General features: G+C 47.8%; 1 protein-coding gene across 1 annotated transcript; it reads left to right on the forward strand.

The window, feature by feature from the left end:
- Window positions 1-31,069: 31,069 nt before the first annotated feature.
- LOC130484241 (vasoactive intestinal polypeptide receptor-like) lies at window positions 31,070-116,374 on the forward strand. The gene is made up of 12 exons (XM_056857142.1): window positions 31,070-31,157; window positions 56,151-56,258; window positions 65,223-65,326; window positions 68,888-68,985; window positions 70,606-70,738; window positions 94,197-94,350; window positions 96,505-96,565; window positions 97,861-97,927; window positions 101,567-101,658; window positions 111,912-112,050; window positions 113,481-113,522; window positions 116,183-116,374. The coding sequence occupies exons 1-12, from the start codon at window positions 31,070-31,072 to the stop codon at window positions 116,372-116,374; spliced, it is 1,278 nt and encodes a 425-aa protein (XP_056713120.1).
- The last annotated feature ends 6,509 nt before the right edge of the window (window positions 116,375-122,883 follow it).

Consider the following 122,883-nt stretch of genomic DNA (forward strand, 5'->3'; position numbering starts at 1 on the left):
GCCCCATGGAAATGATAGTTTTACAGAGAGAAAGAAGAAGAAGAGTTGGTTTTTATATGCCAACTTTCCCTACCACTTAAGGAAGAATCAAACCAGCTTACAATCACCTTCCCTTCCCCTCCCCACAACAGACACCGTGTGAGGTAGGTGGGGCTGAGAGAGTTCAGAGAGAACTGTGACTATCCCAAGGTCACCCAGCTGGCTTCATGTGCAGGAGTGGGGAATCAAACCCAGTTCTCCGGATTAGAGTCCACCACTCCAAACCACCGCACTTAACCACTACAGAGAGAAGGTGAAATTTAATTACTTGTCCCATCCAGGAGGGGAGGGGCTGTGGCACAGTGGTAGAGCATCTGCTTGGTGCGCAGAAGGTCTCGGGTTTAATCTCTGGCATCTCCAGTGGTACCTCAAGCTGGGGGCCTCAGAAGTTTTCCCAGGCTAACCCTAGATGCTGTCTGCAGAAGCAGCGGCCTCCCCTCCCTCAAGCAAACCCTGTGTGCCAGCACCCTCTTCTCCATGGCTTTATCACTTACACCATAGAGATGGGGCAAAATTCTAGAGGGTCAGTTGCGTCAGCCACCCGGCAGGGCTCCCCTTTTTTTGTTCTCATGCCCCATTTCCAGATGAGGCTTTAAAGAAACAAATGAGAAAATCCCCACTTTCCTCCTAACCATCAGAGGGGGTTACCGCACTTTGTATTCCCAGCGATGTATTAAGAGTTTGAAAACGTTATAAAAAACATCACTTTAAAAGGGTTTTTGGATACCACGGCTTATAAATGGTTGGAAGACGTCTTCACAGCTAAAGGGGCCAAACAAAGTGCGAACAATATTTTTTTATAACGTTTTCAAACTCTTAATACATCGCTGGGAATACATAGAAAGTGCGAACAGTATTTTTTATAACATTTTCAAACGCTTAATACATCGCTGGGAATATAAGTACGGTAACCCCCAGAATCTCCTTTAAACAGCTTGCCTGTGAATCTCTGTGCCTTTTAGCGCCTATGAATTGTTAATGCCAGAAATCTGTAAGTACAATCCTTTTTACGTTCAGAAGAGTTTGCCTTCTTATTACAAGCCCTTTCCTTAAATAAATGATAACCTTTCCCTAAAGTTTTCCCCTTTTGCCTTTGAAGCCATCGTAGCTAAAGGGGGTTAAGGATGAAAGGAAGATGCTCTTGAAATTCCCCCCTGAGAGCCTCTGGGGTGGGCTGTTCTGGGAGAGGTGGGGGGGGCAGAGTCTGGAGCTCTCCCACTTGGCAAGAGGGCTCCAGCCCCGGGATGTGTTTTAATAAATAAGGTTGCTGTTCTAAAAACAAGCTCTCCTTTTTTAAAAGTCAAAAACAAACCGGAGCCTTTAAAAAAAAAACCCACCAATGTTTCCATCTTGGCTAAATCCAGCTGGGCGACTTGAGTCACCGGGTCAACAGGCAGCCACTCAGGGTAGAACTGTTTTAGAGGAAGACCAGCGTGTTGTAGTGGTTAAGAGCCGTGGTTTGGCACCACATGAGTGGCGGAGGCTAATCTGGTGGATTGGTTTCCCCGCTCCTACACATGAAGCCAGCTGGGTGACCTTGGGCTAGTCACAGCTCTCTCAGCCCCACCTGCCTCACAGGGTGTCTGTTGTGGGGAGGGGAAGGGAAGGAGATTGTAAGCCGGGTTGATTCTCCCTTAAGTGGTAATAACCAGCGTCCCTGGAAGCAGTGAATAGAGTCTGTCTCACCCTTTTACCTTTTCATTTAATTTAATTTCATGCATTTATTAGCGGCGGCCTCCCTACCTTGCCAAACTCAAGGTGGCTTACAATAGCAATAAAATGACTGTTATAAAAACATCTAAAAACCCACCATTTAAAATCTCCAAATTAGGATTTCCAATTAATAGTGAATTAATTGTGACTGGGCCCAAGACATGAACGAGGTCACACCCTGGACTTAATCTTTAGCAGCGAACCTTTGAGGGAAAGTTTGGTTTCAGGGCTGGAGAGTGGTCCTAAACTGTGGTCTGACGAGTGACAACTACCTACTTAAAGTAGTGTTGCCATCCTCCAGGTGGTGGCTGGAGATCTCCTGCTATTACAACTGATCCCCAGTGGATAGAGGTCAGTTCACCTGGAGAAAATGGCCGCTTTGGCAATTGGACTCTATGGCATTGAAGTCCCTCTCCTTCCCAAACCCCGTCACCCCCAAAATCTCCAGGCGTTTCCCAATCTGGAGCTGGCAACCCTAACTTAAAACCAGGTGAAAGTGGCCCCAATACCTGCATAGGGTTGCCAGGTCACTGGGGGGGTTGTGGCTGTGCGTGCAATCCCTACCCCAGCTCCACCTAGGGTTGCCATCCTCCAGGTACTAGCTGGAGATCTCCTGCTATTACAACTGATCTCCAGCCGATAGAGATCAGTTCCCCTGGAGAACATGGCCACTTTGGCCATTGGACTCTATGGCATTGAAGTCCCTCCTCCACCCCAAAAACCTCCCACCAATGGCGAAGAGGGACCCGGCACCCTGGCTACCTAAACATTTTCTTTCTCTCTCTCATAGACGGGAGGTAAACCAAGCAGGAACAATACAGGTTTATAAAAACTTGGTTGCTAATAACACGTCTTTGTTGAGGTGTCGCTTCCTCTGTTTGCTAAGCTGCGGGTAGCCTCTGTTTGCCAGTCAAACCTGTTGTGGAGAGCCGCCCTGCCTTCTGTCCTGCAGCAAAGACGCGGCTTCCTCTTTTGTCTTCAGAAAACCCAGAAGGCACGCCAGAGGAAAGGCCTGGGGGTCAGGCGGGGTGGTGGGGGCACCAAACCGTCACGAACGTGCTGAAGGGGCCACGTGGCACCAGGGGCTTTGCTGATGGTTTGCCATCCTCCTGGGGGCTGGAGTTCTGGAACTGGAACTGAGGTCCAGACTGCAGAGCCCGCTTCCTCTGGGGGAGATGGCCGCTTTGGAGGGTGGACTCTGTGGTGTCGCACCCCTGCTGAGTTCCCTCTCCTCCCCCAAATCTCCAGTTATTGCCTAACCCAGATTTGGCAATTTAGCTGTTGAGCTGTTTAGCTTGGAAATTTAGCTGTTTATCTTGGAAAGAAGGCAGTTAAGGGGAGATATGATAGAGGTCTATAAAATTCTGCATGGTATGGAGAGAGTGGACAGGGAGAAGCTTTTCTCCCTCTCTCATAATACCAGAACGCGGGATCATCTGCTGAAGCTGGAGGGGGAGAGATTCAAAACAGATCAAAGGAAGTATTTCTTCACACAAGCCATAGTTAAATTGTGGAACTCCCTGCCCCAGGATGTGCTGGTGGATGCCAACCTGGAAGGCTTTAAGAGAGGAGTGAACATGTTCATGGAGGAGAGGGCTATCCATGGCTACTAGTTAAAATGGATACTAATCATGATGGATGCATACCTATTCTCTCCAGGATCAGAGGAGCATGCCTATTACATTAGGTGCTGTGGAACGCAGGCAGGATAATGCTGCTGCAGTTGTCTAGAGAATGGGGTTTGATTCCCCACTCCTTCACATGAGCGGTGGAGGCTAATCTGGTGAACTGGATTTGTTTCCCCACTCCTACACATGAAAACAGCTGGGTGACCTTGGCCTAGTCACACTCTCTCAGCCTCACCTACCTCACAGGGTGTCTGTTGTGGGGAGGGGAAGGGAAGGTGATTGTAAGCTTGTTTGATTCTTCCTTAAGTGGTAGAGAAAGTCAGCATATAAAAACCACTTCTTCTTCTTCGCATGCTCCTCTGGTCCTGGATAGAATGGGTATCCATCATGGCTAGTATCCATTTTGACTAGTAGCCATGGAGAGCCCTCTCCTCCATGAACATGTCCACTCCCCTCTTCAAGCCTTCCAAGTTGGCAGCCATCACCACATCCTGGGGCAGGGAGTTCCACAATGTAACTATGTGTTGTGCGAGACTCTAACAACTACACCACACTAGCTTTTGTGGGGTGGCTGCTGTTGAAGAGTAGCAAGGAGCCAGTACTGGGTGAGTTGTACAAGTTGCGTGGAAGTAAGTCACCTAGTCGTTGCTGCTGGCCTGCCTCCAATGAGTCCTCCCACAAAGGCCAAAAATAACTGCGAAAAGAGTCCTGCTTCCGTTTTTTACTGACAGAAAACAAGGCATGAAGGTTGGCAATACTGTTGTGGTTGCCTATTCATTTCTCAAAGTTACAGGCACTTCTTCTGTTATTTTTGGAGGATTTAAACCCCCCTTTTTATGTTTCAGATTTTTCTTCAAACCTGGGGCTTTTCTCAGGTTTGTAGAAAGATCTTCCCTGTCTGTCCATGGCCACGGTCTCTAGATTTAAGTATCCGCAGATGTGGCCATGTTGAGAATGAGATATATTGATGATATTATGGCAGTGGTGTAGTCAATTATCCAGATGATGCATAGGACATATCTTTTGTCTATACTACAACCCACATCCAGCTCAGAAAGTATTAGAGAGATTTGATCAGCAATAAACTTGGAGAAAGCAAGTAATTTCCCTGTTCCTGAGACAATAAAGCAGTCAGCAGGTGCCGAGATACCATATGATCCTGCTCGCATGCTAAGGTCGTCTGTCGAGACCTTCTCTCTGTGTTCCTTTGGTGATCAGGTGGATGGGGCTTATTCCAAAGCCAAAGATGCTTATATTCACCCAGAGAGAACCCCCAGAGTTTTGGAGGCATTCGGCTTGATTTTCTGCTGTTTCTTCTAGTGGATCATTCCTGGTTTCTCTGTTGTATTGGACTGGATCCCGCAGATCCTTTGTGCTAAAGACACCTTCCCCTAGTGCAAGGGGCCCTTAGTGGAACAGATCCATGGCTTTCCAAATCATTTCTCATGTGAGGGAGTGGGGGATCAAAACCAGTTCTCCATGATTAGACTCCAACCACTCTTAACCACTATACCACGCTGTCTCTTCTACTTACTTCATTTATAGTCTGCCTTTCTCAAACCACTACAGCGTGGTGTAGTGGTTAAGGGCGGTGGTTTGGAGCGGTGGACTGTAATCTGGAGAACTGTGTTTGATTACCCACTCCTCCACACGAGCGGCAGATGCTAATCTGGTGAACTAGATTTGTTTCCCCACTCCTACACATGAAGCCATCTTAATGACCTTGGGCTAGTCACAGCTCTCTTAGAGCTCTCTCAGCCCCACCTACCTCACAGGGTGTCTGTTGTAAGTAGGGGAAAGGGAGGTGATTGTAAGCTGGTTTGATTCTTCCTTAAGGGGTAGAGGAAGTCGGCATGTAAAAACTAGCTCTTCTTCTTCTTCTTCTCCTTCTCCTTCTTCTAAGACTAAAGACAGATTACACAGTTAATACCTCTAGCAACAGTACATCCATGCAGCTCCAGAAGTTTTGCTTGTTTTGGTATTCCACATAAATGGGAGGGAAATGGGATGCTTGCTAAATTCCCTGTCCGATGCCATAAATTTCTCAATGAACTCTAATGGTGCTAGGAGGGTGGAAGTTGTAATGGCACATTAAATCCTTTCTGCCCTCTGGGGATGGAGCCAGTAACTATTTTTAATGCCTTAAAGGAATGCAGCAACCTCTTTGTGCCAGGAGTGGCGAAATCACAGCGCGGTGGTAGCAATATATTCTTTTCAATTTTTGTGCGTGTGTCACAACGTCATGCCAGGAACCCAGAAAAATTCATAATGATCCTGATTGCATTTGTCTGGGCGAGCAGTTTTCGCACGCAAAGCGCGGGATAAATCAGGGCAAGTTGCCGGAGAAGACGCCTTCCCTTAATTAAGGCTGAAGAGTCCAAATAAAATGTCCGAGGAAGAAGGCGGTTGTCTGCCAGTTTGCCATAACAGGCTTCCACACCAATGCCCTCTAATAAGTGAGTAAGCAGCAACATTTCCCCCACAAATCTCACATAGGGTTGCCAATCTCCAGGCAGCATCTGGAGATCTCCTGATATTACAGTGGATCTCCGGACGACAGAGATCAGTTCCCCTGGAGAAAATAGCTGATTTAGACAGCATTGGAGAAGAAGAAAGAAGAAAGAAGAAGAAATCCGAGTCTCTTTCCAGAAGATCAACTGAATTTAATTGCACATCTGTTGACAGCTGCTAGATTAGCGTTGGCAATATATCGGAAATCAGGCCTGCGGCCTACAATCGACGAGTGGATTCTGGCATCAGGACATCTTTCTCCTAATCAAGCTGACACATTTAAAGAAAGGTTATATGATGGGTCACAATTGCCAAGGATTGGGGGAAAGTTTCTTGTACAAAAATAAAAATAAAAAAATAGAGCGTCTATGCTTGTGTATACATTATGGTGTAATAAAAAGAAAGTATTAAATGATGATAATGATTATGATAGAATAATAGAATCAAAGAGTTGGAAGGGACCTCCAGGGTCATCTAGTCCAACCCCCTGCACAATGCAGGAGAGCCGCTGCCGGTCTGAGTAGACAATACTGACTTTGGTGGACCAAGGGTCTGATTCAATAGAAGGCAGCTTCATGTGTTTACATGCTCCCCCACACACACGCCCAGCACCCCCTACTCCACGACCAGAAGATGGCAAAAAAAAAACCCTCCAGGATGATGGTGATGATGATGATAATGATGATGGAGATGGTGATAATAATAACGATAATGATAATTACTTGTGCCAGTAAAGGTGGTGGCAGCTCTATCCCTCATTCATTTCATTTTATCCAATAACAACAACAATAATAGAAGATTACTGGTGCCAGTAAAGGTGGCGGCAGCTCTATCCCTCATTCATTTCATTTTAGCCAATAATAATAACAATAACAATAATGATAGAAGATTACTGGTGCCAGTAAAAGTGGTGGCAGCTCTATCCCTCATTCATTTCATTTTAGCCAATAATAATAATAATAGAAGATTACTGGTGCCAGTAAAGGTGGTGGCAGCTCTATCCCTCATTCATTTCATTTTAGCCAATAATAATAATAACAATAATGATATAAGATTACTGGTGCCAGTAAAAGTGGTGGCAACTCTATCCCTCATTCATTTCATTTTAGCCAATAATAATAATAATAGAAGATTACTGGTGCCAGTAAAGGTGGTGGCAGCTCTATCCCTCATTCATTTCATTTTAGCCAATAATAATAATAACAATAATGATAGAAGACTACTGGTGCCAGTAAAAGTAGTGGCAGCTCTATCCCTCATTCATTTCATTTTAGCCAATAATAATAATAGAAGATTACTGGTGCCAATAAAGGTGGTGGCATCTCTAGCCCTCATTCATTTCTTTTTATTCGATTCTCCCCGCCCCGCTGGTAGCCCCGCCCCCGGCCTCCAGCCCCCGGCCTCCCGCCCCGGCCACGCCCCCTCCTCCCATTGGCCGGCCAGGCGAGCCCCGCCCCCTGGGCGCTTCCTTTGCCTGCCTGCCTGCCTGCCGGGCGCTGTGCTGCGCGAGAGACGCGCGAGTCCCTCTGGCGGGCGAGGAGCGGCGCGGGGCTGCGGCGACGGAGCCATGGGGCTGCGCGGGAGCCGCTGGTTCTGGCTCTCCCTCTCCGGCTACCTGCTCTCCCAGGTGGGTCGGGCGGGAGGGCCGGGCGGAGGAGCGGGAGAAGGAGGGAAGCCGGCAGGCTTGGGGAAGTTGTGCGGCGCCTCGCGCGCTGGGGATCGCGCGCAGAGATCCAAGCGTCTTTGCTGGAGGGACTCTTTGGGGGGAGATCCCCCCACCTTCATCTCCCCCCACCTTCATCTCCCCCCCCCCCACACTTCATTTTTTAAGAAAATGTGCGTGGTCCACTTTGATCAGGACTTGACCTCTAAGCAAATCCGGGTTCCGAGGGTTCCTATGCCTGAATTTGGGGGGGGGGCGCTTTTTGCGGTTTCACTCTGGCACCGAAGGAAAAACACTCTGCACCTGCTCAGGGGCATTGGGTTGGTCGGGAGAACTCCCTGCCCCAGGATGTGGCGATGGTTGCCAACTTGGAAGGCTTCAGGAGGGGAGGGGACGTTCATGGAGGAGAGGGCTATCCATGGCTACTAGTCCAAATAGATACTAGTCATGATGCATCCCTATTCTCTCCAGGATCAGAGGAGCATGGCCATTCTATTAGGTGCTGTGGAACACAGGCAGGATGGTGCTGCTGCGGTCATCTTGTTTGGGGGCTTCTTTGAAGCACCTGGTTGGCCACCATGTGAACAGACTGCTGAACTTGATGGGCCTCGGTCTTATCCAGCAGGGCCTTTCTTATGTTCTTTGGTAGCTGTAATTCAGTAGTCGCTCTTTCCATGAAGCCATTCTATGATGCATCCCTATTCTCTCCAGGATCAGAAGAGCATGCCTGTTATATGAGGTGCTAGTGGAACACAGGCAGGACAATGCTGCTGCAGTGGTCTTATTTGTGGGCTTCCTAGTGACACCTGGTTGGCCACTGTGTGGACAGACTGCTGACTTGGTGACTGATCTGATCCAGCATGGCCTTATGTTCTAAGAACACTTCGCCTATGCGTAGCCTTCCAAGTGACCCTCTCTTGTGGTACACGGTCTTGTTGGAGCGCAGACAACAGCACCTCGGAAGGGAGTCTGACGTTCTTCTCCTGGTTTTGTGGATGGCCGAGAAAAAGTGACTTGCCAAAGGCCGCCGAGAGAGCCTGGGGCAGAGGCTGGATTAGAACCGGGGACCTAGTGGAGTGCCGCTTGTTCTCTTTGCCATGGGGCCAGCTAATTCTTGTGTCGAACATTCCAGGGTGGGATCTTCGTAGTGCAAACAAATGTGTCTTGGGAAGATGTTGCTGGAGCATGTTATGCTCCAGTTTAGGTCAAGGGGGGGGGCTGTGGCTCAGTGGTAGAGCATCAGCTTGGCATGCAGAAGGTCCCAGGTTCAATCCCCGGCATTTTAAAGGGACTAGGCAAGAAGGTGATGTGAAAGACCTCTGTCTGAGACCCTGGAGAGCCGCTGCCGGTCTGAGTAGACAATACTGACTTTGAAGGGTCTGATTCAGTATAAGGCAGCTTCATGTGTTCAAGGGACTCTTCAAAGTTAACTTTCTCTATTTTGATCTGGGACTCCAGAAGAAAATTTGTCTCCTAGAGGTGTAGAAAGAAGTGCTCTTTTATCCCCAGATGTAGTTGTGAATTTGCTGCATTGCGCAGAGGGTTGGACTAGATGACCCTGGTGGTCCCTTCCAATTCTATGGTTCTGTGATTCTAGCCCATTCCTGGGTGCTTGATTTGCTGGTGGACAGAACTTTTCCACAGAATTTCCCCTTTTGATTCCAGTGGGAGAATCGGAGTCTTCTTTCCCACTGAAATTGTTCGGAGTTGATCACCTGTGATGCAAGGGATCCCTGATGGAGATCTCTCATGTCTGCAGGGCTTTATAGTGTGTGTGACTTGGACCAAGACTGTGACATTGGGGGGGGGGGGAGTTCTTTAACCCTGTCCTTCCCACTGTCTTTCAAAAACCAATTATTTCTCGGTGTGCTCTTTGTCCCGTTGGAGATACAGGGTCCTCGAGAAGTTATCTGTGTGTTCTCTGCCATGGGGCAGATAACTCGGTGAGGAGGGATTTGCATCATGGTTATGGTTGGGGGGGAGAAGGATAAAATAAATATCTTACTACTGCAGCTACAGTCAGAATCTAGCTGAGACCCTGCATCTTTGTCTAATTTAGCCCCTCTGTGTCTGTGTGTGTGTGTGTATTAAGTGCTGTCAAATCGCTTCCGATTCATGGCGACCCCACGAATCAATGTCCTCCAAAATGCCATATCTTTGACAGCCTTGTTCAGATCTTGCAAATTGAAGGCCGTGGCTTCCTTTATTGAGTCAATCCCTCTCTTGTCGGGTCTTCCTCTTTTCCTGCTGCCCTCAGCTTTTCCTTGCACGACTGTCTTTTCCAGTGACTCTTGTCGTCTCATGACGTGACCAAAATACGATTGCCTCAGTTTAGTCATTTTAGCTTCTAGGGTCAGTTCAGGCTTGATTTGATCTAGAACCTCCTGGTTTGTTTTCTTGGCGGTCCAGGATATCCGTAACACTCCTCCAACACCACTTTTCAAAGGAATCTACTTCCTATCAGCTTTCTTCATTGTCAAGCTTTCACACCCATACATAGTAATAGTGAATACCATGGCATGAATTAACTTGATCTTGGTGGCCAGTGACACATCCTTACACTTAAGTATCTTTTTCAGCTCCTTCATGGCTGCCCTACCCAGTCTCAATCTCCTTCTGATTTCTTGGCTGCAGTCTCCCCTTTGGTTGATGAAACTTAGCCCCTAGAAGGAGCTAACCTGGGCCAGTTTGTGCCCTGATGGTTTTGAATGCTACTTTTGAATGGGAGGTGGGGGTGTAGGTTCTCTCCCTGCCTCTGCAGATATCTCTTATTCCTTCCAGTCGATGTTGTGCAGGGAAACTTTGTAGGCAACAGGATTCTGTTCCTAACGGTTTGCACGCCCAATGAATCATATCACTGCCTAGTTTTTCATCTGCATTATTTCGAGATTGTCTTTGAAATGCAACCCACCATTTCCATGGCATCTCCTCTTCCCTTTTCTTCCAGGCATCGGGCTACACAATAAGTTTCTGCTGGAGAATATGCAAGTCGGTGTAGAGAGCAGGGACTCAGAGTGGAAAAACTGAATGGTAGAGATACCGAAGTGCTGAGGTGTAAACCAATCTCCCCTCCTCCTGCAAACCTTACAATTTCAGGAAGCTGTCACTGTCTTTTAATACATGCTCTGCTCATCAGGGCTTTTCTTAGTGACTGGGGTTAGAATGTTGGACAGATCTGGGAGAGACGAGTTCGGATCCTGCCCGTGCTGTGGGCGATTGCACTGCTGCTGTAAAATGGGAACAGGCCTCTGTTGAGATGAATAAGAAAGGATGTTACAGAAAGAGGTTCAGTGAACTTGTTGGCTCAGTTGTGAACACTACTACGATGAATGGGATTTACTCCCTGGTGAGTGTTAGAGATTGTAGCGTTGGGTTTATTTTTTTTAAGAAGAATAATAGAATCATAGATTTGGAAGGGACCACCAGGGTCAACTAGTCCAACCCCCTGCACAACGCAGGTAATTCACAACTACCTCCCCCCACACACACCCAGTGACCCCTACTCCATGCTCAGAAGATGGCCAAGATACCCTCCCACTCATGATCTGCCTAAGGTCATCGAATAAGCATTGCTGTCCGATGGCCATCTAACCTCTGCTTTAAAACCTCCAGGGAAGGAGAGCTTACCTCCTCTCGAGGAAGCCCATTCCACTGAGGAACCGCTCTAACTGTTAGAAAATTCTTCCTAATGTCTAGACAGAAACTCTTTGATTTAATTTCAACCCGTTGTTTCTGGTACGACCTTCTGGGGTAGAGGAGGAGAGTTGGTTTTTATATGCCAACTTTCTCTACCACTTACGGAAGAATCAAACCAGCACACAAACACCTTCCCTTCCCCTCCCTACAACAAACACCCTGTGAGGTAGGTGTGGCTGAGAGAGCTCTAAGAGAACTGTGACTAGCCCAAGGTCACCCAGCTGGCTTCATGAGTAGGAGTGGGGAAACCAACCCAGTTCACTAGATTAGCATCTGCTACGCATGTGGAGGAGTGGGGAATCAAACTCAGTTCTCCAGATTAGAGTCCACTGCTCCAAACCGCCACTCTTAACCATTACACCACGCTGGCTCTCTCTTAAACCCTTGTAGCCTTGGGCATATAACTTTAAAAGAGAAGGGAAAACATAGCTGATAGTTCAGGGAGTGATCATCTGTCATGAAATGCATGTTTTGGTCCTTCGCCACCTTCAAAATTTCAAGAATCATTAAGCTTGGCCAAGTCTCCTTCGAGGCGTCACTCTGTGCCAAGCATGCGTGCCTGTTTAGTCCCTTCAAGACTGCAACAGTGATCGAGTTTTGCATGTTGGAACGGGCCGTGTGAACGTGATTCCCCCTAGATCCGACCAGAGGGATCTAGTCCATCATTCTGTTTCCAGCCAGGGACCACCAAATACCTCTAAGAAGTTCTTAGGCAGGGCAAGAAGACAACAGCCATTAGTATTCACAGGTAAACTCTCTGGACATGGAGGTTGCATTCATCATAGCCAGTGGTTCCCAAACTTTTCAGGCCGCCGCCCCCTTGGTTCCACAAACTCAACCCCAGTGCCCTCTACCCTATCCTATAAAAAACACTATTCAAAATAGGAGTTTGCATGACTCACTAAAGACGATAACAATAAAATTTCAAAACCGTAACAATTAATTGCACATCTATTCAAAATCAAATTAAAACTTTTTAGTTTAAATGTATTCAACAAAACTGATGAACTTGATCCAGATGTACCAGCTCTTCAAACTCTGGAAAAAAATTCTGATAGTTTCCACTCAGTTTGCCAGCGTGGTGCCATAGCTTGATCCATTGTAAATGAGTGAATAACACAGTTGAAGGGGCCCACCTCTAGCACCCCCCCTGCTGCCCCCTTGCCTCTTAGTGCCCCCCCTAGGAAATCCCACCGCCCCCCAGGGGGTGGTACTGCCCACTTTGGGAACCACTGATCATAGCTGATAGCCCTCAATCGCCCTCTCTTCCACAAATTCCCCTAATCCAGGGGTCCCCAGGATTTTCGAGCCTGCAGGCATGTTTGGAATTCTGCAATAGCATGGTGGGGGCAGCCAAAAATGGTGTCTGCAGGAGGTGGAGCCAACCACAAAGTGATTGCCGCAGCGTGACTTCAATACCACTTACCTTCAGTGTAGATCCTTGTGCTGTGGTGGCAGCTGCTGCCAAATCAACGTTTTAAATAATCTGTACAGCGAATCAAATCTCCAGTAGTCAAAAGTGGTCCAAAGCCCTGCCTGGCCCCGCCCACTTCCTACAAACACTTGGCAGGTGCCAGAAAAGGGGTTGTCGGCACCACGGCACCCATGGGCGCCATGTTGGGAACCCCCTGGGCTAATCCTTATAAAAAATTTAATTGTGGAACTCCCTGCCCCAGGATGTGGTGATGGCTGCCAACTTGGAAGGCTTGAAGAGGGGAGTGGACATGTTCATGGAGGAGAGGGCTGTCCATGGCTACTAGTCAAAATGGATACTAGTCATGATGCAGACCTATTCTCTCCAGGATCAGAGGAGCATGCCTATTATCTTAGGTGCTGTAGAACACAGGCAGGATAATGTTTCTACAGTCATCTTGTGGGCTTCCCAAAGGCACCTGGTTGGCCTCTTTGTGAACAGACTGCTGGACTTGATGGGCCCGGGTCTGATCCAGTAGGGTTTTTCTTATGTTCTTAAGCTCCAACTGTGACGGTTGCGTCCCTTGCATTTTTCAGGCTCAGAACTCCCTGGTCAAGGCAAGAGCCATGAAGCAGTGGGTTTTGTGTGGCATGGGGGAGCAGATCTCCAGCCGCAGAATGGTCCTACATGCAGTGGCTGGATTGCGCCGTGCACCCGTTGGCATCCAGCTACAGCTCTGGGAGACGCACCATGCTGTAAACCACTTCGAGCGACGAGCGGCATATTTTTGAGGGCAGAAGGGGCTGCCTGGTAGTGTGATATCCTGTGCCGAAAAACAGTCTCCCAGGAGAACATGATGCTTCTCTGTAGGAATGTAAACGCACTCTGGGTGAAATGGGAGGCTGCATCGCAGGGGGAATGCAGCCGATGAATCATGGGGTTTTCTGTTTTTGACGGTTCTGCACGCCGGGGGAAGAAGGGAGCTCACACCATCTGGAGTTCCCTGCACAAGATCTGGAGAAGCAAAGAAGGCAGGCCAAAAACCAGTCAGTTTGTTCTTCCCATTGTGTCTAATAAGTAGGGTTGCCAGGTCCCTCTTCACCATCGGCAGGAGAGTTTTGGGGGTGGAGCCTGAGAAGGGCAGGGTTTGGGGAGTCTGGGGGTGGAGCCTGGGAAGGGGGAATTTGGGAGAGGGAGTTATCCCAACAGGGTATAACACCATAGAGTCCACCCTCCAAAGCAGCCATTTTCTCCAGGAGAAGTGATTGTGAGATGAATTGTAATAACGGGAGATCTCCAGGTGCCGCCTGGAGGTTGGCCACCCTGCTGTCAATGCATGGAGTTACACATTTAAGGAGTGCTTCTACACATGGTGATGTTTTCAAGGCTTACAGCTAAGGTTGCCAACTGCCAGGAGAGAAAAAAAATGCCCTCTCACTTTAACAGAGGCATAATGGGATGATTCTCTCCATGCCGTGAAGAGATTCAGCGGCCCGTTTCTACCCAGCTACAAAAAGGGCAGGGCATTTTTTCCAGGTCTGTTAGCAACCCTGCTCTGTTGGCTTGCCTCCTTGCTGTGTGCAGTGCACAATTGTGAATTTTTCGGCAAATGTTTCTGGCCCAGAACCTTCCTTGAAAATAGATAAAACCAGCTAGCCCAGGGCAATGCCGACGGTTGTGCAGAATTGCTACCTTACAAAGTACATTATAAAGCAGTGGTTCCCAAAGTGGCATACATTTCAACTGAAAAGTTTTAATTTGATTTTGAATGGATGTGCAATTAATTGTTACTGTTTTGACATTTTATTGTTATTATCTTCTTTAGTGAGCCATGCAAACCCCCATTTTGAACAATGCTTTTATAGGATCGGGTAGAGGGCGCTGGGGTTGAGTTTGTGGAACGAAGGGGTCGCTGGCCCGTAAAGTTTGGGAACCACTGTATAAAGGATGTGATAGATCTCCTAGCTGGAATGCTTTATATGCTTTTGTTAACTCTTTGGAAGGATCGATCATTGTCTGTGCGTGATCCAAGCATTGTTGTTGGGCGGGCGGTGGAAGAAAAGGTGTCGTTTTGCCATGTTCCCATAAAACTGAGCCAAGATCACCCGTCGGTAAATTGTGGTCTGCAGAAGAACCACCTGCCAACTTTGGGTGGCCTGCTCCATGTCTCATGTTCTGGCATTTTGATTTATTTATTTTTGTGCTGCAAAGGCAGGCTGAGCTAAAATTGGGTTTGAGCCAGCAGAGCACTTCTTGACTGAATTATGCCTTAACTGAAAAAAAGACCCTGAGTCTAAATTTAAAACAAACACATTGCAAGTCAAGCCCTCTTCTGCAACAAAGAAGGATTTGGTGGGTATTTTAAAGTTCTGTGACATACAACGTTGCTGTTTCCCATTTTTCAAACTGCTTTGGAAGGTTTGTCGTCTTTGGGGGGGTATTCTTCTTGAGAAGGGACTTGCATGCTATGACCTCTGCTGTGGTTAGACCTCACCTAGAGGATTGCGTTCAGTTTTGGGCACCACGATTTAAGAAGGATGTAGACAAGCTGGGACGTGTCCAGAGGAGGGCAACAAAGATGGTGAGGGGTCTGGAGACCAAGTCCTATGAGGAAAGGTTGAAAGAGCTGGGTATGTTTAGCCTGAAGAGGAGAAAACTGAGAGGTGATACGATAACCATCTTCAAGTACTTGAAGGGCTGTCATATAGAGGAGGGTGCCGAGTTGTTTTCTGTTGCCCCAGAAGGTCAGACCAGAACCAATGGGTTGAAAAAGAGTTTCCATGTGGACATTAGGAAGAATTTTCTAACAGAGCGGTTCCTCAGTGGAATGGGCTTCCTTGGGAGGTGGTAAGCTCTCCTTCCCTGCAAGTTTTTAAGCAGAGGCCAGATGGTCATCTGTCCGCAATGCTGATTCTACCTTAGGCAAAACATGAGAGAGAGGGCATCTTGGCCATCTTCTGGGCATGAGGCAAAGGTCACTGGGGATGTGGCGGGGGGGAAGGTAGTTGTGAATTTCCTGCATTGTGCAGGGGGTGGACTAGATAACCCTGGTGGTCCCTTCCAACTCTATGATTCTATGGCCTTGTTGTGACCTTTTCTTATATCAAAAGATTCATGCTGTGCTCCTCCTTAATCAGATTAGCTCACCCGCAAAGTGAATGAACCACGCTGGTGATACCTGATAGCCCTGTGACCCAGTTTGTGTGATCTACTCTTTAGGGAAGGGAGGGCAATGGCAAACCACCTCTGCTTCTCCCTTTCCTTGAAAGCCCCTTGCTGGGGTCACCATAAGACTTGGGTGGGAGACCACCGAGGAAGACTCTGCAGAGGAAGGCAATCCTATGGCTGGGTCGCCATAAGACTTCGATGGGAGACCACCAGGACCTTTATTTAGAAAACCAAGATTTAAATCTAGCCTTACTGAAGAGTAATTTAAATCCTGATTTAAATCGATTTGATTTAAATCAAATCCACCCTGCAGCCCTCCCTCCAGGACAATGCTGGTGACAACCGGCTCCCATTGTTCTGGGTACGCAAACGCGCCTGTTCCTTTCCCAACTCCGTCCCGGCAAAGGTTTTATTTTTAGTCTTCGCTCTTGCACAGCTCTGAGTTCTCCGTTTTTGATACGAGGCTTTGCCACCGCGGGATCAGAGAGGTGCCAACACTCGTCCGCTCTCGGCGGCTGTTTCTCGTCTGAGCTGTCGAGCAATGAGAATAAAAATTGTAATGAACGTGTCACCGGTGCATTGGGGGCAAAAAGCCAAGCTGAGCGGAGGACAGATGGAAACAGTAACCCGATGGAGGGATCTGGACTTTCTTAAGGCCGGCAGTATCACTCGTGATTTACAAGGCCAGCATTGCAACCCCCAAAAAACTTTAAACAGCCAGTCTGCTGGCCTGCCCAGTATCAAACGGATATCTTCAAGCTGTTGAAAGTCACAAGGTGGGATAGTTTAGGTTCTCCGAACTGAGAGCTGAGTTTCAGCAAGATGTGTGTACAAATCCAGGTCATTAAACACCAGGGGCTTTTTTATTTGCAAGGGAAAGCCGATTTCAGAAGGGGGCAATTTAGATTGATGGAGGGGAGGGGGGAGGCTCTGGTTGCCAATTCCTAGAGGCCCCTGGTTGGCCACTGTGGGAACAGACTGCTGGATTTGGTGGGCCTTGATCTGATCCAGCATGGCCTTTCTTATGTTCTCATGTTGGCAACCTGTGGAAGGCAACCCTGTGGAAGGCTGTTGAACCATTGGCCTGCTGACTCCTCTTCTGTTGAAAATTATTCCTCCTCCAAGCACATTCCAGGTCTGTATCCCAGGCCAGATTGGCCAGGGGCATGGGTCGCTGGGGGAGTGTGGGGGGGGGGAGGCAGTTGTGACTTTCTTGCATTGTGCAGGGGGTTGGACTAGATGACCCCTGAGGTCCCTTTCAGTTCTTTGTTTCTATACATTAAGAGTTCTGGCCTCAATGGCATCGACAAGCCTATGTTTGTTCCTAGGTAAATTCAGTTTATACAGTCCACCAGGTTGATTTCTGCTTGGATCCAGATTCCTGCAAGTCAAACCCTGACCCACTGTTTATTGGGTATTCCCTGTTGTTGGTTGTATTGGCTTCCACTGTGTAATTTGTCTTGAGATGCAGTGAGAAAGGCGGACTCTAAAGAACATAAATACATTAAAATAAATGGCTGTTTACAATCCCCTTTTCCCCCCACACCCCTATTCAATAAAACTGGCTTAGTCCTCTGAAAAAATCTGTTTTGAGTTACAACTTGCCGAATGGCAACTATCATGCCTATTACATTAGGTGCTTTGGAACACAGGCAGGATAGATGCTGCTGCAGTCGTCTTGTTTGTGGGCTTCCTGGAGGCACCTGGTTGGCCACCGTGTGAACAGACTGCTGGACTTGGTGGGCCTTGGTCCGATCCAGCATGGCTCTTCTTACGTTCTTATGGATACTGGTCATGATGCACACCTATTCTCTCCAGTCTCAGAGGAGCATGCCTGTTATAGGAGGTGCTGTGGAACACAGGCAGGACAATGCTGCTGCAGTCATCTTGTTTGGGGGCTTCCTAGAGGCACCTAGTTGGCCACTGTGTGAACAGACAGCTGGATTTGATGGGCCTTGGTCTGATCCAGCATGGCTCCTTACGTTCTTATGGATATTGGTCATGATGCACACCTATTCTCTCCAGGATCAGAGGAGCATGCCTATTATCTTAGGTTCTGTGAAACACAGGCAGGACAAGGCTGCTGCAGTCACCTTGTTTGTGGGCTTTCTAGAGTCACCTGCTTGACCATTGTGTGAACAGACTGCTGGACTTGATGGACCTTGGTTTGATCCAGCAGGGCTTTTCATATGTTCTGATGGATACTGGTCATGATGCATACCAGTTCTCTCCAGGATCAGAGGAGCATGCCTATTATATAAGGTGCTGTGGAACACAGGAATGAGAATACTGCTGCAGTCGTCCTGTTTGTGGGCTTCCTCGAGGCACCTGGTTGGCCACTGTGTGAACTGACTGCTAGACTTGATGGACCTTGGTCTGATCCAGCATGGCCTTTCTTATGTTCTTTTTGATGTTGAAAATGCAGGCTTCTGAGTCAGACAGGATGCTTTGACCCTCGAGTGTTGGCTTGAGACGAAACCCAGCCGGATTTCACACACCAAATCTGCTGTTGACCCAGTTAAGCGGCACGTTCTTTAAAGGAACAGCACCGTTTAAACGGGAGCAAAGTTTGTTCTCTCTGGAGGGACCTGGCTGGGGAATTCTTCCACACGTCCCCCCCACCCCGCCCCAGCCGTCCCTTGAAAGGACACACAGTAGGGAGAGATCCAGCCAAGACGTAGAAAGGATCTTGACAGCGTGCCACATTTCCAATCAAGCTTCGGTTGGAGTGGGTTGTTGACTCTTAAAATATCACCCAGCCTCTGCCAGTGGAATTACAACCACGTAAATCCACCCTGACAAAGAGCCAAACGGAACATATTGTCTTTTGGATGCCCAAAGAGTACGGTTGGCAAAACTCACGTCTCCCTGTATGCGACAACGGAACTAAAAAGATTTTTTTTTTGGCTGCGTTTTTCCTGCATTCTTAATTCTAACGCCTGATGTTACACGAAAGTAATCTAACCAAATAGCATAAGATGTTACTCGGGCAAATAGGAAGCTTTTGTGCATGAGGAAACTGGTAGGAAACACAGAGTAAAATGTCTTCGGGCAGGGGGGGTTACCTAATGCATTCCCCCCCAAACACTGCGAGGAGACAACATAGCCTATTTAAGTGTGCAGGCTTGCTTCCAGCCACTCCTGTCAGCGACATGCGAAGTCTTCCGCTGACAGGAAAGCTTCTTGCGTTGCAGGAAGACTTCCGACTTCACTGAACAAAGTAGTAGAGTATCAGCCATGGACTACTGACATAACTGTGTTGTATTTAGCATGTACTATTTAACATGATGGATTCGTTAATCGGCACGATTGCCGATTCACTGCATATAGGCAAGTCGGCTTCCGGATCCACTCTGCACCGGGGGTCCCCAATGTGGTGCCTGTGGGTGCCATGGCCCCCACCAAGTGTTTTTAGAAACTGGGCGGGGCCAGGCGGGGCCAAGCCCAGCAAGGCATCTGATAAGCCTTTGGAAATTTGATCGGCTTTGCAGATTTTAAAAAATGTTCCGCTGCCACAGCACAAGGAGGAGGAGAAGAGTTGGTTTTTCTGAGCCGACTTTCTCCACCACTTAAAGGAGACTCAAACTGGATCCGTACAATCCCCTTCCCCTCCTCCCAACAGACACCCTGTTATAGAATCAGCCCTGTTGACAGAGGGCCATCTGTACTCGGTTGCCCTGGCAGTTGGTATGTGCCACATGCCACCCTTTGCCCCCATTTCAGTTTCCTCTTCCCTCACTGAATTAAGGTTGTGGGGGGCAAGTGTGGGTAACCCTTGTCCTGCACGCGACTCCAAATAGCCAACCTGTGGGGTCAGAGTGGCCGGTGCAGACCAGAGCGACGCTGGCTCAAAAGCCATTCATTAATTGCTTTCCCTTTGGCATGTCACCGGCGCCCTTAAATCACTAAGCCAGCTAAGGGTGAAGATGAGAGACCAGCCCATCGACTGGTCGTGACAGATTTCTTTTCGTTATGAATCAGTTAAAACATGCTTGGTACAAAATCAATTAGCATTGAGATGTCCCCCCCCCAAAAAAAATACAACAGGCATAATATTATGTAGTCAAAGTAATATTGCATAATCGTTGTTTCCAAATCCAATCACTGTCTTTATAACACCGGCTCTTATCCAGCTGTCCGTGCTTAGAAGGCATACAGTTTCCCCCACATTCCTCCCTGTCCTTGTAGTCACTTGTGAATTCCACGAAGAATATTCCTGTCCTGCCGAGGCCTGTGCAGAGGAATATCTGCGTTGGAAAGATAAAGGGTTGAACTCACTTCTGGGTTTCTCCAACAGACCAAACAGTCCAGCAGACCAAACAGTTTAAGATGAAGAAGAAGAGTTGGTTTTTATATGCTGACTTTTTCTACCACTTAAGGGAGACTCAAACCGGCTTGCGATCAACTTCCCTTCCCCTCCCCACAACAGACACCCTGTGAGGTAGGTGGGGCTGAGAAAGTGTGACTCGCCCAAGGTCACCCAGCTGGCTTCGTGTGGAGGAGTGGGGAAACAAATCCACTCCACCAGATAAGCCTCCACCGCTCACGTGGAGTAGTGGGGAATCCAACCTGGTTCTCCAGATCAGAGTCCACCTCTCCAAAACCACTGCTCTTAACCACTACACCACGCTGGCTCACCTTCCCTTCCCCTCCCCACAACAGACACCCTGTGAGGCTTCCTCGGGAGGTGGTAAGCTCTCCTTCCTTAAAGATTTTTAAGAAGAAGCAATGCTGATTCTATGACTTTTGGCAGATGATGAGAGGGAGGGCACCTTCTGGGCATGGAGTAGGGGTCACTGGGTGTGTGGGGGGGAAGTAGTTGTGAATTTCCTGCATTGTGCAGGGGGTTGGACTAGATGACCCTGGTGGTCCCTTCCAACTCTATGATTCTATGATTCATACAGTCGAGCGCCACGACATGCCTCCGCGCAACATAGCAACAGCAGAAGACATGTCCCTGCCCCCAAGGAACTTACAACTCAAATTGCAGAAGCAGTAGATGGAAAGTTCTGTCTCGGATAAGGAGGGACGAATAACAAAAGTTCGGACATGGATAACAAGGGACAAATATCAGTGCTTTTGCACAGTACGGGTTCAGATAAAGACCTACCCTCTTCCAGCGTTTCGACGTTGCTTACCTTCCCTATTTTTCAATGCACCATTTTCTTATTTTGCAACCCACCTCGAGGCTCAGTGAAGAAGGCAGACTACGAGGCAATAGACCCAAAAGAAGGAAGGGGGCTCCGGGTTTCCCGGGTAGTTGTCAACGCACCGTGGTTTCTTTGACATCTTTCTCTGCCTCCTCGTCCGGCAGTTTTATTTTCAAGACACGATGGTTTCAAGGCAAAAGGCAAAAAAAAGATACCATGCGACCGTTTCTCCGAGTTGTGGGGGAGGATTTCGATCTGACAACTCTCATCAATATTTAGAGGCGGATTATGTTTTATTCAACTGATCCATTGCTCTACATACACCGGGGAAGCTTAAAAAGACAGATGGAGACAAACATTACACATTTTCAAGTTCATTTTCATGCCACCCTTCCCCCTCAAGTGAGTCGGGAGTTTTTCAGCCCTTCTCTCAAAAGTTTATTTCCTTTTTTTTATTGGCGAGAGTTTGACATTTCTTCAACGTGTCCCTTTGGCTGTTACGGAAAGGAAACTTACCATTTCCTACATAGCAATCATTCAGAGAAAACCATCTCCTCGAATACTTCTGACAGGCAGCAACTTTCCTATCCGACTGCCCCCCCCCCAAAGGATTTCATCAATTGACTTGTCAAATACCTTTGTGTCAAATATGACTGGCTACAATACCTCGATCACATGGAACGGGTCTCCCCTGGCTCCTGAAGCAAGCAAACGAAAGGGGAATGGCTCAGCAGTAGAGCATCTGCTTGGCATGCAGAAGGTCCAGTCCCCGGTGTCTCCAGTTAACAGGATCGTGTAGTGAATTATCTCCACCTGAGACCATGGAGAGTTGCCGCCAGTTAAAATGATCAGGTAGTAGGTGATGTGAAAAACCTCTGCCTGAGCCACTGCCAGTCTGCGTAGACCATGGTGCCGAGTTGTTTTCTGTTGCCCCAGGAGGTCAGACCAGAACCAACGGGTTGAAATTAAATCAATCTAGACATTAGGAAGAATTTTCTAACAGTTAGAGCGGTTCCTCAGTGGAACAGGCTTCCTCAGGAGGTGGTAAGCTCTCCTTCCCTGGAGGTTTTGAAGCAGAGGCTAGATGGCCATCTGTCAGCAATGCTGATTCTATGACCTTAGGCAGATCAGGAGAGGGGGGGCATCTTGGCCATCTTCTGGGCATGGAGTAGGGGGTTACTGGGTGTGGGGGGGGGAAGTGGTTGTGAAATTCTTGCATTGTGCAGGGGGTTGGACTAGATGACCCTGGTGGTCCTTTCCAACTGTATAATTCTATACCGACCTCTTTGGGCGCTTTCACACCTGCTGAAAAATGCAATTTCAATCCATTTCCAATGCACTTTGCAGCTGGATTTTATTGCGCGAAATGACAAAATACACTTACAAATGATCATCAATGTGCATTGAAAGTGGATTGAAAGTGAATTATTCAGCAAGTGTGAAAGCGCCCTTTAAGACTTAGAAGGTCTGTCACTTAGAGGAGGGCAGGGAGCTGTTCCTGTTGGCAGCAGAGGATAGGACTCGCAATTATGGGTTTAAATAACTGATGGGAAGGTACTGGCTGGATATTAGGGGGGGGGAATTTACAGTATGAGTTGTTCAGCAGTGGAATCGGCTGCCTAGGGAGGTGGTCCATCAATGTCTATTGGATATTGAAGGCCAAAGTGAGCTATCATTACCGCCAGAGTTATACAGTGCATCAAAATCTTGTCCAAGACTGGCTGCGGCTCCTTACCTATCAACTATTGCTCATTCAAATATAGATGGGCTTTCTCCAGAGCTCACGTTGATGCTATACCTTCTGCCATTTTAGATGGAAGCCATTCTTTGCAAAGCTGATGGGTTTCTGTGGTCAAGAGTGGTTGGTAAAAGTTTCGGCTAGGGGTTGCCAACTTCCAGGTGCGACCTCAGGACCTCCTAGAATAACAACTGATCTCCAGAAAGCGGAGATCAACTCCTCTGGAGCAAACAGCTGCTTCGGAGGGAAAACTCTACAGCATTATACCCCTCTGAGCACCCTCGCTTCCAGAAACGTTGCCCTCCAAAGAGCTAGCATAGTGTAGTGGTTAAGAGCTGTGAATAGGAGCAATGGACTCCCCACTCCTTTGATTCCCCACTCCTCCACATGAGTGGTGGACTCTAATCTTCTGAACCTGGTTGGTTTCTCACTCCTCCACAATGAAGCCAGCTGGGTGACCTTGGGCTAGTCACAGCCCTCTTAGAGCTCTCTCAGCCCCACCTACCTCACAAGGTAGGGAGAGGAAGGGAAGGAGATTGTAAGCCACTTTGAGACTCCGTAAAGGTAGAGAAAAGTGGGGTATAAACACCAACTCCTCCTCCTCCTCCTCCTCCTCCTCCTCCTCCTCGGTCTCCATCCCCCAAATCTCCAGGAATTGCCCAACTCAGAGTTGGCATCCCTAGTTTCAGCCATGGGGCTGTATGAAGGCAAATCTTCTCCTGATAATTCTTCCACATTTGGGATGAAATATGCATTGGAGTTTGGAATTCAGCCGCCCATGAGCTGAAGAGAGGAGGCAGGAAAACAGCTGGACAGTTTGAATGCAGGGGGAGACGAATGGCCTGAAGGGAAGGTCCCCTGTGGTTCAGTTGCTCTTCCAGGTGGAGAGATAATAGATGGGCTGTCATCGTCTAGAGTGTATTTGCTTTCCTCTGTGCTCTGCTTGCTTCTCCATAATTAAAACAAATATTACAAAGATGTGTGGTAACTACAAGGCCTGTCTATTGCCACCATCTAAAAGAGAATTGGTGGTGTGATCCTGTATATGCATGCTGGGGTGGGTTGCCAGGTCCCTCTTCGCCACCGGTGGGAGGTTTTGGGAGTGGAGCCTAAGGGCGGGGTTTGGGGAGGGGAGGGACTTCAGTGCCATCGAGTCCAATTGCCAAAGTGGCCATTTCCTCCAGGGGAACTGATCTCTGTCGGCTGGAGATTGGTTGTAATAGCAAAAGATCTCCATCTGCTACCTGGAGGTTGGCAACCCTAGGTAGGAAGCCCCGGGGAGTTGAGTCAAATTTGCTCCCAAGTGAATCTTGGAGCTCCATAAAGACTTGCAGCATGGTGTAGTGGTTAAGAGTGGCGGACTCTAATCTGGAAAACCAGATTTTATTTCCCGCTCCTCTGCATGAAGCCTGCTGGGTGACCTTGGGCTAGTCACAGTTCTCTTACAGCTCCCTCAGTCCCACCTACCTCACAGGGTGTCTGATGTGGGGAGAGGAAGGGAAGGTGTTTGTTTGCTGGTTTGTGATGCCTTAAAGGCAGAGAAAATTGGGGTAGAAGAACCAGCTCTTCTTCTATTCTAGCAAAAGCTTTCATGGACCTGAGCCCAGGGGTCCAGTTCCCTGGAAGCTCTTGCTGTAATAAAAATTTGCAAGTCCTGATGGTGCCGCGAAATTCTGTTTGGTGTTTGCCATGAGGGGAGGGGCTGTGGCTCAGTGGTAGAGCATCTGCTTGGCATGCAGAAGGTCCCAGGTTCAATCCCCGGCATCTCCAGTTAAAGGGAGGGACAAGGCAAGGAGGAGGAGGAGGAGAAGAAGAAAAGTTGGTTTTTATATGCCGACTTTCTCTACTACTTAAGGAAGAATCAAACCAGCTTACGATCGCCTTCCCTTCCCCTCCCGACAACAGACACCCTGTAAGGTAGGGCCAAGAGAGCTCTAAGAGAGCTGTGACTAGCCCAAGGTCACCCAGCCGGTTTCATGTGGAGGAGTGGGGAAACAAATCCAGTTCACCAGATTAGCCTTCGCCACTCATGTGGAGGAGTGGGGAATCAAACCCAGTTCTCCAGATCAGAGTCCACTGCTCCACACCGCTGCTCTTAGCCACTACACCACGCTGGTTCTCCAGCGTGATGTGAAAGACCCTTGCCTGAGACCCTGGAGAGCCACTGCCAATCAGAGTAGACAATCCTGACTTTGATGGACTAAAGGTCTGACTCAGTATAAGGCAGCTTCATCTGTTCACATGTTCATGATGTACTCAGACAGGTACATCTCTAGAATGGCTTTTGAAGCTTAAATGAGAACGAGGTCAAAAATCTTGTAACTCTGCTTCTGGATGTTCTCATTGTTCGGGGAAGTGAGAAATGCACCCCAGTATAGTTCAGGATCACAGAAGGAAGTTAAAGGTTCTCTCCCCCTACTTAGGAATCACAGCATGGTTTCCGTCCGCTTTCCAATGGGGTGAAAGTTTAGTGGCCTAGAGCAGCCGAGAAGGGGCTGTGGGGTTGCCTCCGTTTGACCGGTTTCCCTCCGCTTTGTTTTTCCTGTACTCCGGGGAGAGGTTTTAATTAAAAAGCCATTTCGGCAGGACTCTGGGCTTTGTTGGGCACTGCAAACCGTTGCGTGGCGTTTGTGTGTGTGTGTGCTTTCTTTTTCGGGCAAAGAGGGAGCGGAGAACAGAAATCCAATCCGAGTGGCTCGTGCCAAAGGTTCTTAGCCCTGGCTTGCTGTGTGAGCCTCGCTTTGATTTCCTGAAGGAGGACGGGACATTTTTGGGAGGCAAATTGAATTGCTTTGTTAACCAGCAGCGGAAACTTTCTATATTGCATGCAGTGTGGCGTAGTGGCTACAGCAGAAGAAGAGAAGAGGAGCTGGTTTTTATATGCTGACTTTCTCTACTCTTTAAGGAGAATCAAAGCAGCTTACCATCTCCTTCCCTTCCTCTCCCCACAACAGACCCCGTGTGAGGTAGGTGGGGCTGAGAGAGTTCAGAGAGTACTGTGACTAGCCCAGGGTCACCCAGCTGGCTTCATGAGTAAGAACCCAACCCAGTTCACCAGATTAAAGACCGTTGCTCATGTGGAGGAGTGGGGAATCAAAGCCAGTTTGCCAGATTAGAGTCCACTGCCAGCTTGGTATAGTGGTTAAGAGCAGTGGTTTGGAGCTGTGGACTCTAATCTGGAGAAACAGTTGATCCCCCCACTCCTCCACATGAGCGGCGAAGGCTAATCTGATGAACTGGGTTGGTTTCCCCACTCCTCCACATGAGCGGCGAAGGCTAATCTGGTGAACCGGGTTGGTTTCCCCACTCCTCCACATGAAGCCAGCTGGGAGACCTTGGGGTAGCACAGTTCTCTTTGAGCTCTCTCAGCCCCACCTACCTCACAGGGTGTCTGTTGTAGGGAGGGGAAGGGAAGGGGATCGTAAACTGGTTTGATTCTTCCTTAAGTGGTAGAGAAAGTCGGCATATAAAAACCAACTCTCTTTCTTCTTAACCACTACACCACATTGGCAACTCTCTCTATCCAGCGCCCGGCTCTTCAAAAGACGGAGATCTCTGTTTTGTGCGCGGTGTCATGCGGTGAATGCAAATCCCTTATTGTTTGACTGATCTCCTTTATTGGTCTTGTGGTCAGAGAGCAAATCTTGCCTACGCATCATCCCTGACATTGATTCCTGCAGCTGATGAAATCAGACCTTGAATCGGGGACGGGTCGGCTTCTCCTTCCAAAGTTGGTGTGGGGAGGAGTTGCAAAGAAGGCACGCTTCAGAGCAACGCAATTGGCAGCTCTGTGCAGAAATCTAATCGGGTAGTGACTGTGTATTTGCGCTCCTGTTGTGTTCCCCGGATTGTGGCAACTGAACTAACAGCCGTGAAGGGAAGGTGGAGGTGCGCTACCTGTCGATGCAGTTAAATACCTTAAGATAAGCCAACGTGCTCTTATTTTCCGTGGTGTGTGGATGGAGCTTTGCCTATCACCGTGCCACTTGACATTTATGTGATATTATTTATTTAGCTCATGTTTTTGACCATGTTTTAGCATATGTTTCCCCTCAGTGGTCTCCAAGGCAGCTCGCAGCAAGCTAAAACCCGCACAGTTGCAGCATCGAAACAATACAAAATAGGTTCTTGTAGGTTATCCGGGCTGTGTGACCGTGGTCTTGGTATTTTCTTTCCTGACGTTTCGCCAGCAGCTGTGGCACTGTCCTTCAGTGTTGCTTCAGAGACACTGTCCTTCAGTGTTACTCCTCTGAAGGTGCCTGCCCCAGCTGCTGGCGAAACGTCAAGAAAGAAAATACCAAGACCACTGTCACACAGCCCGGATAACCTACAAGAACCAATGAACTCTGACCGTGAAAGCCTTCGACAATACAAAATAGCCTCAAACAATCTAAAAAGAACTGGAGAAGGAACTCAAGCATGGTCCCAATATCAGTCCAGAAGGCCTTTGAATCAGGTCTTTTCCAGAAGGCCTTTGAATCAGGTCTTTATTAATCTGGGGGACCAGCAGGTATGGTGCAAACCTCACCTCCAGAGGAAATTCCATGAATTATCCTGTTTCCTCAGAATGTGGGTGGATCTAGGGTTGGCATCTCCAGGTTGGGAAACACCTGGAGATGTTGGGGGTGGCGCTTGAGGAGGGTGGGGTTTGGGGAGGAAAGGGACTTCAGTGCCACTGTCTGACGAAGGGAGCTTTGGCTCTCAAAAGCTCACACGCCCAAAAATCTTGTTGGTTTCTAAGGTACAATTGGACTCGAACCTGACTGTTCTACTGCAGGCCAACACAGCTGACCTCTTAAATGCAAAAAATGGGGAGGGGCCGTGGCTCAGTGGTAGAGCATCTGCTTGGCATACAGAAGCTCTCTGATTCAATCCCTGACATCTCCAGTTAAAGGGACTAGGCAAGCAGGTGATGGGAAAGACCTCTGCCTGAGACCCTGGAGAGCCACTGCTGGTCTGAGTGGACAGTACTGACTTTGATGGACTGAGGGTCTGATTCAGTAGAAAGCAGCTTCATGTGTTCATGTATTCATGGACAAGGGAGGGGGGCCGTGGCTCAGTGGAAGAGCCTCTGCTTGGTGTGCAGAATGTCCCAGGGTCAATTCCCATCATCTCCAGTTAAAACGATCAGGCAGTAGGTGATGGAAAACTCCTGCCAGTCAGAGTAGACAATACAGACCTTGATGGACCTATGTTCTGGTTCAGTATAACACAGTAAAAGGAGATGGCATACTGGTATAATGAAATGGCCTTCGGCCATTAAAATATCCGCTTGGGGATTCAATCGCACTGCTGATAATTTTCATTTTGTTGACTTGGCTGTTTGGTTTTGGTTGCGGCAAGAATATTTGATTCGAGTTGCCCTTGTATTTAAGGCTAGTTTTTCCCCCTCCTAATTGTTTTTTTACCTAATTGCTTTATTGATGTACTGAACAACTAATTAAATTGTGGAGGTCACTGCCAGGGGACATAGTAATGGCTTTAAAAGGGAGTTAGATAGATTCGTGAAGGACAGGTCAATCAATGGCTATTAGACGGTGACTAAAGAGAGCCTCCATATTCAGAGGCAGCAAATCACTGCCAACTTGGAAGGCTTTAAGAAGGGAGTGGACATTTTCATGGAGGAGAGGGCTATCCAATGGCTACTAGTCAAAATGAATACTAGTCATGATGCATACCTGTTCTCTCCAGTATCAGAGGAGCAGGCCTATTATATTAGGTGTTGTGGAACACAGGCAGGATGCTGCTGCTGCAGTCGTCTTGTTTGTGGGCTTCCTGGAGGCACCTGGTTGGCTATTGTGTGAACAGACTGCTGGGCTTGATGGACCTTGGTCTGATCCAGCAGGGCTTTTCTTATGTTCTGATGTTCCAGGCAAAATTGTCTCTCATGCCTCAGTTGGGCATGCATAGATTATAGGATTGTGCCATTGTGACCATCATTCTTACGTAAGGGTCAATGGAAGACCGGAGTGAGTTGGGAGGTTAATATGGAAGACCGGAGTGAGTTGGGAGGTTAATATGGAAGACAGGGCTGCCAGGACCCCAGCTGGGGGCAGGGGATTCCCTGCCCCAAGCCACCACCTCCCGATGGCGATCAGCTGGTCGCCCAGAGGACTTGGCAGTGTGGCGAGGCCTAGGCCAGCACCGGGGTGACATTGCCAGCATCATGGTGGCATCTTTCCTGTGTGCACCGGAAGTGATGTCATCATGTTGCTGGCGATGTGGGATGCTCTAGTATTTGGACAAAAACTTTATGGTGAAAAAGGCTTCTGCTATAGAGTTATTGCCCAAATACCAGAATGTCCTACATCGCCAGTGATGCAGTGACATCTCTTCTGGGGTGCACCAGAAGTGACGTTGCCACATCGCTGATGATGTCGCTGCGATGCCAACCTAGGTCTTCTCCTGCTGCCAGCAAGTCTCCCCCTCCCCCAGGGTTTCCAACCACCAGATACTAGCTGGAGATCTCCTGCTATTACAACTGATCTCCAGCCGATAGAGATCAGTTCCCCTGGAGAAAATGGCTGCTTTGGCCATTGGACTCTATGGCATTGAAGCCCCTCCCCAAACCCTGCCCTCTTCAGGCTCCACCCCAAAAACCTCCCGCCTGGGGTGATGAGGGACCAGGCAATCCTACGCCCCCACCTGTTGCCAGGAGGGACGTAGCAACCCTAATTGAAGAAGGTGCCCCACGGAAAACTTCAGAATCTACCAACGATCTTCATTAGGTTGGAGAACGAACCTAGAAACTTGATATTTACTAGTTACTAGTCAGAGGTTTAGCATAGCATCCCAGGTACATATTGACCTTTTTAAAAATAATGGTAACATGGCACAGTATATGTATTTATTCAGAGGGTGATACGGAGCGGCTGAACAAATATCTAACCCTACAAATGTTGACAAATATATTCGAAATTGCAGTAAGGGGGAAGAGAACCGGCATTTTACCAACAGGGGTATCAACTCTGGGTTGAGAAATCATCATTCAGTTGGACAAGGGGCAAGCTGGTTGAGTGGAATTAAATTCTGGCACCCACAATGTATTACACCTGAACTAGAGATGCGTGTGAGGGACGTTTGCTGTGAGAGATCTGCAGTTTGCATTGCCTTGAGCTTTCCAAGAAAGAATGGGATATAAGTGTAAGAATTTTTTTTTAATCATCTGAAGGAAACAGAGCTTAGGGGTTGCCAGCTCAGGGTTGGGAAATTCCTGGAGATTTGGGGGTGGAGCCTGGGGAAGGGGGCCTTTGCAAGGAATAATGCCACTGAATCCACCCTCCAAATCAGCCATTTTTTCCAGGGTAACTGATCTTTGTAGTCTGGGGATCAGTTGTAATTCTGGGGTATCTCCAGGCCCCACCTGGAGGTTGGCAACTCCAACTAGAACCCTTAATGGCAGCATTAGAACATCCGTTCAAGAGGGCAATAGTTGGTAACGCAAGTCGGACCGTCTTCTGGGCATGGGGTAGGGGTCACTGGGAGGGGGTGTGGGGGAGGTAGTTGTGTATTTCCTGCATTGTGCAGGGGGTTGGACTAGATGACCCTGGAGGTCCCTTACAATTTTATGATTCCTACTACATAGACATCCCTCCCTGCAGTTGCCAACCTCCAGGTGGGGCCTGCAGCGTTCTTGGTATTACAATTGATCGCCAGAGATCAGTTCCCCTGGAGGAAATGACCGTTTCGGAGGAGGAGTCTATTGCACCCACCCCAGGCGCTAGCCAGCGTGGCGTAATGGTTAAGAGCGGTGGACTCTGATCTGGAGGACTGGGTTCGATTCCCCACTCCTCCACAGGAAGCCTGCTGGGTGATCTTGGGCTAGTCACAGTTCTCTCTGAACTCTCTGAGCCTCACCTACCTCACAGGGTGTCTGTTGTAGGGAGGGGAAGGGAAGGTGATTGTGAGCCAGTTTGAGACACCTTCAAAAGGTAGAGAAAATCGGCATATTCTCTCTTTTTTTTTTTCTTGGGCCAGTGACAGTTCTCTCCAAACTCTCTCAGCCCCGCCTACCTCACAAGGTGCCTGTTGTGGGGAGGGGAAGGTGATTGTAAGCTGCTTTGAGGCTTCTTAAGGCAGAGAAAAGTGGGGTATAAAACCAACTATTGTTCTCCTCTTCCAGGAATTTCCCAAACTGGAGTTGTCAACGCTGTCCCTCCGCCACTGATCCCATGTCTTTACTTTTTTGATTAGCAGCAATGGTTTCCCATTTGGGCCTGCAGCTGCCAAGACTTATTGCGGGTGTATCTTGAGGGGGAAAGACACCAAACTGCCACTGAAACCGTTGTCCAACTTACTTACTCCTCAAGCCAACTGCCTTTACTTTCTCATCTTCCTTAGGTGTCGGGGATGGCTCCAGGATGCACGATAATGCTGGCCATCGAATACGAACGGGAGAAATGCCTGGAATACTCGGAGTTGGAGAACCAGACCGCAGGTAAGGAGAGGAGGGTGTCCCTTTCTCCTTTGCTTTCGTGCGTACTGGTTTCGCCTGGATCTGTGTCTGTTGTAGCCCTCTGTCCGTGGCAAACCACACCCTGAGATTACCAGATCAGTTCTGAACTTCGGTCAGCGAGAGCCAGCATGGCGCAGTGGTTAAGAGGGGTGGTTTGGAGCGGTGGTAGAAAAAGTCGGCATATAAAAACCAGCTCTTCTTCTTCTTCTCCTCCTCCTCCTCTGTTTTTCCTTTGGGGGACTGAGAACATCTCCTGCAGAGGATATTCAGAAACTCTGAATTGCTTTTCAGATTTCCATTCTTACAGTTGCTAGATGGATCTCTAGGGCTTGACTCTCTCCCCGGGGGCTCTGGAAGTTACATCCCTGAGTGCGGGATGGAGCATGCATCTTGCCTGTAGAGCATAGTCATGTAAATTCATGCACAGTGCATGCTGCGGCACTGCGTGGCATGCAACCTGCCATTCCTCACCTTCTGAAGGTGTTTTCTGAGTTGCTGATGGACAACTGTGTGTTCCTACACTTTCTTATAACCTAACAATTGCCTTATTTGCTTTTACAACTGAGTTGGGCAGGCTGTTTGAAGAGGAAACGAATCCAGCGCCCTGGAGACAGAATGAAGCGTTTAGCGCTGAGTCAGGAGTCTTGTTAAAAGCATATTGCTGTTTTCCTCATGGGAGAGGGGCGATGGCTTTTCGCTGCTTCCTCAGTGAGCCGTGATCCACGGTTCCTGAGTTAAGGCTCTCCAGGTATCTCCCTTGCAAACTGCTGTAGTACAATCTGGGCACAGCTTTCTTACCTTCATGAGAACAGGCACTTGAATTTGGCTTGGGCTCCAAAGCTGTCAATCCCAGGTGCTGGCATCCTTAAGAAGAAGAGTTGGTTTTTATACCCTGATTTCCTCTGCCTTTAAGGAATCTCAGACCAGTTTACAATCACCTTCCCTTCCTCTCCCCACAATGGACACCTTGTGAGGTAGGCGAGGCTGAGAGAGATAACTGTGACTAGTCCAAGGTCACCCAGCAGACTTCCTGTGGAGGAGTGGGGAATCAAACCCGGTTCTCCAGATTAGAGTCCGCTGCTCCTAACCATTACACCGTGCTGGCTCTCAGTAGGCTTCAGGTTCCAGAATGGAGGCACGGAGGAGAGTGTGTGGACCCAGGTGTGCACTCCATACACTTTATGTAACACTAAGTTCGGCAGGTGTGTTTAACTAGCCTTCCCCGTGTGCCTCGTCTGACTCGCCAAACCCGTTTCGGGGATGAAAAGAGGCTTAAGAACTATCACCGATCTTGTGCAGAGCACAAACAAACAGTCTCGTTGGCCGGCTTCAGCTGACTCTTTCTCTCTGCTTGTCGGAGGCCTTAATTTCTCTTCTCTGCCTGGGCCCGTAATGTACCTGTCCAGTAAATCTAGGGCAGATGGGAATGCTGGCAGCCTGCAAGCCATGCTTTGCAAACGGCGTTGGCATCAGGATCATACTGTTCCTCTCCTCTCCAGAGCACATTCCTGACCCCACTTAAGAACATCAGAACATAAGAACAGCCCTGCTGGATCAGACCAAGGTCCATCAAGTCCAGCAGTCTGTTCACACAGTGGCCAACCGGGTGCCTCAAGGAAGCCCACAAACAAGACAACTGTAGCAGCATTGTCCTGCCTGTGTTCCACAGCACCTAATATAATAGGCATGGTCCCCTGTGCTCCCCTGGTTTCCTGCTACATGCGGGCCCACACTAGCCCTTGCTAGCCAATCTTTGAAACTGTAATGTGTATGTGTGGAGTGGGGGGTTGCAAATCACAGTGATGTGGCCAAATTAGGCTAGCGAGCATCCGTGTTTGCGAGACGTTAAAGTAGGGTTCGAAACATAGAGCTGGAAGGGACTTCAAGGGTAATCTAGTCCAACCCCCTACACAACGCAGGAACTTCACAACTTTCTCCCCCCCCCCCCACTCCACCAGTGACCTCTGCTCTAGCCATTCTACATACAGACCATGCCCTGGGCCTAGAGTTGCTAACTGCAGATTGGGAGAGTTATGGGCAGAGCCTGGCAAGGAGAAGGACCTGGGGGGGGTGTCATGCCATGCAGCCCACCCTCCAAAGCCTCCAGGGGAACTCATCTCTGTAGTCTGGAGATCAGTTGTGATGTCAGAGATCTCCAGCCACCACCTGGAGGTTGGCAACCCAACTTGGGCCAGAAGGAAACTGCTGAATACCCTTAATAGGGGGAGAGGGGAGGAGAAGGAGAAGAAGAGATGGTTTTTATATGCTGACTTTCTCTACCACTGAAGGGAGACTCAAACCGTCTTACAATCACCTTCCCTTCCCCTCCCTACAACAGACACTCTGTGGGGTAGGAGAGGCTGAGAGAGTGTGACTAGCCCAAGGTCACCCAGCTGGCTTCATGTGTGAGAGTTGGGGAGTCAAAACTGGTTCTCCAGATCAGAGCCCACTGCTCCAAACCACCGCTCTTACCCACTACACCATCCTGGCTCTCTGTGGGCCATCTGCAGATCTTCTGCCGCCCACTTGACATTCTGGTGTTGGGACGAGGTGGAGGGGGGGATACCTGTTACGGTTAAAGAAGCAATCCATTACCCTTGGCTTATTAAATGAACGGAGAGGGAGAGGAGTCCACTATAATCAGTACAAACTGAACAGAACATTGGATTTAGGGGCCTCTTTTCAATTTGCATTGATTGAGGGGGATTAATCTGTTTGGGCATGTTAGATTGAGCCGGCGGCGAGTCGTTAATCACGGCTGGGCCCACCGCAGGACCTCATCCATCACCCCTTTCCCTCCGGAGGCTGGTTATAAAACACCGTTTCCTGCTTTGTTATAACCGAGGATAGCAACAGTTGGGGGCGTCTGACAGCGCCTGCAATAGGGTTGCCAACCTCCAGGTACTAGCTGGAGATCTCCTGCTATTGCAACTGACCTCCAGCCGATCAAGATCGGTTCCCTGGAGAAAATGGCCTCTTTGGCAATTGGACACTATGGCATTGAGGTCCCTCCCCCAAACCGCACCCTCCTTGGGCTCCACCCCACAAACCTCCCGCCGGTGGCGAAGAGGGACCCAGCAACCCTAGCCTGCGAGAGCATTGGTTCTGCTCAGTTGATCTCTTGTGGAGAAGAAACGTGGAAAAGATGTAATGTGCAAATGACTGGAATGCAAGGTGGGGCCAAATATATCAGGAAGACACCTGACACAACGGCCATTTGTATAGATAAGCAAATCCAGGTCTGGCTGGAGTCTGGATGGCAGAAATCCTGGCACCCTAGGGTTTCCAACCTGTAGTTACTAAGCAAGAACAGCACTTATGGCTAAACAACACAGGTAAATGAATTTGTAAAAATCGATTGTGCAATAGGTTGTTATGGTTTACATATGAATAATGTTCCACGGTAAATGGAACATTAAACACTGTTCCCCTTGAGCGTAGGGTTGCCAGCTCTGGATTGGGAAATACCTGGAGATTTTGGGGGTGGAGACTGAGGAGGGTGTGGTTTGGGGAGAGACTTCAATGCCATAGAACCCAATTGCCAAAATGGCCATTTTCTCCAGGGGAACTGATCTCTATCGGCTGGAGATCAGTTGTAATCTCCAGCTAGTACCTAGAGGTTGGCAACCCTATGCCTACCTATTCTCTCCAGGATCAGAGGAGCATGCCTATTATTTTGGGTGCGGAGGAACACAGGCAGGATGGTGCTGCTGCAGCCGTCTTGTTTGTGGGCTTCCTAGAGGCACCAGGCTGGCCACCGTGTGAACAGACTGCTGGACTCGATGGGCCTGGGTCTGACCCAGCATGGCCTTTCTTATGTTCTTATCTGTTCTCTTTGATTATGTAACGATCCCAAATGTGGTATTTCCAAGGGACACTGGAGAGCTGGAGGCAAGGAGTCCTCTTTCTCAGTCGCTAAGCAGAAGGGTCAGCTTGAATTTGAAACGGGGCATCCTTGACAATGAAATATGGGTGATTTGTCATCGTGGAATGAATGAGATTGCAGGCGCTCGACCAACATGTGTAATCTGATTATCTCCTTAAAGTTAATCAGTTCCCATGCTAATCATTCCTTTAAACACCCACATGAGCTTTGAGGGCGGTTGTCGCCAATTTGTCAGGTTGCTGTCTGCATGGGGAAACAATCATAGAGTCATAGAGTTGGAAGGGGCCAGACAGGCCATCTAGTCCAACCCCCTGCCCAATGCAGGAACACCCTAGAGCATCCCTGGCAAGTGCTTGTCCAGCCTCTGCTTAAAGGCTGCCGGGGAGGGGGAGCTCACCACCTCCTGGGGTAGCCGATTCCACTGCTGAACAACTCTTACTGTAAAAAAATAATAATCCTTATATCCAGCTGGTACCTTTCTGCCCGCAATTTAAACCCATTATTGTGAGTCCTATCCTCTGCTGCCAACAGGAACAGCTCCCTGCCCTCCTCTAAGGGACAGCCCTTCAAATACTTCAAGAGAGCAATCATGTCCCCCCTCGACCTCCCCTTCTCCAGACTAAACATTCCTTGTAGGTATTGTCGAAGGCTTTCACGGTCAGAGTTCATTGGTTCTTGTAGGTTATCCGGGCTGTGTAACCGTGGTTTTCTTTTAAGGAAATTTTCTTTCCTGATATTTCGCCAGCAGCTGTGGCAGGCATCTTCAGAGGAGTAACACTGAAGGACAGTGTCTCTCAGTGTCAAGTGTGTAGGAAGAGTCAGAGAGGGGTTGGGTTTGAGCTTGTAGGGATTCCTTGTAGGGTTTGGTCCCCAGGCCCCTGATCATCGCTCTCCTCTGCACCCGCTCCATTCTGCCCTCATCCTTTTTGAAGTGAGGCCTCCAGAACTGCACACGGTACTCAAGGTGTGGCCTGACCAATGCAGTGTCCAGGGGAACTATGACATGTTGCAACATTCCCTGACTTTGAAGCCCGGCCTCAAAACAGCATGGCGCTGTCATGGTCTCAGCCCTAGTGCATATTAATTCAGCTGATTGGTCAAAAATAATAATCAAATGAAACACACGCCAGCTTTTTTGAAAGGCCAGACACAAGGCATAGGGGTCACATGAACACACAAAGCTACCTTATACTGAATCAGACCCTGGGCCTACCGAGGTCAGTATTGTCTACTCGGGCCGGCAGCAGTTCTCCAGGGTCTCAGGCTGAGGTCTTTCACATCACCTACTGCCCAGTCCTTTTAACTGGAGATACTGGGAATTGGATAGGGTTGCCAGGTCCCTCTTCGCCACCGACAGGAGGTTTTTGGGGCGGAGCCTAAGGAGGGCGGGATTTGGGGAGGGGAGGGACTTCAATGCTACAGAGTCCAATGGCCAAAGCAGTCATTTTCTCCAGGGGAACTGATTTATATCGGCTGGAGATCAGTTGTAATAGCGGAAGATCTCCAGCCACCACCTGAAGGTTGGCAACCCTACTTCCTGGTGAACTAACTGGGTGAGAGATCTCCAGCTACTACCTGGAGGTTTAGAAAAACAGTACAGGAAACTGTATATTCACAAAGTGCAAATATTTATAAGCTACTGAGGTGAAACATAGACCATATACGTGACATATATACAACACAATTATATACAATATGTACAGTTTACACAAAAAATGTAGAGAAATTTCCAAAATTTGGTACTCAGTTGAGACCTTTGGAACTTCCTCTATATATTTTTGGTACTCAGTTGAGACCTTTGGAAATTTCTCTACATTTTTTGTGTGAACTGTACATATTGTATATAATTGTGTTGTATATATGTCACGTATATGGTCTATGTTTCACCTCAGTAGCTTATAAATATTTGCACTTTGTGTATATACAGTTTCCTGTACTGTTTTTCTAAACCTTTTGGTACGAGTACAGAGGTGCCGTTTTTCTCCCCACTACCTGGAGGTTGGCAACCATAGAATTGGACCTGGAACCTTCTGCATGCAAGACAGGTGTTTTGCCGCTGAGCCACAGCCCTTCCCACAATCCCTGGTCCTGAGAACAAGAAGGAGATTGTGTGATAAAGAGGGAGGAACATTGAGAAGAAGAAGGTGATAGAAAGGACAGTTAAACCCCTAACTGGAGCGGTGGACTCTAATCTGGAGAACTGGGTTTGTTTCCCCACTCCTACACACGAAGCCAGCTGGGTGACCTTGGGCTAGTCACAGCTCTCTCAGCCCCACCTACCTCACCGGGTGTTTGTTGTTGGGAGGGGAAGGGAAGGGGATTGTAAGCCAGTTTGAGACTCCCTTAAGTGGTAGAGAAAGTCGGCATATAAAAACCAACTCTTCTTCTTCTTCTAAAATATAAGAGGCAGGTTTCTGGCAGATCCGCTAGGCAAGCTTGTGGTTTCTGGTGTACTAGATAATAGATCTGAAAAACAGGAAGTGGATAGCCTAGCGTGCGGTGGCTTCCCATGTAAAGAGCTGAGAAAGAGGATGTCCGGTTCTCATTTTTGCTGCATCTCAGTATTTGCAAGGGATCTAGCAGGGCTCTGGGTTTCCGAACAAGGACAAAAGGTCAGTTAGCATAAAGGGAAGAAGCCCTGGAATTGCCTGAAAAGACCATGCTTTTGAAGACTGGGAACCATGCCGATATGAAAAAGCCCCTGCTTTGGGGGGTGACCAGCAGGGCAACACCAGAGGTGACCATTGACCATTAGAACTTCTGCATCATCCAGTAGAGCCAGCATGGCGTAGTGGCTAAGAGCAGTGGTTTGGAGCGGTGGACTCTGATCTGGAGAACTGGGTTTGATTCCCCACTCCTCCACATGAGCGGTGGAGGCTAATCTGGTGAACTGGATTTGTTTCCCCCACTCCTAGACATGAAGCCAGCTGGGTGACCTTGGGCTAGTCTCACTCTCTCACAGGGTGTCTGTTGTGGAGAGGGGAAGGTAAGGTGATTGTAACCCGGTTTGATCCTTCCTTAAGTGGTGGAGAAAGTCGGCATATAAAAACCAATTCTTATTCTTCTTCCTCCTATCATCTGTCTACAGATCAGCCTGGCCCTTGATCTAGTGTGTTTGAGTAACATTGGGTATGAATGGAATTTAGCTGTAGTATGACTGAAATTCTAGATCAGATCAAGCCTGAACTCTCCCTAGAAAGTAAAATGACTAAACTGAGGCTATCATACTTTGGTCAGATGATGAGAAGACAAGTGTCATCGGAAAAGACAAGATGCTAGGAAAAGTCAAAGACAGTAGAGAAAGAGGTAGACCCAACATGAGATGGATGGACTCCATCAAGGAAGCTACAGCCCTCAGTTTGGAAGACATGAGCAGGGCTGCCCATGATAGGACATTTTGGAGGCCATTCATTCATAAGGTCACAATACGTTGGAAACCACTTGACAGCACTTATGCACAGATGAAGTCAAGTCTGAACTCTCCCTAGAAGCTAAAATGACGAAACTGAGGCTATCATACTTTGGTCACATAAGAAGACAAGAGTCACTGGAAAAGACAATCATGCTAGGAAAAGTGGAAGGCAGCAGAAAAAGAGGAAGACCCAACTTGAGATGGATTGACTCAATCGAGGAAGCAACAGCCCTCAGTTTGCTTGACCAGAGCAAGGTTGCTAATGATAGGACATTTTTGAGGTCATTAATTCATAGGGTCGCCATAAGCCGGAAGTGACATGACGGCAGTCAACACACACATGACTAAAATGCAATTTTACCTCCTGGGTTTCTTCTCAAATGATCCACTCCTCCCTTAAGAACAATGTCCTGGACATCCGCTGGCCTCAGGGCTTAACGGTTAAATTGGGAAGAATAAAGTAGCATTTCTAACTATTCCCCAGCAGTACAAAGCAATGAAGTGAATGGAGCTTATTGGAAAGCAATTGGGGTCTCAGACTGGCCGTTTTATTTTCCCCCCAAGGCCTTAGTTGGACGAGAAAGCATGAGAGGGTGAATTTAACCCATCAGGATGACAGAGAGTGGACTATGCAGCCAGTGACGCCGGTAATAAGAAGTGGAGCGAAACAGAATACAAACAGAATTGGCAAACAGGAATTGCGTGCCGGAGCTTCCTGGCGGTAGTTAGGCATTAACTGGGCTGCAAAATGGGTTGCTTAGGAAGACCGTGAACCTCTCGTTTCAGACGAAGAGGAATGCATAGTGAGTTGCAAAGGATGCTTTACAGCAATCTAATGTACCCCGAGCATGTACGAAAGGGCCACAGGGCCAAACGCTGATGCAGCCCTTCCTGCCCTCCCTCTCGTGATCTGCCTCAGTTCACAGAATCAGCGTTGCTGACCATCTAGCCTCTGCTTCAAAACCTCCAAAGGAGAGCCCGCCACCTCCCGAGGAAGCCTGTTCCACTGAGAAACTGCTGTAACTGTTGGGCATAGTACAAGGCCAGTTGTTTTTATTTCTGTGTACACCGTATAATAAATATTACAATTTTGTTATAATTTTTAACTCAAGTTGAGTTCAAGTTCAAGTTGAGTTTTTTTTCCCTTTTCCCCCTTTTTGTTGATTCCACTGTTGAGCATGGTTGCACATTGTTCTACCCAGTCGCGTTCTCTCTCTCTCCCTCTCTTTCTCCCCTCTGCAAACTTGAAATGCATAATGAATGGATGCTGCCCGAATCGCTCATGCATTTCTGACAATAACTGGCAGAAATGAGATTTTGAAAGGTCGCATCGTGGCAATCTGGTGACTTCCTTGTTGCGAGCGCGTCAGGTGGTGCGTTTCGAGAGGGGATGTGAGCAAAGTATGCTCCAAAATGCAAAAAAAAGAATAAGTGAAGTTGGTAGAAAGGTTAATGAGTTTTTAAACAAGGCATCTGTTCTGCTCTTCAGTATCTGTTTGTAGTACAGCAAGATAACAAAATTAATTAATACGTCTTTCGCTTCCTCCGAGATGAGACGTAAATTCTCACTCCTTCAGTCTGGATGGGGGCAAAGCCGCTTCTCGGGGTGCCGAAAAATTAATCTGCCACACTTCCCGAGCTCATTTGTAGCTGCCGATATTTCCTTTTGTTTTCGCATTAAGTGAAAGTCTATGCATCTATTATCAGATGTAGAAAAATACAAAACCTTCACTCTGATTTTACCAATAGAGAACAGAAAGGCCAAAACCCGCGGGGCTTGTTTCCAAAACATATTATCCTCATGAAAATCCTCCTTCTGCGTTTTTTTCCCCAAAGGGGGGAAATGTTGGTGAATCAGGCGTGTGTCTTCAGTCCACCACCACCCCCTACCTCGCTTGTGTTTGTGTGTTTGTGGAAACAGCATTCCTGGATAGGAATGCCAGTGGTTTTCAGACGCAGCCCTTCACCAATAAATTTCCATGCTCTCCATTTTCCACCTCATTGCTTTGAAGAAGAGGAGTTGGTTTTTATACCCCACTTTTCTCTGCCTCTAAGGAGTCTCAAAGCGGCTTACAATCACCTTCCCTTCTTCTACCCACAACAGACACCTTGGGAGGTAGGTGGGGCTGAGGGAGTTTGGAGAGAACTGTGGCTAGCCCAGGATCACCCAGCAGACTTAACGTGGAGGAGTGGGGAAACAAACCCAGCTCACCAGATTAGAGTCCGCCACTCATGTGGAGGGGTGAGGAATCTAACCCGGTTCTCCAGATTAGAGTCCACTGCTCGTAACCACTACACCACGCTGACTTTGTCTTCTTTAGTCTTATTGTCTTGCTTTGCAAAGGATAACTTTTGATCTGCTCCCTTGCCGTTTGAGCGTTTCCCCAATTGAAGAGGCAGCCACTAGAAATAAGACTTTAGGGTTCACTTGGCTAGGGGAAAACAGCTGTCTGCCAGTGCTGGGGATTAACAGCCATTTAGCAACGCATTTTTAGTAGGAGATGTGTAACATTTGGAACTGTTTCCCTTCCTTTTCCGTTGAGAATAATCTGCAAATATGTTCAGCATTGGCTTTCTGGGGATTGGGGGGGATAAACAAAAACGGATGCCTTTGCAGCAGAGATTAACAGGCGTCCCTACGAAATCCCCTTGAGCAAACATTGCATTATTTTATTTGCATCAATACTTCAGCTGCTATCTGACATGAGCTTATCCCCAGTTATCCCGGCAGGTCGCTGTCAGCCTTACGCAAAAGGTGTCTACCACCAGGCAAGGCCTGGCATTCTCCTGTAGCTACAGCTGACCTCCAGACTACAGAAATCAGTTCCCCTGGAGAACGTGGCTGCTTTGGAGGGTGGAGGCTATGACTTCCCCTCCCCAAAGTCAGCCCTCCCTGGGCAGTACCCCCAAATCCCCAGGAATTCCCCAAGCTGATGTTGTCACGGGTGCCCTCTGGTAAGCAGGATACCAAGTGTCACCACCTCCTGTGTAGCAGAGCAGAGGTGTCGAACTCAACTGTTAAGAGTGCTGGACAAGACATAAATGTCACTGGGTCCGGCTGGGCCATACCTCGCCAGTACGGTTGCCAGCTCCCGGTTGGGAAATAGATTTTTGGGGCAGAGCCTGAGGAGGGCAGGGTTTGGGGAGGGACCTCAGTGCCATCGAGTCCAATTGCCAAAGTGGCCATTTTCTCCAGGGGGACTGATCTCTATCAGCTGTAGATCCGTTGTAATAGCAGGAGATCTCCAGCTTGTACCTGGAGGTTGGGATCAAAACAGCACACACAAGGTACTAGAAATAAGGTGATAAATTTATAAAAGTGAGAATTTGTGCAAAAAATGAGCGTATATACAAATGGAATGCAATAAGATACACATACAAAATTTCAATAGAAGTCCAGCATAATACTAAGTTCAATAGAAAATATGGGTATCCTGTAAGTCAGGTAAGTCAATATATATTGTCCATAATAGACTTCTTTTGTGCTTATAGGCAGCTGGAAAGCAGATATCTGCTTTCCAGCTGCCTATAAGCACAAAAGAAGTCTAAATTTATCACCTTATTTCTAGTACCTTGTGTGTGCTGTCTGGATCCTTGCCATTATCCGTACAGCACCGAGCCTTTATTTTCTCCAGGTGTTCCTGGAGGTTGGCAACCCTACTTGCCAGCCCAGATCAAGAGTGGAGGGGGGGTGGCTGCTTCAATTGTGCTGTTGAGTCTTGTGCTCGCGGGCCGGATAAGAGCTCTCACGGGGTTGGATCTGGCCCATGGGTCTTAAGTTTGACACCCCTGAATTAAAGTGTCAGAATCCCTACTCTGCCTTGAAAGCTCATGGAGTGGTCTTGGATAACTCCCTCTCTCCCTCTCTGCCTAACTAACCTCACAGGGTGGTGGTTATGGTCATAAAATGGAGCAGGGGAAACCAGTGATGTAAACTACTTTGGTTGCCCACGGGGGGGTGGGGTTGAAAATCAGGGCATAAATATCCTCATTAAACCAGTTTCTGTGGTGGTTTGGAGAAAGCTAAGGGCTCCAGGGATTTCGTTGGTGACTAGTCGGCTCTTAAAAGCAAAATGCATTGATTTAAATAATTACGTCCTTGAGCATCCTGGGAAAGGTGGAGAGACTGGGGTTAAGGGCAAACAATTGTTCAAGATTTTCGTTTCCTTGGCTCCACCATCAACCAAAAGGGAGACTGCAACCAAGAAATCAGAAGGAGATTGAGACTGGGAAGGGCAGCCATGAAGGAGCTAGAAAAGATCCTTAAGTGTAAGGATGTGTTGTTGGCGGCCAAGATCAAGATAATTCATGCCATTGTATTCCCCATTACTATGTACGGGTGTGAAAGTTGGACAATGAAGAAAGCTGAAAGGAAGGAATAAGATTTCTTTGAAATGTGGTGTTGGAAGAGAGGGTTACGGATACTGTGGATTGCCAAGAAAACAAATCGGTGGGTTATAGATCAAATCAGAAGGCTAACCTGGTGAACTGGATTTGTTTTTCCACTCCTACATACGAAGCCAGCTGGGTGACCTTGGGCTAGTCACAGCTCTGTTAGAGCTCTCTCAGCCCCATCTACCTCACAGGGTGTCTGTTGTGGGGAGGGGAAGGGAAGGAGATTGTAAGCTGGTTTGAGTCTCCCTTAAGTGGTAGAGAAAGTCGGCATATAAAAACCAACTCTTCTTCTTCTTAAGCATCTTTTCTAGTTCCTTCATGACTTGCCCTTCCACAGCTCAGTCTCTTATTTCTTGGTTGATGTATCTATTATTAGTAATTTTAATAGTAATTTTATTAGTAATTTTATAAACATCTGCCTTATACTTGGGTTCCTGTGTCTCATTGGTTGATGACTTACTCCAATGTCTTTGACTGAGAGCAGCTCATTACAAACGGTCCTTCCAGATCACAGATCTTTGGGCTTGTGTATAGGGTTGCCAACTCTGGGTTTGAAAATTCCTGGAGATTTGGGTTTGGAGAAAAAAGGGACCTCAGCAGAGTATTGTGCTGTTGAGTCCAGTGTCCGAAGCATCCATTTTCTGCAGGGAAACTGATCTCTGTCATTTGAAGATCAGGTTGTAATTCTTGGAGATCTCCAGACTCCACCTGGCAACCCTCTCTGCACACAAGAATAGTGATCTGTTGTGCCGCGTAGCCTTTCTCAACTCAGATCTTTCAAACGGCAACTTTACGGAAAGGTTTTGTTTGTCCGCTCCGTTGTGCAACCGGAAGAATGTGTCGCTTCTTCGGCCAATAAAAACATTTTACTTTGGAGAAGGAAAAGCTTGCAGTGTTGGCTGGGAGATGTCCTTTTATCCCCTTACACGGACAGCTGGCAACCTTTTCTGTTTCCAGTCTCGGCCTGGATCTCGGTCCTGTTTATCTGAGAGTGCCAGAACTGTCCAGAGATTTGCCTTTCTCAGCTTGCAGTTGTCAACAGATCACGCTTCCTGACCTTCCAAACAAGAGAGCTCTTTCTTATGCCTTACGAGAAATGCCCCTGTACATTTCCGTGTAATTAAAGCTTTGCTGTGATTTATTACTTAATGCTTAGAAATATTGATTGAGAAACTCACGTGATGGTTTCCAAAACGCTTCCATGCCGCCCTGGTGCCCAAGCCAAAGTTAGTAGGAATGTTTTCAGAGCTGGCTTGTGCTCTGGGTCAGACTAGAGACAGTAAGAGATGTGGAACCTCAACATCCAGAGACGGTGGACCTCTGGATTCCAGAGCCAGAAGGCCACATCAGGAGAAGGCCTTGGCCTCTGTGCCCTGTTGTTGGACCTCTGAAGTAGCTAGTTGGCCACTGCATGAGACAGGATGCTGGACTAGATGGACTACTGGTCTGATCCAACAGGGCTCTTCTTATGTTCTAATGAAGGCCTCGGTCTCTATGGCCTGGTGCTGGACTACCAGAGAAACTGGTTAGCCAGTATGTGGGATGGGATGTTGGACTAGATGGACCTCAGGTCTGATCTGGCCAGGCTCTTCTGATGTTCTAATGAAGACCTCGGCCTCTACGCTCTATTGTTGGACCTCCAGAGGAACTGTTAGCCACTGTGTGAGACAGGATGGTGGACCAGAGAAACTGGCTGGCCAGTATGTGAGACGGGATGTTGGACTAGATGGACCACTCATCTGATCCAGCAGGGCTCTTCCTGTGTTCTAATGAAAACCTCAGCCGCTGTACCCTGTTGTTGGCCCTCCAGAGGAACTGGTTGGCCACTGTGTGAGACAGGATGGTGGACTAGATAGACCACTGGTCTGAGCCAGCAGGGCTCTTCTTATATTTTTATGAGCAGTGTTCTGTCTCACTCTCACTGACATAACAAATCTGTGATGGGACCCTATCCATCTAGAGTGCAGACATGGGAAGGGATGGAATGTGCCTCCATTAGTCTTGCCAGTCCCCGGGGTGGCGGATCTCCTGACCCCAGGTCCTGTTGCCAGCAGCCACTCCAGGCAGTGACAGGAGAACATTTTTAAAAAAAAAACCTGGCTGCACTGCATACATCATCACATCACTTCTGGGGAAAACCCAGAAGTGACACCAGGTAGCTCTAGGAATCGCCAGAATATCTATAGCAAAACCATAGAGTTTCCAGCGATTCCTAGAGCTACTGTCTGTGCTTCTAGGTTTTCCCCAGATAAGACATAATGACGCACATGATATCATGGCCCCCTGTGTTCCTGCCCCAAAAGTATGGCCAAGGTCACCCAGTGACCTTTGGGGCTGAGTGAGGAACCCAGATCTTACTATAGCCCGGACTACGGCACTACACTAGCTCTTGTGCATTGACTGCTCCACTTTCCTTCAGGTACTGTAGGCATGTCTTCTGAACGAGGCATGTTCTGATATGTCCCTCACCAGTAACCCACAAGATGGGTCCGGCCGGTCTCTTTCACTGGGAGCCTTTTGCTCCCTCTGTTGTATGCGCAGCAACACGCATCCCCAAATATGTGCTTGAGGAAAGCCGTTCTAAGAATGTAATGGAACTTGTCTTCCTCCTGCTATCCTGTACGAACAAGTCAGGCATTTCAAAACAAACATTGCTGGTAACACAAATAAGGATTTAGGAGTCAAGACACCTAGCCAGCTTGCGGTTTCACCGACACACAGCAAAACACACAGCCTCCGAGGTGTTGTATTTAGATGTCAGAAACGAACCTACGGATCTTCAACCGGAGGCGCAGATGACATTTTGTCGGGGCTCAGCAGCAGCCCAAGAATCCTCCGCTGGAGGGCAAAGTGGCAGAAAATACAGCCACTGTGCTTTGTGTGGGGGTGCAGAAGGGAGAATTTTTGCAGGCGCAGTTTCTCAGCCCAGTGTTACAAGCTGCATTGGATCTGATTTCCCCCCCCCCAACCTCCACCCTTGCAGAGGTCGCTAGGTATCATAACCTTAAGCAGTGATCTAACCATCGCATGGACTGCAGTATTGACCCTTCTGCCGGATCATCCCTTGGGCAGAAAAGATGATCCAACAGATGACCTTTTCCATGCATCCGGCCCTGTGGACGATCTGTGGCTAGCTCCTAGATCGCCAGCCGCAGCTGGCAATCTACCAGGAGATGCTAAGGGGCAGGGTTAGTCATGCAAACACACGGCATCACTTCCGGCGCAAATCTGGAAGTGATGTCATGTCACTGGGGCAACTCTCAAAGATTAGCCCAAACTGCGAATCTTCAAGCATCGCCCCAACGTGATGTTGTCACTTCTGGTTTGGCAGCGGAAGTGACATAATATGTTGATGTGTGACACTGGAAAGACCCCCCCCCCCATTTTACCCTCCGGCCTGCTAAGCAGTGGCAGGGAACAGGACTGATGCCAAGAAGTCTCCTTTTATAGCGGGAGACCTGTCACCCCTACTAGCTGCCCACCTTCTTAGAATCATAGAATCATAGAGTTGGAAGGGACCACCAGGGTCATCTAGTCCAATCCCCTGCACAATGCAGGAAATTCACAACTACCTCCCCACCCCACCCCCAGTAACCCCTACTCCATGCCCAGAAGGTGGCCAAGATGCCCTCCCTCTCATGATCTGCCTAAGGTCATAGAATCAACATTACTGACAGATGGCCATCTAGCCTCTGCTTAAAAACGTCCAGGGAAGGAGAGCTCAGCCTCTCCTGAGGAAGCCTGTTCCACTGAGGAACCGCTCTAACTGTTAGAAAGTTCTTCCTAATGTCTAGATGGAAACTCTTTTGATTTAATTTCAACCCATTGGTTCTGGTCCGACCTTCTGGAGCAACACAAAACAACTCGGCACTATCCTCTATATGACAACCCTTCAAATACTTGAAGATGGTTATCATATCGCCTCTCAGTCTTCTCCTCTCCAGGCTAAACATACCCAGCTCCTTCAACCTTTCCTCATGGGACTTGGCCTCCAGACCCCTCACCATCTTTGTTGCCCTCCTCTGGACACGATCCAGCTTGTCTACATCCTTCTTAAACTGTGGTGCCCAAAACTGAACACAGTACTCTAGGTGAGGTCTTGGGGTAGCCATTGAGGGTAACGGGGACTAGCTGCTTAAGCAGCCAAAAGGGGGTGATCGAATAATCGTGGCGGTCAAAAGAAAGGGGGAAATAAAAGATGGCTGCCTGTAAAGCTGTTCTGCAGTTTTTCCAACTATCCCCATCATGGCTGACCCCACACAACTGTGCCGTCTTGTCTCTACCATTCGAGCCTTTTAAGGATAACAGTGAACTACCCTGTAGTTTTAAGGATAATCCTCAATAGATAAATAGTAGATTTATGTATAAACAGATAACTCTGTCCAGATAAACAGTTTTGTTTATGGGTAAACAGCGGTGTTTTGTCGATTATTCTGCCTCTCCCCATAGTATCATTTTGCCTAGTTCTTTGTGTCTAGGCTTGTTGTACCATATCAGATGGCAGGTTGTGGACTTCCACGACAGACGAGCTCTTCCATGAAAAAAAAAAACATTCCTAAGGTATAGAAAGTCAACGACGACATGCTAGGCTAGAATTCTTACTGATGACATCTGGTTTTCTATATAGAGGGATTTCTTTGGCATGGGCGAATTGTTTGGATGCACTGGCACGGGTGGAATTGTTTATTCGCACATCGCATCGTTAAATGGTGGAACTCCCTGCCCCAGGATGTGGTGATGGGTGCCAACTTGGAAGGCTTGAAGAGGGGAGTGGACATGTTCATGGAGTTATTCATGGCCACTAGTAAAAATGGATACTAGTCATGATGCATACCTATTCTCTATGGTATTGGAGGAGCATGCCTATTATATTAGGTGCTGTGCAACACAGGCAGGATAAATGCTGCTGCAGTCGTCTTGTTTGTGGGCTTCCTAGAGGCCACTAGTTGGCCACTGTGTGAACAGACTGCTGGACTTGATGGGCCTTGGTCTGATCCAGCAGGGCTTTTCTTACGTTCGTATGTTTTACGTCGAAAAACACTCAGGCTGAAGTCCTAGGCAGACTCTCTAGTAAGTAAATTTCATCAAACTCAATGGCATTTACTGACAAGCAAGCACCTTCAGGATGTTTCCACAGTTAACCACGTGAACTCCTGCCTGCAATCTGCAGTGGTACAGTTAGGGTTTCCAGGTCTCTCACTATAATGGAAGCCAGCGACCCCATGGCCACCCCACCATCACTCTGTAGTCCGGGGGGGGGGGTTCAGAAAAAAATCACCATTGCTCAATGGTGTGATATTATTCCTGGAGCAAACCTGGTAGTGGCATCACACCAGTGTAGGAATCAGCAATAACTCAATTGTAAAACCATAGAGTTTCCGCTAAATCCTAAATTGGCATGACTTCACATCCAGGAAATGAAGTCACCCTGTTGAGCAATGGCACCCCTTATGTCCCTGTACCGCCCACCCCTCAAGTCTCCTGCTGGGGGCCAGCGTACAGCTCCAACATAAGTTGGCCACCACAGTGCAAACGAGGCCTTATTAGGGATTTGCACAACTCCCCTTCCCCCCCCCCTTTACTTGTATGGCTATTTCCGTCTTGCATCACGCATCTGGGATACTTATCTGCAAAAAGCATATTTGTGGTTTTGGCAAGACAGATCCAAATTATTGTTAGACATTGTCTGCATGTCAACTGATCTGCTTTTGGCTTAACCACACATTGCGTTCCCCGATGAAAAGGACAAACCTCTCTGCAAGCAACAGCAATGCAAATTTGAGTCGTTCTTCAAAACTGCAGTCACGCCATTCAGGTATCAGTTCTGTCATGCCGAGTGTTGGCAGATGCTAATTCTGAACAGTTCGTCCACTTTCTGCAATCTATAATATGTGTGTATTCCTTGGCAACAGTTTTTCATTTCCTGAGCTGCTTCATTTTTCTTGATATCTGAAGCCACGCAGCCCTGGAGTTTAGACTCTGCCAGGGCTGGTTTTTGCTTAAAAAAGGACATAGTCACCCATGAACACATGACCTGCCTTATACTGAATCATACCCTTGGTCCATCAAAGTCAGCATTGTCTACTCAGACCGGCAGCAGCTCTCCAGGTTTTCAGGTAGAGGTCTTTCACATCACCTACTTGCCTAGTCCCTTTAACTGGAGGTCGGGATTGAACCAGGGACCTTCTGCAGATCAAACAGATGCTCTACCGCTAAGCCAGAGCCCCTCCCAACTCAACGGTCAAGTATTTTTTTAGAGCATTACATTTCTTAGAACAACAAAAAGATACGATAATCATCAGCAGATGTGAGACTAACCCATATTACAAAAGCAAAGTAACTGTTCTTACGAAACAATGGAATTAACATATAATTAAGTACAAGTTTTTGTTATAACACTGAACAAGGTTAGGAAAGGTTGCAATAAATGGCAGCGACCCACCAAACAGTTTTGTTCTTTGACTTTTCTCCTGGAATACCAGGATCCATTTTCATCTTTTAAAAAAGATGGAAGTCAAAACAGAAGTAAAGTTTTGACAGAGGGCTTTGACCAGTATACCTCAGGCCATCTTTCCCTGTTTGGAGATGCCTACAATTATCGCAGTTGGCCAGCAGGTAGAGAGTGACTTTGTACTGCCTGGAGAGCAACCGGTCACTCCTGAGTGACCTCCTGCCCAGACCGGCTTGAAATGTCGAGCAGGCTTCCAACGCCTGCTTTTTGCACCTGCATGGTGTACGGTATCGATTTGGGAAGGGATTGCAAGGACCAATCCCACGATCTGCTGGGTTCGTGGGTAGACATGGAAGGCATGGGGCAAGTTTCATCTCAAACTTTCAATATCGCTTTTATAGATGTCCTTTTGGGGGGAAAAAACGGCATCGGGAGCGGGTAAGGGGCACGGGTGGCAAGCAAAAGATACTAATCATGCAAACTGACACATCTGAATTCATCGGGATACATCTGAACAGCTTGCCGTGTGACTGGCTAGTAAGCGAGAACTGAACCAGCGGGTGTTTGAGGAGAAGGAGAAGAAGAGTTGATTTTTATACCCCAACTTTGTGTACCTAAGGAGTCTCAAACTGGCTTACAATCACCTTCTCTTCCTCTCCCCGCAACAGACACCTTATGAGGTAGGTGGGGCTGAGAGAGTTTGGAGAGAACTGAGACTGGCCCAAGGTCACCCAGCAGGCTTCTTGTGGAGGAGTGGGGAATAGAACCCGGTTCTCCAGATTAGAATCCGCTGCTCATGTGGAGGAGCGGGGAATCAAACTCGGTTCTCCAGATTAGAGTCCGCCGCTCTTATCCTCCAGGATGTCAAGCAGAGAATGTCTTTTCTTTAGGGGATGTGGGTCAGTGGCAGAGCATCTGCTTGGCACACAGAACGTCCCAGGTTCAGTCCCCGGCATCTCCAGTTAAAGGATCCGGTAACAGGTGATGTGAAAGACCTTGTCCTGAGACCCTGGAGAGTTGCTTCCAATCTGAGTAGACAACACTGATGGACCAAGGGTCTGATTCAGGATAAGGCAGCTCCATGTGTTCCTTTAACTGGAGATTCCAGACATGGGACTTCTGAATTTCTGCGGTCTCTCTGAGCTGCATCCATCAATTTTATTTTTTATTTATTTATTTATTTTGCTTCTGCAAGTTGTTGGATATTAGCCATATTCACCAAACCGAAGGATGCCAACTCTGGGTTGGGAAATTCTTGGAGATTTGGGGGTGGAGATTTGAAAGACAGAATCTGGGGAGGAATAGGAGCGCAGCAGCGATGTGATTCCATAGAGTCCCCCTTCCAACGCTGCCATTTCCTCCAGTGGAACGGGTCTCGGCACTCTGGAGATGAGTTGCAGTCCCAGGACCCCTCCGGGCCCCGCCTGGAGGTTTGTAACCCAGCTCAAGCCGAACTCTTGCCCCACCCCACCCGGCTGTCCCCATCCGCAAGCATTTATAAGAACATCACGTTTTGTTTCTCTCTTTTTATGGCCGGCTCCTTCCTTGGAGAAGAAATGCGATTGCCAAGGTTAAAAGCATCACTGACCAGCTGTTAATACTCAGCTCGGGAGTTGATGGCGGGGTCAGGAGCATGGGTAAGGAGGCTGTGGGGCCCGTATCAGGAACTCACTATCACCAGGGGCTGGCTTTTGAATGGAGCAAAACCGAAGTGCCGCCAGGATTCAATCTGTCCACCCGGCCCTGGGTAGATCAGGATCCGAGCAAGGCCTCTTCTGCTTTCCTAGGGTGAGCAGCAGCAGACGCTTCGTGCAAGATGCCCCTTTAATCTACTGTGGCTTCTCACTCCTATTTGCATGTGTCCAGAGCTTTTTTTACGCATTAAACAGAATGAGGTGAAAAGCTGAATTTTGGACTCTGCTATGAAGGGGTGTCGTGTTTGTGAGTGCCCTTTGCCCTACATGTACTAAGCTAGCATCATTGGCAAGAGGATGGTGCTTAATCTTTCTCCTCGGTGCTCTAATTTATGACATGCAAAGAGGGTCTTTAAAGGGGGGAATTATTAAAAATAAGGATATGGTAGAGCCTAGAATTCTGTAATCTGTCTACCACCACCCTTTACCTTATGCATAGGGCTGCCAGGTTCCCTCTCTCCTCCGGCGGGAGGCTATGGGGCTGCAGTCGGGACTGCGCGTGCGCTGATGCACGTGTTTACAACCGGAAGTGCCACCTCTCGAGGGGCCTTTTCCTCTTAGTTTGAGTGGTAAAGTGGCCTTTTACCACTCAAACTAAGAGGAAAAGGCCCCTCGCGAGGTGGCACTTCTGGTTGTAAACCGGAAGTGACGCGCGCACACGTCGGCGCGCGCATGCACATTTGCCCGCCGACCCTCAGGTGGTCGGCGGGCAGAGGGGCGAATTGCCGAGGGTTTGCCCGCCATCACTGGGCACCTGGCAACCCTACTTATGCATACCATGTGCTCTGGTCTGGACTAGGGTGGCCCTCTATGCCCGCCGCTGGAGAAAAATGCTCTTAAAATGCCACCACGGACTGTACCACTGTGTCACTTCCAGGAGAAAAATCCAGAAGTGACATAGGGTGGCTCTAAGGAATCATCAGAAACTCTCTAGTTTTACCATAGAGTTTCCAGCAATTCCTAGAGCTACCCAACATCACTTCCGGGTTTTTCCTGGCAAAGACATGGTAGCGCACAGGGTGTGACAGACACACACACCCCATTGTCCCCATCCCCAAGCATCCTACCGGTTCCCTGGCAACCTAGACAGTTAACTGAGGCAGAAGAGTGGACTATATACCATTTCTGGCTGGTGCAAGTAGGAAACAAATGAAGCAGGTAGAGGGCTGGGCCATAATATTCCTCCTAGCTTTCACCCATGCCAAATAATGCACTTTCAATCTACTTTCAATGCACTTTGAAGCTGGATTTTACTGTATGAACTAGCAAAATCCACTTGCAAATGTTGCACGTGTATTGAAAGCGGATTATTTTGGATGTGTGAAAGTGCCCAGAGTGTTTTCTTGGTTGTGGGAGGGAAAGGAGCCATTTAAGGTATCCGCTTTCTACTACCTAGAGATGTAAAGTGTCCAGAAGTTTTGAAACCATTGGTGGGGGGGAAGGTTTGTGGACTTTAAAAAAATTGAATTATTGGAGAAATTTGAAACATATTCAATGCTTACTTATCACATCTAAACTTGTCTAAACCCTTCCTGGGCTCCATGCACAAAATATCCAGGTATTTCCCAACCAAGAGCTGGCAGCGCTAATAATATGGTTGAAAACAGGTCTTCGTATCAGGTGTGGTCAAGCCGCAGCTGACTTATGGTGACCCTGTAGGGTTTTCAAAGCAAGTGATGAATAGGGTTGCCAGGTCCCTCTTCACCACTGGTGGGAGGTTTTGGGGGCAGAGCCTGAGGAGGGCGGGGTTTGGGGAGGGGAGGGACTCCAATGCCATAGAGTCCAATTGCCAAAGCGGCCATTTTCTCCAGGTGAACTGATCTCTATCGGCTGGAGATCAGTTGTAATAGCAGTTTCCCTGTTGCAATATTTCTGGCATAGTATGAGCTTTCATGAGCCACAGCTCACTTCTTCAGAACTTGGGCTAGTCACAGCTCTCTTAGAGATCTCTCAGCCCACCTAACTCACAGGGTAACTGTTGGGAGGGGAAGGGTTTGTAAGGGTTTTTTTGATTGTAAGCCGGTTTGATTCTTCCTTAAGTGGTAGAGAAAATTGGGGTTTTTCCTCCTCCTCTTCCTCCTCCTCTTCTCTTCTTCTTCTTCTTCCTCTTCTTCCTCCTCCTCCTCTTCCTCCTCCTCCTGTTGTCAGATAAAATGCATGGGTGAATTCCTACGCCTATGCCCATATCAGATGAGGCAAGTTGAAATACTCCCACAACACAACAAAAAAATGTGTTTCTTCCCCTCGTTGTTTTAGAATGACTCACGTCATCAGCTCTGTGCTTGAGATAAGTTCCTTTTCTGACCTGAGAAGGAAAGATCGCCGTTTCGACCCCAGCGTCTGTGCGGGATTGATTTGTGAGATCTCCACTCTGAGATCCGAAATGCAACCGGATGCCATATTTATTCCGCGATGGAATGCCGTACACAGACACTTCACTGATTCTGTATTCTCGTTCCTATGTTTTGTTTCCTGGGAGATCACCGTGCCTAATTTTGCCTTTGGGGATGCCTTGTGAAAATGTTAGGCTTTGTTGCCGGCACGGTCATCCTTCCAGGTTCAGCTCCCTCCCGCAGGGCCTCTAGGAGTCAAATGTATGGACACACATAAACACACATGAAGCTTACTTATACTGAATCAGTCCCTCGGTCCATCAAAGTCAGTATTGTCTACTCAGACCGGCAGCTCTCCAGGGTCTCAGGCAGAGGTCTTTCACATCACCTGCTTGCCTGTTTCCTTTAACTCAGGGGTGGGGAACGTCAGGCCCGGGGGCCATATAAGGCCCGCGAAATCATTTGGTCCGACCCTTCGTGGGTCCTGGTAGATCTCTAGCTCAGAAGGATCTAGGACTGGTGATCCGCCCCCTCCCACAGACAGGAATAGCCTCAATTCAAGGCGGATGTGAGTTTGTTTTGCTGAGAAAAGGAACCTTCCTTCCCCCTTGCAGAAGAGTTATTAGCTATGGAGCTTCTAGGACCGCCCAAGAAACTATGTTAACCCTTTCCCACCCGGTCCGTGGAGAAACATGGCAGACACTTGGACCCGTCTCTAGTCGTGCCTCTTGGCTAAATGTTTGACCGAATATAGCAGGCTAATTTTTAAGTTGATAATTTTGTATGGCCCGCAAATGATGTTATAAATATCCAAATGACCCCTGGCAGAAAAAAGGTTCCCCACCCCTGCTTTAACTGGAGATGATGGGGATTGAACCTGGGACCTCCTGCATGCCAAGCAGAGGCTCTACCACTGAGCCACGACCCCTCCCCGTTGTCTTTAGCACACATCCATGACAATGTGTGCACATGAATACTAAGTCAAACAGATGTGATGAAGGTTACACTTCTCCATAAATGCAGATCGTAGGAATGTACAGCCTCAATTGGCCTTGGGCCCGAGCGGAGAAAGAGAGGCGACGTTTAACCATTTAACCTCACCTCACCTTTGCTCTTCGAAGCTAGGCCTTCTGCATTGTTAACAGCATTTCAAAGGATAAAAGATGTATCCTTTGTAAATACCCATTTTTCTCCTTTAAGATGCTAATAACAAAACAGGGAGCCTAGTTTTGAATATTGAAACCAAGCAGAGGTTGAAGATGTCCTTTCCCTGCACAGCCCCGAGACAAACTGAGGTTGCGTGAGGCTGGAGTTTGCATTTTATGGCCAGCACAAGTCCTGTCCTTTGCTGCCAACAGAAACAGCTTCCTGCCCTCCTAAGTGACAGCCCTTCAAATACTTCAAGAGAGCAATCCTGTCCCCCCTCAACCTCCTCTTCTCTAGACTGATCATTCCCAAGTCCCTCAGCCTTTCCTCGTAGGGCTTGGTCTCCTCATAGGGTATAACCCCATAGATTCTACCTTCCAAAGCTGGTGGTCTGGAGATCAGTTGTAATTCTGGGAGATCTGTAGGGCATCCCTGTAGGTTGGTAACCCCAGGAGGTGGGTTTACAAATACATAAACCATAAAAACAAATGTTGCAAATTCTATACAAGATGAAGAAGAGTTGGTTTTTATATGCCAACTTTCTCTACCACTTAAGGAAGAATCAAGGTGGCTTACAATCGCCTTCCCTTCCCCTCCCCACAACAGAAACCTCGTGAGGTGGGTGGGGCTGAGAGAGCTGTGACTAGCCCAAGGTCACCCAGCTGGCTTCATGTGTAGGTGCGGGGAAACAAATCCAGTTCACCAGATTAGCCTCCACCGCTCATGTGGAGGATTGGAGAATCAAACCAGGTTCTCCAGACCAGAGTCCACCGCTCCAAACCACCGCTCTTAACCACTACACCACGCTGGATTTCATAGGATTTCATAAGCACTGTATTTTGCTTTAATCACGCCTTTAAAAAAAATAACCAGCTTTGAAATGGCATTATCTTGCCGTGAGAAACTGATTTTTTGTTTACTTTTTGGCAGTTTGGGAGATAGATATTTTTATTAACCTAGCATTGGCAAAATAGTGTGCCCAAGGTACATCTTTATTTGTTTATGGTGGCTTCTGTTAAATCAGTGAGTATGTCGATTGGAAAAATGAGTGCATTTCTTAACTATTCTGTGATTCTTGAAAATGGATTGTAAAAAGAATATTGGTTGGCCTTGGTTGAATGGGTGTCCTATGGGCAGATGACTGACTTTTTGTTAGAGCGCCATGGCATTCAGTAGCATCTTTTAGAGTCGCACATGCCAAACAGACCCCTGCTTAGGGTTGCCAATTTCCAGATGGAGCCTGAACATCTCCTTGAACTACAACTGATCTCCAGACTATAGAGATCAGCTTCCCTGGAGAAAACGGCTTCTTTGGAGGGTGGACTCAATAGCATTATGCCCAGCTGAAATCCACTTTCCTTTCTCAAACCTTCAGTCTACAGCCCTCCCCCCTGCAAATCTCCAGGAATTTCTCAAACCCAGATTTGGCAACCCTACAGAGAAGTAAGGAGAACCATGTATGTCATCGTGAGCTTCCTGGAGGATGAGTAGCATAGAAAACTGATGGAGAGATGGAACATCCTTCTTCTGCCCTACAAACTGACCCTTCTCTTTTACTCTGCAGTAGATAAATATCTGTTGTGTCCCAGCTTCACTTTACATGTGTCCGGCTTCTGCTTCCTCTGCAATGTCCTTAAACGCCCCATCTCTCTCCGTAGGTTGCCGGAGCATGTTCGACAACATCACTTGCTGGCCGGCAGCGAGCGAGGGTGAAATTAAAGTGGTGCCCTGCCCAAACTACTTCAATTTCTTTTCGGCTGTTCAGGGTAAGTAACGTTAGATGACTTCTCTCACATCGAAGTTAGCAGGGATTCTTTGGAAATTGATTCTGATTAAAGGTTGGCTATTTTGAAGATCTGGGGGTGGAGTTTGGAGAGGGTACTGGGAAGGGCCTCTGAAGAAGGAGAAGAAGAGTTGGTGTTTATACCCTGCTTTTCCCTCCCTTTAAGGAGTCTCAAAGCAGCTTCCAATCGCCAGCTTGGTGTAGTGGTTAAGAGGGGTGGTTTGGAGCGGTGGACTCTAATCTGGTGAACCGAGTTGGTTTCCCCACTCCTCCACACGAAGCCTGCTGGGTGACCTTGGGCTAGTCACAACTCTCTTAGAGCTCTCTCAGTCCCACCTAACTCATAGGGTGTCTGTTGTGGGGAGGAAAGGGGAAGGTGGTTGTAAGCCGGTTTGATTCTTCCTAAAGTGGTAGAGAAAATCGGCATATAAAAACAGACTCTTCTTCTTCCGTCCTTCCCTTCCCCTCTCTACAACAGACACCTTGTGAAATAGGTGGGGCTGAGAGAGTTCTGAGAAAATTGTGACTGGCCCAAATTCACCCAGCTGGCTTCATGTGAAGGAGTGAGGAAACCAACCCGTTTCACCAGATTAGCGTCCGCCACTCATGCAGAGGAGTGGGGGATCAAACCCGGTTCGACAGAGTCCACTGCTCTTAACCAGTACACCACGCTGGCTCAATTATGCCATACAGCAGCAGTTCCCAAATGATATGGATGGGGGATTTTAATGGAGTAATGGTACCTAAGATAGATAGGTCTGGGACCTCTTTAGTATGGTGGCTCACAAGTTCAAACTCACTTGGTATGGTGACCCATCTAGGGATGGCCCAAGGTTTTTTGGGAGCCTAGGCAAAATATGACCTTGACACCTGTATAGTTCAGCTTTTCATTTTCTACAGCGGCTAAACAGCTGTTTTGGAGAGACCAACAAATGTCGCCCCAAGGGCACAGCTGCCCCCACTATGAACCCCAAGTGAGTGGCTTAGCCTGGAGAGGAGAAGACGGAGAGGGGATATAACCATCTTCAAGTACTTGAAGGGCTGTCATAGAGAGGAGGGCTTCTTAAACTTTTTCCACTCACGATCCCTTTTCGCCCAAGACATTTTTACACAACCCCGGATATATAGGTGTATAAAATAGGTATACGAATCAAACATTTACTGATAATAAATCATAAAGAAAGCTTTTACTGTCGCCAGATTTTTCGCGACCCCCACATTCAGTTATGCAGCCCATAGTTTAAGAAGCTTTGATACAGATGATGGTGTGCAGTGGTTTTCTGTTGCCTCAGAAGGTCAGACCAGAACCAACAGGTGGAAATTAAATCAAAAGAGTTTTTGGCTAAACGTTAGGAAGAACTACCTGACAGAGCGGTTCCTCATTGGAACAGGCTTCCTCGGGAGGTGGGGAGCTCTCCTTCCCTGGAGGTTTTTAAGCAGAGGCTAGATGGCCATCTGTCAGCAATGCTGAATCTGTGACCTTAGGCAGTTCATGAGAGGGAGGGCAGGAAGGGTTGCCTCAGTGTTTGCCTCTCGTGGCCCTTTCTTGCGTGTCCAGGGTAGTGCCAATAACCACTTTGGTGTCAGGAAGGAATTTTCCTCCAGACCAGATTGGCCAGGGATCCTGGAGGCTTCCCCCCCCCCCCCGCATGGAGTAGGGGGTCACTGGGGGAATTGAGTGGGAGGTAGTTGTGAATTTCCTGCATTGTGCTGGACTACATGACCCTGGTGGTCCTTTCCAACTCTATGATTCAGTAGAAGGCAGCTTCATGTGTTCAGGGGTGTTCACCCTGGCCCTGACGCCAACATAACGTTCAAGGGTTTTTGAAATGCATAATTCTAAAGCTGCTTTCTCCTACGCCCTGCACGTTTTAGGCTAATTGAGGCATTACTCTGGATCTCTGAGAAATATCTTTTTCCCCCCTTTTGGCAATGCACCAAGAGGTATTTGTAGTGTGTCAAACCCGGTTGAGGTTCCATCGTGCTGGGAGCCCAGGAGCGGGAAGAGATCATTGTATTCTCAGTGCTCAGCTAAGAATTTCTCTGGCAAACTGCAGCTCATTTGACAGACAGCTTCCCGGTCTGTCACAGCACACCTGTGCCGGAGCAGGCCTCAGCATTGGCATTCACGTAACGCCCCCCTCCCCATGTGTTCTTATGTTCACGCAGCTTACATAAATTCTATATATAAACATCGGTCTTCATTACCGATGCAACCAAAATGATCAGGGACTGTTTAGCTTGGAAAGAAAGCGGTAAAGGGGAGACATGAGAGAGGTCTATAAAATGATGCATGGTATGGAGAGAGCGGACAGGGAGAAGCTTTTCTCCCACTCTCATAATTCTAGAAGCTGGAGGGTGAGAGATTCAAAACAGATAAAAGGAAGTATTTCTTTACAGAACGCATAGATAAATGGTGGAACTCCCTGCCCCAGGATGTGGTGATGGCTGCCAACTTGGAAGGCTTGAAGAGGGGAGTGGACGTGTTCATGGAGGAGAGGGGTATCCATGGCTACTAGTCAAAATGGATACTAGTCATGATGCACACCTATTCTCTCCAGAATCAGAGGATCATGCCTATTATATTAGGTGTTTTGGAACACAGGCAGGACAATGCTGCTGCAGTCGTCTTGCTTGTGGGCTTCCTAGAGGCGTCTGGTTGGCCACTGTGAGAACAGGCTTCTGGACTTGATGTGCCTTGGTCTGATCCAACAGGGCCTTTCTTGTGTTCTTATGTCCTTATTACTGGGCTTCTGTTGCAGGGAAGTCATTAGGCCAGAAGGAAGAATCTGCCCACTGTGAGTCAGTTGCACAGTCCATTAATCGTGCAGGCCGAGGCAAAGGGTCTCTGCTTCTCTCTCTTTCTCTCTCTGGCCATTCAATAGTTTCTCTCGCTTTGGTGATTTCCAAGCCGCATGCTGGGGCACACCTGCGCAGGGAGAGAGCCGCCAGAGTGCCCTGAGAGAGAAATTCATTAAATAATGAAAAGCTCCTTTTGATCCCCAAAGGACCCTCCCGCAGCAGGCTGCGGGTATGGCCGGAAGGAGTTTTTTAAAACTGTAATTATAAGCAGCCTTGAACCATGAGAAACGGCTGGGGTACGGAAGTGTGAGCGACGGGGGGCTCCGCGGGGGCCCGCGCTTCGAACGGCTCGGCCGGATGTGCAATGGAAATTCTCAATGCCATCTTCGACGGAGATTTTACCCCTAGTGGCAGAAAGGGTGATTTCTTAGATCGCTGATCAGCAGTGAGCGTCTTTGTGGACCGAAAGCGACATCAGGTTGGCCATGGTCGGACGCAGCTAACTCTGAGCTGCGGACTCGCCTCGCATCTGTTCCCTGGTCTTCTGCACATCTGCATTTTGCTTTCCCAGTTTGTCTCCCCAGATTTCTGCCCATTCTCCCAAGCCCTCTGGCTTCTTGCTCATTTTCCCTTACCGGCTGTCATCTGAAGCGACTGTAAATAATGTAGGTTGCTCTTTCTCCCAACTCTTATACAGACAGTCTAATCTCTAGACTTGGATTCTTTCTACTTTTCCTGTTTGCTCCAGGCTGCGTTCGTGCACCTGGAAATTCAACGAGATGCCTTTTCGCTCTGAGAATCCCGCTGTGCGTTGTGTCATGTTAACAGTGCCGAACGAGGAGGACTGGGGAATCAAACCCGGCTCTCCAGATTAGAGTCCACCGCTCTTAACCACCATACCACGCTGGCTCTCAACTTACTTTTGGGCACGGTGTGACCCAGTTATGAGTCATGAGCTGCCAGTCGAAGACCTATGGTGTAGAGCCTAGGCCCTCTTGGCTCTTGTGGATGGTCCCATCTAAACAGATGCTAGGAAAATTTGGGGAGGAGCTACAGTCTTCCATGGCAACTGTCTAGGCCTCCCTAAGGAAGCCATTTTAATGCTTGGAGAAGTGCTGAGCCAAACTAGGGTTGCCAACCTCCAGGTGGGGCCCAGATAGCTCCCAGAATTATAGTTGATCTCCAGACTACAGATATCAGGAAAAGGCTGCTTTGGAGGCATTATAAGAGGAGGAGGAGGAAGAGGAAGAAGAAGAGTTGGTTTTTATCTGCTGTCTTTCTCTACCACTTAAGGAAGAATCAAATCGGCTTACAATCACCTTGCCTTCCCCTCCCCAAACAGGCACCTTGTGAGGTAGGTAGGGCTGAGAGAGTGTGACTAGCCCAAGGCCACCCAGCTGGCTTCCTGTGGAGAAGCGGGGAAACAAAGCCAGTTCACCAGATTAGCCTCCACCGCTCATGTGGAGGAGTGGGGGATCAAACCCGGTTCTCCAGATCAGAGTCCACCACTCCAAACCACCGCCCTTAACCACTACACCACGCTGGCTCTCAGGTGGGGTTGAGAGAGTTCAAAGAGAGCTGTGACTAGCCCAAGGTCACCCAGCTGGCTTCACGTGTAGGAGTGGGGAAACCAACCCGGTTCACCAGATTAGCGTCCGCCACTCATGTGGAGGAGTGGGGACTCAAACCCGGCTCTCCAGAATAGAGTCCACTGCTACAAACTACCGTTCTTAACCACTACACCACGCTGGTTTGCCCCGTTTACTAATTTGGCTTTGGAATGGTTCCTGGAGGCATATCAGAGTAAAGGAAAGGAGTATTGGTTTCTGCCTTCGTTCTGGCAGCTTGTGGGTGCAACTAAATGAAATCAAATGGTACCCAGCAACACTGGAATTGGGGGTGGGGGTGCAGAAACACACAGGTGTGGAGATACTGATTGGTTCTTGGAAATTTATTTATTTAGGTTATTTCTGTGTGCCCCCTCCAAGTCTAGGTCAGTGTGGCTCCCATCCATTTCAAGCCAGCATTTTTACACCAGTGAGGTGAGGCGGTTAAAGTATTGGGCTAGGGTCTGGGTTATCCATGGTTATCCATGTCGTGTATTTTTATCCTCACACCTTGCCTTTCCCAGGCGCCACCCCCAAATCGCCAGGTACTTCCCAACCCAGAGTTGGCCCCCTTACGCCAAACCATCGCTTCAAAGAAGCAAAAAAAGATGTTTTGTTAAATTAGGTGGGACCCAGACAAGCTGCCAAAGCAGGCTTTGGCTTTCTACGTGTGGGGAAAAATGCGAGCTTCCAAACAAAGAACATTTGACCAAATCAAGTGTCACTCTCCAACTCGGCCTCCAGCATCCCTTCCAGAATTAATTGCTGTCTTGGCGGCTCCACTTCCATACTAGACAGTCTGCAATAGAGTCTCACGTCCCAGATCATTCTGTTCTCTTTCTACGCCTGGCCGCAACCGAATCAATCGCACCAGTCCCGGAAACGGAAGACAGCGAGGAATGTAAATATTGCTTTCTCATTTTTCCTCCACCCCTTGTCTTCAAGTCATTGCCGAGGAGTCAAAAAGTGATGGAGAGGTGCTGGAGCATGCTGGGTAAACATTTCCCTCGGAGCATGGCCAACAGAAGTGAGCATCGCTTCCCCAGACAGAAGAGCAGCTGGAACAGGGATGTATCAACTCTGTTCAGCTCCATAATCATAGAATCATAGAGTTGGAAGGGATCACCAGGGTCAACTAGTCCAACCCCCTGCACAATGCAGGAAATTCACAACTACCTCCCCACACACACACATCCAGTGTTTCCATGCCCAGAAGATGTAATAATATCACTGTTATTTCTTACTCCTTTTATTTTTACCCATAGACTCTCGACTGAACTTCCATGCTCAGATTCATGTATTTCTTCACAAGTATACACATCCTTGACCTCTAATGCTACTCCTCCCCCTTCCTTATCTGTCTGTCCCTTTTAAACAAGTTGTACCCCTCAATCCTAATATTCCAATCATGAGTGACATCCCACCAAGTTTCAGTAATGCCTATTAGGTCAAAATCCCCTTCCTGTATTAGGGCTTCAAGTTCCTCCTGCTTGTTTCCTATACTCTGCGCATTAGTGTACAGACATCGGAATCCATGGTTTATGTGCCCCAAGGTTTTCGTTTCTGTACTTACCTATGAGTTTATGTTTCCTCGCATATGTGCCACTCCCTGCAAATCTTTATCGTTCTCATCTCCAGTTATGGTCATCATACTAGGCTTTAAGTTTTCGTCTCGCTCCTCCATAGGATTTAGATCACTGGTTCCCAACCAGGGGTCCGTGGACCCCCAGGGGTCCGCAAGAACTAAATTAAGGTCCGCGAAACAAAGTTATAAACCCATAATAAATTAATATTTTCAATTAAAAGTTCTCTATTATAAAATATATATATTCAAATATTATTCTAAGTTTAATGTTTAACTAACAGTTATGATTAAAGTTTATTTTCAAATTCTCGGAATTTTCATTTTGAACCTTGGGGTCCCCGCACCAAACAAAAAAGTCCTAGTGGTCCCTGGTCAAAAAAAGGTTGGGAACCACTGATTTAGATGGATGTTTTCCTGTATTTTTATGCATTTAATTTATTAAAAATCTATGCCATCTGACTCTCAGCTGCTGAACTTCTAGACAGTTTCCAAAGAAACAAAGGAATAAAGCAATCGGCAAAAAGAGTTGAGAGTGGCCGACACTAAAACCAGCAACAAAACACCAGCCAAATAATTCATTTGTTGTGCCATACAATGTCAGTCAAAGCATCCATTCTTCCAGCTGCAATGCAACCTAACGGAAATAATCCGCAGCCTGAAAAAAGACAGATTCCGAATTAAGAAACAACAATGCAAAGACCAAGTGTGAAATAAATGAGAGGTTCACGGGTGAGAGAAAACACACGCATATAATGCAGCAGAAGAGCCAAACTGCTACAAATCAACAACAGGCCTGGAAAAAATAGAAACTGGACCTCTGTTCCTACTTGGATCTGGCAAAGAGAGCATTGACTCTCGAAAGCTTTTGTGTGTGTGTGTGTGTGTGTGTGTGTTAAGTGCCATCAAGTCTCTTCCGACTCATGGTGACCCTACGAATCAATGTCCTCCAAAAAGTCCTATCCTTAACAGCTTTGCTCAGATCTTGCAAACTGAGAGCTGTGGCTTCCTTTCTATAGTCAATCCATCTCTTGTTGGGTCTTCCTCTTTTCCCGCTGCCCTCAACTTTTCCTAGCATGACTGTGTTTTCCAGTGACTCTTGTCTTCTCATAATGTGACCAAAATACGATAGTTTAGTCATTTTAGCTTCTAGGGTCAGTTCAGGATTGATTTGATCTATAACCCACTGATTTGTTTTTTTGGTGGTCCAGAGTATCCGTTACACTCTCTTCCAACACCACATTTCAAAGGAATCTACTTTCTTCCTATCAGCTTTCTTCAATGTCCAGCTTTCACACCCATACATAGTAATAGGGAATACGATTGCATGAATTAACTTGATCTCGAAAGCTTATCCCCCGAAAATCTTGTTTGTCTCTGAGATGCTACTGGACTTGAATCTAGCTGGTCTACTGCATACTGTGGGACCCCCTGCCCCAGAATGTGGTGATGGCTGCAAACATGGAAGGCTTGAAGAGGGGAGTGGACATGTTCATGGAGGAGAGGGCTATCCATGGCTATTAGCCAAAATGGATACTAGTCATGATGCATACCTATTCTCTCCAGGATCAGAGGAGCAGGCCTGTTATATTAGGCACTTTGGAACACAGGCAGGATGCTGCTGCTGCAGTGGTTTTGTTTGTGGGCTTCCTAGAGGCCCCTGGTTGGCCACTGTGTGAACAGACTGCTGGACTTGATGGGCTGAAGCTGGAGGGTGAGAGATTCAAAACAGATCAAAGGAAGTATTTCTTCACACAAGGCATAGTTAAATGGTGGAACTCCCTGCCCCAGGACGTGGTGATGGCTGCCAACTTGGAAGGCTTGAAGAGGGGAGTGGACATGTTCATGGAGGAGAGGGCTATCCATGGCTACTAGTCAAAATGGATACTAGTCATGATGCCTACCTATTCTTTCCAGGATCAGATGAGCATCCCTATTATAATTGGTGCTCTGGAACACAGGCAGGATGGTGCTGCTGCAGTCGTCTTGTTTGTAAGCTTCCTAGAGGCACCTGGTTGGCCACTATGTGAATGTACTGCTGGATTGGATAGACCTTGGTGTGGGGAGAGGAAGGGAAGGAGATTGTAAGCTGGTTTGATTCTCTCTGAAAGGTAGAGAAAGTTGGCATAGAAAAACCAACTCCCCTTCTTCATTAATCCAGGGTTTAGGCTGGAAACGTTTCTGGGGCATAAAAAGTGACAAATTATACCCTGGAGAAGAAAGAAGGTGGACAAAGTTCTCCCTTTTCCTCAAGCGAGACAGAGAGGAATGTGCGGGGAATGTTTCAAATAAGTTTAAAAAAACCTTTACAAACCCAGAAGTGGGTGGGAGGACCCCGAGACGCTTATGAATGGAGGGAACGTCAGTCAGCTTGGCGAGGGTTGGAAGCTGGAGGAAGAAAAGCACAAGGCAGGGGATGAGCCGTAAGAAACAAGGAAAAATCGCATGAGGTAAGGTGCCTATTGATAGCGCTGCCCACGCCGAAGTGCAAATAAAGCTGAGCGCAGAGGGAGATAAAAGACCTCCCCCCCCCACGAGCCTGCTGGGGAAGTGTCAGGATGTGGGCAGTTCATGGCCACAGGGAATGTCACAAGCAATCTTTGCACAAAGATGAAGGGATGGGGCACGCTGTGCAGCCGTGGTTGGAAACGTTGGGGATTGAACCACAGTTCCATGTCATCTGACCCACTGTGACTTCTAATCAGACTCTAATCTGGTGAAATGTGTTTGTTTCCCCACTCCTCCACATGAAGCCTGCTGGGTGGCCTTGGGCCAGTCACAGTTCTCTCCCAACACTCTCAGCCCCACCTACCTCACAAGGTGCCTGTTGTGGGGAGAGGAAGGGATTGTAAGCCGGTTTGAGACTCCTTAAAAGGTCAAGAAAAGCGGAGTATAAAAACCAACTCTTCTTCTTCTCCTCCTCCTCCTCTTGTAACCCTTTCTTATTCCTCTCTAGGTAACGTGAGTAGGAACTGTACAAGCGATGGTTGGTCCGAGCTGCAGCCTGCTCCATACTTAATCGCTTGCGGGTACGATCCCAACAGCACGTCCCCAGCCGAGGTCAGTAAAACCTTTGCGGCCCAGCAGTCAGGAAAAAACATTTGAGCAACATCAAGTGTCTGCAAAGTTTTTACACCAGGGGGTCGAACGAGACACATCACAGGGACTTGTCAGTATCTGTTCAAGTGCCTTCCTGTTCACATAGAAAGCAAAAAAAGGTCTTTGCATGAATTGGCAGTTTTGGGAAGAAGTACTGTGTTCAGTTTGGGGCACCACAATTTAAGAAAGATGTAGACAAGCTGGAACATGTCCAGAGGAGGGCAACAAGGATGGTGCGGGGTCTGGAGACCAAGTCCTATGAGGAAAGGTTGAAGGAGCTGGGTATGTTTAGCCTGAAGAGAAGACTGAGAGGGGATATGATAACCACCTTCAAGTACTTGAAGGGCTGTCTCATAGAGGAGGGTGCCGAGTTGTTTTCTGTTGCCCCAGAAGGTTGGACCAGAACCAACAGGTTGAAATTAAATCAAAAGAGTTTCCGTCTAGACATTAGGAACCTCCTTCCCTGGAGGTTTTTAAGCAGAGGCTAGATGGCCATCTGTCAGCAGTGGTGATTCTATGATCTTAGGCAGATCAGGAGAGGGAGGGCATCTTAGCCATCTTCTGGGCATGGAGTAGGGGTCACTGGTGGGTGTGGAGGGGGAAGGTAGTTGTGAATTTCCTGCATTGTGCAGGGGGTTGGACTAGAGGACCCTGGTGGTCCCTTCCAATTCTATGATTCTCTCGGTTTGATGGGTGCCTCCGAGATGCTAGTCAGTCTGGCAAACTAGACGATGGGCTGGCATGAAGATAGGGGTCCGGGGGGACACCAGGAGGAAGCAGAACCAGGGGGGAGGGAATAATACTGAGCTGAAGTATGAGAAATGAGGACTGGAGGCAAGGAAATCCCCTTCCCCTGTGAGTCTCACAGGTTCCCTCTTTCATAACCATTGTAGCCACAAAGCATTTGAGGTTTTGAGGCATGTATTTATCCTTTCTGCCTTATGCTACCAACAAAACTCTGATCTGAAGGTGGAAGAGCTGTGCCTCCAGAGAGCCAGCATGGTGTAGTGGTTAAGAGCGGTTGTTTGGAGCGGTGGACTCTGATCTGGAGAACCGGGTTAGATTCCCCACTCCTCCCCATGAGCAGCAGAGGCTAATCTGGTGAACTGGATTGGTTTCCCCACTCTTCCACATGAAGCCAGCTGGATGACCTTGGGCTAGTCACTGCTCTCTCAGCCCCACCTACCTCACAGGGTCTCTCTTATGGGAAGGGGAAGGGAAGGAGATTGTAAGCCGGTTTGATTCTTCCTTAAGTGGTAGAGAAAGTCGGCTTATAAAAACCAGCTCTTCTTCTTTCCCTTAAAACTTAAATCCCAGAATGTTTTCTGCGTTGCTCTTTGTGTCCTAAAAGCGACTCAGCTTGCCTGGCACAGCCTTTTGCGGGGGCACGCGGATCCGCCAACTCTTTCCTCCCCGTGCCAAGGAAAACAGTGAATCCAGGTAGCTAAACACTGTGAAGGCTGCATCAGTTCTTCTAAATTAAAGCCAGGCGGCTGTTTCTTCCCGGCTAAGCGCCGTAAGGGATTATGTGATGGCCAAAGGCGTGCATTTGCAAAACGGGCAACTTGGAAGTGCGTGAATTAAAAATAGAAGAATTAAGGCAGAAGTAAGAGACCGTCCAGTGGGTTTTCTTGCAAACAGGGCATTAGCATAATGCAGTGATCCAGTTACTTGGAAGCATACCCCAGAAATTCCCCTAATCATTCTGTGGATGTAATACCTACCCATGCTTCCTACATTTCTGACAGTGAACAATGGATTTTAAAGTTTGGGGAATGAACTTTTCCCCTGAACTTTTGAGCATGTGAAAGTAACAAGAAGCAGGGCCACCAGTGGGCGTGGGAAACCAGTAGGGTTGCCTCCCCATCCTCCCCACCCTCCTGCTATTATAGGATTGCCAACCTCCAGGTGTTAGCTGGAGATCTCCTGCTATTACAACCGATCTCCAGCCAACAGAGATCAGTTCCCCTGAAGAAAATGGCCGCTTTGGCAATTGGACTCTATGCCATTGAAGTCCCTCCCCAAACCCCACCCTCCTCAGGCTCCGCCCCAAAAACCTCCCGCCGGTGGTGAAGAGGGACCTGGCAACCCTTTGTTCTATTACAATTGATCTCCAGATGACCAAGATCAGTTCCCCTGGAGAAAATGGCTGCGTTGGAGGGTGTACTTTATGGCATTGTGCCCGGCTGAGGTCCCTCCCCACCCCAAACCCCACCCTTCCTAGGCTCCACCCCCAAAATCTCAAGGAATTTCCCAACCCACAGCTGGGGAGTGGTAGGGTTGCCAGGTCCCTCTTCGCCACCAGCAGGAGATTTTGGGGGTGGAGCCTGAGGAGGGCAGAGTTTGGGGAGGGGAGGGACTTCAATGCCATAGAGTCCAATGGCCAAAGCAGCCGTTTTCTCCAGGTGAACTGATCTCTATTGGCTGGAGATCAGTTGTAATAGCAGGAGATCTCCAGCTAGTACCTGCAGGTTGGCAAACCTAGGGACTGGGGGTATAAAATGTCCAGGCCCCAAATCAGCTTGAGGGCCTAGTGAAGCTAGAATCGTATTTTCGGTGGGGGGGTCTTTTAAAAATTTAGCGCAGTTCTGTACAGCAGCCACTAGGGGTGCAAGCGATGCAGACCAGAGCCAACGGGGCAATTACTGGTTGGCCAAAACCATTGAGAGACAGTGTGGTGTCGTGGTTAAGAGTGTTGGACTAGGTAGGATATGGGAAACCCAGGTTCGAATCCCCACTAGTGCCATGGAAGTATTTCTTCACACAACACATAGTTAAATGGTGGAACTCCCTGCCCCAGGATGTGGTGCTGGCTGCCAACTTGGAAGGCTTGAAGAGGGGGAGTGGACATGTTCATGGAGGAGAGGGGTATTCACGGCTACTGGTCAGAATGGATACTAGTCATGATGCATACCTATTCTCTCCAGGATCAGAGGAGCATGCCTGTTGTATTTGGTGCTGTGGAACACAAGCAGAATGGTGCTGCTGCAGTTGTCTGGTTTGGGGGCTTCCTGGAGGCACCTGGTTGGCCCCTGTGTGAACGGACTGCTGAACTTGATGGGCCCTGGTCTGGTCCAGCAGGGCCTTTCCTATGTTCTTATGTTCTAAGCTGGCTGGGTGACCTTGGGCCCGTCACACTTTCTCAGCCTAACCTACCTCACAGGGTTGTTGTGAGTAAAAAATGGAGGACGGGAGAATGATGTAAGTTTCCGTGGGTCCCCGTTGGAGAGAAATGTGGGGTATAAATGAATTAATTAATTAATTAATGAAATACAATAGACCAATCAGCCACTGTGAAAGAGGTCAGAGATCACTATTGCTGGAGAGTAGGCAAAATTCAGCAGTGCAACACTTCATACAGTATCAGGCCAATCCATGCATTAAGGTCCCCCAAAGCAATCGAAAACAGATTTAAGCTGTCAACCCGGACTGCAATGTGGGAGAAGGGCGGCTTTTGGGAGAAGGAAATCCACCCCTATGTCAGCTCCAACGAATTGACCGGTCTCCGTGTCCCTTTTGCAGACTGTCTTCTATGACTCTGTGAAGACCGGCTACACCATCGGGCACAGTTTATCTCTCGTCACTCTCACGCTGGGCCTCATCGTCCTGTGCATTTTCAGGTAAGGGGGAAAAGCTGGAGGAAGAAGGAAATGTGAGTGGAGGGAGGGCAGGAAGGGGGCTAGTCCTTTGCTCTAGGGACGTTCCAAGAGGAACTCTTTCCAGATGCCGCCTTGAACACATGAAGCTGCCTTATACTGAATCAGACCCTTGGTTAGGGTTGCCATCCTCCAAATAGTTCAATACAATATACAACAGTAGGCTCAATTTATATCAAACAATATCAAGTGTATTCAAAACAGCAAGCCACAGACAAGGACCATGCAAACAAACAACGGTGCTGAACAATAATAGTGTACTATATACAATATTTACAAGAAATAGTCACCACCAGATAAGTCCATCAAGCTTTCCAGCTTATAGCCACTTGTATTGTCCGTAGACTCAAAGTTGAGCACCCGGCTTCTTCCGTTTCTTGAAATTCCCTTAAAAGGATAATGCCAAATGTCCGGTGGGGACCACAACTGAATCAAAAGTGTTCAGAACCGGATCAGGAAGAGGAATGCAGATCCATGGTATTCATTGCGTTTCCAAGCCTTGGAAAACTAACTTAGCTGTCTTGAGCATAAGCCTTGAAAAACTCGCTGAAGTATACCGGGCGACTAGAGAAACTATTTTGAGGCTGATGAAGCCTTAGGTGAAACGCAATGAATACCATGGATCTGTGTTCCTCCTCCTGATCCGGTTCTGAACACTTTTGGCATTACCCTTTTGAGGGAATTTCAAGAAACGGAAGAAGCCGGGTGCTCAACTTTGAGTCTACAGACAATACAAGTACCTATAAGCTGGATAGCTTGATGGACTTATCTGGTGGTGACTATTTCTTGTAAATATTGTATATAGTACACTATTATTGTTCAGCACCGTTGTTTGTTTGCATAGTCCTTGTCTGTGGCTTGCTGTTTTGAATACACTTGATATTCTTTGATATAAATTGAGCCTTCTGTTGTATATTGTATTGAACTATTTCAGCACAACTAGGAGTAATATTGTTTGGGTGGATCCTTCAAATACTAGCTGGAGATCTCCTGCTATTACAACTGATCTCCATCCGATAGAGATCAGTTCCCCTGGAGAAAATGGCCACTTTGGCAATTGGACTCTGTGGCATCGAAATCCCTCCCCTCCTCAAACCCTGCCCTCCTCAGGCTCCACCCCCAAAACCTCCCGCTGATGATGAATAGGGACCTGCCAACCCTACCCTTTGTCTATCAAAGTCAGTATTGTCTACTCAGACTGGCAGTGGCTCTCCAGGGTCTCAGGCAGAGATCTTTCTCATCACCTACTTACCTAGTCCCTTTAACTGGAGATGCTGGGGATTGAACCCTGGGACCTTCTGCATGCCACACAGATGCTCTACCACTCAGCCACAGCCCCTCCCCAAAACACATGAACACATAAAGCTGCCTTATACTGAATCAGACCCCATCAAAGTCAGTATTGCCTACTCAGACTGGCAGCAGCTCTCCAGGGTCTCAGGCAGACCCTACTTGCCTAGTCACCTACTTGCCTTGTCACCTACTTGCCTAGTCCCTTTAACTGGAGATGCCGGGGATTGAACCCTGGGACCTTCTGTATGCCGTGCAGATGCTCCACCACTGAGCCTTCCCTTCTTCCTGCAGGAAACTGCACTGCACCCGGAACTACATCCACATGCACCTCTTCATGTCCTTCATCATGAGAGCCATCGCCGTCTTCGTCAAGGACGTCATCCTCTTCGAGAGCGGGGAGTCTGACCACTGCCACGTGAGCACGGTCAGTAGCTCCTACCCGTCATGGGCCTTCGGGGTATTTTGGTCCCGTGAACTCTATTCTCTCTCCTTATGGTGTAAACTTACGGAAGCCTGCAAAAAGCTGCCCCTTCTGAACCTGCCATCGCTGCTCCACCTAGGGATCTGTTTGGGCTCGGGGGTTTGTTGCTCCTGCTTTGAGTGAATGTCCCCATCTTCCTGTACTAGCAAGGATGGAATCCCAGGGACAAGGGGTTTGCACATGGTGACCTTTTTGCCCTTTGTGAGAATACTTTTTCTGCGTTAAGGTGCAAGCACAGTTGAAATGAGAGTGCCACACAGCACCATATTCCCCTACAACAGGGATCCCCAATGTGGTGCCTGTTGGACACTTTGGGAAAGAACCTCTAGTGCTTCATGCCTGCTGGACATATTTGGAGAGTCGGCTTAGTTTTGTGGTGTTTCTCGTTCCCTGGACTATCTTTCAGCTTTGTTTTCATTAGGAAAGCACATCTGAGCCCGACTTCACCATTTTTATCTTTTCGTTTGGTATCATATGTTTGATATCACTTCGGCAGCATGGCATAGTTGTTAAGAGCGGTGATTTGCCGCGGTGGAGTCTGATCTGGAGATCCGGGTTTGACTCCCCACTCTCCACATGAGCGGTGGAGGCTAGTCTGGGGAACTGGATTTGTTTCCCCGCTCCTACGCACAAAGCCAGCTGGGTCACCTTGGGCAAGTTACAGCTCTGTTAGAGCTCTCTCAGCCCCACCTACCTCACAGGGTGTCTGTTGTGGGGAGAGGAAGGGAAGGTGATTGTAAGCCGGTTTGAGTCTCCCTTAAGTGGTAGAGAAAGTCGGCATATAAAAACCAACTCTTCTTCTTCATCATCATCATCCTCATTTCACTTCCGGGTCACTTCAGCTAAAGTCCTGGTTCTGACGAGCGTGCATTTCTATGCAGATGCCTGCTGCTCTGAATATCGACGAAGCTTATTTCTATCTGGTAAAAAGTATACATTTTTCATTGAGTCGCTTATTTGCTACCAAAATAGCCACCGATACAAGTGCTCCATCAATGTCTGTTGATTGCCTGCCCTGTTGACAGCCTTTTGTAAGAATACAACTGTAATGTAAAATTACTGGGATTTAGACAGTGAATAGGCCATTTGAAAACCCTGGCATTCTACCAGCTTTTATCTTGGTGTAGTGGTTAAGAATGGCGGACTCTAATCTGGAAAACCGGGTTGGTTTCCCCACTCCTGCACATGAAGAGGCCTGTAAGACAGAACCTGTAATACAGAACTTTTCTGCAGGGCCTGTAAGACAGAGCTTTTCCACCAGGCCTACAATTGAGGACAGCTGCTTATATCAGCTTATATTATCTATACCATCTTACTGGCCTCCCCCCACCACCACCTTCTCCCCTTGTGGGAACAATACAAAGCGAAGGGTTGCCACGTATATGGTCCCTACAGTTTTTTGACTTCGTGCGCCATCATGTTAGGTTTTAGAATGTATTGTTGGTTTTATTGTGAATATTTATGGTGGTTGTTATATTTTAAATTGATGTTATCCACCCTGAACCAGCTTGCTGGGGAGGGCGGGTTATAAGTCAAATAAATAAATAAATAAAGCCTGCTGGGTGACCTTGGGCTAGTCACAGCTCTCTCAACCCCACCTTCCTCACAGGGTGTCTGTTGTGAGGAGGGGAAAGGAAGGGGCTTTTAAGCTGGTTTGAGACTCCTTAAAGATAGAGAAAAGTAGGGTATAAAAAACAATTCTTCTTCTTCTTCTTCACCATGCTAAAGTCCCGCTTTACTCAGCTGGGTTACAGGCTCCTTGGAATGAGGAGTTTGACAGGACAGGAGCCGTAATTTGAACATGAACCCTGGGGGGGTCGAGAATGATGTCGGAGCAGTCATGAATAATTGCCCAGAACATTATGCCACTAATATCTGTCGGCGTTGTCTGATACAAATGCCAAGAAGTCAATACGCAGCGGCAAGCATTACGCCAACGTCTCCGCCCAGGCAGATCATGGCGGAAGGGGAATGCGTCAAAAGCATTAGAGGCTTACTGTGAGCCAGATAAATCTGGTCCTTCGGAGCAAACCAGGGGGCAAATCTTGTAATGGAATCAGCTCTTGATGAACATCAAATGTCATCAGGAACTCAGTAATGAGAGTCCAAGAGGTGGAAGGGTTCACTGGCTCGCGCATGGGAACCTCTGCACTGGAGAGGTGCACGTTAGGGCTCATGGCCATCCCCTCAAATAACCTCTAGGACAGGGGTGTCAAACATAAGGCCTGCAGGCCGGATCTGGCCCCTTGAGAGCTCTTATCTGGCCCGCGTGCCAGCTGAGGCAGCCACCCCCCCAATCCTGATCTGGGCTGGCGAGGCATGGCCTGGCCTGACCAAGTGACATTTATGTCATATCCGGTCCTCGTAACAATTGGTTTGACACCCCTGCTCTAGGAGAAACCTTCAGTGCAGTCCTAAGGAGAGTTACTCCAGTCTAAGTCCATTCATTTCAGTGGGCTTAGACTGCAGTAACTCTGCATGGGATTGCACTGTTTGTTGGAAAACTTGCCAGCCCTGGCCTCCATCCTCAAACCAGCTGGGGTATTGGTTGCCCACATGCAAAGTGGTATGGATGGTTAAATTGTGGAACTCCCTGCCCCAGGATGTGGTGATGGCTGCCAATTTGGAAGGCTTTGAAATCCCTTTGTAAGAGATACATGGACTCACATTCTAGCTTTATCTGGAGAAGTGAGCTGTGGCTCATGAAAGCTCATACCCTACCAGAATTTTTTTTTTAGTCTTTAAGGTGCTACTGGACATTTGCTCTTTTCTACTAAAAAAAAAGTTGACCATCGTAAATTCAGGGCGGTTCCTAAGGATACTTAGCAATGATACTTGTTAAAAAGTAGACCAAAAAAGTATCTTTAATTTCCAGTAAGCTTCAAGCCCCCATCTTTCTCAAGGGAGAATTTGCTTCACATGTAAGTAAGACCATGGGATCTGTTCAGCCGTTCACCACAGTGGTTGGAATTAACCCACGACGAGGTGTGTCATCGGTTCAAGAAGCGAAGAATGAGAGATGAAATGGGTGGGCAGATCCAGCGCTTTGCTCCTATGTCAAGTCATTTTTTCCTTTGAGAAAGACAGGGGGCCTGAAGCGCTTTGGGAATTAAAGGAACTTCTTGGTTTACACAGCTGAGAGAGGTTCTGTTTTTCCTTGGGTTTTTCTCAGCTGTTGGATCTCTTTTGTTGCTTCTGACCTCTCTTCGGCTAATTTTCTCTCTCCCCACCCCTGGGGCTGAGAGGTCCCCTCTTACGCAGGCTAGGTCAGATGCATGCATGGGTGGCTCCAAACCCTGTCTTTAGAAGAAGAAGAAGAGTTGGTTTTTATACCTCAATTTCCTCTACCTTTTAGGGAGAATCAAACCGGCTTACAATCGCCTTCCCTTCCTCTCCCCTCAACAGGCACCTTGTGAGGTAGGTGGGGCTGAGAGCGTTTGGAGAGAACTGCGACTAGCCCAAGGTCACCCAGCAGGCTTCAAGTGGAGGAGTGGGGGAAAGAACCTAGTTCTCCAGATTTGAATCCACTGCTCATGTGGAGGAGTGGGGAATCGAACCCGGTTCTACAAATTAGAGTCCACACTCCTAACCATTACACCATGCTGGCTCTTAACCACTATGCCACACTAGCTCTTAAAGGGAGTAGGCAAGTAGGTCGTGTGAATAGACCTCTACCTGAGACCCTGGAGAGCCGCTGCTGGTCTGAGTAGACAATACTGACTTTAATGAACCAAGGGTCTGATTCAGTAGAAGGCAGCTTCCTGTGTACATGTATGTGAATGAATGAATGAATGAATGAATGAATGAATGAATGAATGAATGAATGAATGATGACCTCCCAGAGCCGTTGCAAGGGTCACTGTCAGTACTCCCCACAATGGGGTTTCCACATTCCTGCTTGCAACCAAATCTTTTACTGTTAACCAAGGAGCACAAACTGTATGTTGGCTAAGCCAGTGACAAGTTTCTCCCTCTGTGTCTATTTTCCAGGCAGGCTGAGCAATAGTAATGGGGGGGGGGGGGAGAGAAATGCCGTTAAAGAGAAATATGATATTAATAAGGCCCGTGCAAAGATATTCCTTCTGATTCATCGCCGCCTGTTCCTCTCTGCATGCAAAAGCAGCTCAGAGGAAGAAATCTCATTTAACGAGGGATCTGAACAGGAGGGGGGACTCCCCACTTTTGGCCATGGCAGCCGTTTGCAACCGGCTTCCCCCCCCCCCCCGCAACGTCCTCTCTCAGGGCGTGGTGGTGGAAAGTGCCGTCAAGTCACAGCTGACTTATGGCGACCCTGGAGGGCAGAGGTGTCGAATTCATTTGTTACGAGGGCAGAGATGACATAAATGTCACTTGGTCCAGCCGGGCCATGCCTCGCCAGCCTAGATTGGGACAGGAGGGGGGTGGCTGCCTCGGCTGACTCGTGGGCCAGATAAGAGCTCCCAAGGGGCCAGATCCCGCCCACGGGCCATATGTTTGTCAACCCTTCTGTAGGGGTTTCAAGGCAAGAGGTGCAGAGGCGGTTTATCATTGCCTGCCTTCGCAAAGCAACCCTGGACTTCCTTAGGGGTCTCCCATCCAAGTACTAACCAGGGCCGACCCTGCGTAGCTTCCGAGATCTGACGAGATTGACCTAGCCTGGGCCATCCAGGTCAGGTGAGACAAACACAGGTGGTTTGCCAATGGAAAGAAGGAGAAGAAGAAGAGTTGGTTTTTATCTGCCGACTTTACCACTTAAGGAAGAATCAAACCAGCTTACAATCACCTTCCCTTCCCCTCCCCACAAGACACCGTGTGAGGTAAGTGGGGCTAAGAGAGCTGTGGCTAGCCCAAGGTCACTCAGCTGGCTTCATGTGTAGGAGTGGGAAAACCAACCCAGTTCACCAGATTAGGGTCTGCCACTCATGTGGGGGAGTGGGGAATCAAACCAGGTTCTCTAGATTACAGTCCACCACTCCAAACCACCGCTCTTAACCACTACACCGCGCTGGAAGGAAGAGTCTGTGCACCCATCTCCCTATTCTGGTTCTCTGTGCTGTGATCTTTATGACCTCTCTGAAAGCTGAGTAGAGGGGTGCTTGGGGGTCCATCTCCAGCTTTTCCCCCCCATACATTATGGAAATCCAGGTGTGACAACCACCTAGTTTGCAGATGCGGGAGAATGAAGTTGTAGAATGCATCCCAATACCTGAAGCACAAGTGGAAGGATTATATCTTGGAATCTTCCTTATATATTTTTTTGAAAAACTCCCTACAAGTAAGAAAACCAGCAGAGCAAGCAAAGAAAAGGGGTTGGCCCTTTCTCCCTGTGGCGCTAGTATTCTGTTTGAGGGGAGTTCTTCATGTGAACTAATGTTAAAAAGCTGTAATCCGCCCTCTGCAGTCTGAAGGAGCACAGATTCTATATGGCATTATGGGTAGAGATTTCCTGGGGCCAAATCAGGTATCTACATGCTGGATTGGGATTAACTAATTTGGCCACTCATTGCCGCAGGGCAGAGAGATGCCCAGACACTTACTCCGTTCTACCACATCAGGATGTTCAGGGAAACCAGCAACACGGTAAGCACAGTTCTGTATACAAGAAGAAGAGTTGGTTTTTATCTGCCGACTTTCTCTACCACTATAGGAACAATCAAACCGTCTTACAATCACCTTCCCCTCCCCACAACAGACACCCTGTGAGGAAGGTGGGGCTGAGAGAGCTCGAAGAGAGCTGTGCCTAGCGCAAGGTCACCCAGCTGGCTTCATGTGGAGGAGTGGGGAAACAAATACAGTTCACCAGATCAGAGTCCACGGCTCCAAACCACTGCTCTTAACCACTACACCACATTGTCCCTCCAATAGCCACTTGTTGGGTGCTGCTCTATTTGAATTTACCTTCCAAGATGCCTGGTAACTTGGCTACCAGCGTGGTGTAATGGTTAAGAGTGGCGGACTCTAATCTGGTGAACCAGGTTGGTTTCCCCACTCCTCTACAGGAAGCCAGTTGAGTGACCTTGGGCTAGTCACAGTTCTCTCTGAACTCTCTCAGCCTCACCTACCTCACAAGGTGTCTGTTGTGTGGAGAGGATAGGAAGGTGATCGTAAGCTGGTTTGATTCTCTTTAAAAGGTAGAGAAAATTGGCATATAAAAACCAACTCTTCGTCTTCTTATACCGATCTGTCTGCAAACTCAGCCCGAATCTCAGCCTCCTTCCTTCTAGTCTGACTCTCTAACCACTATATCACACTGGTTTTCAAGATGTACCACTTTAAGAAAGCATCTGATCTCTGTTTCTCTTTGAGTTTGTGTGACTTTTTGCTGCTGACGATGCTCTTGCGCTGTTGGTTGTGGTTTCAGCCATGGTGTTTTATTGCTTGATTTCATTGGAACATGCCTAAAACACACTGTGGAGAGGGGGGATATAAAAAAAATTGAAAAGTACGAACTAGATAGATGCCACAGATACCCTAGCAAGCTTACCTGAATTTTGTGCATGCCAAATTTGCAAATGCATACAAATTTGCCTGTTACAATGTCAAAAGACAATGGAGAATAGAAACAGCTAGATTCGACTCCAGTAGCGCTTTAGAAACCAACATGATTTTCGCTGTATGACCTTTTCAGAGTCAAAGCACCCTTTGTCTCTGTGAAAGGGGCCTTTAACTCTAGAAAGCTCATACCAAGAAAATCATGTTGGTCTGTTAAGGTGCTTCTGGACTCGATTCTGGCTGTTCTTCTGCTGACCAACACAGCTACCCTCTGAAACGGAGAAAAGAAAATGTCCCTTCTTTGTCCAGGATCCCTCCTCCCTTCTGCTGCGCAGTAATTCAAATGCATCCCCCACACATTTAAAAATCATCATACCATTATAACAGCGAGAAATAAAAAGGTTTCTGGAATATACCAGCAGGTGGAATATTGTATGTGAAAGAAGAAGAAAAACAAAAGAAACCCTAGTATAATTTTCTTAGCTGCATGAGCAGATCTTTGCAACCCACAACGTAATTCTAAAAAATCATTGCTTGTGCAAAGAGTACATATTTGCTCTTGGGATGCCCTGTTAGCAAGGCACTGCAAAATGCTAGCAATGAATGGCTAAGATGGTTATGGAAAGGGAGGGATTCTTATAGAATGGGTTTGATTCTTCCTTAAGTGGTAGAGAAAGTCGGCATATAAAAACCAACTCCTACTCCTACTCCTCCTACTCCTCTTCTGCTGCTGCTGCTGCGCTGCTTCTGCTGCGTCTTCAACATTTATCTTGGCAAAATAAAAAAATTCTCCAAACAGGTTTCCAAACAACCTTTCCCGATTTTCAGGAATAACATAACGTAAAGGACGCGTGAACACATGAATCTGCCTTATACTGAATCAGACCCTTGGTCCATCAAAGTCAATATTGTCTTCTCAGACCGGCAGCGGCTCTCCAGGGTCTCAGGCTGAGGTCTTTCACATCACCTCCTTGCCTAGTCTCTTTAACTGGAGATGACGGGAATTGAACCTGGGACCTTCTGCATGCCAAGCAGATGCTCTACCGCTGAGCCACAATGGACAATTGCCTCCATTCATTTCAGCTGACTGAAGAGATCATACTGTTTTTATTTGGCTTTCTGAACTTGACTTTATCTCCGCTGAGGAGAGTCGGGCGTGGGTGACACCATGCGCTGAAGAGAGTAGGAAGAGCCTGGGCCAGAAGATGAAGTAACTGGAGTTGGAAAATGGCCTTTGAGGTATTCATGGTTTTGAACCCTTTAGAGAACCAGCTATTTGAACCCTTTAGAGATGAGCTATTTGAGGACAGTGTTGCATAATGGTTATACACAAAAAAATGCAGCGTGTGGGCAATGCTAATAGCACTTGATAGCCACTGAAGGGGACAGTTTTCATCTGTGGTCTTCAATGGCCTTCACTCCTCTTCCATGGCAATACATCCAACAAGGACCTGGGGACTCGGACGCCCGAAGGCAGATGGTTCTTATGTCCCATGGTTGGACTCGACTCAGAACTGTTCGCCTCACAGCGGCTCATGCCCCAGATGAAAGCAGACTTCGATCCTTCTCCTAAATCTTTGTCCCAGCCTTCTTCACATGGAGGAGATACACAGATAAAAGGAAGTATTTCTTCACACAGTGCACAGTTAAATGGTGGAACTCCCTGCCCCAGGATGTGGTGATGGCTGCAAACTCGGAAGGCTTGAAGAGGGGAGTGGACATGTTCATGGAGGAGAGGGCTATTCATGGCTACTAGTCAAAATGGCTACTAGTCATGCTGCACACCTATTCTTCCCAGGATCAGAGGAGCAGGCCTATTATATTGGGTGCTGTGGGACCCAGGCAGGATAATGCTGCTGCAGTCGTCTTGTTTGTGGGCTGCAGTCGTCTTGTTTGTGGGCTTCCCAGAGGCACCTGGTTGGCCACTGTGTGAACAGACTGCTGGCTCAATGGGCCTTGGTCTGATCCATCATGGCCTTTCTTATGTCTGTTTGTGTCTGTTTTCCATTTAGGCAGTGTTTTTTCCTTTTGCGTAACTCTTTGATTTGGCTCTTGAATGCGGGCCAAATTCATTTTTCCCAAGACAGGAAGAATTGGGAGTAATTGAATGTTTTCATTGAAAAGCCTTTGTCAGAACAGAGGCCGGAAGGAGGAAAATAAACTCTTCAGCAGGGATGCCTCTGATCCTAGTGCAACATCCGCTCGGCATCCCTCCGCCAATTTGAACCGAACGCTGCTGGAAACCTGGCGCAAGGGGGATTGTGCGTAGCATGGTGCATGGTTGTGCGTGGCATGTAGCTTGCCTATATTGGGAGACAGATCTGAAATGTCAAGACATTTCCCTCCTGTTAGAGAAGATTAGGAAGGCCAGATGAGAGAAGAAAGCCATGGGTGGTCAAATTGGAGGGGAAATTTGGCGTGGGAGACACTGTCGCCTAAGGCAATGCTCCAATTACACAGTCCTAAGAACCCTGCCTGAATTCTGTACATCAATAACTCTTTGTAGGCATGGGAACTGGCTATACCACCCTCTCGCAAGGATGTAGCACCCACATAGAATTCTTTCCCCGCTTCATTTTATTGGCTATCAATTACCATATTTTTCCATGTATAAGACGAGCTTTTTTCTGTAAAATTTAGCCCCCAAATTAGGGGGGCCATCTTATACACGGAAGGCGGGGCCGGCGGCAACAGCCACCTTTTTCTCTGCCTGCTCTCTTCCCCCCGCTGTCAGGCTGCTATCTCGGTTTCGTTATTGCCTCTGTCTCTGCGCTGTATTGTCTGCCCTCCAAGGTCGCATACCTAGGCCTGGGAACTCAGCTCCTGGGAAACTGTATTCAGCCTATGCGTGTAATCTCCCGCCTTTCCTGCCTTATAATATCTCCCAGCTAGTGAGCCTCTCATAGCTGTCATTTTATTCGTTTGCACTGTATGCCTATTTGACCAGTAAAAGCCATCTGTTTGGACTCTATATGACTTTGTGGTGATTTCTGGTTCTGTGGGCCAAGGGCTGACATTATGACAGCTATCACTCTTCACCATTCTACTAGCCAGGCTGGAGCCCAGGGGGGTTCGCCTGCCACTTGGATGGGAGCTGTGCAGCTCTCCAGGTGATCTGCTACCCTGGAGCCCTTCTCTGAGGATCCTACTCTGTTACAAGACTTAATCGCTGAACTTTTCCGGACGACCCGAGAGGTTTGCCGCTTGAGGGGACTGGTACAGGAACAGTGGCAATCTCTTACAGGACGTCTCTGGATGTTAACGTCGGAGGATACTGATGCTCGTTTGGATCTTCAGGACTTGGATCAATTACTGGACGATGCCCGATTGGCGACTGAGGATTTACAAATATTAACTGGACTTTTGGATAATCTTATTTCTCGAGAAACTCTTTCTACCATGGCGGGAGCCCCGCCGGAGGGTTTTTCCCTGATCCCGGATGCAGCCAGCTGTCAGGCTGAGGCCAAGCGAGTCGCTATTAGCACCGCTCTTCTCCTTGTGGAATGTACAAAGGACACCCCGGTAGCCACCTTGGCTCAAGTTTTGACCTCGACTTTTGGAGCCGAGGCACCCGCACTGGCGGTTCGAGTACAACCTCTGCTGGGCGGGGAACCCGACCCCATACTCTCACTCCTGGAGACAGAACTTTTGCCGCGCATTACGGCAGAGACTGCCCTAAGACTTGAGAACGCCAAAGTTCTTGCGGATCAGCAAGCCGCCGAAGCGGCTAAGGTCGCAAGAGAGAGAGAGGCTGCGGAAGCAGCCAGGGCGGCTGCAGCAAGGATTAGGAATCAGGCGAACGTGGACACGCGCCCCAAGGACAATGTACTAGGGCTATCAGGTCTGTCTTTTTCCCCGGCGTTTGTCCCGTCGCGCGCGACCCAACGCGCACGCCGTTTGGCTGACCGACGCCGAGACTCAGGAGAGTCTGAAGACGAGGATTTATATGGGGATAGCTCTCAATGGGCCACAAGCTTCCGGACCAGTAAGCCTCATCTTACTGGTGGCCCAAGTGAGGAGGTTCATCTCTTACGAGCCCAGAATCGGGAGCTCTCCGACCGTGTTGATCAACTCCAGGAAGTAATGGAACGTATGCTTCAGGAGAACAGGCAATTACAACAAACCCTGATAGCTCACAGACAGCCCGTTCCGATACCGGGTCAGGGGGTACCCGTACAGCCACCCGCTAATGTGCCTGCTCCACCCTTGCCTCCTGGAGCTCCTGTTGCTCCTCCGCCCGGACCACCCGTGCAACCACCCGCTAATGTGCCTGCTCCACCCTTGCCTCCTGGAGCTCCTGTTGTCCCTCCGCCCGGACCACCCGTGCAACCAGGTCAACCTGCGCCCGGCCCTTGGAAGCAACTCAAATTGAGGACTACGTATGACGGATCTCTCGAGACTTTGCCTTGTTTCTTGCATCAAGTGGACAGTTATATGCGAGAACAAGGACAACTTTTCCCCACGGAAGATAGCCGGGTGCGTTACGTAGCTTCCCTTCTGACAGGTAAAGCGGCTGACTGGATGGTCCTCCAGTTTGACACCCGCTCTCGTGCTATTCGTTCCCTCAACAACTTCATGACTGCCCTGAGAAGGAGGTTTGAGGACCCCTTCCTGGGGGAAAGAGCCAAAACGGAACTCTTACAATTAAAACAAGGCTCTGCTACAGTACGAGAATTTGCCGATGAATTTCAACGACTGGCAAGTAAAATTGTAGGTTGGCCCGAGACCACCCTGATCCATCATTTCAGAGAAGCCTTGCATCCTGACATTCTGAACTGGTCTTACATGCGGGGCGATCCCGATACCCTCGAAGACTGGATCCTATTAGCCGAGGAAGTGGAAAGCCGCCGACGCTTTATTTCTCTCGTCCGTCAAAAGCACAAGGAAAAAGGCACCCAAAAGCCTCAACCCAAGGCACCACTGCTCGTCCCACGAAATCCCCCACGTCCGCCCCAGGAACGTGAAGCCCGATTTCAGAGGGGTGCCTGTCTTACTTGCGGAGAAATGGGCCACTTTGCAGCCGTTTGCCCGCGCCGCCAGGAATTATTTCGTCCCAGCACGACAACCCGCGCCCGAGGTCGTCCACCACGCAGAGGCACCGCGGCCACCCGCAGCGCAGCTCCGGGAAGACCCACACCCTCTGCACTCCATGCCGGGGACCCAGCCTCCCTGCCTACTACCAACGACCCCGCCGGGTCTCGGATTACAAGTGCCCCATTGGGGGACAACTTTCCCTCTTCGGATGAGGAAAATCCTTGGATTTCTCCAGCCTTAAACCTGGAATCCCCCCTCGACTTGTCAAAAAACGGCTTCGGTCTGTGGTGAATGGAGCGTCTCCACAGACCTCTCAGGATCTTCCTATCAAACCGAATGCTCCTACCAAAATCAAAGAAGTGGACTCCACCGTCTACGTGGATGCAGTTTTACAACAACTTAACGGTGGTCCGCAAATCCCCGTCAAAGCACTCATTGACTCCGGTTGCTGTCGCACTCTCATAAGCGAAGCCACTTTTGCTGCACTCAGAGCCGACTCTGAGGCTTTACCCGCCCCCGTCCAATTTGCCCAAATGGACGGAAGCCATTTCCAGGGGGGGTCCAGTTGATCACCGCACCATAGGGGTGGCAATGGGAATTGGTTCCCACTGGGAACAAATAGACTTCACTATAGCCCCTATCCGATTTGAGGTGGTCTTGGGAATTAACTGGATTAAAGGACATAGTCCCAATATTGATTGGGAAACAAACACTATCTCCTTCGCTAGTCCCACCTGCGACCAGCATCGGCAAAACTTTGCTCTGCTATATCCACCCGTTCCAGCATTAACCTCTACTGCCCCAACACCACCGGCTCTACCCGCTGTATACCGGGACTTTGAAGATGTCTTCGACCTTAGGGAATGTGATGCCTTACCCCCCCACCGGGCCTCAGACTGTGCGATTGAAGTGGTAAAGGACTGCACATTAACCAAGAGTAAGATTTACCCTATGAGCGCTTCCGAGCGCACTGTCCTCCGGGACTTTTTGGACAAAAACCTCGCCAGAGGGTTCATTCGCCCTTCGAATGCCCCAAACTCGGCCCCCGCGTTTTTCGTCCGGAAAAAAGAGGGCGACCTTCGCCTGTGCATTGACTTCAGAAAGCTCAATGCGGTTACCCAGACCAACGCCTATCCTATCCCATTAATATCAGATATTTTGGGACAATTACAGGAAGGCCGTGTGTTCTCTAAATTAGACTTGGTAGAAGCTTACTACCGAGTCCGTATCCGCGAAGGGGATGAGCACCTCACTGCCTTCTCTAGCTGTTTCGGAATGTATGAATTCCTTGTGATGCCATTCGGATTAAAAGGGGCCCCGGGGGTCTTCATGCAACTCATCAATGAAATCCTACATGACCTTCTATATCGTGGGGTGGTGGTCTACTTAGATGACATTCTCATTTATTCAAAAACTATGGACGAGCATGTGGCTCTGGTCAGGGAAGTTCTGCAACGCCTGCGTAACCATCAACTTTCGCAAAACTAGCTAAGTGCGAATTTCACCAAAGCAAACTCACGTTTTTGGGATACATCATCTCCCACCAAGGTCTTCGCATGGACCCCGCCAAAGTCCAAGCCGTCCTCGATTGGACTCCCCCCTCCAACCGTAAGCAAGTACAGCAATTTCTGGGATTTGCAAACTTCTATCGAGGATTCATCCCTAACTTCGCCCAGGTGGCTCTACCCATTACAGACCTACTGAAAACTAAGGGAAAAGTAAGCTCGGCCGCCTTGTCCTCCGCAAAAATCCTATGGACTGAGCAATGCCAAGCCGCCTTTCTGGCCCTCAAACGCCTCTTCACTTCGGAGCCGGTGCTACAGCACCCAGACCCAAATCAAATGTTCATTGTGCAAGTCGATGCTTCCGATGTAGCCATGGGAGGGGCTCTCCTCCAGCAAGGACCGGATGGTCTTCTTCACCCTTGCGCTTACTTTTCAAAAAAAATTGCGCACGCTCAATTAAACTGGCCCATCTGGGAGAAAGAGGCCTCAGCAGTTCATCATGCACTGACTCTATGGCGACAATTCTTGGAAGGGTCTAAAGTCCCCTTTGAGGTTTGGACCGATCACAAAAATCTAGCTGCCCTCACGGGGTCCCATAAGCTATCGGCGAGACAACAACGGTGGGCGGAGTTCTTTGCTCAGTTCCGTTTCACCCTGAAGCACGTCCCTGGGAAGCAGAACGTTCTCGCGGATGCCCTCTCCCGTTTACCACAATATCCAGTAAAGCTCGAGAGACCCACCAACTCTCTGTTCACCCCTATGCAACGTGGGGCCCTACCTATGCTGGCTGTGCAAACTCGATCCCAGCATCAGCACACCTTACCCAACTTACAAGCTCCGCCAGCCCAACCGGCTGCCCAGCCGCCACCGCAACAAACCGGAGTACCCGCCCTTCCTACCCCTCCGACCGCCCAGCCGCCTGCAGTCTGCGCGCCGCCGCACGTAAGCACTAGCCCCATAACTTTTTCTAAGATCTCCATGACCGACGGGGGGGCCCCCTCCAAAATCCCCATCTCCGAGTCCTTTTTAACTGTCCTTCGGGACCAGTGCCTTTTAGAACGTTCCGCTCATACCCTACCTCCTGGTGTTTTGGAACAAGGAGGATCCTGGTACAAGGACTCGAAATTGTATGTACCCAAAGCTCTCCGGAAGGACGTTTTACATTTAGCTCATGGAGCCAAAACGGCTGGGCACTTTGGGTTTCTGAAAACCCTTCACTTATTGCGCAGACAGTTCTGGTGGGGGGGGATGCGTTCCGACATTGACTCCTTCATTCGCAGCTGTCCCGTTTGTGCCGCTGCGAAACGATCGCAGGGCAAACCCCCGGGACTGCTACAACCTCTTGAAACGCCCAGCAAACCTTGGGAAGTGATTGCTATGGACTTCATGACTGATCTCCCTCTCAGTGGGGGTAAAACTGTGTTGTGGGTTGTTACTGATTTGTTTTCTAAGCAAATACATTTGATTCCATGCGCAGGGATCCCCTCTGCTCAGAAACTGGCCCGCCTCTTCGTGACGCATATCTTTCGTTTACATTCGTTTCCGCGTAAGATAATTTGTGACCGCGGAAGTGGTTTCGTTTCTAAGTTTTGGAAAGCTTTCCTCAAGTTGGTGGGAGTGGAACAAGGGTTGTCTAGTGCATACCATCCTCAAACTGATGGTCAAACTGAACGTGTCAATGCTGTACTTGAATGTTATTTACGCTGTTATGTTAACTACCACCAGGATAACTGGGTGGAACTGTTGCCTTTAGCAGAATATGCCTACAATAATGCCATGCATCAATCCACAGGTTTTAGCCCATTTTTTGCTGTGTATGGGCAAGATTTCAGTCCCATCGCTCCTGCAGATGATGTGGAGGGGGAGGGGAACCCTGACATTGCCTCCTGGGCACACGCCCTCCGTACCACTTGGCCCTGGCTCGTTAGCAACCTCGACCGGGCCAAACGTAAATACAAAGCGCAAGCTGACAAACATCGCTCCCCCGGGGGTGATCTGCAAGTGGGTGCTCTGGTTTACCTTTCCACCAAAAATCTCCGTTCCACCCAACCGTGCCATAAGCTCAGTGCTAAATTCATTGGCCCTTTCCCCATCACCCGGGTCATAAACCCTGTCACGGTAGAACTGGCTCTCCCCAAATCCTTGAGGCGTGTGCATCCTGTTTTCCACATTAGCCTCCTCAAACCCCATGTTGCTTCTCCACAGTGGCATCCGGACCCACCTCCTGCGCAACCCATCATGGTGGGGGGGGAGGAACACTTCGAAGTCTCCAAGATCCTTGACTCCCGTGTTCACCATGGCAACCTGCAATATTTAGTCCGTTGGAAACATTTCCCCCCTGCCTATGACGAATGGGTGCGCGCACGGGATGTCTCCGCCCCCGACCTCGTCGACGCCTTTCACATTGCTTACCCGAATAGGCCAGCCCCCTTGCGAACTGGGAGGGGGCCTTGAGGGGAGCAGAATGTCAGGCTGCTATCTCGGTTTCGTTATTGCCTCTGTCTCTGCGCTGTATTGTCTGCCCTCCAAGGTCGCATACCTAGGCCTGGGAACTCAGCTCCTGGGAAACTGTATTCAGCCTATGCGTGTAATCTCCCGCCTTTCCTGCCTTATAATATCTCCCAGCTAGTGAGCCTCTCATAGCTGTCATTTTATTCGTTTGCACTGTATGCCTATTTGACCAGTAAAAGCCATCTGTTTGGACTCTATATGACTTTGTGGTGATTTCTGGTTCTGTGGGCCAAGGGCTGACACCCGCCCACCCATGAGCTGTTGGGCGGGGAAAGAGAGTGAGCGGCCAAAGAGTCCTGTTCCTTGGGCGGTTGGGTGGGCGGCGACCAGTTTGAATGCCAGACGCCAGCCGGCCAGGGCACAGGACTCTTTGGCTGCTAGCTCTCTTTCCCCGACCAACAGTTGACGGGTGGGAAAAGAGAGCGAGCCTGTAAGACACCCCCATGTATAAGATGACCCCTATTTTTTCTTAATTTTAGGTTATAAAAAATAGGGGTCATCTTATACATGAGGGCGTCTTATAGACGGGAAAATATGGTATTTGTTCCCACATTTAAATGTGTTGAATTTTTGAAATGCCCAATACCAAAGGTCTACACCAGGGGTCTGCAACCCTTTTGAGCCTGTGGAATTCTGACACAGGAGAAGAAGACTTTCTCTACCACTTAAGGGAGACTGAAACTGGCTTACTATCACCTTCCCTTCCCCTCCCCAGAACAGACACCCTGTGAGGTAGGTGGGGCTGAGAGAGCTCGAAGAGAGCTGTGACTAGCCCAAGGTCACCCATCTGGCTTCATGTGGAGGAGTGGGGAAATAAATCCAGTTCAACAGATTAGCCTCTGCCGCTCATGTGGAGGAGTGGAGAATTGAACCCGGTTCTCCAGACCAGACTCCACCACTTCAAACCACCACTCTTAACCACTACACCACACTGTCTCTCGGGTGGTGGATACAACTACAAAATGGCCACTATGGGAGGTTCAGCCAACCACAAAATGGCCACCACAGGAGGCAGAACCAACCACAAAATAGCCACCACAGGAGGCGGGGCAACCACAAAATGGCCACCAAAGGAGGTGGGGCTAACCACAAAAATGGCCACCAAAGGAGGCGGGGCCAACCACAAAATGGCCACCACAGGAGGCAGAACCAACCACAAAATAGCCACCACAGGAGGCGGGGCCAACCACAAAATGGCCACCAAAGGAGGCGGGGCCAACCACAAAATGGCCACCACAGGAGGCGGGACCAACCACAAAACGGGCACCAAAGGAGGCGGGGCCAAACACATACACAGAAGAAGCCCAAGTGCATGGGACAAGAGCAGTCATTTTTTAAAATACACTGAGAAAGAGGAGTGGGAGAGAAAATAAAACCAATGCTGTGGCGGCAGCTGCCACCGAAACACTATTTCAATCTGCACAGCCAATCAGATTTTCAGTGGCCAATCAGAAGCCCTGTCGGGTCGGAGCCCCACCTGACCCCGCCCATTTTCTAAAATTACTTGGCAAGCGCCTGGATCTGCACTGGGGACCCCAGTTCTACAGTGAAGGAAACATTTTGTACCGCCTAGCAATGAAGCAAATCAGAATTTTAAAAGGTAGTAAACAGACACACGCCATTAAACCCCTTACAAAACTCTTGGCACATGCGTGTAGTAATTAAGAGCGGTGGACTCTTATCTGGAGAACCGGGTTCGATACCCTACTCCTCCACATGAAGCCCGATGGGTGACCTTGGGCCAGTCACCGTTCTCTCCGAACTCTCTCAGTCCCACCTACCTCATGAGGTGCCTGTTGTGGGAAGATGAAGGGAAAGGGGGTTGTAAGCAGTTTGATTCTCCTTAAAGGTAGAGAAAATAGGAGCATAAAAACCAACTCTTCCTCCTCTTTAGAGTTCAGAGCCCAGGATCATTCTTCTCACTTCGCCCGTCTCATGGAGGCTGACAGCAATATTTTGCATTTTATTTAAAAGAATTATACCCTGCCTTGCTAGCTCTTAAAAAATCCAAACTGATTTGCAGCGAGAAGACTGATACACACAAAGCATGAGATGCAATAAAATGTTTTCTTTTTAATCCTTCGGCATACAATCTAAAATCAATTTAAAATGGCAAATGAAGCACAGCAGTACTTGAAAAAACAATAAACCCGTAGAACCCTAAAGCAAAAAATAGAATACCAAAGCCTCAGGACCCCCCCCCCCAAAAAAAAAAACATACACACACAGATACAAAATTTATTATTATCACATTATTATTATCAAAAGACTATTATCAAAGAACTGACACCTCTTTAGATTGCCCAATCTAGAGGTCCAATTTAAGAGGAACCACTGGAAAAAATTCTGTTAATTAAACGTTCAACATCCCAATCCCATATGAAGCTACCATATCTCAGCTTGTTCCGTGTCTCATATGAGCCCTCACATCCTTAAGATAGGACCCAGGGCCAGATTCTTTCTTTGAGGATAAACTCCTGAAACGGCTTTGTACTGTCAGATAACTGGTCCATCTAACCCATATGAACCTCCCTGTCTATGCCCGTCAGCTTCGAAGGACTTGGTTCAGGTGCCCCCACCATCTGAGGCTAGGCTCGTGGCAACCCGAGGAAGGGCCTTCTTAATCGTGGCACCGAAACTTTAGAACTCTCTCCCCAGGGAGATTTGTCTGTCTCCCTCAGTCATTGTCTTAAGAACATAAGAAAGGCCCTGCTGGATCAGACCAAGGCCCATCAAGTCCAGCAGTCTGTTCACACAGTGGCCAACCACAGTGGTCTTCTTTCAGCAGGTGAAGACTTAAATCTTTTGTTTGGTGTTCCCCCAATAAAATGTTATTGTCTCTCCCCCCTGGTTGAGCTGTGTTTGTATGTTTATATGTTTGCCCAGGCCAACCCAAGATTTCATCAGGTCTTGTAAGCTAAGCAGGGTCAGCCCTGGTTAGTATTTGTCTGGGAGACCACCAAGGAAGACCAGGGTTGCTAGGCGGAGGCAAGCAATGGCAAACTACTTCTGAACATCTCTTGCCTTGAAAACCCTATGGCAGGGATGTCAAACATAAGGCCCGCAGGCCAGATCCGGCCACTTGAGAGTTCTTATGCGTCCCGCAAGCCACCTACATATATATATATATATACATACATACATATATATATATATATATATATATATATATATATATATATATATATATATATATATATATAAAATATATTGTCATGAGACCTTATTTGCATGGAAAAGCAGGATATAAAAAGGGGTGGTTTTGCACTGCCTAACTTTAAGTTGTATGCTGAAGTGGCTGCTTTGGTATGGTTAAAAGATTGGATGGAATTGACTAACACGCGTTTACTGGATTTAGAGGGGTTTGATAATAGAAGTGGATGGCATGGATATTTATGGTATGACAAAACTAAGACTCATGCATCATTTCAGCAACATATGGTTAGATCATCTTTATATAGAATATGGACCAGATACAAACACCTTTTGGAAACGAAGACTCCACTATGGATTTCATCACAAGAAATGTTAACATTACGACCATTAAGGCCCAGCCAATTTATTACTTATCAAGATCTTTTAAAATGGGAAGGAACAAAATGCTCACTTAAAGAATACGATGAAGTTAAAGACCTTTTAACTTGGTTTCAATACTATCAAATATTATCGGTTTTCCACCAAGATCAAAAAATGGGATTTTCTAAAAATAAATCGACCTTTCAAAAACTTATTTTGGATACAGATGACCATTTAGTATCTAAAATGTATAAGTTATTGCTGGAACTTTACTGTGAGCAAGATTAAATTAAACCTACCATGATCAGGTGGGCACAGATGTTGGGTCATGATATAATGTTACATAAATGGGAAAGACTTTGGTCTCGAGATATGAAATCTATACTTTCCCAGTCATTAAGAGAGAACATTTATAAAATGATGTATCGTTGGTACTTAACACCGAAAAAACTGGTAATGACCTACAATTCAGTGTCACCAAAATGTTGGAAATGTAACGAAATAGGATCGTTTCATCATATGTGGTGGACATGCAAAAAAGCTAAGAAATTTTGGGATATAATATATACTGAAATTAGGTTAATTTTACAAAATAATGTCCCAAAAACACCTGAAATGATGTCATTGAGTATGGTGCCGGATACAATACTGACTCAAAGAACATTTATAATATATGCCACCACGCCAGCAAGATTGATGTATGCAGCCAAATGGAAAATGGCGGAAGTACCAGATAAGAAAGACTGGATACAAAAGATGTTAGAACTGATGGAAATGGCGAAACTCACAGCTTTGATAAATCAAAAAGATAATATGCAATTTTTGGAGGAATGGGGGGCATGGAAAAATTACTGTGAAAATGAATTTCAAGTGTGGATGTTTAAAGGATACCTATTGAACTAATCTCTTTTTTATATGCATAAATGTTTTATTTTGAGAAACAAGTAAATCTATATTAATGAAATAAGTCTCTTCTATATAGACACAAATAAAATACGTTATTGATGATATCTAAATAGTGTAAAGATTATACGAAGTAACAACATTTTATTATATATTACATAATGAGATTAGCATGTATTGGCAAATGACTAATGAAATTATTGCTAGACGGAAGGGGGAGAGGGGGGGTCAACTGTTGCTGAAATCAAATTTATAATCTATTATCAACAATGATATCTGATTTTCTTTTAAAATGTTAATGGAATTTTTAAATTGTTGAAATGTTGGATTAAGATATTTGAGAAAATAATAAAATTTCTTTTAAAAAGAAAAGCAGGATATAAACATTTTAAATAAATACATGGGATTTGAACCTGGGATGGTCAGTATGCAGAGCAAGAGTTCTGTCGTTGAACTATGAACCCTACGACCCCTGTCCACGGTTAAATGGGGTAGGGATCCAGAGTAATATATTTCAAGTAGCAGCCCCACTATTCAGAGAGCATCCATCACTTTGGCCCCAACTTTCAGGATGGAATCATACGACTTTTCGTTTTGGAAAAGCCTTCGGAGAACCAGGCTGAACCGAACTGATGGATCGTCTTGACGGGTGCATCATATTGGAGGGTGTTTATATTTTCTATATGGGTTGCTGAATTTAGGAAAAACACTTTTTCATGCAATGTGCGCTTCGGGAAGCCTCTATCCAATCAGACAAGATATAAATATCAGCAACGTTTGGTCTGCATCTTGGCATTGTTAGTCAGAAGAGTGAGAAAGGAAAGAGAGAAAATTCGGCATATGACGAAAACTAACTGAATGTTCGTGTGTTTGGAGAGTGTGCAGTAAGGATTTGCGCAGTCCCAGGGCAGGTCGTTGGCTTTCTGGGTGACCTTGGGCAAGTCACTCTGTCTCTCAGCCTAACCTAACTCACAGGTCAGGTTGCCAACCTCCAGGTGGCGGCTGGAGATCTCCTGCTATTACAACTGATCCCCAGCCGATACAGATCAGTTCCCCTGGAGAAATTGGCTGCTTTGGCCGTTGGACTCTATGGCATTGAAGTCTCTCCCTTCCCCAAACTCCGCCCTCCTCAGGCTCCACCCCAAAAACCTCCCTCTGGTGGCAAAGAGGGACCTGGCAACCCTACTCACAGGGTCAAATGAAGAAGGGAAGAATAATTTAAGTTCCTTTGGGTCCCCATTGGGGAGAATAGTGGAGCATAAATTATGTAAATAAATCAGTAAACACAAAATAAGGGACATTCATACTCTGGACTATGGTTATACATTATTCTAGTGTAAAGAGAGAGCATCTCTTTCTCCTTCCACCGAGTTATTTGGCTAGAGTTGAGAAAGACAGAAGAATTCCTCCTCCTAGAGAATAATCCTCTTGTGGAACTCACTGCCACAAGGTGTGTTGAGGACTTAGATGGTGAGATGAATACAAAGATACTTTAGCAGTCTCTAGTAGCCACGATAACTGAGTGAAACCTCCATGTTCTGAGGCAGTATAACTCTGATTGCCCCCAATCCTGTTTGTGAGTTCCCCGTAGGTATCTGACTGGCAACAATTGGAGGCAGAATAACAGGCTGCTAGACAGACTTTTTGTGAGACTCATGAATGCAGTTTTTGGCCCTACTGTGCTTCAAGCCAAAATCCGGGCTGTGCTTTGTAACTCCAAAGCAGGGATTTTTGCGAATGAGCCTTGTAGCTACTCTGTAATCAATCAAGTAAGAAAAAGGAGCCTAAGAGGACTAAATGTGGTTGCATCGGTTCGCCCTGTTCGGTGGGAATGAGCGCATCATATGCTCTAGCGCACCAGCCCAGAAGCTTTTCCTGGCCAATGCTTGTCCTCAGATCCCTTCCCGTTGCTCTGCTTCCAGGGCTTCTTTGGCGCCAGCTGGTTGACTTGGCACATAATTGCTTTGAGCCAACGCAGGCATCAGATTTCGGTCGAGCTGCTCCCTGCCTGCACCCATTCTGTGTCTTGCCTCTCTACTTGCTCCCTGGGTCTCTCCATCTGTCCCCCGGATGACTTCCTCCAACTTCATCTGCATCTACAGGGTGAATTTTCTGCATAAAACCGCAAAGGTTAAGAAATGGCCTTTCTGTCCTAGGGCATTGTGAAGCACAGCCCCATATGACCTTCCAGATATTTATTGTCACGGCTGCTGTTTTCTGTCATGCTCTCACTGTGCATGGCTGTTGGCACAGTGAGGGAGGCCCAATCTCCTTAGTTCATAAAGGTGAAAGTTTAACAGTGGGGAGGAGAGAAAAGGGGGGAAAGGAAAGGCACAGATAACAGAGTTAGGAGAGAAATAGACTCAGTAAGGAAAGAAAAGGGCTCTTTGTGGCAGATGCAACTCTTAATGAAATCTAGATTAGATAGAAGAAGAAAAAGAAGGCCATTGAGGATGTGTGCCCAGAACGAGTAAAAACAGCTCTTTAAGTAGCTTTTTCCAGTGAGAAAATGGCAGGGGATGAAGGGGTTAAATTCCCCCCCTCCCTCCTCCCTCTGACTCTCCCTCCTTCATTGAGAAGCAACTTTCTGTTTCAATCTTATCTGCATTTGAGCTCTGCACACCTGCTACCGCCGCCTTCCTTCCGCAGCATTCTGCACCAGTAATGACAATCCGGGCGCTTTCACACATGCCAAATCATGCACGTTCAATCCACTTTTGATGCACTTAGCAGCTGGATTTTACTGCGTGAAATGGCAAAATCTACTTGCGAACGATTACTGAAGCCTATTAAAAGTGGATTAAAAGTGCATTATTAAGCATGTGTGACAGCACTCATATTATTCTTCGCTGTGCCGATAGAGGCCAGTTCCCCTGGAGAAAATGAAGAAATAGTAGTGTTGGTTTTTATATGCCAACTTTCTCTACCACTTAAGGGAGAATCAAACCGGCTTACAATCAGCTTTCCTTCCCCTCCCCACAACAAACACCCTGTGAGGTAGGTGGGGCTGAGAGAGTGTGACTAGCCCAAGGTCACCCAGCTGGCTTCACAGGGAGGAGTAGGGAAACAAATCCAGTTCACCAGATTAGCCTCCACCACTCATGTGGAGGAGCAGGGAATCAAACCCAGTTCTCCAGCTCAGAGTCCACCACTCCAAACCACCGCTCTTAACCACTACACCACGCTGGCTTTGGCCATCGGACTCTATGGCCTTGAAGTCCCTCCCCAAAACCCGCTGTCCTCAGGCTCCGCCCGAAAAGTCTCCCACCGGTGGCTAAGAGGGACCTGGCAACCTTAGTGGGTTTGAAGAAGAGAGAGGATGTTTAAAAACACTTTCCTTCATTACCTCTGCAGAACGGGAGTCACTTTCCTCAATTCCCACATCTACCAGTAGAAGCTGCAGAGAAACTTCTCCAGCTGACCTGCTCCTCAGTGAAACGGGTTCCCATCTTTCCTTTCAGGTCGGCTGCAAGGCGGCCATGGTCTTCTTCCAATACTGCATCATGGCCAACTTTTTTTGGCTCCTGGTCGAAGGCTTGTACCTTCACAACCTGCTGGTCATCTCCTTCTTTTCGGAGAAGAAGTACTTCTGGTGGTACATCCTGATTGGCTGGGGTACGTATGTCTTCGTCGGTTGGTCTGTTTGATCCGATTGGATGCATTTATGTGCCAGCGCTTAGTCATCACAATCAAGGTGGTTTTACAGTTGAAAATAGGACCCACAAATAGGGTTGCCAGCCTCCAGGTGGTGGCCGGAGATCTGCTGTTACAATTGATCTCCAGGTGACAGGGATCAGTTCACCTGGAGATAGGGTTGCCAACCTCCAGGTGGTGGCCGGAGATCTCCTGTTGTTACAATTGATCTCCAGGCAACAGAGGTCAGTCCCCCTGGAGAAAATGGCCACTTCGGAAGGTGGACTCTATGGCATTATACCCCACTGCAGTCCCTCCCTTCCCCAAAGTCCGCCCCTCCCAGGCTCCACCCCCAAAATCTCCAAGTATTTCCCAACCTGGAGCTGGCAATTCTACCTACAAATCTGGAATAGAATACACTACTCAAGAAGAAAAGGGGAAGAGAAGGAAAAGGAAGAGGGAAGCCATCAAATTTGGGTAGATAATTTATAAAACTGTTTTATAACGAAAGGATGGAATGGCTGCCGCAGGAAACAGTCCTGATAAGGGAGGCTGAAAGAGGAGACTTTGCTGACGCTGTTCTTCCTCAAGCACCTCCATGATAATCGTGGCTTACCTTTTTCATTTCAAGAGCACTTTTCACAGGAACACGTTTTACAACTTTTATCATGTTCTTCTTGAAATCAAATAATTGACTTCACCGGCATTTGCTGTCAAATCCTTCTCTATCTGCCTCTTCTATAAGGTTGCCAATTCTGGGTTCAGAAATACCTTGAGATTGAAGTTGGAGCCTGGGAGAGTAGGGTTTAGGAAAGAGAGGAACCTTGGTAGAGTATCATGCCATGCTCTCCACCATCCAAATAGGGTTGCCAGCTCCAGGTTGCGAAATACCTGGAGGTTTTTGGGGCGGAGCCTAAGGAGGGTGGGGTTGGAGAGGGGAGGGACTTCAGTGCCCTAGAGTCCAGTTGCCAAAGCGGCCATTTTCTCCGGGGGAACTGATCTCTATCGGCTGGATATCAGTTGTAATAGCAGGAGACTGCCAGCCACCACCTGGAGGTTGGCAACCCTACTTCCAAAGCAGCCATTTTTTCCCCCCCAGGAGAAGTGGAATAAATGTTTTAAAGAAAGAAAGAAATAAGCAGTGTATGTAGTCTGGAGATCTGTTGTCATTCCTGGAGATTTCCAGCCCTCACCTGAAGGTTGGCAACCCTATTTTTCAGTAAAGGCCTTTGACACTGATCTGTAGTTCTCCTAAACCTATTGAACAAATGCATGTTCTTCCTTGGCTGTTCCCCATCTCTGCCTTTCTCATTTCCCTTAGTTATCTATGGTTGCCAGCTTCCAGATGGGGCCTGGAGATCTCCCAGAATCACAATATCCAGAATACAATATCCAGAACACAGAGCTCAGTTCCCCTGGAGAAACTGGCTGCTTTGGAGGGTGGACTCTATGGCATTCCATCCCAATGAGGCCCCTTCCTTCCCCAAACCATGCTCTCCCCATCCTGTACCCCAAAAATCTCCAAGTATTTCCCATCCTGGCGCTGGCAACCCTACCTCCTCAAAGCAGGGGCCTGGCTTCTTAGTGTGTATCCCACCATTCTGCTCATTCAAATCCTGGTTCGTCCAGCCTCTGGTTAAAGACTGCCAGTGAGGGGTGAGCTCACCACCTCCCTAGGAAGCCGATTCCACTGCTGAACTACTCTGTAAAAAAAAATGTTCCTAATATCCAGTTGGTACCTTTCTGCCCATAATTTAAACCCCTTACTGCAAGTCTTCAACTGTACTGCCAACAGGTACAGCTCCCTGCCCTCCTGAGAGAGCAAAACCACAGTGAAGACTGACTGTGCTTAATAAGCCAACTTCAAACCACAGTTTCAGATTCTAGTTTGCCAAATTCTTAACTACTATATAATGCTACTACTATAAAACCCTATAAAACGTCAAGAAATTAGCTGTAATCTCCCAATAAGGAAAATAATTGCCACCCCTCTTCCCTGACCTGGATCAGCAGAATTCTTCAGAAATTCCTTGGCAGCAACATCCAGAACTGGAGTACCTCAGAAGTGCATTTTTTATGTGTGTGTGTGTGTGTTTGGGATTTTTTGTGGTGCTCATCCGGCTGATCTTTTGACAGGGGCACCAACATTGTTTACCAGCGCTTGGGCGATCACAAAGGTTCACTTTGATGATATCGGGTAAGTAGCACACGTAGAGGATGCTCACCTCCACACCGAGGTCTAAACTTGCCGCAGTCCCTCCCCATGTATTTTGATTTTCTGACAATCCCACAATACAGACGATTATTTATGTTGGCTAGATTGAATGCCCTTCCATAAGGGGAATTAATGGGTCGTTTAAATAGGGTACCTTATTATGAAAGAGTATGTCGACGTGGTTCTGGCCAAATAGACACACTTCAGCATTCCTTGTTTAGCTGCAACCTGCTCAACGAAGCTAGAGACAGATGGATAAAGCCTTTTATCTGGGAATCTGTGAATTGGATAATTTGAGGGTTCTTTTCTTTTAGCAGGGGTGGACTTTCATACTACATTGGCAGTTGACAAGCTTCCCCCCCAGTAAATCAAGATTTAAAAAATACTAATTTTCTTATGGGTTATCTAGATAGTTCCTTTCCTTTTTCTTTTTCCTTAATTTTGTGGCATTCCTCAGGGCCGAATTGGCCATATGAGCGGTATCATAAGTGTGCAGTTGAGAATGGTTAAGGGTAAGGACAGGGCTATTTCCAGGTTTGGGGGACCGTTGGGAAATTGTCCTCCAGACTACCCCATCACATTGCACGAGCCCCTGGAGCACTTTTCCATTTCCTGATACCCAGTCTAATTCCAGCCCTGGACGAAGAGTCCACAGCACAAAGCAACGTTCTTAGAGATCTGCACAGCCAATCAACTCTCCGATGGCCAATCAGATGCCTTAATGGGCAAAAGCCCCACTTGGCCCCACCCTCTTAAAAACAGCAGACACCAGAAGATGTGTCGGCAGGTATCTTGGCACCCGCAAGCACCATGTTGGAGACGCCTGCTCTATGGCATCACACCCCTGCTAAGGTCCCTCTCTTCCTCAAACTCCACCTTCCCCAGGCTCTACTCCTATACCGCCAGGAATTTCCCAACCTGGAGATGGCAACCTTAATTGTCCTGACCCCCAAAGATGTCCTGCATTTGGTTCATCTAGTCCAGTATTGTCTATTCTGGTTGAAAGCACTGAATTTAAATTCGTCCCATGCAAATCATGTGCTCTCCCACTGTCCACCTACTCACAGGCTGAATGCACCCTGCCAGGAACACACCTTGAACTCTTCTACAGCCTCCAGCGCTTTAAATTCCAGATACGGCCATGCGGAAAGGGCAAAAAGTTTGCAAACCGCAACACTTAAATGATCAAAAGAAGTCCCAAGTTTAACCTTCGTAGATGGCAGGAAAAGTTGTCGGAAAGTAAGAATCTGTTCAGCCACAATTGTTATTTTTTTCAGTTGCTGGGACTTAATTGAACATCATTACTGGTGGATCATCAAGGCTCCCATCCTGCTGTCTATATTGGTAACGTATCTGTGTTTTTCACCGCCTGTTTGCTGCCTTTTTTAGCTAACGTCCTGTTGGCTTTGGGTCCTCTATGGGGGGAAACAAAAACTGAGGTAGCAATCGATAGTTTAACAGACTCTCAAAAGGTAGCATGCCAGAACATGTCTGTAAGGAACAGAACCTGAATAACTGTCTCAGCCCTAATTCGCATCCTTCTCAAGTTCAGTTCATGCCTGTGTTGGATACATTCTTTGACATCTTATGATCTAATGGGTCGGATCCAACTAGCTTTTCCATTGACCAAAAAAAAAAGGTTTTTATATGCCTACTTTCTCTACCTTTTTAAAGAGAATCAAACTAGTTTACAATCTCCTTCCCTTCCTCTCCGCACAACAGACATCTTGTGAGAGGTGGGGCTGAGAGAGTTCGGAGAGAACTGTGACTAGCCCAAGGTCACCCAGCTGGCTTCATGTGGAGGAGTGGGGAAACCAACCCAGTTCACCAGATTAGCCTCCGCCGTTCATGTGGAGAAGTGGGGAATCAAACCTAGTTCTCCAGATTAGAGTCCACCACTCCTAACCACTGCACCATGCTGGCTGGGGTCCCCTCTGACCACCATGGGACCCACATGGACAAATGCTATGTGCTCCAGGGCCTGTAGTAAGGAGGGGAACCAGTTGAGATTGAATAAAAAAACTGGATGGCTCCGACCCAATTTGTCTTAACTCAATTTTTGAGTTCTACCTGTCAGCCTCCCAAATTCCCATTGTGTTTGCTACCAACAGGTAACTTTATCCAGCATGTGCTAATGGTCCCAGTAACCCTTTCAGTTTTCAGATGTTAGCTCCACCCATTCTGTGTTATGATATCACTTGCATGGGTGGGGCTATTTGGAAAAGGGCCATTGGCTTGATACTCCGAGACACGGTGGACTCGGGGAGGTAACATGTCCCCATCGCATCTGATCAGATAATTGTCCTTTCACATTCTCTAGAACTTGAATAAGCTAATGATAAATACCTTAGCTTGAAATTCAGTTTGTTAGTGAACCTTTTATTTGCTGGAGACAGCATGAATAGGGCTAATCCTGTACACGCTGGACAGAAGAAATGAGAGACCATTTTGTAAATGAAATGGGGTGTTTATTTCTTTATTTAGAAAACATGTATCCTGCCTTTCTTCCTCTGAGGATTCAAGACAGGCAAAATGGAGTTAATGAGAACCAGGAAAGGAATTTACTAGAAGGCACGGTCTTAAATTCATACTGTCTCGATGCAGAGTTGTGAATAAATTGTTGAGATGGACTCTAACTGTTCTAGGGGGAGACAAAACTGGGAAGCAAAATTATGCCAAGTAACGGGATTCTGGATACGGTGAGAGGTCTGGGTTGATCGAAAAAGCTCTTCATGTGAAATCAAGCGACTTTCCTGTCCTCTGGTGGCAGTTTTTTCTTATCGCCAACAAACGGGGGGATGAAATGTAAGATGTGGTATCTTCCTATAAGAAAGAGCCTGTTTTCTTCATTGCCATTCAGCGAAAGTAAAGGAAATGTTTTTGTTGGCCAGCCTATGGACTCCTTCTTTCACCTGAAGAAAGGCAGACAGGAGGTGGGGGAAAATGGGAGCTGAGCTATTGACTTCCCTTCTGCACAGCCAGTGGGGAGGAGGTGTCCAGGATTGCCCTCAGGATTAGGCCTGGGATTCCAGTTCCTCTACCATAGCCCTGGAAAGTGAAGGCTAAGATCTGCGTTCAAATTCAAGATCCTTTCCCCTTCGCCAGTCAAGAATCCAGAACCAAGGACAGATTTGGTCCACATCTGAATCCAAATTCTGCAAGACACTCAAGAGTTTGGCAGCCACAAGCAAGAAGCAACATTCCCTGACTAGAAATATTTTGAAGGTCTTCTAATGAGGTTTTCTTAGGGTTGCCAGCTCCGGGTTGGGAAATACTGGGAGATTTTGGGGGCGGAGCCTGAGGAGGGTGGGGTTTGGGGAGGGGAGGGACTTCAGTGCCATAGAGTCCAATTGCCAAAGCGGCCATTTTCTCCAGGTGAACTGATCTCTATTGGCTGGAGACAGTTGTAATAGTGGGAGATCTTCCGCTCGTTCCTGGAGGTTGGCAACCCTAGGTTTCCTTCATGGACCAGGATAGGGGTGTCGTCAAGATCACTCCACAGCATGTACTTTCATCCACTAATACACTGGTTCCCAACCAGGGGTCCACGAGAACTAAATTAAGGTCCGCGAAACAAAGTTATAAACCCATAATAAATTAATATTTTCAATTAAAAGTTCTCTATTATAAAAATATATATTAAAATATTATTCTAAGCTTAATGTTTAACTAACAGTTATGATTAAAGTTTATTTTCAAATTCTTGGAATTTTTATTTTGAACCTTGGGGTCCCTGCACCGAACAATAAGGTCCTAGCGGTCCCTGGTCAAAAAAAGGTTGGGAACCACTGCACTAATACAAAGGGCAGGGCTTCTCCAGGGGTGTGGATTACAAGCCCCTTCACCTCTTTCCTTTTAACCGTTTTCTGGCTCAAGGCGCTAACAATAGGCTGTGGTACTCGTCACCTCTCCGTCTCCTCTGACCGTCTTCCGACTAACCGAAAAGCCTCTTTTCCTGTTGCAGCGTCAACGCTGTGCCTAGCTGTGCTCTGTGGGTTTGACATCATCATACTTGGGATGTTATAACACAAAGTCTCGAGCAGGGTGATGTCAGGCCTAAGATGGCTGCCGTCCTGTCTTGCTTTGCCTTGTCACTCACAGAGCGGTGTTTTATCTTCGTGGTCTTTGAATGAACAGTGACCCAGGAAAACAAATGTTAAAGTTGGGGTGGCCTGTTGCGAGAATGTCACCTTATAAGCCCATACGGATGACCACTTTTATCTCACATCCTACTATCCTCACATCCTGGGGAGGGTCTGTGGCTCAATGGTAGAGCATCAGCTTGGCGTGCAGAAGGTCTCAGGTTCAATCCCCGGCATCTCCAGTTAGAGACTAGAAGGAAGAAGAAAAAGAAGAAGAGTTGGTTTTTTATATGCCCACTTTCTCTTATCACTTAAGGCAGAATCAAACCGGCTTACAATCTCCTTCCCCTCCCCTCCCAAAACAGACACCCTGTGAGGTAGGTGGGGCTTAATAGAACTACCATCTTAATAGAACTGTGACTAGCCCAGGGTCACCCAGCTAGCTTCATGTGTAGGAGTGGGTATTACTCACTATTATGTGGGGATTATGTGTAGGAGTTCACCAGATTAACCTCCACCGCTCATGTGAAGGAGTAGGGGAATCGCACCTGGGTCTCCAGATTAGAGTCCACCGCTCCAAACCACCGCTCTTAACCACTATACCACGCTGGCTCTCTAGGCAAATAGGCAAGTAGGTGATGTGAAAGACCTTTGCCTGAGACCCTGGAGAGCTGTTGCCGGTCTAAGTAGACAACATTGACTTTGATAGACCAAGGGTCTGATTCAGTATAATGCAGCTTCATGTGTTCATACATCTAATGTGGTGTAGAACCTTTCGTCGTTTGACAAGAGGTTACAGATGATTGGGCTACCCCTGGATCGGAAAGCTCCCATGGGTAGTTTGGTATGAGCAAGAGGAGAAACCTAAAACTCCTTTTTTTCTGCTTTCTGTCCCCCACAGGCCAATTTCATCCTCTTCATTTGCATTATCCGAATCCTTGTGCAGAAACTTCACTCTCCTGATGTCGGCCGAAACGAAACAAGCCAGTATTCGTAAGTTTGGGGTCTTGATTTTAACATACAACTCATAGTAAAACATTTTTTTTCTGAGGAGGCCATTGTTTGGTTTAAGAAGGAGTTGTTCTATCCTCCAGTTTGTCACAGAATATGTAAAATAAAGTAGAGCTAGATCTGAGTCGTTAGAGACCAAAAAGATTTTCAGGGTATAAGCTTTTGAGAGTCAAAGGTTGAAAACGCATGGCTGTTTTGTCTGTTCAGTGACCCGTAAATGTAGCAAATATCCATTGTCCAAAAGCACGGTCATCTCCCTCCTGTGGCACCAACCCACTTCCCTTGCAAAACTTTACTTGGTTTTACAGTATCCATTTTTACTAGTTGCCATGAATAGCTTCATGGAAAGAGCGACTACTGAATTACAACTACCAAAGAACATAAGAAGGGCCATGCTGGATCAGACCAAGGCCCAGCAAGTCCAGCAGTCTGTCCACATAGTGGCCAACCAAGTGCCTGTCGGAAGCCCACAAGCAAGACGACTGCAGCAGAATTGTCCTGCCTGTGTTCCACGGTGCCTAATATTATAGGCCTGCTCCTCTGATCCTGGAGAGAACTGGGATGCATCATGACTAGTATCCATGTTGACTAGTAGCCATGGATAGCCCTCTTCTCCACGAACATGTCTACTTCCCTCTTAAAGCCTTCCAAGTTGGCAGCCATCACCACATCCTGGGGCATTTAACTCAGCATTGTGTGAACAAATCCTTTTATCCGTTTTGAATCTCTCACCCTCCAGCTTCAGCAGATGATGACCTCGTGTTCTGGTATTATGAGAGAGGGAGAAAACCTTCTCCCTGTCCACTGTCTCCATACCATGCACAATGTTATAGGCCTCTATCATGTCTCCCCTTAATCTCCTTCTTTCCAGGCTAAACAGCCCTAAGACCCCTATCATAATTTTATAGACCTTAACCACCTTCTTTCCAAGCTAAACAGCCCTACGACCAACATGACTACCCACCAAAACCTGTATGTGGACCTGAGCCTGAGTCTGACGCAGGGGAAATGCTTAGCCCACACACACACCACCCTGTCCTCAATCCTAATCAAAGTTCTCTGCGTTAGCTAGTTAAAAGAAAACAAATACTAGGAACTCCATATGGAGCAAACCTTTATTATCTGCAGTCGCTTTAGAAATTGGCAACTGTGGTTTGGTGGTTGTGATTTTTTTTATTCCCGTTCTAAGGATTTTGCACGGTGCCTGTCTTTTATACACCGTGTTAAGCCTCTTTAAAACGTGGGATGAATGGGCTAGAACAAGCAAATAAAATTTCACGGGGCTCCCAACATCTCATCTCGATTCGCCTTTTATTCTGACATTTGAAAAGGGGTGAGTACAAACATGCCCTCGAGGGGTCATCAGCTTTTGCAAACAATCGCTTCGCTTGTCGCCCAGGCAAACAAAAAAAGGCTACAATTGACCTGCCGGGTTTGTTTGTTTCTTAATTGAACTCCTGAGGAATGGAAATGAAGGTGATCCGGTTCTAAAATTGGGTCCAATTGCTTTGTCAAGAACTGTCAGGCAGTTCCCAGCCCATCACACCTGCGAGGTTTAGAGTGACGAGCGCTCGGAATTAGTTAGCGAGGCGTGAAACAAGGGCTTTGGGAAATTGGGAGGCTAATCAAGGATTTCTTAGTCGAGACGCCATTGGCGGCAGTCAGACAACTTGTTCTACAAGAGGTGGATTCTCTGATGGTGCTTCATTTGGGACCTGGGGCTTCCTTTCTGGAGCCAACAGTTATTAAAAAAATGAAATAATGAAGGGGGAAACAACATCTCTTGAATCAGACCAGTGGTCCATCTAGCCCAGCATCTCGTCTCACATAGTGGCCAACCAGTTCCTCTGGAGTTCCAGCAACAGGGCACAGAGGCCGAGGCCTTCCTCTGATGTTGCCTCGTGGCACTGGGATTCAGAGGTTGACTGCCTCTTTAAGTCACCATGGCTAGCAGCTACTGATAGACCTGTCCTCCATGAATCTGTCTAATCCCCTTTTAAAGCTACCTATGCCTGTGGCCATCGCTACATTACTGCTTACAGTTTTTGCCTTCTCCTCCATGATGATGTCCAGTACCCCCCTTTAGAAGAAGGAGAAGAAGAAGAGTTGGTTTTTATATGCCGACTTTCTCTACCACTTAAGGAAGAATCAAACCGGCTTACAGTCACCTCCCCTTCCCCTTCCTCTCCCACAACAGACACCCTGTGAGGTAGGTGGGACTGAGAGAGCTCTAAGAGAACTGTGACTAGCCCAAGGTCACCCAGCTGGCTTCATGTGGAGGAGTGGGGAAACAAACCCAGTTCACCAGATTAGCATCCGCCGCTCATGTGGAGGAGTGGGGAATCGAACCCGGTTCTCCAGATCAGTCCACCGCTCCAAACCACCGCTCTTAACCACTACACCACAGTGGTTCTCTTTAGATTTGGTAGGCATCAGAGCAAATTTGAGGACAATCCAACCCTTTACAAAAAGAAACAGGCTTCACTTGAACCGAAATGGCACCAGACCGCTAGCATTTGATGTCAAAGAAGTTCACCGAGAGCTTCTAAACTGATTTTAGGGAAAGCCGACAAGATTCGGGGTAGCGTCCAGTTGGTGATGACTCATCCCTAAAGATGAGGAAAATGTCTTAGGTCATCAAAACGGGGACTGGCTAGAGCTGGTCAACAAGCCTGTGGCAGGAAGTTACCTAAAAAAGGGATATTACAGAGCTTGAGAAAGTGCAGAAAAGAGCAAGCAAAATAATCAGGGGGCTGGAGCAACGGCCCTGTGAGGAGCGGTTGAAACGACTGGGGCTGTTTAGCTTGGAAAAGAAGGCAGTTGAGACATTATAGAGGTCTCTTGCCTTGAAAACCCCATAAGGGGTCACCATAAGTTGGCTGCGACTTGACGGCACTTAACACACACACATACACACACACATAACATTGTGCATGGTATGGAGAGAGTGGACAAGGAGAAGCTTTTCTCCCTCTCTCATAATACCAGAAGCTGGAGGGTGGGAGATTCAAAACAGATAAAAGGAAGTATTTCTTCACACAACACATAGTAAAATGGTGGAACTCCCTGCCCCAGGATGTGGTGATGGCTGCCAACTTGGAAGGCTTGAAGAGGGGAGTGGACATGTTCACAGAGGAGAGGGCTATCCAAGGCTACTAGTCAAAATGGATACTAGTCATGATGCAGACCTATTCCTTCCAGGATCAGAGGAGCATGCCTATTATATTAGATGCTTTGGACTACAGGCAGGAGAATGCTGCTGCAGTGGTCTTGCTTGTGGGCTTCCTAGAGGCACCTGGTTGGCCACCATGTGAACAGACTGCTGGACTTGATGGACCTTGATCTGATCCAGCAGGGCCTTTCTTATGTACTTATGAAACTCTGAGGTCCTTTTCAGTGCTAGGATTCTGTCCCTCTACTCCATTGGTTCCCAACCAGGGGTCCGTGGACCCCCAGGGGTCCGCAAGAACTAAATTAAGGTCCGCGAAAGAAAGTTAATAAACCCTTAATAAATTAATATTTTCAATTAAAAGTTTTCTATTATAAAAATATATATATTCAGATATTATTCTAAGTTTAATGTTTAACTAACAGTTATGATTAAAGTTTATTTTAAAATTATCGGAATTTTTATTTTGAACCTTGGGGTCCCTGCACCGAACTAAAAAGTCCTAGTGGTCCCTGGTCAAAAAAAGGTTGGGAACCACTGCTCTACTCTCTCAATGAAATCTCTGGACTCAAACCAGCTTCATTTTGGCAGTATCGTGCCCAAGAACGCTAGCATATCCTTTCTCCAAAGAGCTCGGGGTGAGTCATGTGGTCATTCCACTCCTCGCAACAACCTGTGAGGTGGGTTGGGCTGAGAGAGTGGGGAACGTGGCCCCAGGTCACCCGGCTTCGTGGCCGAGTGGAGACACTCGATCACCCTCGGCGAGCAGCTGTCACGGACCTTGTCGTACGGGCCACCGGATGTTCGCCGCCCGTTGTTTCCAACTCAAGATGTCACTTGCTCGGGACTTCTGATTAAATCAGCATATTGAACTATGTCCCCAATCGGGGGTGGGGGTGGAGTCAAATGCCACTTTCTCGGAGTATAAGTGCAATCCTCTGACCTCATTAGGGGCATCTGCCGGTCTGGCTAGAGGCAACATTAGCTATTCATGAGCTATGGACCCTGGTGCTGCTTCTGTCTAAATTGACAAGGAAATCAGGGCTGCGGGAAGAAGAGGCAGAGACTTTAATTATCCTGCGGAATAATGAATGATTCAGCCAAACGGGGCAGCTCAGGGTGGAACAGGACTTTACCTTGGCAAGGGCACGTTTCCAAATCTACATTTGCTGAGCCGACTAGAACAGAGATGTCAAACATAAGGCCCGTGGGCCAGATCAGGGGATCCCCTGCCCAGAAGTAACAAAGGATGGCTCTAGAAACTTTACCATAGAGTTTCCAACAATTCCTAGAGCGACCTTTTGCCATTTCTGGGGTGGCTCTAGGAATCTCCGGAAACTATGGTTTTACCATAGGAATTCCAGAGATCCCTAGAGCTACCCTTTCTCATTTCCACTTTTTACCAGAAGTGACATAGCGCAGCATGCTCTGCACTTCCTCCCCCCCCCCCCTACTGATAACTCTCCCACTGGTTGCCAGGCACTGCCTACCGGAGCATGTTTTGTCATGACAAGAACAAATGAGCCATTGACTCAGTTTAGACCTAAAATTAAACCCTGGTTTATTTTAACCATAGTTAGCTTCCCACACTAGGATTCAGATATTTCAGATATTTAACAAGGGCCACTGTCTCACTTCAGTCCTCCTCCCCAGCCTGAAGTTACTCTGTTCCTTCAGCTTTTCCTCCAGACCCCTGACCATCTTCATTGCCTTCGTCTGAATTGCTGTGAGAAATTCAGTTTTCTTTTTGGGTTGAGAATCTCCCCTGGAAGGCCGTCCTTCACCTTACATGACATAAAAATCAGTATAAATTGAAAGGGGGGGGGAATGAGTCTAGACACCTGAGTCCAAAAGTACATTAAAGTAATGTGTACCTGCGCTGAAGAGAGCCTGCACAGTCATATCTAGATCATATTGTGGTTCCGGAGTCATTACCACGACTTCATTGAGCGGGCATGGCGTGTTGTGAACATACCAGCCGCTCAGGGGAAGAAAACTGTTGGGGCCATTGCACGAAAGGCACGGACAGCGCTGAAAAATGGCAACAGCGTGTTTCCCTCCGCTTGACGGCACTTAACACTCACACACAACATCTAATAAAGCATAAGCTGTGTATTTCCCCTTTCCCTTCCCGTTGACAGCCAAGCATGTGCCGTGGGAGGTGAGTAAATGCAAAATGTCACAATGCCAGAAGTGCCATTTCGAGAACCCTCCGCATTTAGCATAGCATAATTTCTTTAGCGCCCTGACCTGGATAAGATCATAGAGTTTGAAGGGGCCATAAAGGCCATCTAGTCCAACCCTCCTGCTTAATGCAGAATCAACCTAGAGCATCCCTGACAAGTGCTAGTCCAGCCTCTGCTTAAAGACTGCCAGTGAGGGGGAGCTCATCACTGCCCTAGGTAGCCGATTCCACTGTCGAAGAATTTTTCCTGATATCCAGCCGTTACCTTTCCGCCCACAATTTAAACCCATTATTGCGAGTCTTATCCTCTGCTGCCAACAGGAACAGCTCCCTGCCCTCCTCTAAGTGACAGCCCTTCAAATACTTAAAGAGAGCAATCATGTCCCCCCTCGACCTCCCCTTCTCCAGACGAAACATTCCTCGTAGGGCTTGGTCTCCGGGCCCCTGATCATCCTCGTCGCTCTCCTCTGCACCCGCTCCATTCTGTCCACATCCTTTTTGAAGGGAGGCCTCCAGAACTGCACACAAGACTCCAGGTGTGGCCCGAGTAACGCCGTGTACAGCAGAACTATGACATCTTGCAATCTGGATGTTATGCCTCTGTTGATGCAACCCAAGATCGCATTAGCCTTTTTTGTCACTGCATCACACTGGCTGCTCATATTTAACTTACGGTCCACCCGTAAGTCCACGGATGCAAAAATGACACAGTCAGAACCTATTTATAGCAACAGATTGGATAGTCCAAGGGGGTCAAACTCAATTGTTATGAGGGCCAGATATGACATGAATGTCACTGCTTTGAAAGTCGACAGTCCCTTTACCCCAACCTTCTGTCGAACTACATTGTTACAGTGCAGACCTATATCCTGTGCAAAAGGCCCTCTTGAATAATTCAGTGTGGAAAGCCAGGATCGGGGAGTCTTCCTGACCTCATTGGGCAGGCCATTCCAGTGTTGGGCGACCTTGAACACATGAAGCTGCCTTATATTGAATCAGACCCTTGGTCCATCAAAGTCAGTATTGTCTACTCAGACTGGCAGCGGCTCTCCGGGGTCTCAAGCAGGGTTCTTTCACATCAGCTACGTCCCTAGCCCCTTTAACTTGAGATGCCGGGGATTGAAACTGGGACCTTCTGCATGCCAAGCAGAGGCTCTACCACTGAGCCACAGCCCCTCCCTTGGGCTAGTCTTCAAACTCTCTCAGCCCCACCTATAGGGTTCCCAACCTCCAGGTGATGGCTGGAGATCTCCCGCTATTACAACAGATCTCCAGGCGACAGAAATCAGTTCCCCTGGAGAAAATGGTCACTTTGGCCATTGGAATCTATGGCATTGAAGTCCCTCCCCAACCCCCACCCTCTTCAGGATCCACCTCAAAAACCTCCCACCGGTGGCAAAGAGGGACCTGGAAACCTATCCCTGAGGCGGGGGCCCTCTACTGAGAATGCACAGGCAGTTGTTGATTTTGCCAATTTGGACAGTGGCGCTCACAGAGGACCCCGCTCAGATGAGTGGGGAGGGGCTATGGCTCAGTGGTAGAGCCTCTGCTTGGCATGCAGAAGTTCCCAGGTTCAATCCCCGGCATCTCCAGTTAAGGGACTAGGCGAGTAGTTGATGATGAAAGACCCCTGCCTGAGACCCTGGAGAGCTGCTGCCGGTCTGAGTAGACAATGCTGACCTTGATGGACCGAGGGTCTGATTCAGTATAAGGCAGCTTCATGAGTTCATGTGTTCCTGACTGAAGCGGCTGAGCGCAGGTCGAAAGTCTTGTTCCCTTTCTTGTTTATGACAGTTTTAAGCCCCCCTTGCTCCTGCCAGCCAAAAGATTTGTTTCAATGGGACTGCCCTAGAGAGCGGGCTGTGTATCTCTTCCCCCCTCTGTTTATCTCTCGTGCTTTCTCGTCCGTTTAGCCAATGTCTTGATCGAAAATGTCTCCATCCTTGCCAGGCCCGTCTTGGGTCTGAAGCCAGAAGGCCGGTTGTTCCCGTGACTCAGCCTCTAGTGCTCTGAATTTGGAGGACTTCTGTTGCCTTAAATTTAGAAGCAGTTAGATCCGCTGCCAGCCCCCATTTTCTGAAAGGCGTTTGGGGAATGATCCAACCCAAATTAAGCACTTTGCGGTCTCATTAGCTGCAGTGAGTTAAGCATGTGCTTACGTCTCCCGTGGAAATCAATGGGACCTTTGGAAGCAGAGATGTGAAAAACTGTCATTTTATATCAGCTCCGTTTTCCACTTGGCCTTTCTTGCGCATTCGAGCAAAAAGCCTTCAGAGTGTCGGCCACATTTATGCGCACAGAGCATTTTCCCCTGAGAAAGCAGTCACACATTGTTGCGCAAGGGCCAGCACGCATGTGTTAATGAGTGGTGCTGCTGGTGGCTGAACCACGCATATGAACATGCACTGGAATTAGGAATGAACTGAATTTGGAAAGGCAGGCTGGTTCAATCCGAATATCCAGTTTTTGATATCGTTTCTGCCTTGAGGGAAACTAACCGAAGAGTCTTCACCTCTGCGTCTGTTTCTCCTTCCTCGTGCCAGATTTTTTCTATAGAAATTAATGCATTTTGCAGTGCATATAAATAGCTTATAAATGTTATAAAGCGGCATGTCCGCAGCATAAAAATGGTGTAAAAGGAAGTTAATAAATGACAAGCTGTAACATGTCCAGAGGAGAACAACAAAGATGGTGAGGGGTCTGGAGACCAGGTCCTATGAGGAAAGGCTGAAGGAGCTAGGTATGTTTAGCCTGGAGAGGAGAAGACTGAGAGGGGACTTGATACTTCAAGTACTTGAAGGGCTGTCATTATGGAGGAGGGTGCCGAGTTGTTGTTTGTTGCCCCAGAAGATCGGACCAGAACCAACAGGTTGAAATTAAATCAAAAGAGTTTCCATCTAAACATTAGGAAGAACTTCCTAACAGAGCGGTTCCTCAGTGGAACAGGCTTCCTTGGGAGGTGGCGGACGCTCCTTCCCTGGAGGTTTTTAAACAGAGGCTAGATGGCCATCTGTCAGCAATGCTGATTCTATGACATCAGGCAGATCATGAGAGGGAGGGCATCTTGGGCATCCTCTGGGCACGGAGTAGGGGTCACTGGGGGGGTGTGGGTGAGGGAGGTAGTTGTGAATTTCCTGCACTGTGCAGGGGGTTGGACTAGATGATCTTGGTGGTGCCTTCCAACTCTATGATTCTGTGACAGGCCAGCAGGTTTAGCAAAGCCTCGGTAGATACACTTCCGCAGGGAAAATTAAACCCTAAGAGGAAAGAGCATGGGTGTTGGCAGAAATTAATTCTGGTGGGGTGAGGGGCCAAAGTCTTTTACTGATACATATGGGTTATTGACCTGTCTTTACACCACTGGCAATACAACCTGCCCATCAGGTGCCGTAATGTGGGGCTGAAGAGAAGCGGTAAGTATAATCGTTAGCTCTCCCTGAAGGTGATTTCCTGCACTGTATGTGTGTGCGAACAAGATCTTGGGATACGGGTGGACCGAAAGTTAAATATGAGCAGCCAGCATGATGCAGCGACAAAAAAAGGCTAATGTGATCTTGGGGTGCATCAACAGAGGAGTATTGTGTGCAGTTCTGGAGGCCTCGCTTCAAAAAGGATGTGGGCAGATTCGAGCGTGGGTAGAGGAGAGCAATGAAGATGATCAGGGGCCTGGAGACCAAGCCCTGCGAGGAAAGGCTGAGCGAGTTGGGAATGTTTAGTCTAGAGAAGAGGAGGTTGAGGGAGGATGTGATTGCTGTCTTTAAGTATTTGAAGGTCTGTCACTTAGAGGAGGGCAGGGAGCTGTTCCTGTTGGCAGCAGAGGAGAGGACTCGCAATAATGGGTTTAAATTGAGGGCGGAAAGGTACCAGCTGGATATTAGGGAAAAGTTTTTTAAAGTAAGAGTTGGTCGACAGTGGAATCAGCTGCCCAGGGGTGGGGGTGAGCTCCCCCTCCCTGGCAGTCTTTAAGCAGAGGCTGGACGAGCACTTGTCAGGGATGCTCTAGGCTGATCCTGCATTAAGCAGGGGGTTGGACTAGTTGGCCTGTATGGCCCCTTCCAACTCTGTGATTCTATTATTACACATTTCAGAACTAACCTGTAACAAAGTTCTTTCATTTTTCCACATAAGAATAACAGGGTAAGGCCCTAGAAAGACACGCAGCTTTTATTTGTATACTGAATGACATGATTATAGGACTTTAAGCCAAGTGAAAGCCTTGTTCCTAACATTAAATGTCATAGCTTTGACGTAGAATCTGCCTTTGCTGTTGGAAGCAAGGCATGTCTGAAGATCGCAACCAGCGGGAGGGCCGTGGGGGGGATATGTGGGGGGACGACAATTCTGGCTGCAGCATCATGTCGCTTCCATTAAAAAAAAATGGAAGTGTCTAATTAAAGATTTTCTTTTACGAGGCCAAAGAAGTTAGCTCCGTGTTATAATGAGGCTATAATGAGTCGTCTCCAAGATAGCATTACTCAGCACCCAAGGCAGATAAGATTAGAGTCCTACCGTAGATCCAGTTGAGGGTGAAGCCAAAACAACAAACACTCGGATGCTCTTACGAGTCCTGAACTGCCAAGAGTTGCTCTGACAGCTTTACAAGAGAAGTTAATAAGAATTAAAAGCAAAGTCGTGGGAGAACCTCACAGCAATGCTGCTGATCCGTTCCCCATCTTGGACACTGCTTTGGCATCACATATACTTAAAAAAATGGAAGTGGCACAGGTAGCTCTAGGAATCACCAGAAAACAATAGGGATTCCTAGAGTAACCCTATGTCACTTCTGGGTTTTTTACTGGGACGCTGTCGCGTCAGATTTTTTCCCCCTCCAGCCGCCGCCCTGTGTAACCATCCTCTGTATTTCTGGTTGTTCATCAACAGGAGACTGGCCAAATCCACCCTCCTCCTGATCCCTCTCTTTGGCATCCATTACATCATCTTTGCCTTCTTCCCCGATACCGCCCAGAAGGAGATACGGGGGGTCAAGTTGGTCTTTGAACTGGTGCTGGGTTCCTTCCAGGTAAGCCGGTCCCCTCCGGCCCCCTCCCCACAAACACACACAAACAGGAGTTTCATCCTATTTCGTGAATGCTCAGTCCTATTCCTGTTGCCACATCAGCGAAATCCCACTATCGTTTGGGGGATTTTCTTTCAGCTGCTGTATCTGCTACAAAAAGCAGTTGCAGCCTTTCTGTTTCCATGGAACCAACCCCGCATCAAGTCGTCTGCTGACAATAGGATTGCCAGGGCCCTCTTTGCTACCGGCAAGAGGGTTTTTTGGGTGGAGCCTGAGGAGGGCGGGGTTTGGGGAGGGACTTCAAGGCCATAGAGACCTGAAGTGCCTGGTTGTCTTAAGCCAGTCCAATGAACAGACAACAAGGAGGAGGTTAAGTTCAAAAACACAGAGCCGGGTGGGATAACCACAGACAAGGCACAGGGCTACCCACAAGAGATCAAAGGAAAGTAAGCATCATTTATGCATTAGAATGGGGCAGGCCCATAGCTGCTTACAAGCAGATTGATACACAAAAGCACCAATACACATTAGGTGTCTACTCTATGGTAATTAGCATAGCCTATAGATATTGCCCGAGGGCGTAACTAAGCAAGTGCTTGATCTTGTGAGCTAGGAAACAGAAACTACATTCCTAAGGATAGAGGTAAGAGTAACTGTGAGCTAATTCAAAGACAGCTCTCTCTCATTATGGTGAGAGGCAGTACCAGGCAGAGAGTGTGATTTGTTGGCTCATAGCCTTTGGATGCCAACTTCCCTAAAGCGTCTATGTGTGTGCATATGAGTACATAGTGTTGTATAAAAAGGTAAAGGTCCCCTGTGCAAGCACCGGGTCATTCCTGACCCATGGGGAGACGTCACATCCCGACGTTTTCTAGGCAGACTTTGTTTGCGGGGTGGTTTGCCATTGCCTTCCCCAGTAATCTTCCCTTTACCCCCAGCAAGCTGGGTACTCATTTGACCGACCTCGGAAGGATGGAAGGCTGAGTCAACCTTGAGCCGGCTACCTGAAACCGACTTCCGTCGGGATCGAACTCAGGTCGTGAGCAGAGCTTTTGACTGCAGTACTGCAGCTTAACACTCTGCGCCACGGGGCTCCTTAGTGTTGTATACCAGCCCTTATATTTGGGCACAACACTCCCAATTGCCAAAGCGGCCATTTTCTCCTGGTGAATGGATCTCTATCGGCTGGAGATCAGCTGTGATAGCAGGAGATCTCCAGCCGCCACCTGGAGGTTGGCAACCATTTTGCGATTGTGCCCACCACCCTGTGTCAGAATTCCAAAGGTGCCCACAGGCTCAAAAAGGTTGGGGGGGGGGGCGGACCGAGAACATGATCGACTCTTTCTGAGGCCTCTGCCCCTTGCAAGAGAACAAAGGCAACGAAATGACAATCTCGTTGTTCATTTCCTCTCTCTGCTTCTCCTCTTTTCCAGGGCTTCGTGGTGGCTATCCTCTATTGCTTCCTCAACGGAGAGGTAAGATGAAGAGGCTCATTTGCTGGGCCCACGTCGCTAAGGCTGTCATCTAATGAAATGATTAGTTGATTAATCGTCTGCCTTTCTGCTGATTTGTCGATGGATTTGCTGATCACCGTTAATCACATTTGCATCTCACCAAGACCCCAACAGTCTTTCTGAGTTGATGAAGGAAGTGGGAGATTTTACAGTTTTATAAACCAGCGTTAACCCTTGGTGATTCAGCTTGCTTGCAAATGGAGGGTTTTTTTCTCTGCTGTTACCCACAAACTGCAGCAGTTCTTTTGGGGGGGCTAACCAGTTTTACGCAACTCTGCAGTTCCCTAAACCTGCTTTCCATTCCATTCCATTTATTTACTAGCTCCTTTGACCAAAGGTCTTGAGCTGCTTTCATAGAATCATAGAATCACAGAGTTGGAAGGGACCACCAGGGTCATCTAGTCCAACCCCCTGCACAATGCAGGAAATTCACAACTACCTCCCCCCAGATCCCCATTGACTCCAACCCTCCCCCTGCCATGCAGGATCCCACAATCAAAGCACTCCCGACAGATGGCCATCCAACCTCTGCTTAAAGACCTCCAAAGATGGGGACTCCACCACCCTCCGAGGCAGCACATTCCACCGTCGAGCAGCCCTCACCGTCAGAAAGTTCTTCCTAATGTTTAGGTGGAATTGCTTTTCTCTTAGTTTAAATCCATTACTCCGTGTCCTAGTCTCTGGAGCAACCGAGAACAAGCTAGTTCCCTCATCAACATGACATCCCTTCAAATATTTAAACACGGCTATCATGTCTCCCTCAACCTTTTCTTCTCCAAACTAAACAAACCCAACTCCCTAAGTCTCTTTCTTTCCAGAAAGGGCATCCCCAAAGCAGATGAGGTGATCATGTCAACGGAAAGGGGCAAATTTCCACACATCCCTGCCTGCTAGGCTTGCCAACCTCCAGGTAATAGCTGGAGATCTCCCGCTATTACAACTGATCTCCAGCCAACACAGATCAGTTCACCTGGAGAAAAATGGCCGCTTTGGCAATTGAGCTCTATGACATTGAAGTCCCTCCCCTCCCCAAACCCTGCCCTCCTCAGGCTCCGCCCCCCCAAAACCACCCGCTGGTGGCGAAGAGGGACCTGGCAACCCTACTGCCTGCACGTGGCCCCATTTCACCCTGGGTTCACCATCCCCTTCAGCAGGCTATTTTTTAAATCTGTAGCATATATATATTGCCACAGTGTCCTGTCACTCTATTATTTTTATTCCATTCTTTATTTATATCCACTTTCCTTTCTGATCGGGGACCCAAAGCAGCTCTGAACATCCCTCAACCCCTTTAATCCTCATGACAACTACCTTGTGAGGTTAGAAAAGAGCAAGAGTCCAGTAGCACCTTAAAGACTAGCAAAATTTCTGGTAGGATATGAGCTTTCGTGAGTCACAGCTTACTTCTTCAGCTGTGACTCACAAAAGTTCAGACCCTACCAGAAATTTTGCTAGGTACTTTAAGGTACTACTGGACTCTTGCTCTTTTCTACTGCTACAGCTGGACTAACTCGGCTACCCATCATGATCTATCTCCTTGTGAGGTTAGGTTAGGCTTAGAGATTGTAACGGGCCCAAACGTCACATAGCAGGCTTCCACAGTTGAGGGATTTGAACCTGGTCATCCCAGGTCTTAGTCGCAGCATTGTGTAGTGGTTAAGAGCAGTGGTTTGGAGCGGTGGACTCTGATCTGGAGAACCGGGTTTGTTTCCCCACTCCTCCACATGAGTGGCGGACGCTAATCTGGTGAACTGGATTTGTTCCCCCACTCCTCCACATGAAGCCAGCTGGGTGACCTTGGGTAGTCATACTCTCTCAGCCCCACCTACCTCACAGGGTGTCTGTTGTGGGGAGGGGAAGGTGATTGTAAGCCGGTTTGATTCTCCCTTAAGTGGTAGAGGAAGTTGGCATATAAACACCAACTCTTCTTCTTCTAACCAGTACACCAGTAAACCAGTCCTTTAGGGATATACCTCCTACCTTTTTTTATAAAAGTGGGGGAAGCTGGGTTTATTTAGTTTAAATGGGTTTATTTAGGACCACATTTGGTTAAGTTTGCTAGCAGTCCCGAATTGTGATTTTAGGTATTTTCATACACCAGTTTATGTATTTTGTTTATATTGTAGGCCACCTTGAGCTCTGTAAAAAAGAAAGGCGGCTAATAAATGTTTATAATAAATATCAACCGATTAAAGGTCTTCTTCGCCTTTGTGTAGTTAAAATTAAAAGTGAGAAGAAGGCGAAAGTCCATCAGTCATGTGTGGGGAAATGAGGATTAGCATCCCTAGGGGAAGTGGAACATCTCAAGGGGCTTCATAAATAGGGTTGCGAACTCTGGGTTGTGAATAACCTGGAGATTTTGAGGGTGGAGCCTGGGGAGGGCAGGGTTTGGGGAAAGGAGGGACCTCAGCGGGGTGTAATGTCATAGAGCCCACCCTCCAGAGCAGCCGTTTCCTCCAGGGAGACTGATCTTGGTTGTCTGGAGATGAGTTGTAATAGCAGGAGACCTCCTGGTTCTACTTGGAGGTTGGCAACCCTAGTCACGAAGCACACCCATGCAGTCAAAGGGCTGCTTTTCCTGCTTCCTGTTGACGCACTGGCTTTCTCTCCTTTTTTTTTAGGTTCAAGCTGAAGTCAAACGCAAGTGGCGCAGGTGGCACATGGAGCGGTTTCTGGGCTCCGATATGAAATACCACCACCCGTCCTTGGGAAGCAACGGCACCAATTTCAGCACCCAGATCTCCATGCTAACCAAGTGCAGTCCAAAAACGCGCCGATGTTCCAGCTTCCAAGCGGACTTGTCCCTAGTCTGAGACCAGATGCGACGGACCAAGCGACGGGCATGCGTGACGGAAGGGGAGACCCATCGGACCGCCAAGGACTTCAGTTTACACATGCAAAGCTTTATTTGTTAAAGACAACCTGCTCTTTGGCTAGTCAGACCGAGGGCAAAATACTGGAAAAAAGCCACTTTAAGTCCTGAATTTATACATGGATGGATTCTTTCTCGTATTCTTCCCAGATCTTTGACAGTAGGCGTTGGAACCGCTTGCGAACTTGACATGAATTACGGACAAGGAGAAAACTTGGCTTTCTTCGCAAGGACCCGTGACAGACTTTGCCAGAACCAGTCTTTCAACAAACTGTTTTTTAAAAAAATATATAGATATATATGAGCCAGTGAAAAGAGGAGACCGATTCATGACCTGATACACAAAGGGTTTGCGGGAAATCTTTTCTACGGAGATATGCTGCTCATCAACCAAATGGCTGTTCTTCCCTTTAGATAACAGAGCGGTTTCTCGGTGGAACAGGCTTCCTCGGGAGGTGATGAGCTCTCCTTTCCTCGAGGTTTTTAAGCAGAGGCTAGATGGCCATCTGTCAGCAGTGCTGATCCTGTGACCTTAGGCAGATGATGAGAGGGAGGGCATCTTGGCCATCTTCTGGGCATGGAGTAAGGGTCACTGGGGTGTGCGTGGGGGAAGCAGTTGTGAATTTCCTGCATTGTGCAGGGGGTTGGGCTAGATGACCCTGGTGGTCCCTTCCAACGCTATGATTCTATAAATTCCAGAAGTCATCTTGATCTCAGAGCCAGTGACCCCTCCGCTGTTCTTTTGCTATCGGAAGCTTTAAACGTGTCGCAAGGCACACACAATAGACTGTTCTGCAGGCAATGGGAATGTGCTGCTGGTTTTCTGCCTTTATCAGGGCTGGTGGAATAGAGCAGGGGGCCAGTGGGCACTTATGGTATTCTGACGCAGGGTGGTGGGCGCAACCACCAAATGGCCACCGTGAGAGGCGGAGCCACACACAAGCATGCACACGCACAGAGAGAAAATGCCCAAGCGCAGGGAGTAATTTTTTTTTTAATACACTGAGAAAAAGGAGTGAGGGGGAGAATAAAACTAGCAGTACAGCGGCGGCAACTGCTGAAACAACATTATTTGAATGTGCACAACCCAGTCACATCTCCAGTGGACAATCAGGAGCCCTGCTGGGCAGGAGCCCTGCCTGGCCCCACCCACTTTCCAAAGGCACTGTGTTAGGGACTCCTGGAGTTAGACAACTGTGGCTCAGTTTGAGGAAGCGGGCCAAAGCCAGCAACTTTACAGGAGCAAGTGGGATCTTATGGCGCAGAGTGTTAAGCTGCAGTACTGCAGTCAAAAGCTCTGCTCATGACCTGAGTTCGATCCCAACAGAAGTTGGTTTCAGGTAGCCGGCTCAAGGTTGACTCAGCCTTCCATCCTTCCGAGGTCGGTAAAATGAGTACCCAGCTTGCTAGGGTTAAAGGGAAGACGACTGGGGAAGGCACTGGCAAACCACCCCGCAAACAAAGTCTGCCTTGGAAACATCGGGATGTGACGTCACCCCATGGGTCAGGAATGACCCGGTGCTTGCATAGGGGACCTTTACCTTTAGTATCATCTGATACTGCTGAGCTAGTAGCTGCAGTATTCCTCATCCATCTTCTGGGGCTACTGCTTCTATTCCATGACCAGGTTGGTTATGGAGTGGTCCAGGCGTTCACGTATGCAGTCAGCTGCCTCTAACCAAATCTCATGGAGTGGACTCTGTGTCTATTTGTGAGACCACAGTCGGAAATACCGTGTACAGTTCTGGTCACCACACCTCAAAAAGGGTATTGCAGAGCTTGAGAAGGCGCAGAAAAGAGCAACCAAAATGATCGGGGCTAGAGCAACTGCCCTATGAGGAGCTGTTCAAACGCTTAGGGCTGTTTAACTTGGAAAGATATGATAGAGGTCTATAAAATTATGCATGGTATGGAGAGAGTGGACAGGGAGAAGCTTTTCTCCCTCTCTCATAATACTAGAATGCGGAGTCATCTGCTGAAGCTGGAGGGTGAGAGACTCAAAATAGATAAAAGGAAGTCTTTCTTCACACAACGCATAGTTAAATTGTGGAACTCCCTACCCCAGGATGTGGTGATGGCTGCCAACTTGGAAGGCTTGAAGAGGGGAGTAGACATGTTCATGGAGGAGAGGGCTATTCATGGCTACTAGTCAAAATGGATACTAGTCATGATGCATACCTATTCTCTCCAGAATCAGAGGAGCATACCTATTATATTCGGTGCTGAGGAACACAGGCAGGACAATGCTGTTGCCATTGTCTTTTTCCAGGCTTCCTAGAGGCACCTGGTTGGCCACTGTGTGAACAGACTGCTGGACTTGATTGACCTTGATCTGATCCAGCATGGCCTTTCTTATGTTCTTATGTCCTCTGCCATTGACCTTACAAATGAGATACCTATGACGATTCCGAAAACCACGGAAATTAGATGAGGCTTGTATGTTGTGGATGAAATGAACCCTCAAAACATTATAAACCACCTTGCTTTCAAAAGTGTGTTTTCCACCAGGCTAAAAAGGAAGAAACCCCAACTGTATTAAGTTGGCTGTCCTGGCTAGATACCCACAACAACTCCTCTTCACTCTCTTGTAAATATTCCGGAAAAATCCAGGACTGCTGTTTGGAAAGCAGCGTTGACTTCCTTTCCCATTGAGCGTCTTCTTAACATTGACTCTTTCTCAATGTGGAGATGTTCACCATCGACTCTTGGCAGCCTTCTTGGCCATCGCAGACATAGAGCGTGTGTTGTTTCTAATGACTTTTGACCTTATGTTATTTATTTACACAGACTTGGGACTGTATATATGCGGCCAACTGTTTCTTTACCCTTTTTATGGGTTCATCTCAGAAGAATATTTTTTTCATATCAAAATGGTGGCAGGGGAGGGAAGACTCCTTCTTTTGTGGCTACCACTGTTGACAGCAAATAATAAACTGCTATGGACAGTAAAGTGTTTAATCTCTCTCCTTTTTTTTAGTGAAACGGTCCCCCATTCTCTCTTGAACAGGCCTCTGGTGGTACCATTACTGCAAAATGTTTAGATCATACATGCGTGTGAGGCGCTGTACAGAATATAGTTTCAAGGGTTTCTGTCCAAAGAGCATACTGTATGGCCAGGGCAAAGAACTTCCCGACAGTTAGAGCGGTTCCTCAGTGGAACAGGCTTCTCGGGAGGTGGTGGGCTCTCCTTCCCTGGAGGTTTTAAAGCAGAAGCTAGATGGCCATCTGAGAGCAAGGCTGATTCTGTGAATTTGGTCAGATCATGAGAGGGAGGACAGGAAGGGGTCGCATCAGTGTTTGGCTCTCGGGGCCCTTTCTTACATGCCCAGGGTAATGCTGATCGCCACTTTGGGGTCAGGAAGCAATTTTCCTCCAGGCCAGATTTGCCAGGGATCCTGGAGGGGTATTTTTTTGCCACCTTCTGGGCATGGAGTAGGAGTCACTGGGGGATGCGGGGGAAAGGTAATTGCGAATTTCCTGCATTGTGCAGGGGAATGGACTAGATGACCCTGGGGTTCCCCTCTAACTCTATGATTCCCCACTGAATAAGCACTGGAAAATATTTTAAAGAGAATTAAGGATTAACAGAAGGTCTGCTTTCTATGGCTGGCAAGTGTTGTAGTCCCTCAATCCAGGGTGTCTAATTGTCCAGCTAACAATACAAGTCTTGCTGTGGTTCACCATCTTCAGGCTTCACGTGTGCTTCAGGGGCCACCCATATATGGACAGGGCTTGGGGCTGAACCACACAAGGACCACAGCCGAGCGCTAATGGACTGCTCGGCTGAATGCCTAAAGTACTTCGCAAAAGGCAATGGTTCATAAAAACAGACAAATCTTATCCGTGGCTGGCCTGCGCCTGCGCAATCCCCCAATGTGTGCCTGCATAGAAGCCACGCAGATGAATTGAAGATACAACAGAGAGAGGATTTGTCAAAAGTTTGAGAGTCACATCCCATTTCTGGAACAAATTGGCTTTTACATATACCGCGAAACCCTCCCCAGGGAAGAAGGCTGAGGACCAGACAGATAGAAATATAGATACTTGAAGTATCTGTAATCTTTTTGCCTGGTTAAGATGCGTATTTCATTGGTTTCCAATGCATTAATGTCATCAAGAGAGCCAGCATGGTGTAGTGGTTAAGAGGGGTGGACTCTAATCTGGAAAACCGGGTTTGATTCCCCACTCCTCAAATCAAATTTATTTAATACAGTCAAAGACCAATAAAAGTAGAATCAATACAATAATTCAAACTTCCAGATATCAATTAACATTTTAAATTGTAGCATCTCAGAATTAGGCAATATCTTATTAAATTTATAGCTAAAAAGCCTATAAATGGCTTACCCACTCCTTCATATGAGCGGCAGACTCTAATCTGGAGAACCGGGTTTGATTCCCCACTCCTCCATGTCAGCGGTGGACTCTAATCTGGAGAACCGGGTGACCTTGGGCTAGTCACAGTTCTCTCCAAACTCTCTCAGCCCCACCTACCGCACAAAGTGTCTGTTGCAAGGAGAGGAAGGGAAGGAGATTGTAAGCAGGTTTGATTCTCCTTAAAAAGGTAGAGAAAGTCGGCATATAAAAACCAATCCCTCTTCTCTAATACCTGGAAAGAAAAGGAGGGGCTGTGGCTCAGTGGTAGAACCTCTGCTTGGCATGCAGAAGGTCCCAGGTTCAATCCCTGGCATCTCCAGTTAAAGGGACCAGGCAAGTACGTGATGTGAAAGACCTTTGCCTGAAACCCTGGAGAGCCGCTGCCGGTCTGAGTAGACAATACTGACTTTGATGGACCAAGGGGCTGATTCAGTAATAAGGCAGCTTCATGTGCCGCTGGGAAAACTCTCATGTGCTTCAAGGAGCTGAATTAAAAATTAAAGATGCTCCAATACCACCTGGAAGCTCTTTGGAGTCAAGCCAAGGCCGACCGCGTTATCCGCTGCCAAATTCTACTAGCGCATACTCCACAAGCTAGCTGAAAATTGGGGCCGCGTTTTGCTACATTCTTTCAGGCAATTCATAAGGATAGGACCGGAGTGATTTTCTCTTTCCATTGCCAGGTTTAAAAGGCCAACATTTGCAGTGCGTTCCGGTGACTTAATTGCATCAAGATGATCAAACATGAAAGGAGCCTTTTCCCTCTCGCCTGGGGCATCTTCAGTGCAAATTATTGTTGGCAGTCGGAAATGTCAAGCTCCTCCAACAGATCTGAGTAAAAAGATAGCTCAGATCTTCACTCCCCTCTCTCCCTCTCTCTCTCTCTCTCTCTCTCTCTATCTCTCTCTCTCTCTCTCTCTCTCTCTCTCTCTCTCTCTCTCTCTCTCTCTCTCTCTCTCTCTCTCTCTCTCTCTCTCTCTCTCTCTCTCCTCTCTCTCTCTCTCTCTCTCTCTCTCTCTCTCTCTCTCTCTCTCTCTCTCTCTCTCTCTCTCTCTCATATATATATATATATATATATCAGTTAGGGAGAGAAGCAGTTGAGGAGTAGCTGATATTGCCATCTTTACAATTGCCCGGACAGCTGTTGCATTCATTTAGTTTATTTAAAACATGGGTAACCCCCTCTCCACAATGTGTTCGAGGCAGCTTGCAACAGAATTATAGAATTATAGAAACATAGAGTTGGAAGGGGCCCTACAGACCATCTAGTCCAACCCCCTGCTTAATGCAGGATCAACCTACAGCATCCCTGACAAGTGCTTTTCCAGCCTCTACTTGAAGACTGGCAGGGAGGGGGAGCTCACCACCTCCTAGGAAGCCGATTCCACTGCTGAACCACTCTTACTGTAAAAAAATTTCCCTAATATCCAGCCGGTACCTTTCCTCCCGCAATCTAAACCCATTATTGTGAGTCCTGACCTCTGCTGCCACAGGAACAGCAAACGATAAAAAAGCAAACAATACAACACATCAACGTTTAGGACTGTTTAGCCTGGAAATAAGGTGGTTAAAGGGAGACATGATAGGGGTCTATAAAATTACACATGGTATGGAGAGAGTGGACAGGGAGAAGCTTTTCTCCCTCTGTCATAATACTAGAATGCGGGGTCATCTGCTGAAGCTGGAGGGTGAGAGATTCAAAACTTATAAAAGGAAATATTTCTTTACACAACGCATAGTTAAATTGTGGAACTCCCTGCCCCAGGATGTGGGAATGGCTGCCAACTTGGAAGGCTTTAAGGAGGGGGTGGGACACGTTCATGGAAGAGAGGAGTATTCATGGCTACTAGTCAAAATAGATACTGGTCATGGTGCATACCTATTCTCTCCAAGATCAGAGCAGCATGCCTATTATATTCGGTGCTGTGGAACACAGGCAGGGTAAAAGCTGCTGCAGTCGACTTGCTTGTGGGCTTCCTAGAGGCATCTGGTTGGCCACTGTGTGTACAAACTGCTGGACTCGATGGGCCTTGGTCTGATCCAGCAGGGCCTTTCTTATGTTCTTATGTTCAA

The sequence above is a fragment of the Euleptes europaea genome, chromosome 11, assembly GCF_029931775.1.
Source record: "Euleptes europaea isolate rEulEur1 chromosome 11, rEulEur1.hap1, whole genome shotgun sequence".
Taxonomy (NCBI): domain Eukaryota; kingdom Metazoa; phylum Chordata; class Lepidosauria; order Squamata; family Sphaerodactylidae; genus Euleptes; species Euleptes europaea.

What these genes read in the sequence shown, in the direction of transcription:
- LOC130484241 (XM_056857142.1), top strand. Translation starts at nt 31,070, where the DNA reads ATGGCTCCAGGATGCACGATAATGCTGGCCATCGAATACGAACGGGAG. An exon ending in TTTCTTTTCGGCTGTTCAGG is followed by an intron (nt 56,259 to 65,222) that starts GTAAGTAACGTT and finishes ATTCCTCTCTAG; the next exon opens with GTAACGTGAGTAGGAACTGT. An exon ending in CCATCCTGCTGTCTATATTG is followed by an intron (nt 97,928 to 101,566) that starts GTAACGTATCTG and finishes TGTCCCCCACAG; the next exon opens with GCCAATTTCATCCTCTTCAT.